Below are 121,896 nucleotides of genomic sequence, written 5' to 3'. Positions count from 1 at the left end.
TAAGGGAGATATACTAAAGAAGGAGAAAGACAAACATATTTCATATTATACTAAGTGCCATGAAGGAAAAGAATAGGCTCTTATGAGAGAGTTACAGGGCAATATAATGGAAATGAAAGGAGATCCAGAAAGGGTAATTGTTTAAAGTGAGATGGAGACAAATATAAAATTCAGATTAAAGCACATTCCTTCAATTTCTTAATTTCTTTTTCACTACCTTCTCTAGCTGATTACGCTGGAACTTCTTGAAAGACTCACCATCTTGCAAGTGAAATTGATAGAGATGTTATCTCAGAGAAGCTGCTTTCTCAAGATTTTTGGACAAGACATGTGCTCATAGACTGATGTTTCCTTGTCTTGCTTGCTCTATTCTCCATTGTTTCTTATCACCTGATTTCCCTTTTTTTCATATATTCCTCTCCCCCTTTCCATCTGCCCCACTGTCTTTTGTCTTCCTCTTTTCAAAATATGAATTACTCCTAAATGCACTTAGTACTATATTCACTCAGAAATTAAGTTAGCATTATACCATGCTTGGAGAAGGAAATGGAAACCCACTCTAGAATTCTTGCCTGGAAAATCCCATGGACAGAGAAGCCTGGTAGGCTACAACCCGTGAGGTTGCAAAGAGATGGACACAACTAAGCACCTACACATACCAGCATACCATATCATGGTGCTGCCAAATATTAAAAACTGAGAACTCTTAAAACCAAGAGCACACATGTGAGCTGTCTTCCAAAGGACCAAAAAACAAACAAACAAACAAACAAACAAAAAACCCCAAAATTATACTAATTGGTTCAGAGGTATGAATGAAGCAGCCTACACCATTGTAACTGACTATGCCAAAGCCTTTGACTGTGTGGATAACAATAAACTGTGGAAAATTCTTTAAGAGATGGAAATACCAGACCACCTGACCTGCCTCTTGAGAAATATGTATGCAGAGGATGAGATAGTTGGATGGCATCACCGGCTCAATAGACATGAGTTTGAGTAAACTCCAGGAGTTGGAGGTGGACAGCGAGTCCTGGTGTGCTGCAGTCCATGGGGTCACAAAAAGTCGGACATGACTGAGTGACTGAATTGAACTGACACCACTGTAAAACTTTGCAACTTCAGCTGTGAGTTATAGACCTGTAGCATTGATATTACCTGGTATCTTGCTAAAAATGCAGAGTCTTAGATCACACAAAACCTGTATATCAACAAGATTCTTGGTTGTTTCATATGTACATTAAAGTTGGGGACTTGCAGATGCAGAGGATCCCAGAACATAGAAGAGAGTTCAGTTCAGTTCAGTCATTCAGACATATCCAACTCTTTGCAACTCCATGAACCACAGCACGCCAGGCCTCCCTGTTCATCACCAACTCCTGGAGTCCACCCAAACCCATGTCCATCGAGTCGGTGATGCCATCCAACCATCTCATCCTCCGTCATCCCCTTCTCCTCCTGCCCTCAATCTTTTCCAGCATCAGGGTTATGAGAATTAACAATCTTACTTCTTAGACACCACTGTATATTTAACCTTCTTGGCATAGCCATTTTTGCTTTTCCAGCACTTTTTCATTTCTTTATATTCTCAAAGTTATCATATGTTGCTCTTCTCCTATCCCATCTGTAGCATACAATATTACAGATCTCTAAGATCTAGAAAATTGTAGCTGGTGAGAGTCATCCACTGCCTTTTCTTTTTTCATTCAAAATATCTTATTATTTAATTTTGAAAAGCTGTATGCATTAAACTTTGTTAGTTTCTAATTCCTTAGAATAAACAGATACGAACACAAATATAAACTGAGACATATTAATTAACCAATGTATATCTTTAATAGGAATCATGTACATCTTACTTTCTTAAAATTTCTATCCAGTTATTTAGATAATTTTGTTATTTGAGGTGCTTACTTTTTTGGATTCTTTTCTCAGAAGTATTTTGCTGTCTGCCTTTTATTTATTTTTTTTTTTGTACAAACATGCCTCAAGTGTTTTAATAGATTTCAGCTTTTCCTTAAACTGTCTTTCCAGTCAAAACAAAACAACAAAAAAAGACCCAATGTTAAAATCACTTAATAAACTTACAAACCTGAAAAATTAGACACTTCAGATAGGCAATAAACTTTATATTATGAAAGCAATATATTCCAAGTTTCAAAGATCTGACAAATCCTGCAGAGCGTCTTTCATCAGTAGATGGAAACTCTCAAACGGCAGCCTTCTGTCAGGTAGGACTGGGTGTCACTCACTGGTCTGAGGTCGAATCCATTTCAAGGCATGTCATGGTGGTACAGTAATGGGGGGATGATAGAACGTGCAGTCAGGCCGTGTACACTGAGTGTTAAATCTACAGTGTTTCGGATGATAGAAGGGACGCTCCATTTTCTTACAAGCTGGGAAGTAGCAGCACAGCTGACTACTGGAAGGCGGTGCTGCTGCTGTGACTGGTTTTGGAGGCAGTCCTGGGGTTCTTCGGCTCATGTGAGTGAAGGGACAGTCTGGTTTAGTACATTTTGCATCATATTTACAATTTGGATGAACAAACAGACACTTCTCAGCAAATTTACAATTGGGAAAGTCTTTGCAAGGCGACACGGGGTGATGGTAAGCGCACTCGTGCCCGTTCTTGCAGGCAGGCCAGTACTTGCAGCTCTCCAGCAGCTTCTCCAGCTTCTGTGCCACGCCCAGCTCGCTCAGCTCAGCGTTTGCAAAGCTACCATCTGGGTCCTCAAGCTGCCTGCTCAGCACGTGCAACCGCTGCGGGTGGAGGAGCCCCGCGAGTCCCCCGTGTGAGGCTGCAGGGTGCTGTGTGGCTCTCATTCCTTCAGAGCACGTCCTCCTCTTGATCTGACATGTATCCTGGGGGACTGGGGACACCGTCCAGCGTCACTATAAACTTGGGACTCGCAGGTTTATCTGGTTGTACAAGATCTCGTGTCTGCACAAGGTGTCCTGAAAGGGCCCAAAGGGCATCTGCCGTCTTCATCCCCGACTCCTGGTTTGCGGCCACTACTAGCTCCTCAGACAGCTTTGGCTTCTTCAGAATAAATGATCTCGTGTCTTGACTGATCTGCAGAGTTTCTGCCATTACGGGATCAATTTGTAATCGAACTGCCTCTGTTGAGTTCCTTGACTTTTGTCTATATTATCTTCTTTTGCTTCCTCTTCTTTAATAGGAGAACTTATCCTGGGGACTCTGCCTTGTCCCTGGACCATTTCTGCTAGCAATTCTTCCTGAGAAGTTCGAGTTCTGGGAGCAACTGGAAGTGTCTGTTTCTGTGAGACTGTAGAATTGTTAGTTGTTTTTGTTACAGATTCTTGAGCTTCAGATATAGCTTTCAAAATTAGATTCTTGTTAGCTTGTTTAGAAGGTGGAAGTGAAGGTCTCCGTTCAGGCTTCGCTGGCACTGACACGCTGCTGGAGATGCTTCCTGTACAGGACCCACAATCGTTGTCTTCCTCCTCCTCTTCTCCGTCGTGACTGAACTTTTTTACTTTAACAACTGAACTTACCACAGGCAACTTTCTCTTCCGAAAGTTTTCTTCCTCAATACTCATCTTTTCTGCGTTGCTTCTGAAGAAGGGACTGTAAGTCTCTTCTAAACTGTTAAGCACTTCTGGCTCACACAAGCATCCTGTTTTATACAACCGGCTGCTCTGAACATCAAGCTGCTTGGCAGCATGAACACTGTTTGGCTGCTGCTGAAACTGCAACCTGTTTAGATGAGCACCACCGTCCGTGTTTCAAGTTGCAGGTGGTCGATAGACTTCAATAGAAGGGCGAGAAGTACCGTAAGTGTCACTGTAGTTTTTTCTGAGATAAGGGATTCTCCTGCACAAAATTGAGGCCTTCATCAATGAGATCATCTGGTTCTGGCTTAATATCAATCACATCTTCAGAGGGTGCTAGCTCCCTCAAAGGTTTCGCTGTGGACATTAGTCGGGTTGCAGCTCCATCATCGTAAGTCTGTCTGACATTAGTGGCTTTCTGCTCCTGTGAACTTGTAGAAACTCTGGACTCTTTTTTTTTCAGGTCTAGTGCTAGAAACTGCAAGAGGTGGCACTGCAACTTCGTGCCTTCTCTCATCTCCTCGACTGAAACTGCTCTTGTTTGAAGGTACGTTACCATCAAAGAGGTTGGTATCAGAAGACTTTAGACTAGAGGGGTCGGCTGTTACAGAACGAAGTTTATCTAATACACCGTGAAGCCATACGGTGAATCGAATTGTGTTGTTCCTTAGAAACAGGGACAGGTCCTGTCATTTGGTCCTGACTTTTCTTGTTGGCCACCATCACCATAATGTAATCAGGAAGTTCTTCATCGACGTACGCTCCTAATTCTTGCAATTTCCCCTTAATGGCACTGGCTGATCTCCGTGCCGATCTCCATGGCTCCGCGGCGGGAAGCGGCAGGCACTGCGCGGCGTCCCGCGGATCAGGGGCCCGGCGCCGGCTTCCTCGCCCGCAACCAGACCGCCACCGCTGCTCCCGGCTGCTGCGCGCCCTGCGTGACCCGCCCCCACAGGCTCGAGTCTCGCCGTGCGCGCCTCTGCCTTTTCTTTAAATAAGAGCCATACCACCTCAGGTAAAATTAACCTTGGCCTGTTAACAGAAATATTAGACAGTGTTTGGTCTTTAGGTGTTTAAATATATTTATATCTGTAACATTCTTGAGAAGGAGGTCACTGTTGTGTGGAATATCAGCTCTGATAATACCCGGCTTGAACCTTGAGCAATCCAACCAACCTTGGATCTTCTTTGGCTCCAGATCATCTATGAATGTTAAGGTTTTTTCCTATGTCAATAAAGAATATATACACACATATATGAGTTTGATTTTGTTTTTAAATTAAATGTTGAGCTAATATAAAATAAGATTTATAAGGTATGTGTAAGGTATAAAGTATCGTAGTACCATGAAATCCATGTAGCCACTGCCCAGTTTAAGTAAAATAACATACCTTTAAAATCCTGCCCCTGCTAGATACCATAATCTTCCCTTCCTGCTCCCTAATCACTCCAGAATTTTATGATCATTTCTGTGCTTTTTTTCAGTTATACCACACTTGTTACTCTAAATACTGTTTATTTTGAACTTTTATATTAATAGAATCATATGGTATATATACCGTGATTGACTTTTTTTTAAACCTGACATTATTTTCCTGGTATTTATCTGCACTATTTTTTGTAGATAAAATTTACTAATTTTCACCACTGTACTGGCAAATAATGTATATACCTTAATTTATCCATCTACTATTAATGGAAAGTTGGATTATTTGCAAGTTTTTGCTATTAAAACTGTACTGAGGGACTTTCCTAGCGGCCCAGTGGTTAAGAATCCGCCTTCCAATGCAGGGAATGTGGGTTGATCCCTGGTCCAGGAACTGGGATCCCATGTGCCATGGGACAAGTAAGCCTGAGTGCCATAACCAGAGAGAAGCCCACTGGCTATAATGAAGATCCTGATGTAACCAAAAATAAAATAAATGTTAAAAAAAAAATGAAGCCACTGTACTGATAGGGTCTTTGTGTTTATATATTAAGGACATGAGTCTCTTTATGGCAGTGATTCTCAGTCCTGAGTACCACTGACTATGTTTTATGGTAAATGACATGTAATAATTCTTATATATTGATTTTATAAGAACTTGCTTTCATACAAATGAAGCACATGATAAATTTAAGAATAATATTACCACATTTCAACTTTTTGGAAAATGTATTTCGGACTGTTACACAGAATCACATGATCCTCAAAATTCAAGTTTACAACTGATCCTCACAAGAGCCTTATCCATATACACATTAGTGATTCAGAAGGAAAAATTCAATACAGTATTTTAGTAGTTACATGATTTGTAACCAATACTGAATTACTGAAAGCTGACGAACTCTCAATGAATTACATATAGGATGACCACTCCCAAATACAAGAAGTGCGACAACAAAGGAAAATTTTCTGTTCAGTCGTAGAAAAATGATAAAGGCATTTATGATGAGATAAATGCTTTAAGTTAGTATACAACCTACTGGGTGAATAAAACTGCCACACAGGTTGGTAGTTTTGCTCTTGAATATACATGGTATGGTATTACCCATTTTGGAGAAGAAAATGGCAACCTACTCCAGTACTCTTGCCTGGAAAATTCCATGAACAGAGGAACCTGGTGGGCTACAGTCCATGGGGTTGCAAAGAGTCAGACACAACTGAGCATGCATGCGTTACCCATTTATTTGACATTAAGTGATACGTAAAACTTCAAGTCTGAGTTCTCAAAATGGTTGCTTGGTATTTCTGAATAGTGTCTGGTGTACTCAGAATGTTTCTTATCGTTTATCTTTTCTTCTTTTTAAGGTTTAGTGGGACTGTGCAATGCTGGAGCAATAGTCCAGAATGTCCTGAATAGTGAATTCCATCGTAACACCAGATCCAGGATAACAGCGAGCTATCAAACCTTCAAAATGCTTGTACTGGCGAATAAATTCATCCTGCATGGAGTGCCACACCACCTATAAAAAATGAAAATGAGTCACTAAATTACAAATGGAAATAACACGTAAACAAGAATGTAGAAATATTGTCAAGACATATTCTAAGCATTTAGGATAGCATAATAGTTAATCACTGTGGATGGTGACTGCAGCCATGAAATTAAAAGATGCTTGCTCCTTGGAAGAAAAGCTATGACAAACCCAGACAGCATATTAAAAAGTAAAAACTTCACTTTGCTGACAAAGGTCTGTAGAGTCAAAACTATGGTTTTTCTGGTAGTCATGTACATATGTGAGACTTGGACCATAAAGAGGTCTGAGTGCCCCAAAATGGATGCTTTCGAACTGTACTGGAGAAGATTCTTGGGTCCCTTGGACTGCAAGGAGATCCAACCAGTCAGTCCTAAAGGAAATTAACCCTGAATATTCATTGGAAGGATTGATACTGAAGCTCCAATATTTTGGCCACCTGATGCGAAGAGCCAACTCACTGGAGAAGACCCTGATGCTGGGAAAGATTAAGGGTGGGAAGAGAAGATGGTTGCAGAAGAAGAGATGGTTAGGTAACATCATCGACTCAAAGGACATGAATTTGAGCAAACTCTGGGCAGTCCAAGGGGTCGCAAAGAGCTGGACACAACTGAGCGACTGAATTGAACTGGGAGAGAATGAAGGACAGGGAAGCTTGGTGTGCTGCAGTCCATAGGGTCACAGAGTCAGGACTGAGCGACTGAACAACAACAGTTAAGAATGTACATTCTGAAGCGAAATTCCTAACTCCTCAAGTGACCTTGAGTATGTTACACCACTCTTCTGTGCCTCAAGCCCCTTATCTATAAACTGGGTGATGATAATAATACCTTCCTCACAGGTTCAAATGAGATTAAATGAGAGAATGTATGCAAAGTGCTCAGGACAGTATTCGACACAGTGATGTTTATTACATTTTAGCTGTTATTATATCTGTTCCAATATCCAACACAGACGTGGCTATGCACAACTATGTATAAAATAAGACTGAGGATTACATGAAATTTCACATCAGATCAAAGTTTAACTTCTTTAACTAAAATTAATGATGCAAAACACTTCTTCATGACATAGAGGACACCAAGACGAGCAATCAAAGGATTCTACAATCTGGAAGTGGAGCAATCAAAGGATTCTATAATCTGGAAGTGGAAACTAAAATGCCAAAACCAACACAACACTGTAAATCAACTATATTTCAGTCAAAAAAAAAAGTAAATGAATGAACATCCCATAAAAAAAAGTTATAAAAAATAACAAAAAATTTAAAAAAAATAATAAAACAAATAAATAAATAAATAAATTTTAGACAACTATCAAGACAGAATTTGACACACACACTGACATATTAGTAATATCAATAGGTTACATTTATTCGACTTATTTCATATCAGCACAGTACAAAGTGCTTTATGTATGTATTATCTATTTAAGTCTCATGACAACCTGGTGGGGGTGGGTACTATGAACGAACACCATTTCTATCTGCCAGTTCAAAGAGTGCCTTCTAGGATTTTTCCTTGTAAATCCTAAATGTCACAAATCTTAAATTCCTAATAGTCAGCGTAAGACTATTTTACTAAACAGCTTTACTTACACTTTTTGCTTCTCTTCTTTTAGCTCACAGTATTTCTTCCACTGGGAATGCCACTTCTACTTTACCTGTTAAGTTAGTATCTGACTTCCAGAGACTAACATAAATGCTTTCCTTCATGAAGCCTTCCATGATGCTAAAATCAGAGTAATTCTTACTCATCTCTACCTGAGGTTTAAATCTGACTCTATCATACATTAAGTATGGGATCATGGTTACATTACTTTACCTCTCTAAGCTCTGATTTTCACATGTATAAAATGGCAATGGCAATAATATTAGTACCCACCTACAGAGTAGATGTATTATTTCTGCTTTTCAAATAAGGAAACTGAGGCTCAGAGAGGTTAACTAACTTGCTCCAAACCAGGTAGCTTTACCTGGAGGCAGATTATGAACCCATATCCAGGCTCCTATGCTCAGAGTCACTCCACTGTACCATACACCATTCCATTCCCTTACTACCCTCCAAACTAAAACAAGACAAAAAGTTAATGAAAAACCCATCCCCAAACAAAAGCAAAACAACTTAATGTCTCAAAATGATACAACAGAAATATAAAATACACAGAGATAGCCATATAAACTTGCATAAATATTCCTTTCTTCCTCACAATTTACTAATCTTGTCTGCATTTTATATGGCACTTTCCTCCTGCACTAAAATTAGAAAATGTATAGCATTTCTAGAGGAATATTTTTGGGGAAATAGATATATATAAGGATGTGCAATCTAGGTAGGTTAAAAGAACTAAAGCATACCTGAAGTAAGTTCTCCTCTTCACATAAATGTTTATCAACCTTCTTGTAGAGGTTATCGAGACCTTTTTTCACTTCTTTTCCAGGATACTCTTTAATAACTTTTCGGAGTTCTTGTTTGTTAAACGCAAGTTGATAGCTCACTTCCTCCTCTCTTATACCCTGTGCTACCCGAGCTTCAACACCTTCAAAGAAATGCTTCAAGGAAATGAAAAGAAACAATGGCTAAGAACGGCTCTCATTACCAATTAAAAAAAAAAATCTGATTATAAAATAGTATATATCCACTGTGTAAAAATCAAAGTGTGAAAGTATAAAGGATAAAATAATAATCAGCTACTATCACACTCCTCAGAGATAAGCACTGTCAAAAGACTAGATTTCCCTCTAGTCTTTTGATGTGTATGAAAATGAGATTATAATTTTGTATGCTATATTTTTCATTTAATATTTTATGTTTTTCCCAAAGTATAAATTTAATGGCTGCATCATGTTCCATCCAATGACTATACTATGTTTATTCATTCCTCCAGTATTAAGTATTTAATATTTTTTACCTTTTTTCTTGAAGTTGACAAAATCTATTCATCAAAAACAAAATCTATTATAAATACAGCTATAAGTAACTTTTATACATAGGTATTTACCCACATTATTGATGACTGTCCAGCATAAATTTCTAGGACTATAATTCCTCAGTTGAGGAGTGTAATTGTTAAGTATTCTGAAGATTCTTCATATACACAAACTGCTTCCCAGAAAAGTTCAATCACTTTATATTTCTCTCATATGAGACTATTTTATCTTATCATATTATCATCAGCTATCATAATTAAAAAAAAAATCTCTGTCATTTTGAAAAATGAAAAAAGGGGGCTTTCCTGGCAGTCCAGTGGTTAAGACTCTGCCCTTCAGATGCAGACGGCATGGGTTGGATCCCCAGTGGAGGGATGGGAAGGGGGAACTAAGATTCCACATGCCAAGTGGTGTAGCCAAAAAAAGTAAGAAAGATTTATTTGTCATTTTATTTCAATATTCTTCAGCTAGAAAGGAAGTTTATCTGCTTTTCATATGCTCAGTAAGTACATTCAGAACCCTTACCCATTTATATATTGGGATCTAGTGCTTTTCTGATTGATTTTAAAAAGATCTTTTATATTAAGTATACTGACTGTTGTGCTGTTATATTCTTCTCAGGTTGCCTTTTAAGTGTAATTGGTTTTTTAACATGCATATTGATTGGCAAGTCTTTACTTGAGCACAACACGATTTGATACTGACAAGTCAAATTCCCTCACTACTATTCTCTAAAATTTTCTTAGCCATTATTTATTTATTCTTCATTAAATTATTATATTTTTAATGATAATTTTTTGGACAAATCTGTTCTGGATATTTAAAATTTTTTTCCAACAGACTTTTATTTTTTATTTATTTTTCTACACAGATTTTTAATTGGTTATTTTAACATATAGGAAACAAATTGTCTTTTGATATATATATATCTTGACTCCATTAAAAAACCTATTTTACTTTACCAGATAAAATAATCTCAACATATTATATACAGGTAATTATAACCCTGAGGGCTTCCCAGGTGGAGCAGTCACAAAGACTCCGCCTGCCGATGCAGGAGGCACAAGAGACACGGATTTGATCCCTGGGTTGGTAAGATTCCCTGGAGGAGGAAATGGCAGTCCACTCCAGTATGATTCTTTTTATGTATCTTTATGTTTCGGTCTTACTGCATTGGCTAGAGCTTCTATGACAATGTGAAAGGATTTATTAATGTTTCTGCTTTAAATTTGATTTCAAAGGAAGTTCCTTTATGTTGCAGTTACGTATCATGCAGGCTTTAGGTCTGAGACAGACCCTTTACCCTAAAGGAATATCTGTCTGTTCTTCAGTTTATAAGACACTGGTTCTGCATTTGAATTGCTGACAACAGATAGACAATTTTTATTTGATTCTAATTTCAAGACATAGAAGATGACTAATCACACTGTGGACATAATTTGTTAGAAGGGTCCATTTAAGCTTCTACTATGTTGCAAAGTTCTCTAAAACTACCATTTCTCATGTTTAAAGATCAGATTTGCTCTGGGGAATGACAAGTCAAGAAAGGAAGGATAAAGAAAAGGCAATGAATAAAACAATTTTTTTCATCTTGACAGTTTTCAAAATCTTCATCTGAGCTAGGGATAAAGGTTAGCCATTTATGAGGAAAGAAATGGAAGACTGGTAATAATGGAAAAGGCTAAATCTATGGTTAATCACCCTGCTTTGCTACCTGTCAATTATTATAACTTTTTATTTACTTTCAGTTTCTTCATTTGTAAAACAGGGATAATGCTATCAGACCTCACATCATGGTTTACAAGAATTAAAAGAAATAATGTATATAAAACATCTAGCAGTGAATACGACTGAAGCGACTTAGCAGCAGCAGCAGCAGTGTCTAAGTAGCTTCAGTATCTCAGTCCATCCTTCCTTATCCTCCTGCACCAATGAATGAGCAAACTTAAAAATAAAATGTCTGTTGTGTTACTCACATGTAAACACAGGTTCAAAACCAGGAAAAATATACTGAATGAAAATATGCTTACATTTAGTTTTTCAAGAGGTTGTCCTAAAGAGTATATGACATAAGACTGAAGGTGATCTGTGTATTTTTGTTTGGCTTCTTTTTTTTCAGCTTCTAGACATGAGATTTTCAAACGAGAAAGTGTTGCAAAAATATGGTGGAAGTTTTCCATCATGACTACATCCCTGGGGGTCTTCTGGCTTTCGTTTGCTACTTTCTCCACTAAACAAAAACGGAAAAAAATAACAATGCCCTGGTATGAATATAATGACATTTAGCTATGGAAAAATTATATGATTTTTTTTCATTTATAAGTTTAAGAAGTAAGCACATTTCTGGACTTAATCAAATAAAACATAATGTATTGAAGGATCTACCCAAACCTAAATGAAAAATCATTCTAAAACAGTCATATATATATATGTATAAATTTGGATTCCTATTTCACATCTTTTAGCCAAACACATTTTAAATTGTTCAAGTGCTTAAAATGTTAAAAGCAAATAAATGAATGCAATCATAAGTACTAAGAAAAATAAACCTAGTTAAAGAAATAATTCTGTGATGGTATGAACTTTCTAAGAATGGCCCCAAACTTAGAAGTCATAAAAAGAAAGATGAATAAACTTGACATATAATTTGGAAGCTCTTACACAGTAAAACATACCATAAGCACAACTGATTATATCCTTCTAGGTTAACAAAGGATAACAAGACTGATAATACTGAGAAATACTGGGTATCGAGGCAGATGTGATAGAAACTTTCACCAGACGCTCAAAGGACTAAACAGGTATAATCTTTCTGTGTGGTTATTTGGCAGAAACTCAACAGACACAAAACTTTTGACTCAGTAATTATTTCGAATAATTGATCCTAGGGAAATTATTAGACAATATACAGAAATATATAGAAAACTGGAAACGAACCAAATGCCTGTTAACAGAAGATCTGCTAAGTAAATAATGATAGATGGAACTCTATGTAATCATTAAAAGTGATTATGGTTATCGAGTTGGTGATGCCATCCAGCCATCTCATCCTCTGCCTCCCCTTCTCCTCCTGCCCTCAATCACTCCCAGCATCAGGGTCTTTTCAAATGAGTCAACTCTTCATATGAGGTGGCCAAAGTACTGGAGTTTCAGCTTTAGCATCAGTCCTTCCAATGAACACCCAGGACTGATCTCCTTGAGAATGGACTGGTGGATCTCCTTGCAGTCCAAGGGACTCTCAAGAGTCTTTTCCAACAACACAGTTCAAAAGCATCAATTCTTTGGCACTCAGCTTTCTTCACAGTCCAACTCTCACATCCATACATGACCATTGGAAAAACCAGGGCCTTGACCAGACAGACCTTTGTTGGCAAAGTTATGTCTCTGCTTTTGAATATGCTATCTAGGTTGGTCATAACTTTCCTTCCAAGGAGTAAGCATCTTTTAATTTCATGGCTGCAATCACCATCTGCAGTGATTTTGGAGCCCCCCAAAATAAAGTCTGCCACTGTTTCCCCATCTATTTGCCATGAAGTGATGGGACCAGATGCCATGATCTTCATTTTCTGAATGTTGAGCTTTAAGCCAACTTTTTCACTCTCCTCTTTCACTTTCATCAAAAGGCTCATTAGTTCTTCTTAACTTTCTGACATAAGGGTGATGTCATCTGCATATCTGAGGTTATTGATATTTCTCCTGGCAATCTTGATTCCAGCTTGTGCTTCTTCCAGCCCAGCATTTCTCATGATGTACTCTGCATATAGGTTAAATAAGCAGGGTGACAATATACAGCCTTGACATGCTCTGTTTCCTATTTGGAACCAGTCTGTTGTTTCATGTCCAGTTCTAACTGTTGCTTCCTGACTTGCATATAGGTTTCTCAAGAGGCAGGTCAGGTGGCCTGGTATTCCCATCTCTTTCAGAATTTTCCACAGTTTATTGTGATCCACACAGTCAAAGGCTTTGGCATAGTCAATAAAGCAGAAAGAGATGTTTTTTTTGGAACTCTCTTGCTTTTCTGATGATCCAGCAGATGTTGGCAATTTGATCTCTGGTTCCTCTGCCTTTTCTAAAACCAGCTTGAACTTCAGGAAGCTCACGGTTCACGTATTGCTGAAGCCTGGCTTGGAGAATTTTGAGCATTACTTTACTAGTATGTGAGATGAGTGAAACTGTGTGGTAGTTTGAGCATTCTTTGGCATTGGAATGAAAACTGACCTTTTCCAGTCCTGTGGCCACTGCTGAGTTTTCCAAATTTGTTGGCATATTGAGTGCAGCACTTTCACAGCATCATCTTTCAGGATATGAAATAGCTCAACTGGAATTCCATAACCCCCACTAGCTTTGTTCGGCTTTCGAAGGCCCACTTGACTTCACATTCCAGGATGTCTGGCTTTAGCTGAATGATCACACCATAGTGATTATCTGGGTTGTGAAGATCTTTTTTGTACAGTTCTTCTGTGTATTCTTGCCACCTCTTCTTAATATCTTCTGCTTCTGTTAGGTCCATACCATTTCTGTCCTTTACTGAGCCCATCTTTGCATGAAATGTTCCCTTGGTATCTCTAATTTTCTTGAGGAGATCTCTAGTCTTTCCCATTCTGTTGTTTTCCTCTATTTCTTTGCATTGATCGCTGAAGAAGGCTTTCTTATCTCTCTTTGTTATTCTTTGGAACTCAGCATTCAGATGGACATGAGTTTGAGTAAACTCCGGGAGTTGGTGATGGACAGGGAGGCCTGGCGTGCTGTGATTGATGGGGTTGTAAAGAGTCGGACACGACTGAACTGAACTGAACTGATATTAGTAGAGAAGGAAAGACACTAGAATCATAGAGTCTAGCAGGTTCCAAAACAGTGTGTAAGGTATGATAAAACATTTTTAAATTAGAGAACACACAATATGTGCTTATATACCAGGGAGAGAGATATATTGAAAAGTTTAGACAGGTAAAAATTAAATGTTACCTTTGTATGATGAGATTACAAATTACTTTCTTCTTGATTTTTAAAGTCAGTTTGCTGATTTTGGGGGGTATGTAATGAGCATATACTACTTTACAATCGGACAAAGCAAAGCTACTTTGAATTTTAAAAGAAATATCAACCATATAAACATTCAATCATATAATTTATCATCTTTCCCCTAAATCTGTTTGCACCAAAAATGTATTATCTGTAATTGTTGAGATAATTCTACTTTTGTCATTTTTTTAGCTTTAAAAATTCCTGAATTGATGCAGCCAGATTGTTTATTTCAAATTAAACACACCCACACTTTTTCTGTAACTTAACTGTGTGATGTGACATAGGAAGATGATGAATTATACTATTTTAGTATTAACTGGGGCTTCCCTGGTAGCTCTGCTGGTAAAGAATCGGCCTGCAATGCAGGAGACCCAGATTCAATTACTGGCTCGGGAAGATCCCCTGAAGAAGAGATAGGCTACCCATTCCAGTATTTTTGAGCTTCCCTGGTGGCTCAGATGGTAAAGAATACAACTACAATATGGGAGACCTGAGTTTGATCCCAGGGTTGGGAAGATCCCCTGGCAGACTGAATGGCAACCCATTCCAGTATTCTTGCCTCGAGAATCCCATGGACAGAGGAGCCTGGTGAGCTACAGTCCATGGTGTTGCATAGAGTCGGACATGATTGAGTGACTAAGCACATACATGTACAGACATCACTGTTGATCATCTCAAGAAGACTCTTGCTAAAATGCAAATGTAATCCACAAGGTCATTTTTGTGTTTAGAAAATGAATTTCAATTTTACATAGTGATAGCCCATATGAACCCTAAAATATAAGTAGTTCCTGGTAAATACAAATGGGTTTTACATACTGTTTGTTTTTCAAATTTAATAAATCTTTACTTTCAGAAAACTTAAAAAAGACTATAGACTATGGAAAATAATGAACAGATCTGTCCCCAACTTCTAACTTAATCAGAAATAATGAAAACCAACCAAAATACCAGAAATAAGGAAAACCACCACCAAAAACTTCTTCATAATGTAACAAAAGCTTACCATTAACAAATACTCCTCTGATAAGTTTAGTATATGCTTTATCTAGATCTCCACGACGCTCAGCATTTTTAAAGATTGATTCTGCGAGTCCAGCAAATTCTTCAAATTCAGCAACAAATGGGAGAATTCCTACTTTACTCTTCTTTGAGATCTTTACTTCTTCCATTTGCCTTATTTGGTTACTCTAAAGTTAGGCAGAAAGCAAGGGAGAAAAATAGCTAAGCAACTTAGAAACAACATACAATTAAAAGCAAATATATATACCACAAAGGCATGATGTAATTTAATACCTAGAACATTTTGGACATTTACTAACCAAAGAGTAATACAATATGGATAACTAAGAAAAACTATTTCTAGAGATTAAAAAGTACATATATAATATTTAAGAAACTAAAATCAAGGAAAAAAATCCAAATTATCCAAAACAAAATGCACTCAAAGCTTGTGAACCTCAGATCTTTGTTTAAAGTAAAAACAACCAATGAATACTTCTATCATTTATAAAAGGTAAGTATATAGTGATTGCCCATTTTAGGGCAGAGCAGATACCAGAGCACACACAGGATCTCTCAAGATTACTCCTGGTTGGTGGCTATATAGTCAAGTTGAGAACCACAATCATTTCCAAATCTCAACAGCCTAAAATTTGTTTGGATAGAGAAGTTCTATATTTTGGGGGTATGAGAACAGAGAAGGAGATCAGGTATTTCTACTGTGGATTTGCATTACATAGTTTTCCATGTATCTATTAGTTGTTTACTCTAAATCTGTATAGTAAAGTACTTGTGTAAGATGGATACAAAGTACAAATAGACATACAGACAGAATATAGACACTTTGGTTCAAAATAATCAATTGTGATTCTGTGTACTTCCAGGGGATCTAGTTCTATTCCCAGTAAGAAGTACATTGCCAAAGTGTTGAATCATTTTCAACTCCTACCTAAAATGTCATTATGCTGAGATTTTGGGGATATAACCTGAAAACCATATGACATGTAGAGATTAGAAAAGTAATTGTTCTTTTGTTCAATATGGTATTGGAAGTTCTAGACATAGCAATCAGACAGGAAAAATAAATAAAAGGAATCCAAATTGGACAAATAATTCTAAAACCTGTATGGAAACACAAAAGATTATAATAACCAAAGTAAGCTCAAGAAAGAAGAACAAAATCAGAGGTATTATGCTCCCTGATTTCAAACTATACTACAAAGTTATAGTCATCAAACAATATGGTACTGGTACAAAAACAGACATGTTGAGATCAATGGAACAGAGTACCCAGAAATAAACCCATCCTTATATGTTTAATTAATCTATGACAAAGAAGGCAAGAATATACAATGAGGAAGAGACACCCAAATCATATCATTTTCAAAGGTTAAAGAGTACACAACCACATCACTATAGTGTGAGGAATTCTGAAACGCAAAGTAAATTCAGGTAAGAAATGTACTGGGAAAAAAAAAAAAATGTACTGGAGTGCAGTGTCCAGCTTGGTAGTACTTGATATGTTTCTAATTTTATCTCTAGTTCTTGGTAGGCTAATCTTTTTAGCCCTGTTCCTTGAAGAACACTTTGGGCTTGGCCACCAGATGAAAGTACTAAACTCAGATGCTATCTATTTCACTTTCTGCAGTCGTCTGACATTCATTCTTTGGCTCAATACACACAGAACCATTCACTACTTTTTCAAGGTATGCCTTATGTCCAGATCTTGTCCCAAGTACCAAAACATGTAACACTTACTGAGCACGCACAACTGACTGGACACTGTGAAAAGACTTGAGTTAAAATAAGAAACGTTGATGACAACCAACAGAAGGAACCATCCTTCTCCCTTTAGTGACAAAAGGTAAAGCTTTTAGAAATACATGCAATTTAGGAAAAAACATGACTTTATACCTTTGTCTAGGTAAATTTTACTAAATTTCTTCACTTCCCAGTTTTGAAAGTAACATGAACATTCTTCAGCAAACTATTATTAATTACTACTGTTATTCCCTGGTGACTCAGATGGTAAAGCATCCGCCTACAATGTGGGAAACCCGGGTTCGATCCCTAGGTCAGGATGATCCTCTGGAGAAGGAAATGGCAACCCACTCCAGTACTCTTGCTTGGAAAATCCCATGGATGGAGGAGCGTGATAGGCTACAGCCCATGGGGTCGCAAAGAGTTGGGCATGACTAAGAGACTTCACTTTCACTTTCATTACTGTCATCATCGTCACCATTACAAGTGATCAGTTACAAGCTCTTGTTCTGTACCAGGCAATGTGCTAAGCACTTCACTTGAACCCATGCCTACATCTACCTGATACTATTACATCTTACACTTTTAATAATTACATTCAACTGGATTGAGAGGTATTATATTAAAGTTTCATATAATAGTTTTATTTTACTGAAGAGCAACAAAATCTTCATATTCTAAAAATGTATAGTGTTCTCATGATTAGTGTTCTAGCTATTCTTATTCTATGTCACATGGGACTCATTATCTTAGACTTTAGTAATTCTTTATTTTCCTTTTGGCTATCAGCTTACAATCAGACCTTACAGGTTTATCATCACTTCTGAAGAAAGCTGGGCAGGGAAGAGGATAAGTGGCCAAATTTCATAATATTTCAAATGCCAGTGCAGTCATTTGGTGGGGAAGGAGGGTTAACAAGTCTGTTGAGGTGACTTTTAAGTTTCTACGGATGGCTTTTAAACTTTCAGAAATCAGTAAATATTTTTAAAAAGTATAAAAGATGATGTGGATTTTAATTACCCTTAATATTTTTATTATTCTCTCATTATTCTATGGGCTTCCCTGGTGGCTCAGCCGGTAAAGAATCTGTCTGCAAAGCGAGAGACCTGGGTTCGATCCCTGGGTTGGGAAGATCCCCTGGAGGGAATGGCTACCCACTCCAGTATTCTTACCTGGATAATTCCATGGACAGAGGAGTCTGGCAAGCTCCTGACCATGGGATCACAAAGACTCAAACATGACTGAGTGACTTTCACTCACTCATTATTCTATGGCTATTCAAGCACTGGATTTAACTTAGAGGTTACATAGTAGAATAATTCAGATGATAAATATCTACTTTTACATATTAATACTAAATACATTAATAAAAACGAAACTCTTTTTAGAACCTGGTCCAATCCTGTTCATATCTATAAGCATACCAAAACCTAACAGAAAAAATAAAGTTAATTATTTTTTTCCTATTAGAAGGAGAAAAATGATAACTACCAAAAGTTCTCATAAGAACAATTTATTCTTAAGGTAATATGATTAAAGCTATTAAACTAAAAAAATACTTTAATCAATTAAAATAATCCAAATATTAATTATCCTATTGTAATATGTTAAAAGAAGAAAAACAATAAATTGAAGTTTCAGTTGTTTCATTAAATCTGTGGTCACTAATCAGTCAACTGGGACTTCAGTTACTTAGAGGATCTCAAGTGTAATAACTGCTGCCTCTATGTCAGCTACTTCCGAACTTGCCATGATTCACTGTAGATGGGACTCTACTTGGCACAGCACCATCCAGCTAACCCTGCTCCTGTATATTGCAGCTAATACCTTGCTTCAAGGCTTGGGGGATATGAATAGTAGATCCCCTGGTGGAAAGCTGGAAATATTTTAAATACACATACACACACACACACACACACACATAGATATCTTGAAATGGTTAAGAGTTCTAAGTTATTGGAAAAAAAAACAAAACCAACTTACAATACATTTGTCAAAGTTCCTTTTGACAGTCACCAAAACATTTCCCAATGTAGTACTCAGAAAAGAAGCAGGGTCCACATTTTGTGCAGTCCACACATGATGACTCATTTTGACTAGCATGTAAAGGGAGTTAAAGCTATCAATTTTGTCTCCTAATGCAATCAAGTTGTTCAGTTCTGGCTCAATGCAGCGAAATATTTTAATCATCATTTGGCGGATCATATCCTTCCTGTTCAGAAATACAAAACAGAAAAGTTATTACAAGCTTCAGGTGTATTCACCTATTTAACTTTAATCCCCTCAGTATACACAAATGACTAAAATTTGATATTTCAACTAACACTGTCCAAATAGTTAATTATTCTAGAATGGTTTCCAATATAAACATATTTTTTGAGGTTGCATTTTATCACTCAAAGTAACATTGTCCTTTGTAGAACTGGGTCCTGAAATGTGCTTTGTGATTTCTGAGAAATACACTACAATTCAAATGCTACTTCCTACCAGCAAACATCAAAATTGACTGCATTTGTGCATTTACAAGAGCAAAGAAAAGCCGAACAGCCATAAACAGCACCAATTTTACTTCACTGAGATGTTCCGTAAGACACTGGACACACAGATAGGTGCTCTGAGTGTTGTCGGTTATGGACAGGAATCTGGACTCCTCACTGGGCAGTATTCCTTTCTGCTCAATTGAAAGTTTATTTTTTTTCACAATAAACAACAGATAGTAACAAACACATACTCAGATGAAACGGGCAGTGGTGTGCCAGCATTATGTTGCCGTGACAAAGTTCCTCCATCTGTGTCCTCTGCTTCCGTCTGCAAAAATTATTCAGGTACTTTACATAATAAAAGACTAACAAATTGACTAGTTTAGTTTATATAGCAATAGCCCGCTCGGTCTTAAAATTCTTAGGAGAGAATATATTATGAGAAATAACGATTTTTAAAGGTAGTATTATCAATGCAATTATATAATTTAATATGTTGTTTCAGAATGTTCACGAAAAGCTTTGTTTTTAGATTTTATCCAAGAATGAGAAGTTGTGTTTGTGTGTGAGGACATTTGGCGGGGTGGGGTGGGAGAGAAAGGTAGAGGAGACTCAGAGGGAGTATAGGAATGAGAGGGCAACTTAATAAAAAGCTGAAAACATCTAGGAACATGTTCAAGGGAGAATTTTGAAAATTAAGATCATTCTAATAAAATTAATCATTCTAATAAAACTCAAGCATAAAAAATGCTGTCAGAAGTTCTTACAGAAATGAACAAATTTATTAGCAATACTATCTACAGGAACAAATCCTCTAACCATTTGAAAGACTTAATTTCTCAGTCATTTGAGGACTGTTTGTATATGTTGGTTCTTCATCCTCAATTTTAAAAAAACCATTCGATTTGCATTGTGCTTTTAAGTTCTTTAAAATACTCTAGCAAATGTCTCATTTTATTTTCTTACATTTATGCCACCAGAGAGTCATGTTCAATAGGCATTATTATACCCATTACACAGATGAGGAAAAATAGGGATTAAATAATTAGTTTAAGGTCTCATAGTAAGGGAGCCATAAGAAAGATTGTGATTTGAGGCCTCACCATTTTTTTCTTTCTTGCTTTCACTTATTTTTTAAGACCACAGGGGCTTTTCTGGTGGCTTAGCAGTAAAGAAATCCTCCTGCCAATGCAGGAGCCACAGGTTCAGTTCCTGGGTTGGGAAGATCCCCTGGTGAAGGAACTGGCAAGCCACTCTAGTATTCTTGCCTGGGAAATCCCATGGATAGAGAAACCTGGTGGGCTATAGTCCACGGGGTCGCAAAGAGTCGGACACGACTTAGCGACTAAATTCTATTTTTCTTGATCACTAAAACAATACATTTGCTTTTTTAAAATATTTTTTGCCAAGTAAACTCAGACATTTCCCCCACTCATCAATTTGGAGAACGTTTAGGCCTAAGATAGTCTAGAATATTAGATGAGATGTCCAAACTCTATCTCTTTTTTTATTTCTTATATGATAAAAATTATTTTAAAAATCCTTACAATGTAAATTCTTTCTGTTCTGATACTGAACATTATGACAACATACTGATTAGGCTAACTATGATATAGATCATAAATATGAGCTAATAAATAAATGTCACCCATACCACAGTTCCAGGCATACTCTGATGTTGCTGTAGTTTGAAAAATTTACTTATGAAGTCTTGTTCTGCCAGACACAGGGGCTCCAGTTCACTCAGTACCTGTTCAAAGATCTGAAGAAAACCAAAATGATCCTACAAAGAACTGAACAAAATGCTTAAAAATAACATTCCACATTTAATCACTTTTTTGCAGCAACCAGGGAAGCTTTATCTATAATCTTAATAGAATCCCCCAAACAAATACTTCCAAGATTGACAGGACAATGCAGTATTAATGAGGCATAACAGGGTCAGAACATACCTAAAACAAAACTGACAACAATTATTCACTTGGAATCTGGAAAAAGGAACATAGCAATAAAACTTTTTATTTAAACAATTTAGCTTCATAAAAGTTGTTTCCTCTTTGTAGTCACTCAAATAACTGGATTGACAATGCAAGCTCTTTATGATTTATAACAAATTTTAATAAAGCTGTTATGTCATTTAATTCATGAATCCCATTTCAGTTGCCATTTGATCGGTATTTTGTTTTTTTAGATTCAGAAACGGAAAGTAAGACATGGTTAATTAAAAGAGTCAATAGAGCCCAAATCTTTGAACACAATGAAAGCAATAACAAACTGGTGCTAGAAAACTGACAGTAATGTTTAAGAAACACGTGTTATTTTATTTTACCTTATCAAATTTGGTTCTGTCCGCGACATCAAGATCAGAGGCCGACATGTTTCCCATATCCAACAAGGAAGATGACTGAGATCTGCGATTCCCTGAACTCTGAACACTGAGTTTATTTAGACTAGAAGTAGATCCAGTTAATTTCCCAGAACTTCCATGAAGACCTAAGAAATGATAAAACTTTAAAAGTTGTGACCTTCATGAATAAAAGATCCATGGCATAAATCAGGGCTCTTTTCTACTGTCCTGGTCTTCTGGGGCTCATATCAGTTAGGGCACAACTCTATCATATGAAAAAGATGTACAGTCTTTCTCTTTCATTAAGATTTGTATTCTACTTCTGAGCATATGTAATGATAGGTGAAACTATACAGAATCACAGAATAAGATTGAAAGGGATCTTCAAGATCACACTGTGCCCTGCCCAGTCTCATCACAGTTGCCTGATGATTTTTCTAAAGTAGATGAAGATTTATTTTCTACTCAGAAGACACGACTATGGATGAAAGTCACTGACCCTCTAGAATACTAGCTAACATGATGATTGTATTTCTAGAAAAAAACTGCCATATTCCAATATTATTTGCCTCTACATTAAATCAACACATTAGGCTGAACCATATGAAACTACCAACACTCAATTATTCTTGCCCTACTAAAAATGTCAATTACATATGACTCAATACATTCTTGAACTCAGACACTCTTGTTTTTTCAGCAAGTAAACTGATTAAAGTTCTTTTAAAAACTAAACAAAATGAAAAGAGAAAAAAAAACCCTGAATATTTGTTGTATTAAAAATACAACTAAAATATAACACATACATTATTAACTATATTAATATGGGACATCTGAGTTTAGGTATAAACACAGGTATCTATCATAGCCATGAGGAAAAATGAGAACAATATGTCTGGACAATATCCTACATACATCAAATAATTAAAGGATTCTATTTTTACAAGAAAATGTGATTTTTTATTCAGAATTAAATTTAAACAGTAAAGCATTTTTATTCTTCTTGACTATTTCTTAGCTAACCTGTATTATTCGCTGATGGTCAGAAGGGACAAATAATAAAATAAGTAATAAAAAATATGATATATAGTTAGCTAGAGACAAACTTTGGTTTCATTATGCAAAATCTGACCACACATACAGGAAATTTTATAGTTTCTAAACACAGCCTGAAAAAAAAGTATAATGGTTAAGACTTTTTATAAATTTCTGACTACCCACCATACATGTTTAACCATATTACATATTTCTTGGATGTAGTCATACCACTTCCCTTCTGTTGGTTTTCTTTCATCAATGCCTGGCAACCCAGAGCAATCAATATTTCTGGTGTAACTTTTTTCAAGATAAATAACTAATTTCTAGACATTAAACAAACATGCATTGAGAATACCTACTAATACACTAGGCATACTCACTCTCTGTTTCCTGTTTGACAGCACTTTCTTTTCGAGGCAGTGTAGCTGTGATGTATTAGGTTGCAAGCATCAAAGACAAAGACAAGTTAATAAACTGCAATTTGCACAAACCATGCACAAGAGGAAGTTAAAGCTCTAGTTTAAAAGACACATGCAAAGAACCATGAGCATCAAGTAACGAGAGATGCAATGTATGTTTAGTTGGTCAGCTACTGCTTGAGAAATTACATGAGAGAAAAGACTTTACTAGTCTTTTAATGTACTATTTTATGCCAATATTCAGGTAAAAATATCTACATTTGTAAACCTCCCCCACACTTTTAAATGATGTTTTAAGTCTCCTAAGCTGATGTACTTAAATTTAAAGACTATATTTGCAAGTTCTGATTTCTGAAGAAAACAGAGTTCAAGTAAATAATTTAATACAGTGAAAATTTAATAGAATGAAGTTGCACATTTAAACATTAAATGCATTAAGAATCCTGTATTCACTGAAAGCTCTTGGAAGGAATCTCCACTGTACTAAATAATTTTATACTCTCTCTGATAAAAAATTATGAGGGGTTTTAAAACCATTTTAGAATAATAAACTAAACTATTTAGTAACTTAACAGGCTCTGTGAATACTGAGAATAAAACATATGTATCAAAATACTAATTATTGGGAGATGGGTAGGTAGAAGGGTAAAGCTGAGGGAAGAGGTCTAATTGGGAACTGGAGCTCTTTCAGGGTCATCTGGTATTTCCTTTATCTAAAACCTCTCTTTAGTATTTGTTAGATCAATTGTAGAGATTGTCTTGTGAAACATTCTCAACCCAAATGAGAAGCTAATTTGACAGGTAAAGAAAGAAATTACAAAATAAAAGAGAAAATTAATGAATATAACTCGAGAAATATTTAAGAAATAGAAAACAAAGTGTCAACTCCTGCCAAACAGGGATAGATAGTGATAGCTGCTATCGCCAGGCAGAAGCTCGAGTATAAACTACTAATTTGCCACAGCAAAAACATGGAAATCTTCCCAGCCTTGTCTGCCTGCAGTTTAAAGGAATACGAAATGCTAAGAGTGGACATTACGGTGCCCAGTAGGGAGGGGTGCGCTGGAGCCACGAGCTGGTCAATCTGAACAGTACCTTCTGGTGGCCTTAAGGTGTCACTCTACCAAGTTCACCAGTTTCAGAGCAAAGCCTAATGCTGCATATATTTTTCTTTAAGTAGTTAATAAATACTACCAGTGCCCTATTTGGGCTCATAAGAAAGTCTGTATTATTTATCAGCAAGAAGTAACAATATTCCGGTAAATTTTAAACATCCTTAAACAATTTCTGCTAGAGTATAAGCATCAAGAGGGTAGGGTCTTTGCTCATTGCTGTATTCTCAGTACTGGGCAGTGCTTATCATATAATAGGTAATTAATAAACATTTACTGAATGAATCTTCCAGTCAGGACTGAATTTAGTCTTGTGTTCAAGACTCCCTTTGGAGTCAACAAGGTTTCTTAATTTGGTGGAGAAACACTGAAAAAAATGTTTTTGGCATATAATTTTTTAAGTTTTGGATTAATAAAGATAAGGAAGTTATTATGTAAATAGGCTCAACTAATACATGTGTGCCTTATCTTAGTAGTAGAAAGAAAAAAATGAGCGATTTAAAAAATTATTACTAAATATCCTTTGCCTGTTTTTTCATTAAGTACACCTGAGGAACACAAAAGAAAAACAAAACAAATAATCTTGGGGGGACAATTCCACACCTCTGAAGATATCAGGGTAAACCTTCTGATCTAAAAAAGGCAAAGACTTTATAAAAACCTTACCACAAAGAAAAAGTAGTTTACTGGCATTTTAACATTATTTTAAATTATCTGAACTAAGTAGATGTTAAAGACTTGAGTAAAGAATGGTTCAAAAAGAGTGAATTCCCCTGAATCTCTACGACTATATTTTGTCTACACAATTTCCTTCTGTAAAATACATTCAATCTGACTTTCTATTCTTATTAGTATCTACAATGCAGCATTTTCAGAGCAAGGAAAAAACAAAACAAATTTAAATTTTATTCATAATTACTTAATTTTGATTCACTGAAAAGTTATCTTCCCCAAATTTTAGGTTTCTCTTTTAATTGTAATTACTATTAAGAACTGATTTAAAAGTAGTTTGAATCCTTGAAAAGGTATCTTTAAAAAGTTTACATTCTACCTATTCAGAACTTCTGAAGTCATTTGTATTTAACTTGAAATTTATTTTTAAAAGTTGACCAACAAGTTACATTTTCAAAGATGAACAAAATAGTTTTTATCCTCTGAATTCTGTTTATTATTTAGTTTTTCTTTTCTTGTAACTGATAACATCAAAGTAATAGAAACTATAATTTTTTGGTTACTCTCCTATTCCTTATTAAGTATAATAGATACATATGAAAGATGTAATTTTAACCCTGTTTTAAAAGTATCTTCTAAACTTGTCTTAGGTTAATTAAAAATTTTTTAACAAGATAATATAAGAACTTCAAGGGATAAGAAAAAAAATCAAGGTTTTAGGTTAATGCAATGATACCATTAAGATACTATTGTACTTGATTTAAATTATATTTCAATTATGTCATTTATCTCAGTGAGAATCTTAGGCTTGATAAATTAATATTATGATAATGGCATTAATAACCTCCCAAGGAGGTAGTTTTAGAAAGATTTCCCTTTTACTGCAGTAACAAGTGATGACAAATATATCAAATGAAAACATTAAACATGTAACTGTATTAATATGTTGTTTACTAAAAAGAAAAATTGATTTAACATATCCATGGTGAAACATTAACAAGGATATAAACACACTGTTTAAGAACAATTAACCTTTAGGATGAGTTAGCATTTCTGTTTCCAAAAGCCTATTGTCCCAATATTTTTATCAGTATCTACCAAAGTGTAATACACAGATTCAAACCATTTAAAAAATCTGAACTAGTATCACCAATATATTAGTGTTGTATTAAAAAAAAAAAAAAAAAAACCACAAACCAGTGAATCACAAAATAATTACCCACTACTAAAGATAGTCTTCTTTGTCCTAAAGAAAAGAATGGAAAGATGAGCTATCAATTTCAATCAGGGCACAGGCTCCTTTCAACAAGTAAATGCTAAACTCATGGTTCTAAAGGGGAACTATGCAGACACAGAGGACACACTGTAGCCGTTTAAGGCCAGGTTTTGACTCCAATAGGCACAGAACTCCATCCAAAAAGAAGTCCAGAGATGGGTACATGCAAGAGCAGAATGTGGCCTCGGCAAATCATTTCCTTGCAACTTGATACTTTCACTGGTTATCCTTTTAAATCAAGTTTTTTGTTTATTTAACATATTTAGAAGCAACAAAAAAGCCTCTTGTTTCAAAAATAACTCTTCAGAAAAATAAAGTATAATTACAGGAGAAATTTTGGTGACATTTTTATAGCCCCTTCACAGGGGAGAAAACACTGAGAAACTTTCTTTTTGATTCAAAATAGCCAGTGAGAAGTAAGAAGCTAGGAATCACTTTTACCTCCCTGTGGAGTGCAATGACTTAAGAGATCACAGACTTGCCTCCAACTGTTATAAAAGGTCTTTTAGGAAATCAGAAACTGAACCTCCAACATGTGTCTCTTAATCTAGCACTTTCTCTACCAATTGCACTTCATTTTCTGGCCAACTGCTTCTTCTATGACTATATACAGTTGTCTCCGGTATCTGTGCAGGGTTGGTTCCAGCACCTGTCGTGGATATCAAAATCCATGGATGCTCAAGTCTCATAGTTGGTCCTCCATATTTATGGGTTCCGCATCTGCGGATATGAGGTGCACTGTACTTTTATTAGACATGACATGTATTTATTGCTGTCAAATTCACATACTGTAGAATTTTAATTAGTAAAAGTAGAGACATGCTTGTTCCATGAAAAACCTATAAATCAAACCAAGGCATTAAATTTATTCTTTTACTAATTCTATTGTATCTCCTTCCACATTGTCTAAAAAGTCTTAAAATTATTTGTCACAAATAAAACAATTTTTAATAGAATAGAAAGAAAATAAGGGGACTGAGGTGCCTAAGCTTACCAAACTTCTTGCTTTCTTTAGTTGTGCCAGTCATCTTGATCTTTGCAACTTCAAAGAAATCTTTAATTTCTCTCTCATAGAGTCGTGATAAATAATCCATGTAATTCTTAAAAGTAAAAACAACACATACTCATTAATAAAACAAATATAACAATTTCCATTTCTCAATCCCCCCATATCCTTTGTGCTTGTTTTGAATTTTGTGGTCTTAAAATATTTGATGCATTTCATAGGACACAAGAAGGCTATTTTCCGTCTTTTAAAAAAACTGAACTGGCATCATAATATTAACAATTTATAAAAAGATGGAGTTGAATAATCACACTCACATTTTCACTTTTATACATTCAATTCAGGTCAATCGCTCAGTCATGTCCGACTCTTTGCAACCCCATGGACTGCAGCACGCCAGGCTTCCCTGTCCATCACCAACTCCCACAGTCTGCTCAAACATGTCCATTGAGTTGGTGACGCCATCCAACCATCTCATCTTCCGTCGTCCCCTTCTCCTCCCGCCTTCAATCTTGCCCAGCATCAGGGTCTTTTCCAATGAGTCACTGATGGTTGCATCAGGTGGCCAAAATATTGGAGTTTCAGTTTTGGCATCAGTCCTTCCAATGAATATTCAGGACTGATTTCATTTAGGATTGACTGGTTGGATCTCCTTGCTGTCCAAGGGACTCTCAAGAGTCTTCTCCAACATCACAGTTCAAAAGCATCAATTCTTTGGTGCTCAGCTTTCTTTATAGTCCAACTCTCACATCCATACATGACTACTGGAAAAACCGTAGCTTTGACTAGATGGACCTTTGTTGGCAAAGTAATGTCTCAGTTTTTTAATATGCTGTCTAGGTTGGTCATAGCTTTTCTCCCAAGGAGCAAATCTCTTTTAATTTCATGGCTGCAGTCACCATCTGCAGTGATTTTGGAGCCTCCCAAAAATAAAGTCTCTCTCTGTTTCTGTTGTCTCCCCATCTATTTGCCATAAAGTAATGGGACTGGATGCCATGATCTTCGTTTTCTGAATGTTGAGTTTTAAGCCAACTTTTTCACTCTCCTCTTTCACTTTCATCAAGAGGCTCTTTAGTTCTTTGCTTTCTGCCATAAGGATGGTGTCATCTGCGTATCTGAGGTTACTGATATTTCTCCCGGCAATCCTGATTCCAGTTTGTGCTTCATCCAGCCCAGCATTTCACATGATGTACTCTGCATATAAGTTAAATAAGCAGGGTGACAATATACAACCTTGACATACTCCTTTCCTGATTTGGAACCAGTCTGTTGTTCCATGTCCAGTTCTAACTGTTGCTTCTTGACCTGCACACAGATTTCTCAGGAGGCAAATAAGGTGGTCTGCTATTCCTATCTCTTGAAGAATTTTCCAGTTTATGGTGATCCACACAGTCAAAGGCTTTGGTGTAGTCAATAAAGCAGCAGTAGATGTTTTTCTGGAACTCTCTTGCTTTTTCAATGATCCAATGGTAATTTACACATTACCTTTCATGTATTTTAAATATAGCTGCATTCACACTATATAGGGTGTTTGGGTCAGCACAATCAGGCTCTTCCAGTGTTATACACTAATGACTGCACAGTATTATGCTCTGTTGATGTTCACAATTTAGTAAACCATCCTCTTAACACAGACTACTTAAGTGGTTTCGATGTTTTGCTGTGATAGACAATGTTACAATAAGCTTTTCATCTCTAATGAACTGCTTCCTTGGAATAATTTCCTAAGGGTAAAATTACAGTGCCAAAGAGTAAGGGAATCTTTTAACTTTTCCTCCATATTGCCATGCTGTTTTAAAAATTATTATACCAATAGACAGTATCAATGACATTGAAGCAGTACACTGAGTTTTACCATACCTTGCCAGCATGGAGCATTAAATTAACCCAAAATAGGTTACTTTCATAAGAATTTAGGGCTTCCCTGGTGGTTCAGAGGTTAAAGCGTCTGCCTGCAATGCGGGACACCCAGGTTCAATCCCTGGGTCAGGAAGATCCCCTGGAGAAGGAAATGGTAACCCACTCCAGTATTCTTGCCTGGAGAATCCCATGGATGGAGAAGCCTGGTAGGCTACAGTCCATAGGATTGCAAAGAGTCGGACACGACTGAGCGACTTCACTTCATAAGAATTTAATTACTACATCTTATAGTTTTCATAATCAAATAATTTATTTTTAAAAAACAAAATTTATTCTAGTTCAAATGAAAACATCTATTATTTAACAGGCAAACTCATTCCCTCATCATATATGCTTACTGTCATACAAAAATATTTTATACCCTTACGAAAGATTCAACAGTGGGAGGCCATGTATTTTTCCAAATCCTATGTTAAATGCCTTATGTAGTTTCACTAAATTTAAATAAATCCACAGTAGAAAAACTCCTATGCCTAGTTATTCTTTTAAATTTATCACGGAATCTACACTTCAATTTCAAACACATCCAGTTTTATAACAGTTTACTTTGCTTTAAACATCAGATGTAACTTTCAAAGGTATATCATTTAAATTATTTGTATACTGACTCATTGTTCATTATTGATTTTTTAAGATATTTTATAAATATATAAAATATATATTAGATATATTTAGATATTTTATAAAGATATGTCTTCATAAAAAATTTTTGGATGAAACATAATATAGAGCCTGCTTATTCCAATTTGTATGCCACATACATTTCCCACAGATTCTCTGTAAGGAAAGTTAAATAGGAAATTTTTTCCTGTGTTCTTTGTGTATAACTTTAAAAGCAAATCTAAAGTTAAACAGACCCTAAAATTATTCCTATTTCATTGAGCTATTTCACTTTTTCAGCATCTCATTCTTTGAATTTTAAATTCTCACAAAAACACTGATGACTGGAAATCAATGTAAATGACTGACCAACTTATAATTCATAAAATCTTCATTATATTTCTACTCAACTCACTCAATATAACAAACTGCATTCCAATACCCAAATTAAGTGCACACTATTACCCAAGCAATTTAAACAGTCTCAAAACAGCTATTTTGCTATTCTGAAAACAGTGATTTGAGCAGACTACCGACAATCACCTTCTTTTTCAATATAATTCAAATGACTGAATACCTTCCCCCAGGTTCTCAACAAACTCAGGGGTGGGAAAGGCCACAGTCAGGTGTGACTCTCAGTTCATTCATTTACTAAATTCAGAAAGATGTTTCTCACAGTACGTATTTTTCTTAGCACCCTGTATACAGCACCTAACTTAAAATCCAACTATCTTGAGTTTAACTACTGTTATCTCAGGCAGTATTTCTAACTTTATTTTGTGCTCACTGTAGAGTTTTACAGATAACACCATGTTTTATTTTCTATATTTACAAATATGGGACTGAGGCTGAGAGACGATGTCTGAGCAGTCTTCAAGACTGTCAGCCTCAGTGGATTATTAGGAGAGAGGAAAGATCGTTCCTACCTAAACATGGATGGACCATCTCCCTGATCAGCCGCTCTACGTGCATAACTCAGAGCCCCAGCTAGGGAGAAGGGATTCTGGGCAGCCGAGCTCATTACATGTCCAACGCACCTCTATTTTCCTTAGGCTCTAATTACATATACCCCAAATCAGGGGTTTGCTTAGATTCAGCCATAAGTAGAGTTGGGGCAGAGCCTAGTTATTCTTATCCCTAAAGAAATGAAGACAAACTTTTCCTGGTCCTGCCAAAGAGTGTGAGCTGGGTACAACTAACCAAGTACAAAAGTGAGTGCAAAGTCACTTCAATTGGGTTCAACTCTCTGCAACCCTATGGACTATATAGCTCACCAGGCTCCTCTGTCCATGGGATTCTCCAGGCAAGAATACTGGAGTGGGTTGCCATTTCCTTCTCCAGGGGACCTTCCTGACCCAGGGACTGAACCTGAATCTCCTATGTCTCCTGCACTGGCAGGTGAGTTCTTTACCACACACTACCTGGGAAGTATGAAGTATAAATAGTATCTGGATTTAATTATTATTTCTTACCAAAGAAACACTGACTTGTCAGGTTCCTTTTTTCATTCCTTTCTTTCCTTTCTTTCTATTTCCTTTCATTCCCTTCTTTGTCATATTAATAAAATTCCTATTTTTGAAAACACTTGAGCAACCAAATTAAGATTATCAGGCATAAAACTGCATGGTCTGTCACAAGTTCAAACACAAGATAAAGTAAGATTCCTTGGAAATAAGATAATTTCATTTAAAAGAGCACATCAATATTGTCAATTGAAAATATACTGTGAGCAGAGAATGATCCCATAATTCAGTGCTAGACTGGCTACTGTCTTGCTTCTTCACTTTAAATTACATTCATGAATGATATATATATATGAAGATAGGGCAATAATACTCACTGAGAACACAATCAGGCAAAAAGCTTATTGATTATTTTACTCATTTGAATATTCACTAGGGGACAAAGCATTTGTTGGCACAAAACTCTGAAGATGTAACAATATTTAATTATTCAAAATACAGTATTAATCCTCTTAAAACTTCAGAAGGCAAAGATTCCAGTCACACAAATATTATTCTGTAAGCTATAGAGTCAGACACGACTGAGCGACTGAACTGAACTGAAGCTATCTCCAAATAAGAATTCTGCTGACTCAAAACAAACCAGAATACAACACAACAATAGAGTACTGAACCCATGGGTTCCTGCTACAATGGTCATTTATTAAATGAGTGAGATCATGTCATTCTGCTACTCAAAGCCCATCAACACCCCTCCCTCATCTCTCTGGAAGCAAAACCCAAATTCTTACCAACGGTGCACAGCCCCTTCCAGGTCTGCCCTGCCCCACCTCACCTCACCTCTCACACCCGCCCTTCTCATCCTGAACCCGGCTCGCTGCGCTCCCACCACAATAGCCTCCTGGCTGCTCCTCCAGTGCTCCGGGTTGCTCTTGCCTTGGGGCACATGTGCTGTGCTGGGAAAGCTTTCCTCGGAAATTCCCACTGCTCACCCCTGCTTACCTTTAAAATCTGTGCTCAAATGTTGCCTTCTCTGACCATCCTTTTTGAAACTTCAGCCTTTCTGATGTCCTAGCATTCGCTGCTTTATTTTCTCTAGAGCTCTCAGCAGTACCTTCCAGCACACTACGAAATTGACTTTTGTGTTGGTCCTTCTCCACTAGAATATGTACTCTGGACAGTCAAGTGTTCGCCTGTTTTCTTCAGTGCTGTTATCTTTAGCGCATACAACAGTGTTAGCACACAACAGATGCTCAATTCATTTGCTCAGTGAATGTATGAATGACTCTTCTCTTGTCCAACTGTGGACATCTGTGTGTATGTGTGTGCTCAGTCACTCAGTCATGTCCAACTCTTTGTGACCCAATGGACTGTGGCCACCAGGCTCCTCTGTCCATGGGATTCTCCAGGCAAGAATACTGGAGTCAGTTACCATTTCCTTCTCCAGGGGATCTTCCCAACCCAGGGATCAAACCTCCATCTCCTACATTGAAAGATGGATTTTTTTTTTTTTTATCACTGTGCCACTTGGGAAGCCCAAGTGGTATTTATCACTGTTCTAAGCTCTATGTCTCACAAGTCTGGCACCATCCTGTCCCTTGTTTTCAGATTCTCTCTTGTGATTTATAATCTCTATTCCTACTATCATCTTCCTCATTCAAAGTTTCATTTCAGTTCATTATTATATTAGGTTCTTAATTAGTTTCTCCTATCAAGTCTTTTCCTATGTGTGAAGAATGCTGTTAGGACTCACAGCTCAGATTTTTTAACCTAACTTCTCACTCTTCTAGAATATGGAATTTCAGCTTCAGTCAGCCTGGCCTTCTTAAAGTCCCGGGAAAAGGGTCAAATCCAATGTTTTCTATGAAGTTTTCTCCTGTGGCTTCAGGTCATGAATTTCCTTTCTCTAACCTGCTTTACATTTAAACTCATTTCCAGTTTAGCACTTAACTATGGCCGGCTGTTTTAAGTATAATTGCTCTTCCCCAGCAGACCTGATGCTCTCTGGAAGTAGGAGCGTATATGGGAGCCACTTCTTATTCTTACATATGGATTACAGTGAGTACAAAAGAGGCGCACAGTGAAAATCTGGTGACTGACAAAGAGATATACCATAATATGATAATCCAATTTTTCCAGCTAGTGTGTTCCACAATCAGGAACAGAAATATCTATGTTTCTATGTGTCTGGAACAGTGGAATGTTTGTTTAATAAAGAGGCATACTGCATGTGCTTAAAAGAGCAGATTATAGATTCTTAGCAAATGCTTCACTGAAAATATCTTCATACTCTCTAGTTTTTATATTGCACATAAAGAAACTCAGGAAATAATTATTTAACTAAACTGAATGATGCTTCAAGCTGCAGTACAGCCTAATACTATATTGAAGTTCAAAATATAGCTATGCTCCATCCAAGTAAATAAAATAAATGTTCTCCCTAGCTAATGAGCACTCAGAAATTCAACTACTTGCTGCTTTTCTAAGAACATACAACAGTGTTTCAAATGTCACTTGTGGAACTGAACACATGACCTCTCGATTCTAAAAGATAATGCTCTTTACTCAGTGAGCAAATGACGTCAAATCCATACCTTTGTTAGTCCCTCATATTTTCGATAATCAGTACTCTTTAGCCACTCCATCAGCTTGGCATATCGGAGTAAGTCTCTATGAAATGGATGATGATTAGGTAAAGTCAGTTCAACAGAGTGCTGAGCAAGAGTTGAACTCTGATCATGACCCTAGAGTGAATAAATAAGTACATAAATATCACTGACAGTATAAAGAAACATTGTTGTAACTAAATATCCTTAATAATGATCAAGCATGGCCAAGCAAAAACAACAGACCATAGAAATGTAAGAACTGAGTACTTACTTGTCTTTATCATGCGTGTATACAAACTGAACACCACCACCATAAAATAGTCATAAACACACAAGAATGACTCTCTGATAAATCGACTCATTTTATCTTTTAAAGTAGCTGAGAATGAATGTTTTAATCAAGTTTACCTCTCCCCTATCATTTTACAATTTACTAAGCAAATAAATATCATGATATAAACTGTTACTAAGAAAGACACACCAAACAGGGGAAGTCATTCAAAACAAATTATTTACATCTATGATATTTACATTAGAGTCTACAATATTTAAAACAGCAGATGAAAATACACAGGATACAGAATTTCAGAACTAGGAAGGACTACAGATGACTATTTCCTGGGCTTTCCAGGATAGCGCTTGGTGCTCAGTTGCTGGGTAATGTCCTGTTCTTTGCGAACCCTATAGACTGTAAGCCTGCCAGGCTCCTCTGTCCATGGGATTTCCCAGCAAGAATACTGGTGTAGGATGCCATTTCCTCCTCCAGGGGATCTTCCCCACCCAGGGACTGAACCTATGTCTTCTGCACTGCAGGTGGATTCTTTACCACTGAGCCACCGGGGAAGCCCTAATAATCCCTAATAATAATGTAATTTTAATTTTTCCATTAATTTGCTAAACAAGCAACTATATAATTTTGTTTTTAATCCTTGACATGACTTATATAAATTAGTAAGTTTTCAAACAGCCTGAGACAGATGATGCATCCTGACTTTGTTTTAGAGTATATGGATCCAGTAGATCAGTTGATCCAGTAGAACAAACTGAAATTCAAAGGGTTAAGTGATCTACACAGGTCACACAGGAGGAAGGCTAGAATCTGAACCTTAGTCACGTGAGTCTCACTTCTGTTTTCTTTTAAAAACATGCCAAACAAAATCATTTTAACCAGACTCAAAAATTGCTGAAGGTCAATACAAACATTACATTTCAGAAATGTTTGCCACATCAGGATGACTGAGACTCCACTGAATCACAGATATCAGATACGATACACAGATAGAGATTAGTTTTAAGTCTGCTAATGTCTCCAAATTATGTCTTAACTAAGTTACACTGACTAAAAGGAAGGAGTATTTGACAAACTTATTATTGCTGATAAATGTTTTTCAAATATTCTGCCCTTATTAATAATAATATTAGATATATTTCCAAATTAATTTTTTCAATGATTCAAGACTCAAAATCATGGTTTATGTTCTTCAATAGCTGTTTACTCAGGTCACTGCATGTTAAGTTATATTATTTAATTTAATGTCAGGAAAGCTCTTCAATTAAAAACCTTCATCTCTTCTGCAAAATGGAAGAATCAACATTTATAGAGAATTTTACAGTTTACAAAGCTCTTTTACATATATTATTCTTCAAAGCTTTCTACTGCAAGTAGCAGTTTCAGATTACCATCATCTGAAAATTCACTGATACAAAGAACATCATTACCTTCAGACTATTAAGATATATTAAATATTGTTAGTGTTAACAGAAAGATTTTAGAGAAACTGGTTCCAAAATATATATAGGAAGGAGGAAAATCAAATACTTAAATTGCTTAATTCAATCAATAATATAGATAACCATCATATCTAGAACTCAATTGTGCTAAGAATTTGACTCTTTATATACTTTAAAAATTAAGACATTGTTTAAAGTTTCTTATTATAGATAAATAAATTAGTAACGATAACTGAAAACCTTTTGAAAAGGACTGGCCATTCTAGATGCCATTAAGAACACTGTGATTCATGAGAAGCGGTCAAAATATCAACATTAACAGGAGTTTTGGAAGAAGCTGATTCCAACCCTCATTAGCGACTTTGAGGGGTTTAAGACTTCAGTACAGGAAGTAACTATAGATGTGGTAGAAAGCAGGAGAACCAGAATTAGAAGTGGAGTCTAAAGATGTGACTGAATTGTTATAATCTCATTTAACAGATTTTTTAATGGATGAGAAGTTGTTTCTTATGGATGAACAAAGAAACTGGTCTCTTGAAATAGAATCTACTCCTGGTGAAGATGCTGTGAAGGATTTAGACTATAATTAATATATAAACTTAGTTGATAAACCAAGTGGCAGGATTTGAGAAAACTGACTCCAATTCTGAAAGTTCTACTGTGGGTAAAATGCTATCAAACAGCACGGCATGCTACAGAGAAATTGTCTGAGAAAGGAAAAGTTGATCATTGCAGCAAACTTCACTGTTGTCTTATTTTAAAAAACTGCCATAGCCATCCCAATCTTCAGTAATCACTGCCTTGGTCTCCCAGCACCATCAACATTGAGGAAAGACCCTCCACTAGCAAAAAGATTGTGACTCAGATGGTAGGCTCAGATGGTGGTTAGCAATTTTTAGTAATAAAGTATTTTTTAAGTAACTGTGTACATTCTTTTGTTAGACATAATGATATTGCACACAATAGGCTACAATACTGTGTAAACATAACTCTTCTATGCATTGGGAAACCAAAAAATTTGTGACTTGCTTTACTGACACATTCAGTTTATTGTGGTGTCTCCAAGGTATCCCGTAGACACTGCTGCAGAGTTTTAAGTACATTACTTTTAACACATCCTCACAAGCATCTTGAGGGTAGGAGCCATATCTTATTCTTACATATGGAGGACAGTGAATACTGTCACACAATGTGACACACAAGTCAGACGCACAATCAAAATTTGATGACAAAGACATGTAACACAATGCGGTAATCAGATCTTCCCAGACAGTGTGTCCCACAACCAGGAATAGAAACACCCTTGTTTCCCAACTCTTTGCTAGGTGACACAAAGCATTAAATTTAACACAAAGAAAATCTCTTTTCTGTACTTGGGACATCATCTTTCGTCTTCTTCAGCACATTCCAGGTTGTTGCAACATTCTGGTTTTTAACATGCATTACTCACATGTTAGACTTTCAGAACTGGGAAGCATTCATTTTAAACAAAGCCATTAGTTTATAAGGCAAGGAAGCAAAATCACAAATAATAGCATGTTATAACAAACAATTACGGGTGGAGAAAGGATTATCAGTTACTGATTGGTATTTTCAGTACCATCTACAAATGTGGACTACACCCCTGCCAACAGGATTATTTTAAAAAACTAGGAAATTGTGTAGAAATGGATATTATTGAAATAATAGTGTAAGAAAAATGTGCATTAGTATTTCCTATGTGATTCCTAGGTTTACTTTTTTCTGATGTTTTTTAAATCAAGTGGAATGTTAAGAGAGGCTTCCCTGTCTCCCCCTTGCATGCTTAGTTAGCTGATCTTCCTTTATGCTCCCATGGTACCACCATAACATATACCCTCCCTCAGTCTGTTTGTGTCCCTTCTCTAGACTGTGAGCAACTAGAGGAAAGAATCAGCCTCTCATCTGTTCCAATGAAATGTCTGGAATGCATCTTTAATCACTTGGCAAATGACTTCTAAATAAAGGAATGAGTGAGTGAATGAAAGAATGACAGAAAGAAAGGCAAGCAGAATGAAATTAAATGCCTTTTGGATCTAAATACATTTTCTGTTATGGGACATTAAAAAAACTGTTACAAATATGGTTAACAGGTAGCTTAAATCAGTAAATTATAACTATAAAGATTCTGCTGCTATTAAGCTTAGTAAACTTTACAGGAAAAAAAAAGAATCAGAGAAGCTGGAGCCAAAGTTGATGTACTCACAGGCACCGAAAGAAAGTAGGACCTGTTATAGAGTTGAAGGAGGGCCTGAGTAAACTAATCAGAAATAAAATAGAGTAAACACAATTGTTTCAGAATACTACAAAGTGAAAACAAAATAAGAACCTAGAATTTCAGACAGAATTTCTTGATGAACAAAATTTCACTCAACTTTTTTTTTGGCCCCAAATCCCTATTAAAGAGATGATAAATACACAAAATCTAATTTATTACACCTAATTTATTTGATAAATATTAAGTCTAATTTATTATTTATTAAATAAAACACCTTCTATTCAAATCCCTCTAAGGTATACTTAATAGTAACATTTATATCATTGCCACAACCTTAATTATAATACCCTTTCCACATAAAAATAGAGACAAAGTTTTTATATAAGATTAAATCAACTAGAATTTACACTTGAGCTAGCCATTTTTCTCATACTTATAAGTACATGGGGCGAATGAAACACTTAAAACATGGAATCAAGTCCTAGTTCTCACTTGAAAATACTGAAAAATAAAACAGGCCAAACATTAAACACATAACAAGTTTGGACTTATTTTTATAAACAAGATTGTCTAAATGGGGTATATGTAATATGAAGCATAATTATTTAAAACTTAGGGAATTTTAGCTAAAAGGAACTGTCTTCACAGAAGACCACTGAGGCTCCAAATACATCTATGAGCAAATACACACATATCTAAAAATATTAAAATCAAATAAATATATAAAGGAACATACTGTGCTCCCAATTAAATACATCAAAATTTTTTCTGTGACAATTTCATTTCAAGCTACAGGAACAGGACAGTATTATAATAAAATAAAATTACCTGTTGAACAAAAACATTGTTGAGGTGACTAGCCAGTCTCCGGGCAAAATTCTCTCGCAAATCACTGAAACGCTGCTGCTGCTGTTCAACTGCCAGAAGCATGTCATGGCCTGAAATTGTAACAACTTATTTAATGGGTTAAAGAGCTCCTGGATGTCTAATGAGTACATTTATAACAGAAGCCGTATTTCAGTTTTGAAGAACTCAAAGTTTTACTGGTTTATTCGTGTGTTTATAAAAGAAAGGTAAGGGGAAAAAAACAGTATGACTCAGCGATCCTCACACTGCGGTCTTGCCTCAGCATCACCTGGGAACAGTCAGAGACATAGATTCTAAGGCCTCAGGCCAGACCTACTGACTCTGTGGTGGCACCTGGCAATCTGTGTTTTAAAAAGCCCTCTAGGTGATCCTGATGCAAGCTCAAGTTTTAGAACCTGGTCTAGCAAAGCGATATGGCATCTACTTTGTGCTAGGTCCTGTGAACAGCACTGAAGAAAAATCCTGGTGTTAAGAGTCACTGACAGTCAATCAGAAGGTACTGAAATGAAAAAGTTCTTCGTGCCGATATAAATGTTTGATAGTAAGTGAAAATTGTTTCAATAGCTAATAATCTAACCCTAAACCACTTGCCTTGTGGACTTTTTGTCAAAAACTTTACACTAAGTCAGAAGCTTAGTCCCAGGTTCTTGGGCAGATTTTACGGTCATACCTGGTCGAAGAGCCACATTCATGCACTGGAGCAGGGCATCTGCGGCGTTGGTGCAGGCCTCAATGCCCCTGGAAGAGGAAAGATCTCCTTCCTGAAGTGCCTTTATATGACCTTTGGCCAGGTCCATGTGGTTCTGGAATGTAAATAAACACACCATTTGTCTTAGGAAGTTTACAGGTAAGATGCTACTCAATCCTATTACTGGGTCTTTGAAACTTCAGTATTTTTAAATCTTGCTCTCCTAAGGAAATTAGAAAATATTTACAAATGGGCTTTAGAGATCATTAGATTTTTTTTTTTAATTGTTGTTAATAGTTTATAATCATGCTTACCACAAGGAACTCTATCTCAGATAGGAGTTTTACATTATTAGTGTTACTAAGATGAATTAGGTGGTTGCTTTCAGAGATCTGATCCATTTGTTCTTTTACACTTTGGAGCATTTCCTCATAACTGCTCAGTTTCAATTCAATCTGATCCACCTCCTTGAGAGCCTCATCCAGTAACTTCATTAAGATGTTGACTTGTTTTTCGGAGGCCATGATTGACTGGATGTTGGCCTACAAAGTTAAAAAGAGAAGTAATACTTCATATGCTTTAAATGAAATATCCATAAATCTCTTTCACAGCAGAGTGACTTAGCAGCAGCAGCAACAAAGGCTGACATACACATCTATTTTAATTTGCTACTTTGTGTTTACATTCCACTTTTTTACATAGTATTTCAGGGAAGCACACTTTCCCTTATATGGAGGTTAGGGACCAGACCTCAACACTGCATATTTAGGGTATGCCCCATGACGTATCATCAGTAATGGTGTACTCTCATTCCTGTAAACTAACTGGTGTTAGGTTATATCATCTCTGACACTTCTTTCAGCTCTATCAACTATAAACATTTTCTATAATCTGCAATATTTACATAAAACCCTAAACAAAAGCATAATCATCATCTATGTTAATACCTTAGTTAAGAGGGTAGCAGTAGCATGCCAGTCTTTAACGGATACATAGAACTAATTTATAACTGTAGCATGATTTGTACGAATAGGATGTGGAAGACCCTATTGCCATAAGATAGCACCTTCTACAGTATTCTTTCTTTTCTCTTTGATTTGCAACTACTTTTTTTCCCCAAAGTAGCAACAAACCACCAACCCCTTATTAATATTTCCTAAAGATTCTGACTATTGATTCTGAATTCCCTGAAATATGGAAACTTTCAAATCCAAAATTAAATTGCAAAGTAATATGATGACTTAGAACATAGATGCAACATTAACTAGAAAACACAAACCACAAAGCGACATTAAGAAGGCAGATAACATGATATGAGGAAACAATTTGGATAAAGAATTAAAATAATATTATTGCATGAGTGATGCTAAAATTTCACATGTTATTTTATATACTATTCATAATAACTCACTTGTAAGTGCAGCCCAACTGTAAAGGCAGCAGAGCTCAGACCTGCTGACATCTTAAGCAGCAGAGCTGGGACTTGAACTGATTCAGGACAATTTTCACTTCAACATCTTGAAGTCTCTTCTAGGCTTTACTTCCAGAGAGTTTTACAAATTTGTAAGCTTGGACTATTGGTGTAATCTCTGAACCTCAGTTCAACCTTACAACTTCTGTACCTTTCATGTATAAAATGCCAACACTGTTTTAAGTCTTTAAAACATTCCTTATTCTCTGAGTTTTTCTTAAATGCATACTTTGCCTAACAAAACACCACCCCACTCCCTACCAAAACATTCTCGTTTTAGATTTTTCTCACAAGAGAGGTGCTACTTGTAGCTTTTTACTTCCTAAAGATGTACATTTAGATACAAGTTCAGATATGTGCATACAAATGAACAGGATCTATTCCAAAGCAGTTCAGTTCAGTTCAGTCGCTCAGCCGTGTCCGACTCTTTGCAACCCCATGAATCGCAGCACGCCAGGCCTCCCTGTCCATCACCAACTCCCGGAGTTCACTCAGACTCATGTCCATCGAGTCGGTGATGCCATCCAGCCATCTCATCCTCTGTCGTCCCCTTCTCCTCCTGCCCCCAATCCCCCCCAGCATCAGTCTTTTCCAATGACTCAACTCTTCGCATGAGGTGGGCAAAGTACTGGAGTTTCAGCTTTAGCATCATTCCTTCCAAAGAACACCCAGGGCCGATCTCCTTTAGAATGGACTGGTTGGATCTCCTTGCAGTCCAAGGGACTCTCAAGAGTCTTCTCCAACACCACAGTTCAGAGGAGGAGTCCAACATCCTCTTGCCCTGGTTCTCCTGTTTTCACTACACTATTTTGCTCTCTTTGGGTAAAGGATTCACTTCTTTCAGCTTACTCTCTCTCTTTCTAACTTGTACCTATTTTTTCCCCCAAACCACAAAAACATTATTCTCTTGCCCTGAACTATTCTGAAGTGTTTCAGAGGCTGGGAGAATCAACCCCCAGCGTGGTTTCAGGTTGGCTACTTTCTACTTCCATCACTTCATATCAAGAACCTCCCCAAATCCAGAACCTCAGCCAACTGCCTTCACTGGCCTAATAGGAATGATTCTGTCTTTGGAACAAGAACAATGAAAGATGGAGGGACGGCAGCTGGTAATCCACTTTTAGGGAAATACAGCAATAATCACACTACCCAGGCTTAAGTGCAGAGGCCGTAGAATATGAACATCACGAGTCTCCTCAGTTTATCACACATCACTAGTCACATGTTACAAGAAAGGCTTACCCCATCTAGCACCTGCAGCTCTCTGGACAACCTTTCTGCAAAGGCCTCGGCATTGGAAATTGCATATTCACAGCCTTCCATCATTATCTCAATATCCTGCTCTTCTCTTGCATTTAGCTCTTGGTATTCATCCACTGCCTCTTCGTCACCTCCTGTCACACTCTGATTTTCTCCACTTGGAACAGATTCTTAAAAGAGGGTAAAAATTAAAAATAAAGTAGTAAAAAACTAGGAAGGATAACAGCACTGTACTTATAGGTAAGGTCAATTATAAGCACAGGTCACATTTAGTGGCTGAAAAATAGGAAAAAAATGATTCAAAATATGTGAAAAAAAGCCTTATTTTTATGAAGAACCGCTTATGTTAACATAATGTCTATTATAACAAAAGCATGCAGTCTAGTTTATTGACTTGTGTTAAAACAGGCCTTAGTCACACTTTTCCAAAACATAATTAAACTATAAAACAAATATAAAACCGGAAATAAAACACATGCACAAGCCTAGCCTTTTTTTTTCTACCTGAGGTAACTGTTGCTCTAATACAATAATGCTTATGAATTCAGGACACATGAGAAACAATTTGCTTTCCTTTTTTTCCCAAGTAACATCTTCTGTTATTTTTGTTCTTTTTGTCTTTGTTATGTTTTGTGTTTTCCTCCAAATAACTTTCAATTGAAATTTTAAAAGTGCATCTACAATTCATAATTTATTTTGGGCAACGAAAATATCAACTGAACTTTCCATTTCTTTCTTTAAAAAATTTTCACATGCGTTCATAAAATTTCTAAGGATCAGTTAACAGAAACTTTCTCAATATCTGTATAGTAAGAACAACAACATGGCTGTGTAAAACTACAAAAATTTCAACTGTCTTCCTGCTTCAAAACAAAAGACCATGAGGTCAGAACTGAGATGCTTTCTAGATAAATGCCTCAGTTCACTTTCTGGAAAGAATACACTCAGCATATGGGATTTTATATAGATCTTGACGTTAAGAGAGATAAAATGAAAAAAATAATTTTACCCTTAAATAAACCTCGAAATAAAGTTACTGATTTTCAATAATTCATGGGACACGATTTAAAACACAAATTCCAAGTGTTTCAAATATTCATTATTTTGTATGAAAATGAGAATCTACATTCAGCATGACTTGATATATGTTAACTTGTCCTTGAACAAAACACACTTAATTCAAAGTAACAAATGATTTACTCTTAAGAATGTTAATTAGGCACGTTTAGATAACGTACCAGAAAAAAAGGGAGGGGCTAAAACTTTTGGTCAGGCAATTACAGACTGCAGTATACAAATATAAGTTCCTTAGAGTAGCAGCACCAAGCTCCTAGTCCTCTGAAGCAGTCCCTCTGGAAATGTTAACATGTCATGTGTGCAGCTGTTTAGCCACTAGGGGGCAGGGAATGCCCAAATCATTCTGCATACTCCTTACACAAGTAAATATTTAAAATAAACAAATATTTTAAGTGATCATAATTATTTCAGAAGTATTTTCTCTTCCATAAAACAGTTCTTTGGAAGTCAATAATGAATACTATCATTAATTTTTATTACCATATTGATTTTGTTGTAATACATTTTTCCCTGCACACAATTTCATAAAATATGCAACCGATAGTAAAGAACAATGGCAAGTAATAAAAATATATGGAATAGAATAAGAAGAAAAGGTGTTACGCACCTTCTGTAACTTTAGGCAGTTCTGGAGAATAAAAAGGTATGAAAAAAGCAGAGGAAAGTAAGCAAAGAATATTAGCTGGGTAGAAATGTACACAGGTTTAAATATTAAAAATACTACCCACATCTCATTTGAACTTCATGCTAAATTAAAGCTTAAAAGACAATGTCAAATACAACTACCAACTGGAAGTATTCATAAGAAGCTAAATTTCCAGAGTTCATTTTTCTTATTCATTTTCTGACAGTGACTAAAATACATTTATCTATTTTCTCTTAGTAACATACAGTACTGCCGAGACCTTGGAGGAGAAAGCTGGAAAACAGATTACTTCCTGGGGATTATTTTTAGGTCAGTTGTGACTCATGCATTTAGTCTAGTTATTTTCACTCAAGACCCAAAACCTTTACCCAGATACTCCCTCACAATGGATTAGTCATAAAACATTGTTAGAAAGGACAAGATGGAAGCAATTTAAAAAATACACAAGATATCAGTTCAAGGTGGCTTTTAAGAATTCAAGTCAAAGATTAAAAAAAAAAAAAAATCAAGCTGTAAGAATGAAAAAGAAAAGGGCAAACAAAATTTTCCAACTTAACCTGTTAACAAAGCCCTGTTTTAAAAATATTATTCTACCAAGAAGCCCCAGTTACTAGCATGAACATTCAGTTGTCACCAGCGAAAACTACTAAAGCTGTTACTGCAATGAACAGTCTTACTTGAATGATTATTTAGCTCTTAAAAGGAAATGGTGATCATTTCTCATTTGTTTTCTAACATAACCCAAAGCTTAGAGACTTAAAAAAAAATTAGTGGCCATGATTTTAAAGTCCAGTAAGACATTAAACTAGTTTATAGTCATTAATAAAGCTACTATATAAACTCCATTAAATCAAAGCAATGTTTATTAATTTATAGAAAGTGATTTTCAAAATGAGATCCTTAAGGATCTTAGTATTCTTAAAATTGATCTCAATTAGGTTAATGTTTATAAAAATGTCTACATCTTTGCTTAAGGCTCTGAAAAATTAAATGTCTTTTCTTTCTTTAAAGCTAGTCACCTTATTCTCAAAAAACAGCAATACTCTTCTTATTGATTTTGGTGCTATTCCTCAATGAGATAAATACAGGTAGGGTATGTATTTTCCCATATTGTTGACTGAACAAAATATATTGATTTAAAATACATTTTAGGCAATAAGTAACTTCTTGAAATATATAATATTTGAAAATGGAACAGATAGCTTATGAATCACTCACTGACCAGAATGTTCAATCCTGAAATGTTGGAAAAAAAAAAAAGTTAAATAGCTCAGCTGGTAAAGAATCTGCCTGCAATGCCAGAGACTCCGGTTTGATTCCTGGGTCAGCAAGATCCGCTGGAGAAGGGACAGGCTACCCACTTCTGTATTCTTGGGTTTCCTTGGTGGTTCAGTTAGTAAAGAATCTGCCTGCAATGTGGGAGACCTGGGTTCGATCCCTGAGTTGGGAAGATCCCCTGGAGAAGGGAACGGCTAACCACTCCAGTATTCTGGCCTGGAGAATTCCATGGACTGTATAGTCCATGGGGTTGCAAAGAGTTGGACACAACTAAATGACTTTCACTTTCACTCAGAGCACATTAAGCTATTATTCAAGGCACAGAAAATCACCATAAATTTCTTAAAGGTCATCAGAGGCTAATGTTGGCGAGATGGCAGCCCTGAGGCCTCGGACACAAGGCCAGCCCCACTGTAGGGAGGAGCACAGGGCCTGAGAGATGCCCCTGCTAGTTCCAAGCATCAAGCCTGAAACCAGTAACGAGCTCACTAATTAATAAGTGATGGACAAGAATATTACATTTAAGGAGAGAAAGACAGGTGACCGAACCGCAAAGGAATTAAGTAAAACTAAATGGAGAAAGGACAGAGGCCAGTAGCGAAGCCAAAGACAGTCTGAAGCACCTGAAGTTGACATTTTTATAAGTCAGAACGGTTGAATATTGGCAATTTCAGATATTTCAACTTGACAGAACAGAAGCTTCTATTTTTAAATACTAATATACAACTTAGGACAAATCTACTTATTTTTTTCCCCTTAGTAAAGAGGGGCTACAACTCTGTCCACCTGCTGCTACTTCAATTACTTTCTTTGAGATGAGGAATACAACAAATTGTATCTGCAAGACACACAGAAGCATCTTCTCACAACACGTGTGCCCTTATGAAAGAAATTTTAAAATTAAAAAAGAAACTCATTGCACATTTTTAATAACAGTAGATTTTTTGTTTTATAACACAAAATAATCCCTAGTAATATTCCTGAAGATGTATGATCTAAAATACCTTAATTTACTTCATGTCTAAGGACTTTACCCTGGATAAAAGAATAATAATCGCTAATATACAACTGAATACTTACTACAGCTTTGGCATTGTTCTCATCATGTTCATATATTAAGTAATTTAATCCTTATAATAATCTTATGGAGTTGATACTATTATCTCTGTTTCTGAGATAAGAGAAATTGAAACAAAGAGTAAACCAAGGTCACAAAACTATAGTAAGGGACAAAAGCAAGATCTGAATCCAGGCAGTCTGACTCCAGACTTGTATTCTTAAATACTACACTGATACGTTACACAAAAATACAGCTATAAAGATATTCATCTCAGAGTTGTTTAAAAAAAGCAAAGATTGGAAAACTTTTAAAAAGTGACTAGTTAAAAAATATCCAATACAATGGAATTTTATGGTGCCATTAAAAATACTGTTGAGTAAATGTTTAATAAGGAAAATGTTCATGATACATTATATGAAAAAGAACGGGAGGTAACAACATAAACTTATTTAAAAACAGGTATTTAAATATGCATAGAAAAAAAGGCCAGAAGAACATCTAACAAAATGTTAACAGTAGTTATATTTCAGGATTAAGTTTATTAAGTGTCTGAATCAATTTTCTATAGCAAATAAGCATCACTTCTGCAATAAGGAAAATTATTTTTTAAAAAAGATCTTTCAGAGTTTTAATTACTTTGAAGAATGCCAAATTTTATATACACTTACAGATATATTTTATTTTACATATACATTTTTATTTAACTTTACCTTCCAAAAGCTGTGAGCTGACATTGACAAAATCAATTTTCTTCCGAAGATATCGCTGATTCAATTTCCAAATGCATGAAATAAATGCATTCTTTTCAGCAGTGCTGCTGGCAACCCATTTATATATTTTTTCAAAATGTAAATCAAATTCAGGATTTTCCTGCAATAAAAATACATAATAGATATCTATATTTCAATAAAACAGAAAGCTAAAATCATCATTAAAAATCAACTAAGTGACTTGTAGAAAATGGTTCAGAAAATTCAATTTATAGCAAAAATGTATTTGCCCCCCAAAAGAAGCTGGATTAAAAACAACATAGTTGGCAATTTCCCTTCTATATCCGTTAGGTCTATATGTGAAAGTACAGGATGTCTACTTAACAGCATGTGTCTCAGCTTCCTAATTTATAAGATGGCAATGGCCTTGAGTTTTGATTTTTCTTTTTAAATTGCCTTTGGGGGTTTCAGAGTTACACTTTTTCTTTAATAATGTGCTATTATTCATAACTGTGATTTGATACTAATTCCTTACAACATATGAGAAAAAATACAATCTATACCCAAGTGTGGTTTCCAAGAACACATGAGGTGGAAAGCAGGGACTGCTCCTGTTTTCAATTCTGAAAACACAGAATAATTAAGAGTGTTTCAAAAGTAAAAAATACTGGTGGCCTTATTTTAATGAAAAAAAATTCAGCTGATGTGAGAGAACTGCAGTATGCTCTCTACATGTCTTTTAAGTCAAATTACAGACATAATTTCATGCCTTGATATTCTCCCTTGAATGCAGAACTACTTGATTACTATATAAAAAATGAAAACATATAGATGTATACTTTTCTTTACATCTATGGAATTAAAAAACAGTCTCAAATGTTTTTAATGTTCTATAGAAGGCTAATCATACATTCAATTAGTTTAAAGTGTTTAGGGAGATAAAATGTAAATAAAGACCACAAACATGGAAGAAAAGTGATACCAGATGTTTATTATGAAGATCTGAGATAATTTAAGGATTAAGACTTGACATATTATAGTAGGATAGCTGTATTAATTAATTTATAGCTCAATAAGCAGAACTAAAATGACAAGAGATTAAAAACTTTCATTTACAATGAAAGAGTAATTGTATTAAATTGCTGCAGTCACTATGAAAAACAGTATGGAGTCTCCTCAAAAGACTAAAAACAGAGTTGCCATAAGATCTAGCAATCCATTCCTGGGGATGTGTTGGACAAAACTATAATCTGAAAAGATACATGCACCCCAATGTCTACTGCAGCACTATTTACAATAGTCAAGATATAGAAACAACCAGATGTCCACCAACAAATGAATGGATAAAGATGATATGGTACATATATATATTGAAATACTACTCAGCCATAAAAAAGAACGAAATAATGCCATTTACAACAAATGGATGCAACTAGAGATTATCATACTAAGTGAAGAAAGTCAGAGAAGGACAAATACCATATATCACTTATATATGGAATATAAAACATGACACAAATGAACTTATCTGCAAAAGAGAAACAGACTCACAGACACAGAGAACAAACTTGGGGTTGCCAAGGGGGAGGAAAGGTTGGGGAGGGATATGTTGGTAATCTGGGATTAGCAGATGCAAACTATATATATAGAGAGAAAGAGAATGAATAAACAAGGTCCAACTGTATAGCATAGGGCACTATATTCAATATCCTGTGATAAACTATAATGGAAAAAATATGAAAAAGAATGTATGTATATGTCTAACTGAATCCCTTTGCTGTACAGCAGAAATTAACACAACATTGTAAATCAACTGTACTTCAGTAAAATACACTTTCAAAAAAAGGTAATTGCATTAGTATCTATAAAGAAATATAATAGTCTTGGCAACCAACATGAAACTTGATGGGAAATGATCTCTTTCCTGGGAATATTTCCCATAATGCCATAAAAGAAGCTGAGTGCTCCAGCAGCAACACTCACACAAATCAATGTGTGATGCTAAATGGCTGTTAGGCTATGTATAAAAATTTTATGTTTTATATCCATATATAGCATACATACACCAAGGTGCTTGCATAAAATGAAAAAAAAATCCATTAAGCAAGTCAGCAATGAGGTGTCAGCTGAGGATCGCATTCAAATAAGCATTTAGCAATGTTAGTGAATTATACAAGTCAATGGGCTTATGAAATGTAAAACTACTGAAGAGAAGAAAGCTTTTTAATAAAGGTGAGTTTCTAAAAAGCCCTTAAAGTATTTTGTCTTAAACAGAAAATCCTTCCTCTTGATCCTCCCCATAATAACAGAAATTATTATATAATGCAAGGTGTTTTTTAAAATCTCATTTTCGTGTTCTTTTCAAATATATACACATGCACCCACACTCAAAGCACCTGTCAGACCCCGTTTTCTACATTCCACATTTTTCTAAAAATTGGGTGCTTTGAAGGAATCAACAAAAGCCCAGTTTTCCCTAAAATACTTAAAAAGGCATTCTCTCCACTTTGAAAGAAATCACAACTCTACAGATATGCAGGACTCTCCTAGACTTGTTTTTGTTTCTTTAAAAAATTTCTGTTTGCACCTGACTCAACTGCTTGTCATTCTGTCCAGCTTTTAGATTTTCAGAGGTCTGAATCAGGGTGAGCCTAAAACCAGACTTTTATTTTATCAGACTGCTCTACAAAGGTAGTTTTCACTTCTCTGTGCCTTTTGAACCAATGTCAAGACTTGAAGAACTCACTCACTGAAAGGGCACCTACAGTTGCAATACTATAAGCCTTGCTTACAGCCCCATCCACAGTACAGAGGACATGCTGCAAAGCACCCCTGAGAGCTCTGGAAGGGCCCCTGGGCTGTGGAGGAAGATGAGGGCAGGGTTAGAGAGGCTGAGGAGGACGAAGCACATGCTTTAACCTGAAGAGCTCTACTTGATTTCTTTTAATTTAAGGGGTACTGCTGTGAAAAGCCTTGAACTGTCAGGAATAAAGGTGCTCCTTTATCATGATTATCATACTATTCAACCTTCTTGGAATTTGAGAGTGATTTAAGTGAAAGGTGTGATATCTTATTCTTTAATATATTTTATTCTTTCTGGAGTAGGAAATGGCAGCCCACTTCAGTATTGTTGCCTGGAAAATCCCACGGATAGAGGAGCCTGGTGGGCTACAGTCCGTGGGGTTGCAGAAGAGATGGGCATGACTTAGTGACTTAACAACAATCGTATCCTTTAAAGTCCTTAGAATAAGGGGTGTAACTCAGTGCCATCACTTGAGCCACAATATTCAAATCATGGCTTCACAGGGCCAGCTCAGCTGCCTCAGCTGATGATTCTGCATTAATTTGTGAGGGCTACCTGAGGAAGATTCACTTTGATTATATTTTATGTGATTTTGAAAGAGGTTTTACCAAAACAATGATTTTTTAAAAAAAATTCACACTACAAACCACCTTAAAATTCATACTAATTCATGGATTCTATACTAAGTATACCTAATTTAAACAAAGAAACATACAGTCAAGGTTCAGTTCAGTTCAGTTGCTCAGCTGTGTCCGACTCTTTGCGACCTCATGAATTGCAGCATGCCAGGCCTCCTTGTCCATCACCAACTCCCGGAGTTCACTCAAACTCACGTCCATTGAGTCGGTGATGCCATCCAGCCATCTCATCCTCTGTCGTCCCCTTCTCCTCCTGCCCCTAATCCCTCCCAGCATCAGAGTCTTTTCCAATGAGTCAACTCTTCACATGAGGTGGCCAAAGTACTGGAGTTTCAGCTTTAGCATCATTTCTTCCAAAGAACACCCAGGGCTGATCTCCTTTAGAATGGACTGGTTGGATCTCCTTGCAGTCCAACAGTCAAGGTTGCTCTAATGATGTAGCTTGTGAACAAACATAATTGCAGCTCAAAAAAACCCACCGACAATGAAACAAGCTTACATATTTACTTATTTTTAGTAGCCTGAGACTGAGAAGTGGGAGAATGGAAGGCTGGACAATACACTGTAGACTAATTCAAGGTTAGGTGGTGAACCACTGGGTCACAAAATAAGTTTAGATCATCTTAGAAGTCAACATACTATGTTATAAGATGAAAGACACGTCAAATAAAAAAAGAAAAACATACTTTAATAGCATCCTTGGCATCTACCACAGCCAGGTCTCGAAGGGCCCAAGCAATCTGTCTTTTGTAGAAATCTCCTTTATCAGATTTCTTGACTTTCACCACCTTCACCTGTACAGGGCGTTCAGTTGTCACTGTTGAATAAAACATACACTTTCAATAGAGACATTATTCATTTCCTCATTCTTCATTCATTGCAAACAGCTGTCAGATGCCTATTGTTGTTTAGTTGCTAAGCGGTCTCTGACCCTTTTAGTGGTTTCTGACTCTCATGAACTGTAGCCTGCCAGGCTCCTCTGTCCATGGGATGTCCTGGGCAAGAATACTTGAGTGGGTTGCCACTTCCTTCTCCAGGGGACCTTCCTGATGCAGGATTGAATCCGTGTCTCCTGCATTGGCAGGCAGATTCTTTACTGCCACCACACGATACTAAAGCAGGAACAGTATTTCATAACAAATGCTAGGACTGAGGAATACACAGATTACTAAAAGAAGAATCTAAATCAGACTAGAGGGTCAGAGGCAGACTCCTTAATAAGTGAAACTCTTAAAACTCAACAATAAGGTAAAATATTTTGATTAAAAAATGGGCCAAAGACCTTGACAGACATCCAACCAAAGAAAATATACAGATGGTACATAAACATATGAAAAGGTGCTCCACATCATTTCTTGTGGGGAAAATGCAAATTAAAACAATAGTGAGATACCACTACACACCTACTGTTGCTTAGTCACTAAGTTGTGTCTGACTCTTTTGTGACCCCACAGCCTGTAGCCCGCCAGGCTCCTCTGTCCATGGGATTTCCCAGGCAAGAATACTGGAGTGGGTGGTCATTTCCTTCTTAGAATGGCCAAAATCCAGAGCACTGACAATACCAAACACTTGTGAGGATGTACAGCAACATGTACTGTCATTCACTGATGGTGGGAACTAAAAATGGTATAGTCACTTTGGAAGACAGTTTGGCAATTTCCTAACAAAACTAAATATACTCATACCATACAGTCTAGCAATCATGTTCCATAGTATTTACTAAAAGAATCTGAAAATATGCCCACACAAAAACCTGCACACAGATGTTTATAGCTGCTTTATTCAAAACTGACAACTTGGAAGCAACCAAGATGTCCTTCGGTAGGTGAATGGATAAATAAACTGTGGTGGTATATCCGGACAATGGAATGTTATGTAGTGCTAAAAACAAGTAAGCTGTAAGCCATGAAAACCAGTGGAGGTAACTTAAATGCATATTACTAAATGAAAGAAACCAATCTGAGAAGGCTACATACTATTTGATTCCAATTACTATTTGGTCTTCTGGAAAAGGCAAAACTATGGGGACAGTAAAAAGATAGGTGGTCACCAGGAACTGGGGAAGAGATGAACATGCAGAGCAGATAATTTTTAGGGCAGTGACAATACTGTATGACATTCTAATGACAGATATACGTCATTATACATTTGTCCAAACCAACACCAAGACTGAACCCTAAGGTAAACTATGGACTTCAGGTGATTATAATTTATTAATGTAGGTTTATTCTTGGTAACAAATGTACCATTGTGGTGAGTGGTAGAGAAAGGCTATGCATGTAAGGGTAAAGGTGTATATGGGAATTCTCTGTACTTTCCTCTCAATATTCTTGTAAACCTAAAACTGCTGTAAAAAAATAATAAAGTCTTAAAATGTATTAATGCTAATAAGAATGATCATTTATGGTGGTATAAAAAATCTAGGAATAAATAAATGCCTAGGAGTAAATACAACACATGTGCAAAAGCCTTTACGGAAAGTCTTTAAAACTATAAACCTGTTGAAAGGCATTAAAGAAGACCAAGAGAACCACATCATATGCATGAACAAGATTTTATATAAAAATGCACATTCTCTCTAAAGTGAACTATAGATTCAAAACAATTCCAATAAAAATCCTAACAAAATTTGGAACATGACAGGTTGATTATAAAATTTAGATAAAACAACAAAATACCCACAAGACAACATAAAAACCAGATATAAGAAAGTGCCCAGAAAAAAACAAACACTCATCACTACAAATGTGGACATAGGTAAATCAAAGACTGAAATATGAAAGGTAAAATTATAAAACTTGTAGATGGTAATACAGAATACTTTTAAGGGCTTCCCTGGTGGCTTAGATGGTAAAGAATCCGCCTGCAATGCAGGTGACCTGGGTTTCATCCCTCGGTAGGGAAAGTCCACTGGAGAAGGGAATGGCAACCCACTCCAGTATTCTGGAGAATTCCTTGGACAGAGGAGCCTAGAGAGCTACAATGCATGGGGTCAAAAAGAGTGAGACACGACTGAGCAACTCACACACGACATGACACATGAGAGGGTAGGGAAGGACATCTTAAACAAGAGACAAAAAGCCCATAAATGGTCACATAAATGATCAGATTGATTAATCTGATTTCATTAAAATTATAAATGTCATCAAAAGGCATCGTAAAAAGTGAAACCACAAGCCACAAACCAGGATGCATATAACCAACAAATTAGCACCCACATTATATAAAGACCTCAAAGAATCAACCAACCAAAAAGGACAAACAACACAGTAGAAAAAAGAACAGAAGGCTTAAACAGGCAAATTTAGGCAATAAATGGCTAATAAATTCATGAACAGAGACTTAATTTCATTTTTATTTAGGGAAATACAGTTTAAAACCACAATGAGATTCTGTTTTACACTCGCCAGATTGGAAACAATTGATAGTCTGTCAAAACCCAGTGTCAAAACCAAGTTTAGACTAACATGTAGAGAGGGGAGTGCAATCAGTACAACTACTTTTGAAAATAATTTGTGATTATATTGTTGAACATTCACATGCCTGTGACCCAGCAATCTCTAGATACTTAGCTATCTTCCCCAGAAAATTCTTGCCTACACACTGGCAGACAAGGACAACCATGTTTTGTTGCCTAAATAGCAAAACCTGGAGACAAATCTCCTGGTCATCACTAATAGGATGGGTAAGTAAATAGTTGTACTCTCAGAATAGAACGCTTCATAGCAGTGGAAATAAAAGACTTAGCAGCCATGGGAGAAAAACAGGTAACACTCACTAACATGAACCTACTGATGAGTGGAAGTCACACATGTGTTAAAATGCAATTTATGCTCAGTTTAAAGCAAATCTAACAATATATTATTTGAGATTACAAACATATATGGCAAAATGATATAGAAAAGCAAGGAAATAGTAAATCAAAACTCAGGATACTCGTCAGCTCTTAATGAGGGAGGGAAGGGAATGGGAGCAGGGCAGGGCACACAAGAGACTTCAAAGGCAACGGTAATATTCCTTTTATTCTGGGTGGTGGCTACACAAGTGTTCATACCTTTATATGTTATGGAAGTGCTTTTGTATCTTTTTAAGATTTAATTAAAGACAACTGAAAAAAATGAGTTTGCTGGCCCAACAGTTTTTCCAATCACAGAGACAATGAGAATATTTTATAAACAACCAGGAAATGTCTCCAAGGAATAAAAGAAATCCTTCCTTATCAAACACTCACCTGTGGCACACAAAAAACAGTTCTTTTTCTTTTTTCCTGCCTTGCAGACATTGACAATACTCAGCAGGCGTTCGTCATTTGGAGTAAAAATGTCCCTTTGTAATGCATGCTTGATTGCTGTCATCTTTACTCAGCTGAAAAATTCAGAGTATAGATATTACATTTGTCAAAGTCATTCTTCTTATATTGTTCCATTTAGGATTAGGAAAAGACCTTATTTATGGTTAATAAGCATGGGGAAATAATTTCATACATTTGTATACCTACATCATAAAGATAAAAAGCTGTGTGTTTGGAAAAGAAATTAGAGAACCAGTATTATCAAACTCTAAGATCTTTTGAAGTGCTCACCAAATACTAAATATTTTTTTAAAAGATTTAAGAAAAATTAAAAGGCCCATTCCCAATATTTAAATATAAATTTCCTATATAAATAACTTTTACAACTCAACAACAAAAAAACAAATAACCCAATTAAAAATTGAGCAAAGGGTTTGGGAGACATCTCTCCAAGGAAGACATAAGAATGGCTAAAAGTGACATGGAAAGATGCTCAACATCATTAGCCATTAGGGAATCATAAATTAAAATAGTGAGATACCTACCGCTTTACACCTGCGAGGATGGCTAAAATTAGAAAGACAAGTGTTGGTAAGGGAACTCTCATATACTCCTGATGATTGTAAAATACTGCAGCTGCTCTGGAAAATAATGTGGTGGCTCCTCAAATAGTTAAGTGGGAATTTACCACATGACCCAGCAATTCCACTCCTAGGTATATACTTCAGAGAACTGAAAATGTATGTCCACACAAAAACGTGCCCATAAATGTCCACTGCAGCATTATTCACAATAGCCCAAAGTGGAAACACCTCAAATGTCCTGGGGAACAACAAAATGAAACATATCCATACAGTGGCATATTATTTGGCCATGAAAAGGAGCAAAGTACTGATACATACTACTGACACACAGATGAATCTTAAAGCCATTATGTTAAGTGACAGAAGTCAGTTGCAAAGGGCCACATATTTCATGATTCCACTTATATGAAATGCCCAGAGTAGACATATCCACACAGACAAACTGATTTCTGGTTGCCAGGGGTAGGGGGCAAGCAGGCATGACTGCTAATGTGTATGGGGCTTCTTTTGGGGGTGATGAATATGTCCTTCAATTAGACAGTATTGATGGGTGTATAACCCTGTGAATATACTGAAAACCACTGAATTATATACTCGAAAAGGGTGAATTTTATGGTATATTAATTATATCTCAAAAAAGCTGTTGTTAGAGAATAGTTTTCTACTCATCTTCCTTTTCTCATCTAATTCAACGTCCTTTTTTCAAATTATCAACTTAAATATTTTTAAAACATGTCTTTTCAATTTTATTTGTTAAATATACTGAATACATATTTGTGTGTGTGTGTGTGTATGTGTATGTATTACTATTTTCAATGCAGGTGTATAGTATTTAATACATGTGAGCTGGCTTACAAAATTAACTTCTACTCCTAACACTGTTTCTATGGGAAAATGAAGAAATTATGAGTTTTAAATAAATGACTTTGAATGTATTTTTATAATACAATGACTCTTTTGAAAACTCCTCTATTTTACTCAATTTGTAACATTTCTATCTCTGCTCCAACTAAAAAAACTTGCTTTTCTCAGAAAAACCACATCTTCCCACTTCCATCCCTATTCCCCCTCATCTCAGCCTCCAGTCTTCTGATCTCCCCTTCCATCCTGTTCTCTTAGAACATCTGGCCTCTCCAAGCTTAATTTCTTTCCCAGTGTAGCCTGGAGGCAGTGTTTATTTCCATACACCCACACCATTCCTTTCAGTGATCTTGCTCCATTTGTAGACCAGTTCACCCTGCTTATCAATCTCCATAAACTGTCTTTTTTTCTCTCCTTCTCCTGGGCTACCATATGGCACTAAAGAAGGTCTCATATCCCTGTCCACTGTACTCATTACAACTTTTTAAATCCAATCAATGCTAAACTTTCAATGTTGCTCAGCAATTCCTTAACACTTCCTTTGATGATCCCTCTTCCTACTCCATCGGTGTTGCAAATCCTTATTTCTCTCCTTCAACTCCTAATTCTGTCAGTCTACTCCTTCTCTGCAAATGACTTCACCATCTACCCTTCATCATCTATTTAACACCACAGCATGTGGTTACCTCTTTGCAAGCTTCCATAACCCCAAAACTCTCAACAAATAATATTAAAACATATCTTTCATCATAACATGCCCTTGTTCAACACTTTTCTTCATCTTTCTACATTCCATTTTAACCTCCATTCCACCCATTATAAACTGTCTATGTTACTATCTCTTCATATGTTCTAGACCCTACAAATATGCTAAAAGCTCAACTCTATCCTTTGCTGAAGCCACCCTGGATACTGGCCAGTTTGCTTTTCTAACTCCAGGCTCTTGTTCATGCAATTTCTTTTTTCTCAAATTCTTTTCTCCCTGGAAAATTCCAATTCATCCTGCTAAAATAAGACCTCTTTTGTGAAATAGTCACACACGAAAAAAAAAAAAATTCCTTTCCTACTTCTCTAACATTTCCCCTCTACTCTGCTAACACAGCACTTACAAATCATATTGTCCAGCTAGTTGTATTCTTTTCCCCATTAAGAGTATTTCCTAGCAGCCAAGGCCTGTGTCTTATTCATCCTTATATTCCCAGAACTTGGCAAAGACATAGCAGACAGTAAATAAATTAACCAAAATGAAGGTACCAAATAACCTGACAGCTAAAGCATTTTCCTAATTTTCCTTCATCTACACAGAATTTATCCTTTCTGGTCCTACTGCCAAAGTACAATCCAGGTTCACACCAACTACATCTATTTAACACCATAGCATCTGGTTACCTCTTTGCAAGCTTCCATAACCCCAAAACTCTCAACAAATAATATTAAAACATACCTTTCATCATAATATGCCCTTGCGCAACACTTTTCTAATGCTCCCAAAGACAAACCTTTCACTCCAAGCCCTCTGATCATTCTAGCCTTTAAATCTTTGCTTAGGATATTTTCCACGCAGAGGGTATCATCTACCCAAATCCTAACGACATTCCATAATTTACATGAACTTGATTCAACACAGTCAATCCTAAAGGAAATCAGTCCTGAATGTTCAGTGAAAGGGCTGATGCTGAAGCTGAAACTCCAATACTTTGGCCATCTGATGCAACAAACTGACTCCTTGAAAAAGACCCTGATGGGAAAGGTTGAAGGGAGAAGCAGGTGACAGAGGATGAGATGGTTGGATGGCATCACTGACTTGATGGAGATAAGTTTGAGCAAGCTCTGGGAGTTGGTGATGGACATGGAATCCTGGCATGCTGCAGTCCATGGGGGTCACGGAGTCGGACATGACTGAGCAAATAAACTGAACTGATTCAATACAGACCTTAATCCAAATTGATCTCTCCTCTCAACTGCTATACCACTTACTGCATTTGTTAAACATACAGCACTTGCTGTCCAACTGGTTCATAAAGTCACAAGTTCCTGGATCTCAAGAACTCTCTTCCAGGGATGGGGGGATGGCTGGGGGAGGAGGTGTTTTAGCAGTTTCATGTTCTTTGTAAGTGCTAAACAAATACCTCTTGAGGAAATCTAAGCTGAATTATAAAAACTGGTTAAATGAATGAATGACTATTAGTGGTCAGCATCTATCACCCAATCCCTCTTTGGTCAAAAGCAAGGACTGACAATATGGTTAAGTGGTAAAAACAAGAGAGGAACTCGGCACAGTTGATAAAGGAGTTAGGCAGAATGAAAAGAACTACACATTCAGCAAACACTGATGCCTACTAAGTGCGAGGCAAAATTCTAGGTACCATGGTGAATACGACAGACATATCCACGAAGACTTCCCTGGTGGCTCAGATGGTAGAGCGTCTGTCTACAATGCGGGAGACCCGGGTAAGATCCCCTGGAGAAGGAAATGGCAATCCACTCCAGTACTATTGCCTGGAAAATCCCATGGACAGAGGAGCCTGGTAGGCTACAGTCCATGGGGTCACAAAGAGTCGGACACGACTGAGCGACTTCACTTCACTTCTTCATCCACAAAGACAGGAAGATTCTTGCCTCCAACGGCATCTACTTTATAAAGATGGCGTGACTAACTCTCCAGTGTTTATAGTACTTTTTTGGTAAGTCAGTGAATAAATCATTAGAGGTTCTTTAAAACTATTTTCCAGGTATAAGAACCCATGTCTGACCACGTTCCAGAGACAGTCAGAGCACAATACTCTACGTCGGTCCTTGTTTCCTTAAATCCAACTGGATCACTACAGGATGTGACAGATAACTTGTAAGCAGTAATGTCATGAGAGTGAGTGCGTGTGGGTAAGTACCCTGTCTGCTATCCAGACACCTTAGTACATGGAGCACTGAAGATAACACGCCACAGCATGGCAACAGGGAAACGCACTTAGGAGATTTAGAAGAAAATCAAAGAAAGAAAGAAAGTGAAGTCGCTCAGTCGTGTCCGACTCTTTGCGACCCCATGGACTGTAGCCTATCAGGTTCCTCCATCCATGGGATTTTCCAGGCAAGAATACTGGAGTGAGTTGCCATTTCCTTCTCCAGAAGATCTTCCCGACGCAGGGATTGAACCCGGGATCTTCCCGACCCAGGGATTGAACCCGGGTCTCCCGTATTGTAGGCACACACTTTACCATCTGAGCTACCAGGGAAGAAGAAAATGAGGATTTGGACAAGGAAAGGGAAGGTACTGCCACGCCCTCCCCTCCTGGTCCAAGCCAAAGAACAAACTGTTCAAGACCGTTTTTTACGATGAAATCTGATTTTCATGGGCGGAACCGGAAAAGGATGTCTGGGCTGCCCTCCCAGCCCCCCAGGATAACAAGGGGGTAACGGGATCCTCCCACCGGCCTCTCCGCCTTACCCAGAAAGGCTGGGAAAGAGAAGGGGGCTTTGACGGCGGAGGGAGCAGTACCCAGCCCCCGGCGCTAGACCAGCTCCGGGACTGAGGAGCCGCCTCAGACCTTGGCGTCCACCCCTCCGTTCATTTGTCCGCCGCCGCCAGGACCGCCCGGCAGCCGCGGCCGAAGGCTTACCGCAAGGCCGGACCGAGCCCGGCTGTGCCGAGGCGGGTCCTCCAAGACGGAGACCGGACAGGACTGGGGCGGCCACCGTTACTAGGATAAACCCCTCAATTAAGCAGTGAACTGGAAGCAGCCGTCCGGCCACCACTTCCTATATCCGGGCACGTGACACACCTCCCTGCCGGAAGTCGGTTGGGTTGAGAAGGAAGCAGTCGCGGCTTTGGCCTTGGTAAGGGGGTGGGGTCAGGTCTCTCCGGAGGGGCGTGTCTAGGACAGCCAGGAGCGGGCCTTGTCGCTGGAGACTGACTCCGGACCTGGGGGATTTGGTGTGCGTATTCCTTTCTCTAGAAGACTTATTTATTCAGCTGTTTTCAACAGTTCACTTAAGAAGAGATCTAATCAAATGTTTTCTTTTTTGCACGCCTAAAGTTCAGTTAAATCTAGATCAGACCAGTTCAGTTCAGTTCAGTCGCTCAGTCGTGTCCCTATGGACTTTGAGACCCCATGCATGGACTGCAGCTTGCCAGGCTTCCCTGTCCATCACCAACTCCCATGAGCTTGCTCAAACGCATGTCCTTCGAGTTGGTGATGCCATCCAACCATCTCATCCTCTCTCATCCCCATCTCCTCCTGCCTTCAATCTTTCCCAGCCTCAGGGTCTTTTCCAGTGAGTCAGTTCTTCATATCAGGTGCCAAAGTATTGGAGTTTCAGCTTCAACATCAGTCTTTCCACTGAACATTCAGCACTGATTTCCTTTAGGATTGACTGGTGCGATCTCCTTGCAGTCCAAGGGACTCTCAGGAGTCTTCTCCAACACCACAGTTCAAAAGCATCAATTCTTGGGCGCTCAGTTTTATTTATAGCCCAACTCTCACATCCATACATGACCACTGGAAAAACCATAGCATTGACTAGACAGACCTTTGTTGTTAAAGTTATGTCTCTGCTTTTAAATATGCTGTCTAGGTTGGTCATAACTTTTCTTCCAAGGAGTAAGCATCTTTTAATTTCATGGCTGCAGTCACCATCTGCAGTGATTTTGGAGCCCCCCAAAATAAAGTCAGCCACTGTTTCCACTGTCTCCCTATCTATTTGCCATGAAATGATGGGACCGAATGCCATGATCTTCGTTTTCTGAATGTTGAGCTTTAAGCCAACTTTTTCACTCTCCTCTTTCACTTTCATCAAGAGGCTGTTTAGTTCCTCTTTGCTTTCTGCCATAAGGGTGGTGTCATCTGCATATCTGAAGTTATTGATATTTCTCCTAGCACTCTTGATTCCAGCTTGTGCTTCATCCAGCCTGTCATTTCACATGATATACTCTGCATATAAGTTAAATAAGCTGGGTGACAAGATACAGCCTTGACATACTCCTTTCCCAATTTGGAATCAGTCTGTTGTTCTGTGTCCAGTTCTAACTGTTGCTTCTTGACCTGTATACAGATTTCTCAGGTGTCAGGTAACATGGTGTGGTATTCCCATCTCTCGAAGAATTTTCCATAGTTTTTTGTGATCCACACAGTCAAAGGCTTTGGTGTAGTCAATAAAGCAGAAGTAGATGTTTTTCTCAAACTCTCTTGCTTTAAATCTAAATCTAGATACTTGCATGTTATAGCATGGAGAGTTTAAATGAGTTAAATCAGAATGGGGGAGGGGGCAGGAGGTATCTTGCTGGGGCCAAGATAACAGCACTTTTTTCTTCTTCTTTCTTTCTTAATTTTTTTAGGCCCCACAGTATGCAGGATCTTCCTTCTCCAATCAGGGAAGGAACCTGTACCCCCAGGACTGGAAGCATGGATTCTTAACCACTGGACCACCAGGGAGGTCCCCACCAGCACATTTAATATCTTCCATGAAGAGTCTCATATGCTGTAGAGGTCCACTGATGTAGTGACATTGACATTTAAGAATTGTTCTGTAGAGCAGCTTCCTAAGGATCATCTGAAAGTTCTTTAGAAAATGCAGCTCTCAGGCTTACTTCAGATCGACTGAATGGTAATCTGTGTCTTAACAGGATGACACCTATGCAGGTGTAAGTTTAGGAAGCATAGATAATGGCAATGTTGTTGGTTGCAAGGCAAGTGATTTATTTAGTCCATATTCCTAGCACCTATTTTATGCCAGATACTTTGATGGAGGTGTGGAGGTGATTTGATATGACTCTTACCCTGAAGAAGTTCATAGTATGGTAGGGCCAAATAAGATATACATATAAATACATATAAAATAAGACAAAATAAATGACCAAAAAGAGTTACAGGCCAGATAAATGTGTTTACTTCAGCTCAATACCATCCTTTGCAAGGGTTCTGCAGGAGCCCTTTGGTGCAAGCATTTGTTTATTTGAGAAACAGAGCCACCTAAGTGCCAGGGACTTGAGATACAAAGACAGGGATCCCACTGAGAAGGGGGTCTGTCTCTCCCACTGTCATTGGAGAGACAGAATTAAATAGATGGATAAATTACAGTCTAGTGTGGTGAACCAAACAATAAAAGTAGAAAAAAAGACATGAAACACCATGGTAATGCAAAAGAGTGTGTAACTCACTCTTTCAAGGTGGGTTCACTGCGAAAGGGACAAAATGAGATAGGCAAAGTATCTTTCAGTGTGTATCTGAAGATATAATTTGGTAGAAAAATCTGCAGAAATAGTAGGGACCTGTTTGCTACTGAGATCAATATACTCTGGTCAATACTACTTGAAATGCTTTTCAGTTTCATTGAATGACTTCCCTTTTAAGAGCAGGATCTGATCTGATCTTTAAAAAGGCCTCTTGGGTCCTTCCTGTTCAGTCCCAGAACATTTACTGTAGTCACTCTTTATATGACAATTGCACATGCTATTTTGTCATATTATTATTATTATTTTAACTTGTATGTTTACAGCCCTCTTCAGAGTTGAGAAGTGAATTGCCGTTTCTCACTTCCTCTCCTGGATTCCTTTCAAAGTGGAGGCACAGTATTATATCTGGGGTTTTGATCCCAGGCAGCAAGAGTGAGAGATGAGGGAGGGGAAGTAAAAGAAGGAAGAGAGAGAGGCAGTATAAGGATGTGTTGTTCGGTTGGTTGCCACCATGTCTGTTTTCTTGATCCCTTAGTACCTTCTGGAAGTCATGAGGTGAGTCTCAAAACTGTCCACTGAAACCAAGAGTGGGAGAAGCATTTATCTGTCAGCTCCAGTCTACCTTTGATCAAACGTTAAGGCCTCGAGCCATTAACTACTCCACACTTCCCAAATGCACAGTCGTGAATGCCAAGCTGACTCCCACGTCAGAGAGGTCCTGAGGCAGGAAGGAAGAGGAAAGGCACTGCCATATTGTACCTGCTCACAGTTCATCGGACTCTTTAGAACAGGTTGCTGCAGCAGTGGTTGCAATAAGAGGCTGAAGGGTTTGAAATGGTGACAGAAGATACACAGATGGTGTCCATCAGTCCAGTCTTTGTACCACTCATATCTGCCTGGCCATTTAAGTCTAGTCCTTTACAGTCCCCTTCAAGGTGATGAACATCTGCAATCTCTGTAAAGACTTAATAGAAGAGAGTTGATGCAATAACTCAAGGACTGGACAGCTTCAGTCCTTGCTGCTACACTGATGCCAAGACTGTGCTTGTTCTCATGAGCTCCCCGCTCTACTCCCCACCCTTACCTCCCTTCACCCTTGGCCAGCACATCACCTGATCTAGGTTGTTGGCTCAGTGAGACAACTGGAACCTTCAGCTTTTGTTTCCCTCCCTCTCGTTGGGCCATGATTGTGTGATTGCCTGTTCAACTTATCCCAAGATAAGCCTCTGTTGAATTCTTTGGATTCTAGCTTTACCCCCCCTATTGCTATTGTATAGCAACAATCCCAGATCCTTTGCTAATCATCCTTTGCTAATGGCCTGCCTTTTGAGAAATTTGTATGCAGGTCAGGAAGCAACAGTTAGAACTGGACATGGAACAATAGACTGGTTCTAAATAGGAAAAGGGTTAGTACGTCAAGGCTGTATGTTGTCACCCTGCTTATTTAACTTCTATGCAGAGTACATCATGAGAAACGCTGGGCTGGAAGAAACACAAGTTGGAATCAAGATTGCTGGGAGAAATATCAATAACCTCAGATAGGCAGATAATACCACCCGTCTGGCAGAAAGTGAAGAGGAACTAAAAAGCCTCTTGATGAAAGTGAAAGAGGAGAGTGAAAAAGTTGGCTTAAAGCTCAATATTCAGAAAATGAAGATCATGGCATCTGGTCCCATCACTTCATGGGCAATAGATGGGGAAACAGTGGAAACAGTGTCAGACTTTATTTTGGGGGCTCCAAAATCACTGCAGATGGTGACTGCAGCCATGAAATTAAAAGACGCGTACTCCTTGGAAGAAAAGTTATGACCAACCTGGATAGCATATTGAAAAGCAGAGACATTACTTTGCCAATAAGGTCTGTCTAGTCAAGGTTATGGTTTTTCCAGTGGTCATGTATGGATGTGAGAGTTGGACTGTGAAGAAAGCTGAGCGCCGAAGAATTGATGCTTTTGAACTGTGGTGTTGGAGAAGACTCTTGAGAGTCCCTTGGACTGCAAGGAAATCTAACCAGTCCATTCTGAAGGAGATCAGCCCTGGGATTTCTTTGGAAGGAATGATGCCAAAGCTGAAACTCCAGTACTTTGGCCACCTCATGCGAAGAGTTGACTCATTGGAAAAGACTCTGATGGTGGGAGGGATTGGGGGCAGGAGGAGAAGGGGACGACAGAGGATGAGATGGCTGGATGGCATCACTGACTGGATGGACGTGAGTCTGAGTGAACTCCAGGAGTTGGTGATGGACAGGGAGGCCTGGCGTGCTGCGATTCATGGGGTTGCAAAGAGTCGGACACGACTGAGTGACTGACTGAATTGAACTTGCTAATCACAGTTGATTACTCCCACCAGTGCAGTCACTCCTCCCTTTGCTGGCTGGACTACTATCATGAGAAACTCAAAGCAACCAAATGATAGGGAGTTTCAAGTTCAGTGAAGCCTCCTCCACCCAACCCCTCGTGCTTATGTTGGTGTTCAATTGCTAAGTCGTGTGCAACTGTTTTGAGACTCTTTTGCAAACTGTAGCCCACCAGGCTCCTCTGTTCATGGGATTTCCGTGGCAAGGATACTAGAACGAGTTGCCATTTCCTTCTCCAGGGTATCTTACCGACCCAGGGATCAAACCCACGTCTCCTGCATTGGCAGGAGAATTCTTTACCATTGAGCCACCAGGGAAGCCCCCACCTAACCCCTGGAGAGCTAATTATTATAATCCAGCAATGCCTGGACTTGAGAGGCAGGAAACACAAATTCTGTGAGTCACTGGGAGTGATGATAAAATGGGCCAATCCTGCTCCCATTCGGGGCTTTCCAGAGCTATGTCTTTAGCTGTGTCTTTATTGGTTGATTGGAAGCACGTACCACATCAGAAGCTGGCTGCTTCTGAGTGATGGGGGTACGACCATATCCGTGGAGTCTACGATTATGTGTGTATTGTCATGTTTTGTTTCGGCTGTAAAATATATTCCTCGGTCAGGGTAACAAGCAGGAATGCTATAATTCTGGTGATGTTGGCAGAGTCACCTCAGGCAAGAAAGACAAACCTAGGAGTCTCTGGATGTTTGTACATTAGGCCACTTCTCTCTAAAAACATGCGATGAAGAATACTGCCCCAAGCTCTGCCAACTGGAAAGATGTCCCTTCACCTTTGTTCTTTAAAGCCATCCCTGAGTGGGGCTTTGCACAGCCACCGTTCAGTTTTTCCTACACACCAACACATCTGTGAACCATACTTAAGCTTTTTATTCTGAGATGGGTAGTTGTAGGGAGCCCCAGGAGGGCAAAGGAGTGAGTTGAGGAAGAGGTGCCAGTGCTATGGAAGTTCCACAGAAGTCTGAGTCACCCTTTCATGTAATTTACTTACGTCTTCTGGACCTGTTCAGGCTCAGCCCTATACTGTTTATATTCTTCAACCGATTGCTGCTGTACTCATGCACTTATGACTTAGTGGATCCGATAACATCCAGCTCGTGATAGATAGCTCTAGTGTTCCCAGTGGAGAATAGTTTTCTGGCTCAGGCATGGCCTTGCAGAATACTTAGGATCTGTGCTGCAACTCTCTTACTGGGAGCTTTCCAGAAATTTCACACAGGGCTCTTATCCATCACAGATCCCTCAAGTACCATTAGATCTGCAGGAACAAATAGTCTGAACATTAGGCAACGTGCATCATGGCCCTTCAGGGCAACATAGCCAGCTGATAGGTACTTTAGTTTTACAATAAGTTTGTTTCAACATCCTTACTTCTGGGAAACATATTCTGGTGGTTCTTTTGTCTCACATAATAAATTCATTCTACACTCCTGATCCCCTGAGTCTTCTGATTCCTTTCTCAATACTCGTTTAGAGTTGTTCTAACATCTCATTTAGCACAGGCCATCAGCATAGTCAAGCTTTAAGGAGGCATGAAGGGTTTGTATTAGGACTGACTCCAGGTATCCTTGTCAAACTTTAAATCCAGAATCACAAGTAAATGGCCCCATGTCATAAATTCTTTCCTACCTAGCCTTACAACTTCATTCCTGTGTTTTAACACTCTAAATGTTTACTCATGCATATAATCCCCTGGTTTCTATTGGTTATGTTAGACAGTTTTGCAGTTCTTTATCTATAGGTCAGTTATTCTCAATGGGTGATTTTGATGCCCAAGAGACATTTGGTACTGTCTAGAAACATTTTTGATTGTCATTACTGAGAGAGTTCTACTAACGTCTAATGATTAGAGGCCAGGGATGCTGCTAAACACCTACAATACACAGGACAGCCTCTGCAACAAAGAATTCAGTTCAGTTCAGTTCAGTCGCTCAGTTGTGTCCGACTCTTTGCGACCCCATAAATCACAGCACGCCAGGCCTCCCTGTCCATCACCAACTCCTGGAGTTCACTCAGACTCATGTCCATTGAGTCATTGATGCCATCCAGTCATCTCATCCTCTGTTGTCCCCTTCTCCTCCTGCCCCCAATCCCTCCCACCATCAGAGTCTTTTCCAATGAGTCAACTCTTCGCATGAGGTGGCCAAAGTACTGGAGTTTCAGCTTTAGCATCATTCCTTCCAAAGAACACCCAGGGCTGATCTCCTTTAGGATGGACCGGTTAGATCTCCTTGCAGTCCAAGGGACTCTCGAGAGTCTTCTCCAACACCACAGTTCAAAAGCATCAATTCTTCAGTGCTCAGCTTTCTTCACAGTCCAACTCTCACATCCATACATGACCACTGGAAAAACCACAGCCTTGACTAGACAGACCTTTGTTGGCAAAGTAATGTGTCTGCTTTTCAATATGTTATCTAGGTTGGTCATAACTTTTCTTCCCACCCCCAGATGTCACTAGTACTGAGACTGAATAATTCTGGTCTGATTCTCCCTGGAGCAGGGATTGCAGTCCCCATGTAGATTGGGCTGAGATCTGACGCTGGTTACAGGCTTGAAGCAGTAGCAGTTGGGAGGATATTGGGGAAAATAAGGTCATAAATAAGGCACTTGCCTCAGATATACTCTTTGCAGTATTTCCTGACAAGGAGAGGCTGCTTTCCTTTATCAAAAGAAATACTGTTGACAGAGAGGATGACAAAAAAATCTGAGCATTTAAGATTATAAGACATGGGCACACAAATATCCCCATTCTAGATCTCCAGACTTCATTGTTTTCCTACTTAAGGCTGTAGTTTTGACGAGGGTGATATTTCAAGGCTGTGCATTTAGACTGCTTTGCAGCCCTGCCACCCTTATGATTGTATACTGAAGCTGATTTTTAGCATAGTCTGCTCGGTGGTTACTGTGCCCTAGAGGCTTCTGGCTTTCACAATGGGCCATGATTTGATTATTATTAGCAGACACGACCGAAGCGATTTAGCAGCAGTAGCAGCAGCAGCCCTATCATTGTTAGCCCACAGTATCATTGCTATCACAATGCTCAAGTACCATAACCACCATGTAATTCAATGCTTCATTTTCTGTCTGCTCTTCATTCTAGTCTACTAAAGTCTTGATAATTAGCTTTGCTACTACTGTATGCAGGAGTTGTCACCACTTGCAATTTATCAACAACGACTTAACCACCAGCAGGGGTCCTTATTGTCTTGTAATCAGTGTTGTAAGAACTGCCTCCAAAATCTCATACTGAGGCTTTGCTTTTTGGAGTCACTTTTGATGCCCAGAGTTCCCCTGAAAGTGAAAGTGAAAGTCTCTCAGTCGTGTCTGACTCTTTGCAACCCCATGGACTATACAATCCATAGAATTCTCCAGGCCAGAATACTGGAGTGGGTACCCTTTCCCTTCTCCAGGGGATCTTCCCAATCCAGGGATCAAATCCAGGTGTCCCGCATTGCAGGTGGATTCTTGACCAGCTGAGCCACAAGAGAAGCCCTCCCTTGAAAGCAGAGCCGCAAACAAAGGCTTATGTGCTGGTGGTTGGTTTGAGAATATGAGTTCAGGGAATAGAATAAGGGGCTCAGGGGAAACAAAATAACGAAGTTACAAAAGCCAATACAAGGATGCATTATTGAGTTAACAAATGCCGTGTGTTGATTGATACTGTGGAACTTTCTGAGAATCCTTATGAGATGTGTCTTATAGTCTCTACTAAAGTGAAGAAGAACAAAGAGGAAGCATTTATCCATTGGCTCCTGTCTGCCATTGGTCAGAACCACCACATGCTTCTAACTGCACATGTGTATGGACGGCTAGTTTCTGCAGTATCCCACGTTAGAGGCAGGAAGGGAGAGAGGGAAGATGCTGGATGGAATATTGTTCTTGAGAGATGATCTTCAGATTGATGCTTGCACAAAATTGATCACTGCAGCGATACCTGGACGATGGTGAGGCTGAAAGGATTTAAAATGATATGCAGAAGATTTCTAAACACGGTTTCTCCCTGAGTTTTCTCCTTTTGAGTTAATGTTATCTCTGTCATCTCAGCTGCTCAGGCCAGTCCTTGACTCCTGTCTTCCACTCACATTCTACATCTGATCGCTCAAGAAATCTCTGGGGTTCTACATTTAGAGTATTTTCAGAATCTGACCACTGCTTACCATCTCCATTGCTACTCTTTCCTTGATTATTGCCAAGATCTTGTCTCTCCTGAATTACTGCTGCTCTCTCTACCATGGATTCCTAACACAGCTGCCAGAGGGATCCTTTTAAAAACATGAGCCATGTAATGTTACCCCTTGCTCAGAACCCTTAAATTTCTTACAATGACCTATGAAATCCTGCACAATCTCCCCCTTTCCCCACTCACCAGGACTTCATCTTCTACCACTCTCCTTGGTCACTCCACTCTAGTTCCTTAGACCTCCTTGTTGTTCCTTGAAAAGTCCAGGCAATGGGAGGGGAGTTTGTATATGTATGGCTGAATCCATTTGCTGTTCACCTGAAACTATCAAAACATTGTTATTCAGCAATACCCCAATACAAAATAAAAATTTTTAAGAATAAATAAAATAAAAAGTTAAAAAAAGTTTCAGGCAAACTGACCCTTTGTTCTTGCTTTTCCCTTGCTTGGAAATTTTACCAATAAATATATGCACGGCTCACTACTGTATCCATTTCATGTCGCTACTTAAGGTTACCTCAACGAAACCTTCCATGAAGGCCCTATTTAAAAGAGTACCCCAATCTAGCATTCTTTATCTCCCATTTTTCCTTTGTATTTCTTCGTGGTTATTACATCCTGAAATACTACAGCATTACACCAGGTATATGCATCTATTTCTGCTTTATTGACTATGCCAAAGCCTCTGACTATGTGGATCACAATATCAGTGGAAAATTCTGAAAGAGATGGGAATACCAGACCACCTGACCTGCCTTTTGAGAAATCTGTATGCAGGTCAGGAAGCAACAGTTAGAAATGGACATGGAACAACAGACTGGTTCCAAATAGGAAAAGGAGTACATCAAGGCTGTATATTGTCACCCTGCTTATTTAACTTCTATGCAGAGTACATCATGGGAAACGCTGGGCTGGAGGAAGCACAAGCTGGAATCAAGATTGCCGGGAGAAATATCAATAACCTCAGATATGCAGATGACACCACCCTTATGGCAGAGAGTGAAGAAGAACTAAAGACACTCTTGATGAAAGTGAAAGAGGACAGTTGGCTTAAAGTTGGCTTAAAGCTCAACATTCAGAAAACTAAGATCATGGCATCTGGTCCCATCACTTCATGGCAGATAGATGGGGAAACAGTGGAAACAATGGCTGACTTTATTTTTCTGGGCTCCAAAATCACTGCAGATGGTGATTGCAGCAATGAAATTAAAAGACGCTTACTCCTTGGAAGGAAAGTTATGACCAGCCTAGACAGCGTATTAAAAAGCAGAGACATTACATGCCAACAAAGGTCCATCTAGTCAAGGCTATGGTTTTTCCAGTGGTCATGTATGGATGTGAGAGTTGGATTAAAAAGAAAGCTGAGTGCCAAAGAATTAATGCTTTTGAACTGTGGTGTTGGAGAAGACTTCTTGAGAGTCCCTTGGCCTGCAAGGAAATCCAACCAGTCCATCCTAAAGGAGATCAGTCCTGGGTGTTCATTGGAAGGACTGATGTTGAGGCTGAAACTCCAATACTTGGCCACCTGGTGTGAAGAGCTGACTCATTGGAAAAGACCCTGAGGCTAGGAAAGATTGAGAGCAGGAGGAGAAGGGGACAACAGAAGATGAGATGGTTGGATGGCATCATCAACTTGATGGACATGAGTTTGGGTGGACTCTGGGAGTTGGTGATGGACAGGGAGGCCTGGTGTGCTGCAGTCCATGGGGTCGCAAAGAGTTGGACACGACTGAGCAACTGAACTGAACTGAATTGATATACACGTTATTTGCTAATTTGTCTACTTTTTCTTTCCCTTTCTCCAGAATGAAATTTTATGAAGACGAGGACTTATGTCTCATTTGCTGATATATTTCCAGTTCCTAGTACTCATATCAACTCACTTATTATGTTCTATGTAGTATTATATGTACTTTACATGTTAAATTCGGTTCAGTTCACTCACTCAGTCGTGTCATACTCTTTGTGATTCCATAGACTGCAGCACACCAGGCTTCCTTCTCCATCACAAACTCCCGGAGTTTATTAAACTCATGTCCATTTAGTCAGTGATGCCATCCAACCATCTCATTCGCTGTCATCCTCTTCTCCTCCTGCTTTCAATCTTTCCCCAGATCAGGGTCTTTTCAAATGAGTCAACTCTTCACATCAGTTGGCCAAAGTACTGGAGTTTCAGCTTCAGCATCAGTCCTTCCAATGAACCCCCAGGACTGATCTCCTTTAGGATGGACTGGTTGGATCTCCTTGCAGTCCAAGGGACTCTCAAGAGTCTTCTCCAACACCAGAGTTCAAAAGCATCATTTCTTCGGTGCTTAGCTTTCTTTATTGTTCAACTCTCACATCCATACATGACCACTGGAAAAACCATAGCCTTGACTAGATGGACCTTTGTTGGTAAAGTAATGTCTCTGCTTTTTAATATACTGTCTAGGTTGGTCATAAGTTTCCTTCCAAGGAGTAAGCGTCTTTTAATTTCATGGCTGCAGTTACCATCTGCAGTGATTTTGGAGCCCCCCAATAAAGTCAGCCACTGTTTCCACTGTATTGCCTTCTATCTGCCATGAACTGATGGGACCGGGTGCCATGATCTTCGTTTTCTGAATGTTGAGCTTTAAGCCACCTTTTGCACTCTCCTTTTTCACTTTCATCAAGAGGCCCTTTAGTTCTTCTTCACTTTCTGCCATAAGGGTGGTGTCATCTGCATATCTGAGGCTATTGATATTTCTCCTGGCAATCTTGATTCCAGCTTGTGCTACCTCCAGCCCAGTGTTTTTCATGATGTACTCTGCATATAAATTAAATAAGCAGGGTGACGATATACAGCCTTGATGTACTCCTTTTCCTATTTGGAACCAGTCTGTTGTTCCATGTCCAGTTCTAACTGTTGCTTCCTGACCTGCATATGGATTTCTCAAAAGGCAGGTCAGTTGTCTGGTATTCCCAGCTCTCAAAGAATTTTCCACAGTTTATTGTGATCTACACAGTCAGAGGCTTTGGCATAGTCAATAAAGCAAAAATAGATGTTTTTTTTGGAATTCTCTTGCTTTTTCGACGATTCAGCAGATGTTGGCAATTTGATCTCTGGTTCCTCCTCCTTTACTAAAACCAGCTTGAACATCTGGAAGTTCACGGTTCACATATTGCTGAAGCCTGGCTTGGAGAATTTTGAGCATTGCTTTACTAGCATGTGAGGTAAGTGCAAGAGAACTCACTGGTCATAACAAACACCCTCTTCCGAAAACACAAGAGAATACTCTATACCTGGACATCACCAGATGGCCAACACTGAAATCAGACTGATTAAATTCTTTGCAGCCAAAAATGGAGAAGCTCTATACAGTCAGCAAAAAACAAGTCTGGGAGCTGACTGTGGCTCAGATCAGAAACTCCTTATTGCCAAATTCAGACTTAAATTGAAGAAAGCAGGGAAAACCACTCGTCCATTCAAGTATTACCTAAATCAAATCCCTTATGATTATACAGTAGAAGTTAGAAATAGATTTAAGGAACTAGATCTGATAGAGTGCTTGATGAACTATGGGCAGAGGTTTGTGACATTGTACAGGAGACAGGGATCAAGACCATCCCCAAGAAAAAGAAATGCAAAAAAGCAAAATGGCTGTCTGAGGAGGCCTTACAAATAGCTGTGAAAGAGGAGAAGTGAAAAACAAAGGAGGAAAGGAAAGATATACCCATTTGAATGCAGAGTTGCAAAGAATAGCAAGGAGAGATAAGAAAGCCTTCTTCAGTGATCAGTGCAAAGAAATAGAGGAAAACAATAGAATGGGAAAGACTAGAGATCCCTTCAAGAAAATTAGAGATACCAAGGGAACATTTCATGCAAAGATGGGCTCAATAAAGGACAGAAATGGTATGGACCTAACTGAAGCAGAAGATATTAAGAGGAGGTGGCAAGAATACACAAAAGAACTATACAAAAAAGATCTTCATGACCCAGAAAATCACAATGGTGTGATCACTCACCTAGAGCCCAACATCTTTGAATGTGAAGTCAAGTGGTCCTTAGGAAGCTTCACTACGAAGAAAGCTAGTGGAGGTGATGGGATTCCAGTTGAGCTATTTCAAATCCTAAAAGATGATGCTGTGAACGTGCTGCACTCAATATGCCAGCAAATTTGGAAAACTTAGCAGTGGCCACAGGACTGGAAAAGGTCAGTTTTCATTCCAATCCCAAAGAGAGGCAATGCCAAAGAATGCTCAAACTACTGCACAATTGCACTCATCTCCCTTTACATATAATAACGGCTAATAACTAATGAGGTATGAATCTTTATTATCCTTATTTTAAAGATTAGAAAATGAATACAAAGATTAATTATTTAGTCCAAGGACACATAGCAATATTTCAGTGAATGTCTCTTTGTATTACTATAGTCCTCTGCATAAAGTAGACTTGGGAAGCAGCATAAGATAGTGGAAAGTACATGGTCGCAGGGGTCATGCAGACCTGGGTTCCAGTCGGTCTTTATTAGCTCAATGACAACAGGCAAATAACTCTTCTGAGCTTTAGTTTACTATCTGTAAGTTTAAGATAATAATCACCATCTTTTGGGATTGTCCTACAATTTGCTGAGATATATCTCATGTAAAGCTCTTGCACTTTACTCAGCACATAATAAATGGCAGCTATTATTTACATACAGGTGGTTCAGAAAATTAAATTGGGTGGATTTATGTTCTCAAAAGATGAAAAATAGTCCCTCAGGCTCTGAGGTCCTGCTTCCCTTTCATAGGTTGAAGGCCATATATATGAACATGTTCATGTAGGATGCAATCTTGTATTTGCGTAGCATGAAATAAACTTTTCATTGTTAACGAGTTCCAAGGAAAAAGTTTGTTATAAATGACCAAGAGTAGCAAATATTTTTTTACAAGTTCATTTTCTGTTTTTAAAAAGTAGTTATTTATTTGGCGGCACCTGGTCTTAGTTATAGCATGCAGAAACTTCGATCTCTGTTGTAACATCCAGGTTCTAGTTCCCTGACCAGGGATGGAACGTGGGCCCCCTCCATTAGGAGCACAGAGTCTTGGCTACTGCACTACCAGGAAAGTATCTGAGAAAAGTGAATATTGATATTTGAACAAAATAGGCAAAATTACCTAATAATATTGGCAGAAACTTAGTTGTTTCCTCAGAGGAATCACTCTCAATATCTGCACCAATAAAGCAGAGGTATGAAGCTTGTGGAGACTTGATTTCAGAGCCCTCAGAGTAACCTGTACTCGTTTCACCCATTTTGGTGGGAGAGAGGGAGTCCCTTTTTCTCAGGTTGAAAGCCCTGAGGAAGAAGGAAAGACATGTCCTGCTAAACCCAGGACTCTGCCTGGTGAAGTACAAATGGGTGGGCTTTGTGGCCTTTGGTGGAAAACTCCATAGATCTCACAGAAACAGATTGAGGGATAATACACTTTTGCAGTCCTAACTGACACTTAATTTGAGTTATTGACTTTGGGTATTAGGTCAAGGAGTCTTTATACATTTGAAGAAATCATATGGGTTTATGTAGTCTCATTTTTTTTTCTTATTCCTAATTTTGGGGACTTTTTATTATGTCACTTACTTTGATATTTCTCTTTTCTATTTCTTAGCTTTGTTTTCTTATAGCTCCTTATGCACATATCTGTCTAATGAAGGAAGAACAATTTTTCAGAGATGTCAGACCATTGGTATTAACACAAAGAACACCAAGAAAATTATTTTGGGGCAATGAGGATTATAGTGCTCCACTTTCCAGATTCTTTCTTTATAAATGGCCTCAACAGTGACAGCATGAGAGAAGAGCTTCTGCTGTAATACACAAGAAGCAGTCAGTGCTTGTTTTGTTTTTTTTTATTAGAAACAGATGTAAATATCCCCCACAGGATACTTTCCATTTCTTTACAGCCTTGTAGAAGGAAGTCAGGTAGACACTAAAGGAGGATGGTAAGTATCTGTATTGCTATTCATTAAATAAATACTAAAAATAGGTATTAACCAGATATAGATGCAAATTTGAACAAGATAGAAAAATAATAAAAAGACATACAAATACCAGAAGGAAGGCAGAAGTTGGCTTGCAGAATCAATTGTATCCTCAAGCTTTTTTTATGCAGTTGCCTTATTCAATGTATGTATTATAGGGTGATATTATAATATAAGACAGGGCTAAGCTCCCTATTTACATTCTCAGAGATTCTCTCAGAAGTGCAGAGATATCTCTCACTTAATTTGGAATGTCTTCTGGGAATTGACCACTTTTATTGCAGCCATGAAATTAAAAGACGCTTACTCCTTGGAAGAAAAGTTATGACCAACCTAGATAGCATATTGAAAAGCAGAGATATTACTTTGCCAACTAAGGTCCGTCTAGTCAAGGCTATGGTTTTTCCAGTAGTCATGTATGGATGTGAGAGTTGGACTGTGAAGAAGGCTGAGCACCGAAGAATTGATGCTTTTGAACTGTGGTGTTGGATAAGACTCTTGAGAGTCCCTTGGACTGCAAGGAGATCCAACCAGTCCTTTCCGAAGGAGATCAGCCCTGGGATTTCTTTGGAAGGAATGATGCTGAAGCTGAAACTCCAGTACTTTGGCCACCTCATGCAAAGAGTTGACTCATTGGAAAAGACTCTGATGGTGGGAGGGATTGGGGGCAGGAGGAGAAGGGGACGACAGAGGATGAGGTGGCTGGATGGCATCAGTGACTTGATGGACGTGAGTCTGAGTGAACTCCGGGAGTTGGTGATGGACAGGGAGGCCTGGCGTGCTGCGATTCATGGGGTCGCAAAGAGTCGGACACAACTGAGCGACTGAACTGACTAACTGACTGACTGATGGACAAAAATACACATGTTTTGGCTTGAAATAAAGGTTAATGGTTCTCAGGGTGACTTCGTTAATACACTCAGGTCAGGTCCTGGACCCAATATTTTTCTCCTCTTTTCACTTGAGGATTTAGGAGCAATGCTGTTGGCAAGCCTAGACATGCACCCTACAAGTGTAAGCAAATCAAGATAAATACTAAATAGCTTGACTGTGTTTGTTTTTATGGAAAATCAATGTTTAAACACCAGTCAGTAAGTAACTTTCTGATAAGTGGCATTTAGACTGTACAAAGATAAGGTTTTGTTGGTGTTATTACTTAGTGACAAGCAGTATAAATAAGTAACTTGTACCACTGATGAAGGCCCTTGAGGGTCAAGGGCTTTCTAGGAGAGTCCCCAAGACTGTTTTTCCCCCTATAATTGTGCATTAACTCTGGTACTTCTGCAATAGGCCTGTTACCTGTTTTTCCCTAGAATCTTCAGGCAAAATATTAAAACTTGCAAAACTGAAACTTGTTCAACAATAAATCCTCATTTCCCCTCTCCCAGTCTCTGACAATCACCACACTACTCACAGTGAAGTTTTCTTTAAATAGGATTTTAGGGGTAGAGAATGAGATGATTAAAAGATATTACATAAGATTTTTTTTTTAATTGTTTTTAAGCATCCCTATAGTATCTGGGAAATAATGAATTCATAATTTCTTGGCTCAAATTTCCCCAAGAAGGGACAAATGGTTGCTCTTGGCTCATGAATAAGCTTTTCTCTGAGGTTGTGGAAAAATAGTAGTCTGTGTTCCATCAGTTCTCCTTTGTCAATACTGGGCTCTGCTTATCCCCAGGTTGAAAGCTTGCAAGTTTCTCCCACAACCAGACTTCATGGTCAACGAGTCAGTGGGCTTATGGGTCATAGACACATTTGCTACTTGCTTAAAAGTTCTCTTTGTTACCAAAAAAAATCTGGTTTACTAAACATCTCATTTTTATATTTATAAGACATCTATTAGGGCAGGTACTATACTATGTGCTACAAGGAACTGAAAGATGAAAAATTTTTTTCATATATGTGTGTGTGTGTGTGTGTATCTCTTTAGATTATTTCCCATTGTAGTTTATTACAAGATTTTGAGTATAGTCCCCTGTGCTATACAGTAAATCCTTGTTGCTAATCTATTTTAGGTATAGTAGTTTGTTTCTGTTAATCCCATACTTCTGATTTATTCCTCTCCTTCTCCTTTTTCCCTTTGGTAACCATAAATTTTTTCTATGTCTGAGTTTGTTTCTGTTTTATACATAGATTCATTTGTATTATTTTTTTAGATTCCACATACAAGTGATATAGTATTTGTCCTTCTTTTTCTAATTTATTTAGTATAGTCTTCTCTAGGTCCATCAATGTTGCTGCAAATGGCAATATTTCATTCTCTTTTATGGTGGTTGACTAATAAATATACAATTGAGGACATTGGAATGAAAGCTGGTGACTGTGGACATATCCCCTCTGGGGGGCTGTCAATTCCTTGCTTATGCAATACCTTGGTATGAATTTTAAAAGAGCATGCTTTTTTTAAAGTTAAAAAAATGTTGGTAGTATGTTATTACACAATCTGAATAACTCCCCCTAAGGGAGATTTCCAGAGCCCAGGCAGACAGCCAAACTCCCAGCTCCATCTAGGTGAGGAGACAAAGTCAGAGGGCTCAGACTTCTGAGAGTGGCAGGGGAGCAAGAAAAGCAACATGAGGAGCTGCTGTTAACAGACTGAGTTGTTGGTCTCTATCATTGCCTTGTGTTCCTATTACACATTCACTTCCTTGATAAGACCTCATGGTTCATGGGATCTACTTCCCTGTACTTTGCCTTTGGACTTGACGTAGTGACTTACTTTGACCAGTGGGTTGTTAGTGAACATGATGTGGGCAGATGTTTGAAATATGCTTGCATGGTTGGATTTGCCCTTTGTGTTCCTGTATTTGACCATAAGAATGATGAATTTGAGTAGTAACTGGTTAAAGGTGGAAGAAAGATGTGGAGCAAACCTGAATTCAACCTGAAGCTTGGAGCCTAGCCTAGCACAGTCCAGCCCAGGTCAGCTCAGCCTAGATCAACCATATTCCAGAAAACCTAAAGATGCATGCTGCTGTTGCTGCTGCTGCTAAGTCACTTCAGTTGTGTCCGACTCCTAGCGACCCCATGGACTGCAGCCTACCAGGCTCCTCCGTCCCTGGGATTTGCCAGGCAAGGGTACTGGAGTCGGTTGCCATTGCCTTCTCCAAAGATGCATGAGCAAGAGCTAAAAGCTTGTTGTTTATAAGCTACTCAGAGTTGTTTGTTACATGTCATTTTGTGAAAATAGGCAGCTGATACAAAGAAATGCTCAGACTGTAGTCAAGTGAGAGTGTGGACAATTGTTAGAGTGTATGCTAGTTCACTGGTACTCTCCATGAGTGCAGACAGGAGTTCATGGAGGAGGGAGCTCTCCCCAGTCATTCCATAACTGAATGGCCTCAGATTATGGATTTCACCTGTAAATTTCATCTCAATTAAGTCTTTCAAGGTTTATCTTTTAGATATGATCCTTTTGTGTGGTATACAACCTGAATGCCTGGATGCATGATTCTGCTAGTATTGGCAACTAGGTGCTAGGAATGTCAAACTGCAGTAGCTTAGGTAAAAGAGGAATAAAGAAAAAATACAAGACAGAGTCTAGAGAATTAAAGACATTTTGGCTTGAAGATGAATTAAACTTTAAAAGAATAGGCGAAAAGAAGAGAAGGCAAAGGCAGAGAGAGAAGAAACATAACATAATGGTAATGTGATCCAGTTTTCATTAAGTACCTAAAAAGGCCGCTGCATGGCACTGGAGTGGCGAGCAGCCCAGAGGAGATACCCTATATCCAAGGTCAGTAGCAGCAGCCTTGAGACAATGCCTCATGTCCAAGGTAAGGGGCAGCGGCTGCACTTTGCTAGAGCAGCTATGAAGAGACACTCCATGTCCAAGGTGAGAGAAACCCCAGTAAGATGGTAGGCACTGAGAGAGGGCATCAGAGGGCAGACAGACTGAAACCACAGTCATAGAAAACTAACCAATCTAATCACATGGACCACACCCTTCTCTAACTCAGTGAAACTAAGCCATGCTGTGCAGGGCCACGCAAGAGAGATGGGTCTTGGTGGAGAGTTCTGGCAAAATGTGGTCCACTGGAAAAGGGAATGGCAAACCACTTCAGTATTCTTGCCTTGAGAACCCCATGAACAGTATGAAAAGGTAAAAAGATAGGACACTGAAAGATGAACTCCCCAGGTGGAGAAATAACTCCAGAGAAAATGAAGAGATGGAGCCAAAGCAAAAACAGTACCCAGTTGTGAATGTGACTGATGATAGAAGCAAGGTCTGAATCTGTAAAGAGCAATATTGCATAGGAACCTGGAATGTTAGGTCCATGAATCAAGGCAAATTGGAAGTGGTCAAACAGGAGATGGCAAGAGTGAACATTGACATTTTAGGAATCAGTGAACTAAAATGGACTGGAATGGGTGAATTTAACTCAGATGATCATTATATCTACTACTGTGGGCAAGAATCCCTTAGAAGAAATGGAGTAGCCATCATAGTCAACAAGAGTCCAAAATGCAGTACTTGGATGCAGTCTCTAAATCGACAGAATGATCTCTGTTCGTTTCCAAGGCAAACCACTCAATATCACAGTAATCCAAGTCTATGCCCCAACCAGTAATGCTAAAGAAGCTGAAATTGAATGGTTCTATGAAGACCTACAAGAACTTTGAGAACTAACACCCAAAAAAGATGTCCTTTTCATTATAGGGGACTGGAATGCAAAAGTAGGAAGTCAAGAAACACCTGGAGTAACAGGCAAATTTGGCCTTGGAGTATGGAATGAAGCAGGGCAAAGGCTAACAGAGTTTTACCAAGAAAATGCACTGGTCATAGCAAACACCCTCTTTGAACAACACAAGAGAAGACTCTACACATGGACATCACCAGATGGCCAACACAGAAATCAGAGAGATTATATTCTTTGCAGCCAAAGATGGAGAAGCTCTATACAGTCATAAGACTGGGAGCTGACTGTGGCTCAGATCATGAACTCCTTACTGCCAAATTCAGACTTAAAGTGAAGAAAGCAGGGAAAACCACTAGTCCATTCAGGTATGACCTAAATCAAACCCCTTATGATTATACAGTGGAAGTGAGAAATAGGTTTAAGGGACTAGATCTGATAGACAGAGTGCCTGATGAACTATGGGCAGAGGTTTGGGACATTGTACAGGAGACAGAGATCAGCAAAATGGCTGTCTGAGGAGGCCTTACAAATAGCTGTGAAAGAAGAGAAGCGAAAAGCAAAGGAAAAAAAGAAAGATATTCTGATTTGAATGCAGAGTTCCAAAGAACAGCAAGGAGAGATAAGAAAGCCTTCCTCAGTGATCAGTGCAAAGAAATAGAGGAAAACAATAGAATGGGAAAGACTAGAGATCTCAAGAAAATTAGAGATACCAAAGGAACGTTCATGAAAAGATGGGCTCAAGAAAGGACAGAAATGGTATGGACCTAACCGAAGCAGAAGATATTAAGAAGAGGTGGCAAGAATACACAGAAGAACTGTACAAAAAGGTCTTCGTAATCCAGTTAATCACGATGGTGTGATCACCCACCTAGAGCCCAACATCCTGGAATGTGAAGTCAAGTGGGCCTTAGGAAGCATCACTATGAACAAAGCTAGTGGAGATGATGGAATTCCAGTTGAGCTATTTCACATCCTAAAAGATGATGCTGTGAACGTGCTGCACTCAGTATGCCAGCAAATTTGGAAAACTCAGCAGTGGCCACAGGACTGGAAAAGGTCAGTTTTCGTTCCAATCCCAAAGAAAGGCAATGCCAAAGAATGCTCAAACTACTGCACAATTGCACTCATCTCACACGCTAGTAAAGTAATGCTCAAAATTCTCCAAGCCAGGCTTCAGCAATACGTGAACCGTGAACTTCCAGATGTTCAAGCTGGTTTTAGAAAAGGCAGAGGAACCAGAGATCAAATTGCCAACATTCACTGGATCATCAAAGAAGCAAGAAAGTTCCAGAAAAACATCTATTTCTGCTTTATTGACTATGTCAAAGCCTTTGACTGTGTGGATCACAATAAACTGTGGAAAATTCTGAAAGAGATGGGAATACCAGACCACCTGACCTGCCTCTTGAGAAACCTGTATGCAGGTCAGGAAGCAACAGTTAGAACTGGACATGGAACAACAGACTGGTTCCAAATAGGAAAAGGAGTACATCAAGGCTGTATATTGTCACCCTGCTTATTTAACTTCTATGCAGAGTACATCATGAGAAATGCTGAACTGGATGAAGCACAAGCTGGAATCTAGATTGCCAGGAGAAATATCAATAACTTCAGACATGCAGATGACACTACCCTTATGGCAGAAAGTGAAGAAGAACTAAAGAGACTCTTGATGAAAATGAAAGAGGAGAGGGAAAAAGGTGGCTTAAAGCTCAACATTCAGAAAATGAAGATCATGGCATCTGGTCCCATCACTTCATGGGAAATAGATGGGGAAACAGTGGAAACAGTGTCGGACTTTAATTTTGGGGGCTCCAAATTCACTGTAGATGGTGATTGCAGCAATGAAATTAAAAGACGCTTACTCCTTGGAAGAAAAGTTATGACCAACCTAGACAGCATATTAAAAAGCAGGGACATTACTTTGTCAGCAAAGATCCATCTCATCAAGGCTATGGTTTTTCCAGTGGTCATGTATGGATGTGAGAGTTGGACTGTGAAGAAGGCTGAGTGCCGAAGAATTGATGCTTTTGAACTCTGGTGTTGGAGAAGACTCTTGAGAGTCCCTTGGACTGCAAGGAGATCCAAGCAGTCCATCCTAAAGGAGATCAGTCCTGAGTGTTCATTGGAAGGACTGATGCTGAAGCTGAAACTCCAATACTTTGGCCACCTGATGTGAAGAGCTGACTCATTTGAAAAGATCCTGTTGCTGGGAAAGATTGAGGGCAGGAGGAGAAGGGGATGACAGAGGATGAGATGGTTGGATGTCATCATCAACTCAATGGAGATGAGTTTGAGCAGGCTTCAGGAGTTGGTGATGGACAAGAGGACCTGGTGTGGTGTGGTCCATGGAGTCACGAAGAGTTGGATACAACTGAGCAACTGAACTGAAACTGAACTTAACTGAACCTAAAAAGTGTGATTTCTTTAGTAAGAATAACATGTCAAGAAAATAAACACACAAATCTTGAGTGCTTCCAGTGTATAATCCAAACATAAGACCAATTTTAGTCTCTCTTTAAAGAGATCACTCCAATATGGGAAGTGGTCACTTTTGTTGACTACATTCTGAACTTTTTACCTGAGAAGCATACACATGAGCTACATGGATAGTTTTTTGTTAGTTGGAGAGGGCAAAGCAAGACTTGGTGTAGGATGGAGATTTTTCAAGCATATTATCATTTGAACTGCCTACTTTGATAAAAGGCGTTTTTACCTGTTGTCCTAACTATTGGTCATTTCCCATTTTAAACACAACTAAACACGTGAGTTGGTTTCAGGGAGTGAGATGCAGCTAACTCATTTTTCCCCCAGTTTGGTACTATCTCTGTATGATGACTTTCTTTATCTTTTAGTTATTTCACAGAAAGCAACTCAAATACGTCCTGATTTTTTTTTAAAAATTTAATCTAAAAAAAAAAAAAATTTAATCTTACAGAGCAATTGCAAAGATAGTAGACAGAACTCCCATACACTCATTTCCCATTTTTTCCCCAAAGGTAACATCTTGCATAACCATGGCCAATTATCAGAACTAAGACATATACTTTAGTATAATATCACTAACTAAATTACAGATCTGATTTAGATTTCTTCCATTTTCCCACCAATACCCTCGTTCTGTTGTCGTTTCCAATCCAGGGCCCCACACTGCATTTAGCTGTCTTGTCCCCTAGGTGTATTCCAGTCATCTCCTCAGTGTTACGGGTTGAATTGGGACCCAGGCTACCCCCACCTTCTCCAATTCATGTGTTAAAGTTCTAACCCCCAGTATCTCAGAAAGTGACTTACTTGGAGATAAACTCCTCATAAGCTAAGTCGCTCAGTCGTGTCCGACTCTTTGCGACCCCACGGACTGTAGCCTACCAGGGTCCTCTGTCCATGGGATTTCCCAGGCAAGAATACTGGAGTGGATTGCCATTCTCTTCTCCAGAGGATCTTCCAACCCAGGGATCGAACCCAGGTTTCTCGCATTGTGGGCAGACCCTTTACCATCTGAGCCACCAGGGAAGCCCAAACTCTTCATAGAGGTAATCAATGTGGGCTCTAACCCAATATGACTGTTATTTTCATAAAAAGAGGAAATTTGGATGGAGTTACTTGCAAAGAGGGACAATCATGTGAAGACACCAGGAAAAGACAGCTATCTACAAGCCAAAGAGAGGTGCCTGGGATAGATCCTTTCCTCACAGCTCTCCAGATAATTAAAAAGTCAATTAAGGCAAGAAATTGTACAAAACGGAGTCTCAAAAGAGTCGGACACAAATGAGCAGCAACTAACACTTTCACTTTCATACATATCTTAAATTTTTTCCTTTGTTTTCCTTCCCTTTACCTGATCTTATTTTATAAACTTTTGATTTTTATTTGCTTTATTGTAATTATTTTTTCTTTTTACCTTTGACCCCCTTCACCTATTTCTCCCACTACCAGCCACTCTACACCATTGGCAACCATCAGTCTGTTATCTGTTCTTCTTTCTTCCTTTTTTAAGATTCTGCATATAAGAGAGATCATCTGGTATCTGTCTTTCTGTGTCTGATTTATTTCAGTTAGAATAATGCCCTTGAGAACCATCCATGTTGTAGCAAATGGGAAGATTTCATCTCTTTTTTTACGTGAATAATATTCCATTTGTGTGTGTGTGTGTGCATGTATGTCACATTTTCTTTATCCATTCATTTATTGATAGTTGTTTTCATATCTTGACTTTTGTAAATAGTGCTGCAGTGAATATGGGGGTATATATATATTTTTGTGATCATGTTTTCATTTTCTGGGTATTTAAATGTCCAGAAGTGGAATTGCTGGGTCATATGTTGGTTATATTTTTAGCTTTTTGAGAAACTCCCATAATGTTTGCACCAATTTACATTCCCACCAACAGTGCATGAGGGTTACCTTTTCTCCTCCTCAACACTTGCTATTTCTTGTCTTTTTGGTAGTCATCCTAACTGGTGGGAAGTGACATCTCATTGTGGTTGATTTATGTGGTTAACAATTTTTTTTCTTTTTTTTCCCCTGAATTTAGCTGATAGCTAGGAGTTTTCCCCATTGTTAGTTTATAAAAAAATTCACTCATGTTTTCTTCTAGTAGACTTAAAGTAGCTCTTTTTTTCTAACAGTTTTATTGATGTGTAATTCACACACCATACAACCCACCTATTTAAAGTATATAACTGGATTATTTTTAGCATATTACATTGTTATTTTTAAAAACTAAAGTATATTTATAACACTAAATTAGCCATTTTAACCATTTATAATTCAGCAACATTAACTACATTTACAATGTTGCATAATCATTACCACCATCTATCTCCAAAACTTTTTCATCATCACAAAAAGAAACACTATAACTATTCAGCAGTAACATCCCATTCCTCCTTCTCCCAGCCCCTGGCAATCTCTAATCTGATTTCTGTCTCTAATTTTGCCTATTCTAGGTATTTCATATAAGTGGAATCATGTAATATATGTCATTTTGTGACTGGCTTATTTCACTTCATATATTTTCAGTATTCATCCATGTTGTATGGAAAAATAATATTCCACTGTATGAATATACCAAATTTTGTTTATCCATTCATTTGTTGATAGACACCTGGGTTGTTTTCATCTTTTGGCTACCGTGAATAATGCTGCAATGAACATTGGTGTAGAGACAGCTATTCAAATCCCTGCTTTCAATTCCCTGGGTATATACCTAGGAGGAACATTGCTGGGTTGTTTAGTAATTTTTTGTTTTGCTTTTTGGGGAATAGGTAAATTGTTTTCCACCATGGCTATAGCATTTTACATTCCCACAAGCAATATAAGAGAATTTCAATTTCTCCACACCTTTCCCAACACTTCTTGTTTTCTGTATTTTTCTTAAATATCCATTCTAGTAGTGGTGAAGTGGTATCTCACTTTGGTTTTTATTTACATTTCTCTAATGAATAATAATGCTGAGTTTTTTTTCTTGTGCTTATTGTACAACCTCTTTGCAGAAATATCTATTCGAGTTTCCTGTCTATTTTTAAATTGGGTTATTTGTCTTTTTGTTACTGAGTTGTAGGAGTTCTTTGTATTAGATCCTTATCAGATATATAACTTGTAAATATTTTCTTTCATTCTGTAGGTTTGTTTTTCACTTTCAAATAATGTTCTTTAATGCAGAAGGAACTCTGTTGAAGTCCAGTTTATCTGTTTTCTTTTGTTGTTCATTTTGATGTCATAAAATCCATTGCCAAATCCAAGGTTCTAAAGTTTTACTCCTATGTTTTCTTCTAGAAGTTTTATGCCCTCATGTTTTACAGTCAAATCTTTAATCCATTTTAGGGATGTTTAAAGTATAAAATAAGGAGTTTAGTTTCTTTCTTTTGCATATAGATATCCACTTTTGCCCCAGCACCATTTGTTGAAGAGATTTGTTTTTTTCTCCTTTGAATGAACTTGATACCCTAGTCAAAATTCAGTTGACCATGGATGTAAGAGTTTTTCTGAACTCTCAATTCTATTCCATTGATCTATATATCTGTCCTTATGCCAGTAAGGAGATTGCTTTGATCACTGTACCTTTGTAGCAAGTTTTGAAACTGAGAGAGGTAAGTCCTCTAACTTTGTACTTCTTTTTCAAGATTGTTTGGATATGTTGGGCCCCTTGTAACTCCATATGAATTTGAGGATTGACTTTTCCATTTCTGGAAAAAAAAATCATTGGAATTTTGATAGGGATTATACTGATCTGCAGGTTGCTTTGGGTAGTATTGACATCTTGAAGGTGTTAAATCTTCTTATCCATGAACATGGAATGCATTTCTACTTATTTTGGCCTTTCAAGATACATCCTGATACCCCGTCGTAGAACACTAATTTAGGCAAAACCATCTAACTCCTTCCAAAGTTACCAAAGAACACATAGGCAAGAGTCCCAAATATTGAATGATTGCATTAAAGCACATTTCATGGCAATTCACAAAGCATCACTTTATTTTCATATAAATAATAGTCACCGATAAAGGGAAGAAACAAAATCATGACTATCAATATTTACTTAGGGAACCATTTTCATAGAACACTGATGAAGGAACATAGTATATGTATTCAGAGTGGCAAAGGACACAGGGACAAGCACACTAAATTGAAGGCATAAAAGCATATTCTCATAAGGACCAAGCAATCCTTGTTGTTGGAGGACCAAATGGAATCATCATTAATGTAAGTAGAGTCAAAGTTCACGATTTGTAAGTCCTTCTTGAGGTATGCATGATTCAGCTTGTTTACAGTCCGAGCAAAGGCATATTTCGAAGCACAACTATATGCTTCCAAACTGTACACTTTCTTGAAGTGCAGATCAAAGAATGGATTGTCCTAGAAGAAAAAGAGAGCCAAGATTTTGTTTGTAGCTAAGAAAGTAGCTAGATTTCCTGGATTCTCTCATATTCTTTTGTATGCTTATTGATTGTAAGATATCAAACATATTTCAAAGACTCTAGAAATGAGCTTTCCAAAGCTACCTGGTTCAAACATATTGCTTCTGAAAAGAATGACAATAAGAAAGATCATTTTGAAGCATCTTTGATTTTTCAATATGCAAATAAAACATATGTTAGAATGTGTAGTTATCAAGTCTTTCTAGGGTAGTGAATTGGAGAGGATGGAGGGGATGGAGAATAAACCCACTTAGCAGACTTCCACAGGAGAGAAAAGGAGAAACATTTTCTCAACTAGCAAGTTGGTCCTTTTTGCTATTTCAGTGGTAGAAGGGGGAAATACAGAATCAGCATTTGGCATACATGCATGCTTATTTGCTAAGTCTCTAACTTTCCAGGTGGTGCTAGTGGTAAAGAGCCCGCCTGTGAATGCAGGAGATGCAAGAGAGGCCATTCGATCCCTGGGTCAGAAAGATTCTCTGGAGCAGGAAATGGCAACCCATTCACTCCAGTATTCTTGCCTGGAGAATCCCATGGACAGAGGAACCTAGCAGGCTACAGTCCATAGGGTTGCACAGAGTCGGAAACAACTGGAGTGACTTAGCAGGAAGGCAGCAGGTAGGCAGGTCACCAACTTGCTGGCTTTGAAATTAATAGCAAGGAATTACTTTTAAAGTTAACGACAAGGATCATTAAATCATTTGACTGAAACTGACAATTTGCCACTGACGCATTGGATTGAGTTAGGCTCTGTACTTCTAGTGGAGATGTTTTGGGAAAAAGTAGGCATCAAATCTGATCTAGGTCTACATGGTAAAATAATAATAACTGCTACTGTTACTAATAGTAGTAACAACAATGCCTTGCATTTATGAAGTGCTTTTTCAATTTACAAAATGCTTTCAAATTTGTTATCTGCCTAACTTCTAACTCTCCTTGAGGGCAGAGTTTTTGAATCATTTATCTTTTGTGTTCCTGGTGCTTATCCATGGCAACAATGAAATTCTCAACAAACACGTGTTGAACTGAGCTGAAAGGGAAGTGAAAGTGAAATTCTCTCAGTCATGTCCGACTCTTTGGGACCCCTTGGACTATACATTTCATGGAATTCTCCAGGCCAGAACACTGGATTGGGTAGCCGTTCCCTTCTCCAGGGTATCTTCCCAACCTGGGGACTGAACCCAGGTCTTGTGCATTGCAGGCGTATTCTTTACTAATTGAGCCACAAGGGAAAGAGAAGTGGTGGTAAACATTGTCCTAAATGATAAGGACATTGTTATTGTATAGTGTGTAAAGTTTATAGACAACTTATATATTGCAATTTTTTAAAAAAATAGAAAATTTTTGCAGCAGGCAGGAAAAAGAACAAGGGTTTTGAAGTTAGACCACTGTTTTGACACTGATATAACCATGGGCAAGATCCTTATCAGATTTGGCCTTCACTTTTAGATAGGGTTGCTATGAAGTTTATATGAGGTTAATCACATAAACTGTGACACTACATGGAGCTTAATGAGCTTAATGAATGGTAGTTCCATTTCCCAGATCTGCTGCCAGAGATTATGATACTGGTGGTAATACCACCTTGCTTTGCACTATTACAATTTTTTAAAAACAAAGCAATATTTTTAAAATGTACAAGAGTGATATGATTTTAAGTGCATTTCCCCAACTCACACCATGCAAAATGTTTCCTGTCATAATTGCCAGTTGAAAGATACTTGTGTAGAGAATCTCAATGAAAGGAAATCACACCCATTCCATCACCAGATACTAATCACACTTATGTAGTTTTCTCACAGAACTATTTGCTCCTTGTCATGTAGAAAATATGCTTTATGTTTTTGAAATACTTGGAGAGGATTAAGTTTTTCCATTAGCCTAATAATTGAAGCCTACGCAGGCATGAACATAGAATACACATCTGTCCATCCCTCCCTCTCCTTCCCTGCTTGCTTCCTGCCTTCCTTCTCTCCCTCTTCCCCTTTCTCTCTTTCTTTCTTTTGATAGAGCTAAAAGGGAATCTAATTGTTCATTCTGTAATCTCTTGTTTATAATAGATTATAATATAATGTACTGTAATTGTGAATGATAGTTTCCAGAGGGTTAAAGCCCAGGTCACACATGTAGTTACTGGCAGAGCCAAGATGAGAACCAAGCTCTCAATCAGCCCAGCCCCATTTCTTGCTACATCATCCTCTCTCCTGTTGCACCACAACAGTCTCCAAGTCCTCCATCATTTTGATTTCTGCAATATAAATTGGCTTCAGTTTCAACTCCATTCCATATTAAAGTTGACAACTTTCTGGCTTGAAATAGCTCTCTTTAAAACTGTATCATTGCTATTGAGAAAAATATAATAAATGCTGACTCCTGAGGATTCAATTACAAGAGGGAAGAGAAGTGGAAATTCCCAGAACAATTGAAATATTTTTACTTCATCCACAGGAAAGAAATATTTAAAAGAACTACACTTTTGGATATTACAGATTTTCTTCTGACAGTTTAATATTTTAGGTCCTGAAGAGATGAGAAAATTAGAAATACTCAACTTCTCTTTTGTATCTATCTAGTTCACTATGAAAGGTAATGATTTTCAAATGTGAAAGGGAAGAATCAACAACATAGAGATGAAATTAAATGCCAGAAAGGTGAGGATAAAATAGAGCAGAGTTGGCTGCTTCCAGTGTATCTGAGTTGACAGGCTTGATTAATACATTCCTGGGAATTGACCAATCTTGTAGAAAATAATTGTGACATCAGTAAATATTTGAGAACTAATGCTCAAAATTCTCCAAGCCAGGCTTCAGCAATACGTGAATCGTGAACTCCCTGATGTTCAAGCTGGTTTTAGAAAAGGCAGAGGAACCAGAGATCAAATTGCCAACATCCACTGGATCATGGGAAAAGCAAGAGAGTTCCAGAAAAACATCTATTTCTGCTTTCTTGACTATGCCAAAGCCTTTGACTGTGTGGATCACTATAAACTGTGGAAAATTCTCCAAGAGATGGGAATACCAGACCACCTGACCTGCTTCTTGAGAAACCTGTATGCAGATCAGGAAGCAACAGTTAGAACTGGACATGGAACATCAGACTGGTTCCAAATAGGAAAAGGAGTACATCAAGGCTGTATATTGTCACCCTGCTTATTTAACTTCTATGCAGAGTACATCATGAGAAATGCTGGACTGGAAGAAACACAAGCTGGAATCAAGATTGCCGGGAGAAATATCAATAACCTCAGATAGGCAGATGACACCACCCTTATGGCAGAAAGTGAAGAGGAGCTGAAAAGCCTCTTGATGAAAGTGAAAGAGGAGAGTGAAAGAGTTGGCTTAAAGTTCAACATTCAGAAAACGAAGATCATGGCATCTGGGCCCATCACTTCATGGCAAATAGATGGGGAAACAGTGTCAGACTTTATTTTTGGGGGCTCCAAAATCACTGCAGATGGTGACTGCAGCCATGAAATTAACAGACGCTTACTCCTTGGAAGAACAGTTATGACCAACCTAGATAGTATATTCAAAAGCAGAGATATTACTTTGCCAACTAAGGTCCGTCTAGTCAAGGCTATGGTTTTTCCTGTGGTCATGTATGGATGTGAGAGTTGGACTGTGAAGAAGGCTGAGCGCCAAAGAATTGATGCTTTTGAACTGTGGTGTTGGAGAAGACTCTTGAGAGTCCCTTGGACTGCAAGGAAATCCAATCAGTCCATTCTGAAGGAGATCAACCCTGGGATCTCTTTGGAAGGAATGATGCTAAAGCTGAAACTCCAGTACTTTGGCCACTTCATGCGAAGAGTTGAGTCATTGGAAAAGACTCTGATGCTGGGAGGGATTGGGGGCATGAAGAGAAGGGGACGACAGAGGATGAGATGGCTGGATGGCATCACTGACTGGATGGACGTGAGTCTGAGTGAACTCTGGGAGGTGGTGAGGGACAGGGAGGCCTGGCGTGCTGCGATTCATGGGATCGCAAAGAATCAGACACGACTGAGCGACTGAACTGAACTGAACTGAACTGAACAACAAAGGAAGAAAATGGTCAAAAAAAAAAAAAAGAGAAATGGGAATGGTTAATTCCTAAAACTACATATTAATGAAGTTGACATTGATTTCTGATAAAATTCAATGCAACATAGAACTTTTGGCACATATATAAAAGTAGAAAGAAGATAATAATTTAAAAATTATAATAATCTTATCACACAGAGATAGTTATTGCTAAAGTACTGGTTAGCTTCATATATGCATATATACGCATCTATATATTTTAGTGTTAAAATTTGAGGTTCAGCTTTCAAGTGTTTGATACTATGATAGATTAAATATGTGAAATAAGACAATACTATAGAAAAATTTTGTATCAGATGACTTTTACAAAACGTATTAAATGATGAACAATTGTGTTCTGAGGTATTCTTTTGGAAACATGATTTTTAATGGCCATGTAATGTTCCAGCATGTTGACATGCCAAAAATATTTCCTAAAGTGTTGAATATTTAGGTAGAATGTCTTGCCAGAAAAAAACGCTATGTGATTACTTAGGAAAGAAAGTAATGAAATCCAGCATACTTTCACCAAGAAGTCCTGTCAAATATACCAAATTTTAAAAACAGGATTCCTGGAAGATAACAGCAGATAACATATTGATTTCAGTAAAGATCTTAAGGGTAAAATTTAGATATTCAGACTAGATAAGTGAGGCAGAATTAAGTGCTTATGTCCATCTAACTTACCACTTATCATCAGAGCCTGGCAAGACCTAATATACCATAAATTCTCAGTGAATGAACAAATATAAAAATTCATATAAATGGTAAACAAGTCAAAGAAGATGAATTAATAGATTTGGAGGTAAAATCTACCTCCATCACTAAAGTATTTGACCTTGGGCAAGTCAGTCAATCTCTTTATGTCTCATGTTCCTCATCTGTAAATCAGGAGTAATGCTAGAATCTAATTCATGGGTTGTGACAATGGTCCTTGTCATCTGATAACTATTTACTAAGTGTGAGACGGTAGCATGTAGCAGTACTAGTAGTAATGGTAATAGTAGTAGTCATGATAACCTATCAGTTACCCAAAGGTATACTTAGGTCTGCCTGCTTCACCATTTTTATTATTGACTTGAATGAAGTGCTAAATGCTGTTCAAACTAAATCTGCACCATACTACTGTGAATGTTAACGAATCAAAATATTAGGAGATTTGATAGGTGGGAACAATAGACCAAACTAAGAGTATGGCATTGAATAGGATGAAGAATCAGTGAGCTTAAGTTCTAATTCATCCAACGATAACAGAAGCATTTGAGTCCCTAATATGTGTTAGGCAGGAGGCTATAATAAAAGATGAAAAGTAAGGGTTGCGGTTTTTTATTCGGAGGAGAGACAGAGTAAGCCAACAACTGCAGTTTGTTGGATTATTTACATCCATAATGCAATGGGGTTGTAGGGCTGGGGGACATGAGTAGGACTTTACTTCAAGGAGAATCTAAGAATGGGGTGAGGGATGGAGGTGACTGGCATTCTAAGCCCCGAGAGTTAGTAGTTAAGAACTTTCACTGTATAAAGTTTTAGGGAGAATAACCAGAGATAAAGGAGCCAGATGATCAAGGGCCTTTATTTACATTTTATCCTAGGTACATAGAGGGTATGGCTGCTGCTGCTGCTGCTAAGTCGCTTCAGTCGTGTCTGACTCTGTGCGACCCCATAGACGGCAGCCCACCAGGCTCCCCTGTCCCTGGGATTCTCCAGGCGAGAACACTGGAGTGGGTTGCCATTGCCTTCTCCAGTGCATGAAAGTGAAACGTGAAAGTGAAAAGTGAAAGTGAAGTCGTTCAGTTGTGTCTGACTCTTAGTGACCCCATGGACAGATCAGGTTAAAAGGCAATTCATGCCCAAAAGATCTGAGGGCTCAGTTGAGTGTTTAATAGAAATAAGAATTCAGATCAAAGGAATTATAAACAGGTCACACTAACTCCAAAGTATTGTATTTAATTCTGGAGAAACAAGCATTTCAGAGGAGAGAAAACAGCATAGTGGAAGGTGTAGCAATGTCACTGCATAAAATAACAACAGTGCTATTCCCTCTTAGTGTTTGTATGGTCCTGTCATATTATCTTATTTAATTTTCATATGAACATCATTTAAAGAATGGATGGTTACATTTAACCCATAAAAGAGAAAACTTGAGGGAACCTTATAGTTGTCTTCAAATATTGGAAAGGCTGCTATGTGAAAGCAGGGTTTGGTTTGTTCTGGTTGTACCAAATGGAAAAACTAGAACTGATGGGTAGATGTCATAGTGAAGCAGATTTGGGTTAGATGTAAGTAGGAGGGGCTTCTTCCCTGGTGGTTCAGTGGCTGAGACTCTATGCTCTCAACACAGGGGCCCGGGTTCCATCCTTGGTTAGGGAGCAAGATCCCACATGCTGCAACTAAGACCTGGCACAGCCACATAAATATAAACAAATAATAAAACATAAGTAGGACATGTAAAGATAAAGGATGGCAATTCAGAAATAGAATGGACTTCTTCATGTGGTAATGAGTTTTCCATCAGTAGAATTTAAGGAGAGACTGGGAGAACCACTTTCAAGTGGTCACACGAGAGATTACACACTCTTTCTCTACTTTCAACACTGAGGCTGTAGGATTTCCTAGAGTTATCAGTCCTTCTGGAGGATCAAGTGGCTAACCGGCAGTAAAATCTGAAGAAGGTGAGGAAAGGAGTTCCCACAACTTGTGGAGGAAGTTGGGATGGGGAGAGAGTGGTGTGAAAGTGTCAGATCCTTAAAGTTTCAAAACAGACAGAAGATTTTGTTTTACCTGTTAGGAAGCACTTGGGAAAGACGCTTTTAAATCTAATAGACAAAATGCAAATTTAAACTCATAGAAACAGAAAAAACAAACCAGTAGATCATCCCAGTAGATTAAACCATATTACTTAAGAACAATGTGTCATCTTAACACTCAGTATATGTCAAAAATTATGAAGTAGGATATTGACCATTAAGATCTCCAGCATACTGATTCCATAGCTCCCTTACAAAACATAACACTTACTGTATCTGCTTCTTTTCCATCGATCATCTGCAGATCATTCAAAGACCACTTTTTGGTTACTTCATATTTTTCATCTAAACCTATTCTGTAGTGTTTCACCATAATTATTTTTACTTCTTCATTTTTGGTCACTGTAGGACAGAAAAAGACTTCATTTACATACTCTTGCAAGATAATAAATTATTTACCAAGTCATAGTTTTCTGTATTTATGTATCTCCTTTTCATATAATGAACCTGAACATACATTATATCTGCACCCTAATTGTAAATGCTGAGGTATCTGAAGCTTCATGAATGTTCCCTCAAATTTGCTCACTGTTCTTCTATCAGTGTGTTAACTTTATTTTTGCTATAGTTGTGGTCACATACAGCTGCGGTAATGTCTGCCAGATAGAACACCGAGCTCTATGCTTTCAGCTCTGAGCTTTGTGGTGGAGGATGGAGTTCAACTCAGGGCAAGAAATAAGAGACTTAGCGTGAGCATACAGTCAGTGCCAAAGTGTTTACCAGAACAAGTTGAAATTTTAATTTATGACAATATAAGAAAATGAGGTCAGGAAAGTAAATCATTTTGCTCACCCAGCAACCAACTGTAGAAGTGAGAGCATGCAAATAATATCATGCACGCTTTCTTTTAAAGTTGCTCTGAGATTTTGGATGTAGGACTGCTTGCAACACAGCTTTTACTAACCTATTTGGTATTGTTTGAGGTTTTTAATCTTCTCCAGAGTGTATCTAAACTTCTAGTGTTTGAAATGCGCCACTGAGACCAAAACTTTACTACTATACTTTGAAGGGTGTGGGGAAAAGCATTGCTTATTTTATGTGAACGACAGAAGGGAAATAATTTTCTGGCCTTAAAATCATTGAGTTTGGTCTCATATGAACACACCAGAAGAATCAGCACTTGATGTTAGGACTCTTGAATTGCAAGTTCTCAATGAGTTATCAAGGGAGTATTTCCTAGATATCCACAATTTGCTGGATAGAACTGTTACGATTGCCAGTGGGGGTAAGTGATTGCCTGCCCTCTGGTAACTTATGGTTTTGTTGAAGAGAAAAGACTAACAGACATGTCATGTAAAATATGTATTATGAAGGTACACAGTTATATCACAGAGGAGTGGCAGTGGGAATTGAATATCTTAAGCTTTCAAGATGGTTGATGTCACTTTGAGTGCTACAGGCTGGTTCTGTCTCCTCAGAGTGAGACTGGAATTTGTCTTTGAGGAAGACTGTCTTTTGGTTCTAGAAAGTATCACTTTGGCATGGGTTTCCTAGTTAAGATGAAAACAATATATTACAATATAGTCACAGTAATAGATCAGCAATTTGGAACAGACTATACGCTCAACAGAAGTTCTTAGAAGAAAGAGGATTAGAAAAGTTAAGGAAAGAATTATGGAAGAAATAGAGTTGGAGATAGAGCTTTTAAATTAGTCCAGTTTCAGAAAGGCAGGGATGATACTGAAGGCATTTCTAGGTGAAGGACAAACTGAGAGGACAATTGACCCTGAACTTCACCATGTAGGATTAGAGACAGTGGATTGTATAGATTGATTGGTGTTAGGACATGATGAAGGATAAGGTTAACCAGGTTGTGAAAAAGTTTTGAAAAGTGACAGAAACAATTGTGGACTTGTGGTGTTGAGTCCTCCCTCTGGTGGGAAGGATGGGAGTCCGGCCTGGACACTGGGGGCTCTAGAGTTGGGGCTGGTGATGAGATTAGTTATCACTTCTTACACTGTGGTCTGAGCATATTACTTAATCATAGAGAGATTAAACCTCAGCTGTCTTATGTTGTAAAGTGGACATCAGAGTGATACAAACTCACAGGGTGTAAAGATTAAAGTATGTAAATGATGTGGGATAGTGCCTAGTTTATAGTAATTGTTTTTGTCTTTGTTTTGTTTTATGAGGTTGTTGGAATCTAGGCATAAGACGTGAGCAGTAAAAATAGAAGTAGCAAATCTAAATAAGATTTTAAATGAGGCACTGACAACACTTGATGGAAATAACACTGGATGGAAACCAAAACACAAAAGTATGGAGGGTGGACTGGTTGGGCAGAATAGTGAGTTTAGTTTTTGACATACAGGTGAGATCCATAAAGTGTCTGGAAGGAGAAGGAGACGGAGATACGGAGATGGAGATAGTTAGGAATGGAGATACGGACTTAGGACTTTTCTGTGTAGACAGTTTTCCAAGACTAGATTTATAGGGAAAAAAGCAGAGGAAAAAGGTGAGATGAAGTAGAGAGAAAAAAACAAACAAACGGTGCCAGCAGAGAGGTCTAAGAAGGAGCCATCCATCATAAAAGAGACAAGCCCAACAGTGTGATGCTACAGAAATGAAAAGGACAGAGAATTTCAAAGATTTGGAGACAATCCCGTGAAGTCACTTTGTTGGGTAAAAAGCAGAGTTCAGTCCTGCCACTCAGTCTGACTTGGGGAAGATCATTGATTTCCTCCCTGAGGGCAATTCCTCTATAACAGAGAGTGTAGAAGACAGCTTGCAGAAGCCTCCTTCATGCACTGGCTAACACTGAATGCCTACTGTGTACCAGTTTCTATGTTATGTAGGGTTTAGAACAAGAAATAGGAAGAGAATAAAGACTATGATTTAGAGAACGTATTCCAAGAGTTTGGAAGAGGAGGGACTGCATATTTTGAGGACAAAGGAATGATTGAGGGGCATGTCCTGAGGGGACCTAGAGTGGAAGGTTTTAAGTGAAAGATTTTAATCCTGGGTAAGAGAAGCAATGGCACCCCACTCCAGTACTCTTGCCTGGAAAATCCCATCGATGGAGGAGCCTGGAAGGCTTCAGTCCATGGGGTCGCTGAGAGTCGGACACGACTGAGCGACTTCACTTTCACTTTTCACTTTCATGCATTGGAGAAGGCAATGGCAACCCACTCCAGTGTTCCTGCCTGGAGAATCCCAGGGATGGGGGAGCCTGGTGGGCTGCCGTCTATGGGGTCGCACAGAGTCGGACACGACTGAAGTGACTTAGCAGCAGCAGCAGCAAGAAAACGGACTCAGAGTCTGTGAGTCTCCTGAAACTGTATGCAAAACTTGGTGGATTTCTGCTCGTGTATACTTTTCCAGCCCTAAAAAGATCTACTTCCACCAGTCTAGATGTTTGCTTTGGGAAGAGGAAAGGAAGAGAGAAGAAAAGCAGCCATTTGGTTGGTAAGTTGACATGAAAGCACGGTAGCCTCTGTCATACTTGTTAAGGACAAGCTTTCAGAGGCGGTTGCTTCCACTAGAAGGCAGTTGTCTGTCCAGAAAAAGGCTCTACCTCAGAATCAAATGATGACACTCTTGTTCTGACTAGCTGTCTCACTGGCCACTTAGGAAGTGGGAGAGGTTGGGGATGAGGAGAAATAACTGGATACTGTATAAAAATGTCATCTGAAGCAAATTCATGGTCTCATTGACCTGTTAGGATAACCAGCTCATTAAGTGCAGACCCACTGATTTTTTTTCATTAATTTGATATCTGAGTTCCCCTTTTGTACAAAGTCCTGGGCTAGGCATTGAAAAGATGTATTCCTCTGCAGCACCATTCATGTTCCCACTGAGATTACAGAGTGTGGGGCTTTAGAAAGAAAACATATGACTACAGTCCTGGGAACGAGGCAAGAACAAGTCTTATAGGACCATAGGGAAGGGATCTCTGCACCCCACTGGAGGTCTGAGAGAGCTTCTTGACAGGTTTTCTGAGTTGTAAAGGGCCGTGGGAGTCAGCAGACTGAATAAAGGGGTACAGAGAGTGCTGAAACAGCATGTGCACAAAAGCATAAGATCCTTGAATCTTCTAGTCCTCACAGGCATTTACCAATGTTGGCATGACATGTAGGGGGACTAGGTGATGGGAAACGGGGCAGGCAGGACCTGGTTCCTGAATGGTCTAGAATGCTAGGCTAAGGAGTTCAAATATCATCCTGAAAGTTATATATGTCGGGAGATTTACAGAGGGTTGTGTTGTCACTGAAGGACTTTAAGTACACAGTCAAGCTGAACTTTATATTTTAGAAAGTTTTCTTCAGCAATTCTATAAAGCAGGGGTCCCCAACCCCAGGGATCTAATGCCTGATGATGTGAGGTTGGATCTGATGTCATAATAAGAAATAACATGCACAATAAATATAATGTGCTTGAATCATCCCTAAACCATCCCTCTTTTGCTCTGGCCCATGGAAAAATTGTCTTCCACAAAATGATCCCTGGTGGCAAAAAGGTTGGGGACCGCTGCAAAGATGGGTCTAAGGAAGGGAGTGAAGAAAGAGATAAGCAGGTAGGATCTACTAGTTATCAAGTTTTCTTACATTAGTGATCACTATCCCACTAACTACAAACTAAGAAAACAGCAATCATGCTTTAAAATTTAACTTTTTGATACAATGATGCAGCACAGAGACTGTATATCCTCCTTGATTTGGCAAAACAATCTCCTCTGTAGTCAAGGAGGTTCCAAGAATTGTCTTTAGCCAAGAGTTGAAGAAGTCTGCTCAGGCTGGAGTGGACCCAGCCCCTCATCTCCATGCTTGAGCTCTGCTGCCAGCTAAAATTAAGTGGCCATATCCATATTAATGCAGTGGCAAAGTGGCAACTTATCACATGGTCTTAAAACAGAAATGTGTTTGTGTAGTTAGAATGTTGCACAGTTGGTTTTAGTGACATCAGATATATTACTGCCCAATTATGATTTGGTGATATCTATAGACCCAGGTAATTTCAGAATGAACCTACTCCAATATCATTATTTTAGTTAGCATTTTCAGAATAACCATCTTAACTTCATGCCAACCATTGATTTTCACTTTTAATTTTGTAATAAACATTGTTGTTAATAATTGCCTTATTATCATAGTAAAATAGTCACTCATGGTAAAAGTGTCATTCAGGAGGCTAAGTGGAAAGAAATTGGCCAATGATCCAATATAATTTGGCAGATAAGAGGGAAAAAAAGCAGCTTGTAAGTAAGCTGCACAGAAATATTTTAAACACATAAACTACCATCATTTCATAATCCTAGAGTTATATGACTGCTTTCATCACTGAAATTAAGTAATAGGGGGAAATTACCGTGAGATATTAAAGACAAGAAGCCTCACTGAAAATGTTTTAATGTATTAATTATGTCTTGGGATTGTTGAGAATGTTATTATTGATTTAATCAAAAGGTAGCTTTCAAATAAATTATCTAGAAATATTTTAATCAGATTGATTTGGGGGCAATAACTGGGTACTACAGATTTAATGTTTGTTCCCTCTAATTCCTATGTTGAAATCTAACCCTCAAGTCAAGTCTATGGTATTAGGAGGTGGGGTCTTTGGAAGGTATTATTGGGATTAATACCCTTATAAAAAGACCCCAGAGAGCTCTCTTGCCCTTCCTACCCTACAAGGTCACAGGGAGAAAACAGTGGTCTATGAGGACAAAGGTCCTCACCAGACACTGAATCTGCAAGCACCATGTTCTTGGATTTCCCAGCCTCCAGGAATAGAAGAAATTAATGTTTGTGCTTCATAAAACACCTAGTCTCTAGTATTTTGTTTATTTTTCCTGTTAACATTCTTATTTGACACTCTTATTGTTAATATTATAAATGAGATTTGCCAAAATTATTAAATTCTCTGATGCACAGAGAAGTTCTTTTTCGGCATCAAAATGTAATATGTATGGAGAATTTATGCATACTATTTTCATAATTCTAACAAATACTGTTTATTTTCAAATTAATTATCTATGGAGAATATTTTTCAAAATATATGTGAATACTTAAAAAATAATCGGTATTGCAATATGTATATAATTTATTTATAAACTATATAACAAATACACATCTATGCATTTACTGTATATTTTATTTTTATTGTAAATATTTACAGTATATACTATATTTCTACATCTCAGCATATGTTTTCACAATACATTTTTTAAAATATATTTTAACAATATTTATTTATTTGGAATATAATTTTATTTATTATTATTTATTTATTTGGAATATAATTTATCAAGTTTGCTTTTTTCCTAGTTAGGATTTAAGAAGAGAACATCAGATCTGTGCTCTGTGAGGACCTAGGGGGTGGAATAGGGGGGTGGGAGGGAGGTTCACCAGGGAGGGGATACATGTATACTTATGGCTGATTCACATTGTTGTACAGCAGAAACCAACACAACATTGTAAAGTAATTACCTTCTAATTAAAAATAAATTTTTTAAAAAGAGAGAACACTATGTGCAAATGTTGTGGTTTAATTGTTAAGTTGTGTCCAATTCTTTTGCAACCTGGTGAAATGCAGCCTGCCAATCTTGTCTGTCCATGGATTTTCCCAGGAATACTAGAGTGAGTTGCCATTTCCTCCTTCAAGGGATCTTCCCAACCCAGGGATCGAACCCGTCTTCTACACTGGCAGGTGGGTTCTATACCACTGAGCCACCAGGAAAGTCCATGTGCAAATGTAGGTGTTACTGAATATTAACTGAATATTAAATTGAATAAGTAATAGTGTTGCCCCCTATTTCATAGCTGGCAGGTGGGCAAAGTTCAGTCATGTCCCTCCAGCTCTGTCTGACTCCTAGCATTCCAATGTCTATCCCTCCATGCAATGCTACTTCCCATCCAATTATGGCTAATGCTTTCTATGCAATTTCAAGTCTTTCGGAATTTCCTTAACTCATTTGCATTCTCATCATTGCACAAGTAACCTGTCTCTTTTTGTTCCCGCACATGATAGAGCCCCTCCCTCCTTCATAAGAAAATGCTGCTTTTAACTCCAAGGATAATGACATTCTGGGCTAGGTGAAGCCAGTTCCAAGGGAAAATGACCGTGTAAACCCTGAGATGCCATGAAATTCCCAAGGTGAGTACTAGCAAACTACAGAGAGGGAGAGGAATTTGTAATGTTTGTCTTTTGACCTTGATGAAGTAAAGTATCCAGGTAACAGTAAATTGCAATCACCTGGTTGGGAGACCCCTGCAAAAGACAGACTCAGATCAGATAAACAGAAAGTGTAACTTATTGAAATATACCTTCTTTAATCTGAGAAATGTATAATGGGATTTAACTACCCTAACTCTTGGCTCTCACAAGTTTAGAACTGCTGAAGCTATAAAGGGGAAATCATAACTATGTGTCTCTCTACTCCCAGAAGGTGGCCAACTTTCAAAATCTGGAGTTATCTGCCTCCACAATTGAGATATGGCCTGTCTGATTCCTCTCAATGGAGTTATTTTCTGAGTAAAGCACAGCCAACGGTTTAGAACTAGCAAGCATCGCTCTGACTTTATTTTAAATTACTGTTCTGTCTAAATGCATTTGAGATGGTCGTAAAGAGATGCTACATTTGGAAAAGTGCTCTCAAATTGATGGACGTGATACAGAGGAGAGTCATGAAACTGGTAAATGAAAATTAATTTTAATGTTAATGTTTACCAGGAATATCACAATACCATCTCCTCTTCACCTCTGAAACAATCTTGTTTTTCCCTTACTTCTTACATAAGAGAGTCATTGATTTTACTTATGAAAGTGATCACTTACTTTATTTGATCATTTTTCAGGTGAAAACTTTGACCCCTAAAGAGGTTTCCTTCACACATGTTAACAATGCCAACACCTTTTAATCAATCTTAATTAAAAGGATTCATGTTATTTATGAAAAAAGACAGCAGGTGACCCCAGCCGACAGTGTCTCTCAGAACTTGAGAATATTGAGGAGAAAAATTACATCCATTTCCAAAAATTTAATTCTAGGAGTGTTTTTTCCCTCATGCCAGATAGAACAAGTTTAGTTAATTATATTGTTGGAGGGAGCATTAAGATACATCTAGTAAATTAGATTTGTATCATTTCTGGTAAATACATAAACATTATTATGATTGGTTTATTTTCATAGGATTTAAAACAATGTGTATATACTATAATGTTACATGATGAGTAATTAGCTTTATAAAGAATTTCAATAGGAATAAAATTATTAAATTTTAATGTTGGAATAAGCATTTTCTCTAATACATTAAGTCAAAATATTTTAAGATAGAGTGATCTGATGGTTTGAATATAATGCAGTTTCTAAAATTTTTTCATTTGATCTTTTTCCATAATTTGACTTTTTCCTGGACTGAGGAAGTTTTGTACCTAGCTGATATGCCAAGCCTCACACTTTTTATTTGGCAAAATATACTAGGTAAAGTATAAGATAAATCTTATTATTCTTATTATTAAGTAAACATTAGTATACCTGTTAGAAATGATAGGATTTTAAAGCGTTCTTAGCACTTTCTTTAAAGATGTTCTACTTCTCTTACAGTACTCTCTCTTGACAACTTTTGCAAGTTCTTTTAAGCAAAGTATCAGGAAGGGAAGTATAATAGACTTTCTGAAAATGTTGAACAGTGTGCCTTAAAAAACAAAGTGTACAATGAAAGTTAGATTTTCTAACCTGTTTCCTTAGGCCCCTGAAAACTATTAAAAATCATGGATTAGAAAAAGAAAATGCTGTATATTAAATTCAATAGTGGCACAAACATTTTTGTCTAAGTTCAGCACAATAATTGCAGGTTAGGTAAATCATATATAAGTGAAAAAGCTTATACCTACCTTTGAACAATTTTCATGAATGTTTAAAACATGAGGGAAAATATTTTACTTGAATAGTTTAGAGAATATTTCCTTAAAGTTCCATCTTCATGAACTAATTTCTACCATTAAAATACTGTTTCTGTGAGCATACTGTGAGAAAGAATTTTTAAAAGATCATTTCTCTTTTCAAAATAAGCCACCAGGAAGTCTAAATAAATCTCAGAAGAAAATCTTAGGTCTTTTTTTTTTCTGTCCCAGCATGAAAAGAGAGAACGCTAGTTTCCAGACTGGTTGGAAATAGAGCCGTATAACTCAGTTATCCAATATGTTTAAAAATATACAGAGAGCTTTCTGTTGAATTTTTTAAAATGAGCTCGTACACAAATAAAACTGTTTGCCATGCAAGTGAATTGAATAAAAGATTGGAGACTAATCAGATCAGAAAAAGCACATATCCAGTTTCATTTCTGAACAATTAACCAAAATACTAATACAATACATTTTGCTTTCCATTTTAGCACTTACAAAAATGCTGTAAAATCCAAATTCTTTATCTTGGCATAGTTAAATTCTATCACAAGAAGATACATGTGCTGTTACTGTGTAGAAAAGTAAACACCCTCAAATTCCCCTCTATCACCTAAGCCTCTCAGGGTTATTTACATTTTGAAATGATAACAGAAAGAACAGATTACCTGACACACAGAGGTAATACCTGTCCTGGACCGAGAACTCTATTTCAATAAACTCGTACAGATTCTGTGAGAGTGGCTTAAACAGTTTCTTCTCCAAGTCCTCCTTTACCAATGATGACATTTCCTCCAGTTCCACTTGGCCTGAGGTCTTGGCTCCAGCTCACTCTCTTTTCTCCTTCTGCTCCCTAGATTTCTTATTTTGGTTTGCAGCTCCTCGGTGAGTCCTGCCCACCTCCCAACCCTCACTCTCAACTTCTCGCTCCTGGCCAGACCCAGGCTCTTGAGAGCACTCAGCGCGGTCAGACCCCTCACTGCGGTATCTGCCCAGTGGCAGCAGCGGCAGCAGCAGCCAAAATACAGCAGCCGCACCAGCCCCACCGTCACTCTCCAGCATCCAGGCTCAAGGAGGCTGCTCTCTGGAGCTCTCCTGTGGTTTGTTGATGGGGAACATATTTATGAACACCAGCAGATACACTTGTGGAGTACCCTGGTCTCCCTAGCCTAGTAACCCTTTTCCCTTTTCAGATGGCTCTGCAGGGGAAGACCACTCCTTCAGCGTGATTCCATTATATAAATCAGCTGTCTGGCTCTATTGATTGGGATCATCTTCCATTAAGAAATTTGCTATCATTCGTGAGAGAAAAAGCCTCTGTGCTTGCTCCTGACACTTCCAACAAGTCTTTTTTCCTCCTCTCTTCCCCCTTTTGCAATTCTTCTAGACCTTTGTTTCAGGAGAGTCACCATCAATTCCTGGGTCCAGATTATTTTTAAAATGGGCTCCCTGTGATGTTATTCATTTCATTACTCCCAAAGAATTCCCTAGGTGCCTACTGGGGCAAAACATGGTATCTGTTTCTTGGGAGGCTGAATTTCCTATCCTTGAGAAGCTTGTAATTTAATAAGAGACAAGCACACCAAATAATTGTAAATATGTAAAAGTGATAAATGGCACAAGAGGAAAAGGAATATAGAGAAGATATTTGTACCTGGAGAATATCAGAGAGTGCTGTGGGTAGAAGATCTGGAGAGGGAAGTATTTAAATGGAGGAACATATTCTGTGGAAAGAATGTTGTGAAGCTGTGTCCATGTAGATATAACCCAGCGGGTACACAGGGAGACGAATTACTCAGAAGAAAAGACTTCCTTGCCTATAAGACTCATAATGAACTTTTGTGTTAACTGAGGAACTGTAGCTTGGATTCTAAAAGACCCACAAGAGTGGGCTCTGATTTCTAAGTCTATGAACTGTCCAGATCTATTTTATTCTTATGATTCTTTTTCATAGATGAAAGAAGTCTTTTCCTTTTAATTTTCAATTTTGGAATCTTGCTTCAATCACTTCCCAACACAGTCATTAAAATTTTTACATTCTCTTGCAACCGCAGAATTATTTATCTTCTGAAGAAATCAGGGAGTGAGTGCCTATCTGTCCATAAGCAGCAGGATCACAGTGTTCAAATGCTATCAGAACTTTTCCCTTTGGCACGTTATAGGAGGGTAGGTCTCCACAGAGCTCAGGGTTGAGGTAACTCATTGGTTTCTGGAATTACAGGCCTGAACTAGTTGGCAGAATACTGACAAAAGTTCTGCTCTTCTCAGGGCTGCTCTGTGGGTGCCAGAGGAGGTAGTGGTAAACATTGTGAATACAGGCGGGGCCCTAACTCTGTGTCTTCATCAGATTCACGTCCCAAAGCCCTTTTGCTTCAGCAAAATGTGGTGGTTTTGTCCATCCTCATACAAGTAGGTCTTGGAGTAGCCTTCAGGAGAGGAGACAAGATACTGTTAATTGGCAGGAATAAATGCCAGACTCTGTGTGTTGGCTTTTGCAATGTATGTCATCTAACCTTTCAAGAAAGCTAAGAGAGAGGTGTGATTGTCCCCATGTTTTTTTCCTCTTTGGAAGCAGAGTACTCTGTGGAAGCATGGTAGCCCTCCTCAAAGCTTGATGAGGAAGATGATGCATCTCTGTCTCATATTTATTGCTTCTATCTTTGGTAAGAATATCTTTGGTAGTAAAATGTTATTGCAACTAAATATCCATTCATAGACCCTGAACTTAATACCTTCCTGTGTGTGATTATATATCAGATTGGAAAATGCCAATCTTTTATATTTCTTAAACTTTTATTTGAAGGAATGAGGACCATGTTGGTACTAAAATATTTAACCTTTTTATACACAAAAACTCTATTACTATACCATATCATATTTTATTTAATCCAGCAAATATTTGCTCTTTAATCAAGGTATTGCTTGGTAATTCTAGTTTAGGAATATTGTATGCATGTGTGCATGTGTGTGTACATGAGTTTGTACAATGGACTGAATGTTTATTATGTCCCCAGATTCATATGTTGAAACTCTAACCCTCCGTGTGATGGTACTAGGAGGTACTAGGAATTAGGAAGTGAGGTCTTCGGGAGGTGATTCAGTCATGAGAGTGGAGCTCTCATGAATGTGATTAGTGTCCTTAAAAAAGAGACCTCAGAGGGCTCCCTTGCCCTTTCTGTGAGGAAGATGAAGGAAAAGAACCAGGAAGCAATTTCTCACCAGAAACTGAATCTGTTGGCTTGAACTTAAACTTCCCAGCCTCCAGAACTATGAGAAATAAATTTCTGTTGTTTAAGCCATTCAGTCTGTGGTATTGTTATGGCAGCTTGCACAGGCTAAGTGAGTGAGTGTGTGTGTGTGTCTGTGTATGTGTGTGTGTGTATGTGTACATTCTTTGATGACTTAGGATAGATTCTAAATGGATGTGCTTTGTAAGATATTTTCTTTTGTTTCTATTTGCTTTTTTCTGGTTATAGATACTCCATATAGTCCCCTAACTCTGACTATTGTAAGAGTTACTAGAGAGCATAGCCCTGTCCCTGAGAGGAAAAGAAATGTAGTTCCTTCTTTTCATGCCCGCTCTTCCCTGACTGCTTAACATTCTGCGATGAGGACTCTCTGAGGGTCTCAGTACCTTGGACTTTGGTTTATCACTAATATTGCAGAATGTGTTAGAATAGGAAGGCTTCGGCAGTTCACAATCAGTGCCAGAGTACTCATTAGGAAAGGGCTTCTCTGACTCAGCCAGAGAGGGAGTACATTTCTTGCTCAGAATACTCTAGTGTCATTTTATAAAGCATTGGATTTACAGAGGCAGTTTGCTTTTAGAAGTGAAAAAGAAATTCTAAAAGTACTCTGTGAAAAGATTTTCTTTTGACAAGATATACCTACAGTTCCATTTTCAGGAAAGAGTTTGTATTTTCATATAATTTCACAAATATTTAAAGAAAGAAGAAAAAGGGAAGGTTTGTATTTTCTTCCATAGGCTATAGAATAACATGAGGAACCAGTTTTTGTTTTGTTTAAGTTTGGTTCCATGGAATACATGATTTATGTTCATAAAAAGACTATTTTAATGTCAGAGGTAATGAATATAATAAACTTATTTTTTATAGAATGGCCTCTTTTGTGAGTGCTAAAATAAATATAGCAGTTAGATGCTTCCAAGATTTTTTTTTTTTTAAATTTTGGAGATAAAGGAATTTCAAATTAGTTAACAGAGAGAAAGTCGCATTTACTTGATATCCAACTAGTAATAGCAACTTCATAGTAAGAACTAACATATAGGGATTACTAGGGCTTCCCAGGTGGGGCTAGTGGTAAGGAACCTGCCTGCCAGTGCAGGAGACAAAAGAGACGCAGTTTTGATCCCTGGGTTGGGAAGATCCCCTGAAGGAGGCCATACCAACTCACTCCAGTATTCTTGGCTGGAGAATTCCAGGGACAGAGAAGCCTGGTGGGCTACGGTCCATAGGGTCCCAAAGAGTTGGACACGACTGAAGCGACTTACCATATTGATTATTTATTCAGTGTCAGGATCTATTCTAAGAGCTTTACAGGTGTTAGTTTATGTAATCTTCCCACCAGTCCTACGAGGTAGGTATTATTGTTATTCAAATTTTACATTTAAGAAAGCTTTCATACAAGTAACTGCTTATCTGCCTCATGTCACATTTTAATGAGACTAGATTTGAATGGCCACAATTGTGCTCAAGATTCATCCTCTGAACCATAGGGTCATGCTGCCTTGTTCTGATTTGACCATGAGTAGTATTTTAAAACTTCGCTACAAAGATGTAGATCTATCTTTTAGGACATTTAATCTATAAATAAGGTATCATTTTCTTGTCTCAGCCTTTTTTCCAGCTGCCTTTTCATTTTTAGACCTTTTAATTTAGGCTGTGTCCACAAAGATGTTAGGACTAGTAAGGATGAGCTCCTCTCATAGAAGATGCTTAATAAATGTCTCTTAAATGAATTAGAATGCAGGATCTCTGGTGGCTCAGTGGCAAAGAACCTGCCTGCAATGCAGGAGCCGCGGAGACTTGGGTTCGATCCCTGGGTCAGGAAGATACTCTGGAGGAGGGCATGGCAATCCAGGCCAGTGTTCTTGCCTGGAGAATCCCATGGACAGTGGAGCCTAGTAGACTTTTGGGATCTTAGTTCCCTGATCAGGGATTGAACTGCACCCCTGACAATGAAAGCGTCAGTCCTAACCACTGGCTGTTGCTGCTGCTGCTAAGTCACTTCAGTCGTGTCCGAATCTGTGTGACTCTAGAGACGTCAACCCACCAGGCTCCTCTATTCCTGGGATTCTCCAGGCAAGAACACTGGAGTGGGTTGCCATTTCCTTCTCCAGTGCATGAAAGTGAAAAGTGAAAGTGAAGTCGCTCAGCCGGGTCCAATTCTTCGAGACCCCCATGGACTGTAGCCTACCAGGCTTCTCTGTCCATGGGATTTTCCAGGCAAGAACACTGGAGTAGGGTGCCATTGCCTTCTCCCCCTAACCACTGGACTGCCAGGGAATTCCCATAATCCTTAGTCTTTTATTGTTCAGCCATCCTTAATCAAAAGTTAATAACTGCTGTTTTGTAACTGTTCTCTGTTCAAATAGCCAGTGTGGTTTCTGTCTCCAGACTGGATACTGACTGATGAAAAGGTCCATCAGTTTCCTCTCTGAAATTTTACATAGGGATTCTAGGGAAAAAAGGTCGTTCTCTCCTTACAGAATTGAGAGCTGTAAGCATAAAGTAAGCTTGAGGCCATGGTTCCCAAACGTAGAGAAGCTATTTTGAGTTAAGAAAAAAACACACACACAAACACGAAGATGAGGTCATGCATAGAGATAAATAGGAGGGACAAGCAAAGATGGAGAGAATTCTGATGAAGTCATTTGATTCCTTAGAACCAGCCTTGCCTGAAGACAGTTTTCCAGTCATATTATCAGTAAATTCCCTTTATTTTTCTTAAGCAAGTTTGAGTTAGATTTATGTCTCTTGAAACTGAAAGAACACTAATTATGTTAGAAAGTAGTTTTACCACTTAAGAAGCACTCATTCATTCATTTTTTGGTTTTAACAGTGTCTTTAATTTTTAAAAGGATCACTCATTTAACTCTTGTTCACAGTCTTGCAAAGGCAGACTCAGAAGGTGTCTGCTGTGAGCCCTTCTTCACTGAAGACTGGGGGACTGGGGTGTGCATTGCAGTGTCCATCTCAGGGAACCTACCTTAGTCTGAGAACCTTCCGTAGTGACCACCACAAATGACACACAATCATATGTTGGAGTTGTCCAGCTCCAACAATTTAAGAGTCAAAAGAGGGATATTAACAAACCTTTACGGTATCTCTCCATATTATGTAGGAAGGATCATGGTGGATGTTAGGGACATAAAACTAAATAAACTCCCACATTTTAAAGGAGACGGTATTAATGGTGTGCTTTATTTTCTGTATTCTTTTGGTTTGACATCTGGGACCTTGCTGACCCTAGAAGGGTCACACCCCCATCACATTCCTTATCAGGTTCTCATACTCTGGGCCACCTGGCATAATCGTTTGAGGCCATGTACCAGACATCCAGGGATAGCTGTCAGTGTTAGTCACTCAGTCATGTCCAACTGTGACCCCATGGACTAGCCCGCCAGGCTCCTCTGTCCATGGAATTCTTTAGGTGAGAATACTGGGATGGGTTGCCATTTCCTTCTTCAGGGGATCTTCTCCACCCAGGGATCAAACCCAGGTCTTCTGCACTGCAGGCAGATTCTTTACCATCTGATCCACCAGGAATAGCTGCTAGTCCCAAAGCCTGCTGTAAGTAATCAAGCCAGCCAATCTTAAGCCCGCTTACCCTATTTTGTTCCTTCCTTTGAAAACTACAATAAACATCCTAGCTCATGGTTTTTCCCTCCCCTGCTGCCTCCTGACAGAGCTCGGTGCTTCTCTGAATGGCCCCCTGTGGTGTGGCATGGCATGACCCCTCCTCTTGGGATCTGTGAATATTACAAACCGTGTCTCTTTGGTGGCAATTATCTCCTGACCTACTGATCTTACTGAACCTTCCATGTCCTATTTCTATATTATATTTAAAAACAGACACCATATTCAGTTCAGTTCAGTTGCTCAGTCGTGTCCGACTCCTTGCGACCCCATGAATCATAGCACACCAGGCCTCCCTGTCCATCACCAACTCCCAGAGTTCACTCAGACTCACGTCCATCAAGTCAGTGATGCCATCCAGCCATCTCATCCTCTGTCGTCCCCTTCTCCTCCTGCCCCCAATCCCTCCCAGCGTCAGAGTCTTTTCCAATGAGTCAACTCTTCACATGAGGTGGCCAAAGTACTGGAATTTCAGCTTTAGCATCATTCCTTCCAAAGAAATCCCAGGGCTGATCTCCTTCAGAATGGACTGGTTGGATCTCCTTGCAGTCCAAGGGACTCTCAAGAGTCTTCTCCAACACCATACTAGGGCAATTTTAAAAAATGTTTCCAGTCTTAACTAATCATTGGAAAAGAGGCCATGCCCACCTACTCACCTCTGTATCCTTATCAGTAACTCAGTTACTGTTAGATATTTATCCCCCTGGATTTCCAAGCAGTGTTCATCTCCTATCGCTTATATTAATTGCTTCTATCTGAGTTCTACCAACTCCACCCTACTTCAGGCTCTTCCTGACTTCACCTAGGCTCACTTTTCTGATCACCCACTACATCTTTCCTTCTTTCAGGTTTTTGTTCATGGTCAGTTCAAATGGCACCAGATCCACAAAGCCTCCCTTGACCCTCTCAACTAGGTGTAGGCCTTCCCTTTTATGAACTGCCACACTGACTTTTTTCAAATTTAATCACATACTTAACCTCTTGTTCTAGTTGTCTGTGTCCTTGTTTTAGCTCTCTATCAGACTGTGAGCCCCCTGAAGGAGAGAGCCATAATCACCTCTGTATTCTTAGCTCCTGGGCTTCCTCAGCGGCTCAGTGGTAAAGAATCCACCTGTAATGTAGGAGCCGCAAGAAAAGTGAGTTCTACGCCTGGATCTGAAGATCCCCTGCAGGAGGAAAGGGCAAACCACTCCAGCATTCTTGCCTGAAAAACCCCGTGGACTGCAGTATAGAAAAATACTGGACTATAAATTCCTTGAAGTCAGGGACCATGTTTTAGCTCTCTTTGTTTATCTTGGAATACCTGCCACAAGATCTTGCCTATAGGAGATGTATAAATAGTTAGTGAGTTGAGTAAGCAGGTAAGGGATGTGGAATAGATTGTATTAATAATCCCATTTGAAGGATAACAAAACTGAGACTTAGGGAAGTTAATGCTCTTTCCAAGGTCACCAAGTTAGTGTGAAGTAGTGTAGCTGGATTAGAAGCAGGCATTTTGCCACCTACTCCACCAGAACTTCTCACTACCTACCATCACAGTAATAGCTGGCACTCTGAGTCATTCTTACATCCTAGGAGTTAAGGATGTCCTTTCCTGGGGCAAGATCTCATTCTCTATTATATACGTTTTTGTGGATTGAATGTTTATGTCGCCCCAAAATTCTTACGTTAAATCCTATTAGGAGGTAGGGCCTTTGGGAGGTGATTGGGTCATGAGAGAAGAGCCCTCATGATGGGATTAGTGACTTTATAAAAAGAGGCTACAGGGAAGCCTGCTGTGCTGCAGTCCATGAGGTTGCAGAGAGTCGGACATGACTGAGAAACTGAGCTGAACTGAACAGCTAGCTTACTCTCTTTCCATCATTTGAGGACGCAAGGAGAAGTCACTTGTCTCTAACCCAGATAAGGGCTCTCACTAGAAATGGCCATGCTGACACCTTGATCTCAGACTTCCAGCCTCCAGAATGATGAGAGTTAAATGCTTGTAGATAAGCCATCTAATTTATGGCATTTTGTTATAATGGCAACAATTGACAATGACATGAGTTTTTGAAACCCTCTCGATTTTCATAAGATTAGAAGTGTATCATGACCTTTATTGACAACAGATACTTTGATATGTCTCCATTATCGATCTAGTAAAAAGTGAAGATTTAGAATAGCATTTCTGCATAAGATGAGGAATTGGCAGTTATGAAGAATTTAGCATTATTTTCTTGAGAATAACATATTGTAAGTTGATCTGAATCATTTTGATTTCCCAGAATTTTGACTGGCTGGGTTTATTCCATACCCCAGCCCCCACCCCCACCCAACCTTGGCAATATCTCATGAGCTTTTGATAAATTATTAAGCTCTGAAGCAAACTGAAGTGCCAGGATTAACCATAAAGCTGTGTATTCATCAGGGTCTAGTCAAGAGGCAGAAAACACAATGGGTTATTCTGATGGCAAAAAATGTAATATGAAAAACTGTTGACTAGATATAAAGAATCTTTACCTGAAAAGATAAAAGAAGCACTCAGCATCGTGGATGCACCAGGAAAGCAATGGCTGCCCTAGGACTAGGGGAACGAAATAAAGAATTTGAAATTATTAAAAACCTAGAAACTTAGAGGAGAAGCCCCTGGAGCTGAAAGTCAGGTCCCTGAGGAGGGGTGCTGTTAGACTTGTGTGTTGAAAAGTGTACCTGGCGTTGTTTTTAATCGGATATGGTAAGACATGCAAACAGAAATGATTTTCATGCAGGAGGAAGTTTATACTTATAGATGTCTGGGAACAGACAGCACACCATTCTATGCAGGGCCACGCAGGGAAGCACCAGGGTGGGTCAGGGACCAGAGGAAGAGGAGAAAGCATGGGCACAAGCTTTTATTGTGATCTCTTCAGGAAAGGCAAGGCAGGACACCTAAAAGAGTTTAGGATTGAGTAGTTTGAATAATTTATTCAGGCCCTGGGCTATAAGAGTGGTTCCTAGCTTCGAGTACTGGCTCTGGAGTGATTTGGGGCAGGGCGCATATTGGCTGGGGTGTGAGAGGTTGATAAAGGAGGTTGTTGGGGTATGGACTCTGGATTGGTTGCTTTGTATATAAAGGTATGTTCACGGCAAGTTGTTTGCCATCTCTAGAAATTAGCTAACCCTGGGAAGAGCTGTCCTCTGGGGTCTGCAAGCCCTTCACTCCAGTGTCAAAGCATCATAAAATATAAAAAATAAAAATAATGATTAATACAACTGGGCTGACTATGGAAAATAATATGGAGGTTCCTTAAAAAAAACTAAAAATAGAGTTGTTACATGATTCTGTGATCCCACTCTTGGACATATGTCCAGAGAAAACTTTAATTCAAAAAGATATATGTACCCCAATAGCAGCACTATTACAATTGCCAAGACATAGAAACAACCTAAATGTCCTTGAATGGACAAAGAAGACGTGGTGTACATCTCAGAATACAGCACAATACTACTCAGCCATAAAAAGAATAAATGATGCCATTCACAGCAACATGGGTGAGCCTGGAGATAATCATATTGAGTGAAGGAAGTCAGACAACATCTATCATATCATATCACTTATATGTGGAATCTAAAATATGACAGAAATGAACTTATTTATGAAGCAGAAACAATCTCACAGATACACAAAGCAAACCTATGGTAACCTAAGGGGAAGGGGGGAGATGGATAAATTAGGAGTTAGGGATTAGCACATACAAGCTACCATATATAAAAAGATAACAAAGTCCTACTGTATAGCACAGCGAATTATACTCAATATCCTATGATAAACCATAATGGAAAAGAATATGAATGAGAATATACATAACTGAATCATTTTGCTGTACACCAGAAACAAGCACAATACTGTAAATCAACTGTACTTCCAAAACATACACATCTTCATCAAAAAAATGATAAAGTGTATAATTTAATGGTAAAAAATATAGCTGGGCTGGTATTTCTGAGTTCCAAGGACCTCAAGCTGCTTTTCTGAGCTATAAATAAACCTCCTCCCTCCTTTGGGGTCAGAGAGGGTAGCTAACATATACATTTCAAAGAGGAGAGAGTTTCTGCCCTATTTACTGAACTTAATCACAATTCAAAGACTCTATAATAGAAGTGATTGCTTACGGATTCTAGATATCCTAAAAGAATATACACACCCAGCTCCTTATCTCACTTGAAGACTTTCTTTTCTAGATTTTAGGTTCATTATTAAATATCATATATCTGTGGATAGCAAAGATATGAAACTACTTTTTAAACTGGAGACAAAAGTGGGGGCCTGTGATGAGCATTATAGTTACTTTCTATCTCTTCTCTGCTTCCTCTGTCCCCCCGCACCATTGCCTCTCCACCAGGAGATCTCAGGAAAAAAAAAAAAAAAAGCAAAAGCAAAAAATATTTACCCCCAATACTTGCCAGCTGACATTGTGAAAGGATATTTTTAATTTCTAGAATTTTGCTTCTCCAGAATTTGAACTCTTATGATGTGCATTGGCTGAAAAGCAGAGCCCAAGACATTCATGGGAATGTTTTATTGTGGGGCGGGGTTGGGGGAGGCTGCAGCAATGCCTGGACAACAAGAGTGAGGGCAAAGGGTGTGTGAGGCAGAGAGGGAGGGTGGGCCATTACTGCCCGGGCCACAGGCTTCAGAAGAACACAGCTGGCACTGTGGTCCCATTAGCTGTCTCCAGGTGGGCCATTTGGAGCCCTGCATGTTGAAGCAGTTCTTTGTGAGAATGAAGTGAATTTATCTGTTGGTTTCCTCCTTATGACTCTCATCGGTCAAAATTTTCCCCATTTTTGTTGTGTTACTTGACCCCATTGGACATTCAATGGGAAATTTGTATCCGATGCTTTGCAGCCCAGAGCTGCCATGGCTCTGCTATGAGGGAAGCCTAGCCTCCAGTCTTCCACTTGGAAGGACGTGACTTCAGCAGTGCTTGGAGGACAGGCAATGGCGGCAGGGGCCAGATCTTTCAAGTGACAAGTGGCAAAGAGACCATGTGAGGATGCACATAAATTGCATCTGATGTAGGAAGTAATGTGGTTGTTCAGTCACTAAGCTGTATCTGACTCCTTGTGACCCATGGACTGCAGCACGCCAGGCTTCCCTGTCCTTCACTATCTCCTGGAATTTGCTCAAATTAATGTGCTATTAATGAGTCAGAAATGCTATCTAACTATCTTATCTTCTGCCACCTTCTTCTCCTTTTGCCTTCAATCTTTCCCAGCATCAGGGTCTTTTCCGATGAGTCAGTTCTTCCCATGAGATGGCCAAACTATTGGAGCTTCAGCTTCAGCATCAGCCCTTCCAATGAATATTCAGGGTTGATTTCCTTTAGGGTTGACTGGTTTGGTCTCCTTGTTCTCCAAGGAACTCTCAAGAATCTTCTCCAGCATCACAATTTGAAAGAATCAATTTTTTGGCACTCAGCCTTCTTTATGGTCCAACTCTCACATCTTTACATGACTGCTGGAAAAATCATCGCTTTGACTGTACTAACCTTTGTCGGCAAAGTGATGTCTCTGCTTTATGCTGTCTAGGTTTGTCATAGCTTTTCTTCCAAGGAGCAAACATCTTTTAATTTCATGGCTGCAGTCACTGTCTGTTCTGATTTTGGAGCCCAAGAAAATAAAATCTGTCACTGTTTCCACTTTCCCATCTATTAATGGTAAAGAGTAAATCAGAGGTTGGAAATATTTGTAAATACAAATGAAAGTAATTGGAGAGATGAAAAGTTCCAGGACCATATCTGGAACATGGATTTATAGAGCATGTGAGACAGAGGTCTCTATTAACACATGGAACAAGAGTGTGTTGTGCTAGGGAAAGGGACATGGAGGGGCAGGGCAGCCCTGCCTCAGGAGACAGGAGACCCAGTCGCAGTGCCCCATCTTCCCTTAGCTGTGGTATGATCTTGAATTTGTTTCTTCCCTCTGAGCCTCTGTTGCCTTATTTAAGAAATGAAAGAGAATCAAAGCTGACACTTTTCAGTTCCAAGATATGTGTCTCAGAGAAATCATTTTGCAGGAGTAATTTACACATACAGTCTTCTCAGATTTTACTGTATAAAAAGGAATTATAGTCAAGAGCATCACCAGACAGAAACTCATTTTTAACTTAATACATATACTAATGGATCTGACAATGAGCTATTGCCCTGGGCAGTCAGCCAATCTGACTCTCTGTCTGACTCTGTCAGCAGAAAGCTATCAGTTCAGTTCACTTCAGTCACTCAGTTGTGTCCGACTCTTTGCAACCCCATGAACCATAGCACACCAGGCCTCCCTGTCCATCACCAACTCCCGTAGTTCACCCAAACTCATGTCCATTGAGTCAGTGATGCCATCCAACCATCTCATCCTCTGTCCTCCCCTTCTCCTCCTGCCTTCAATCTTTCCCAACATCAGGGTCTTTTCAAATGAGTCAGCTCTTCGCATCAGGTGGCCAAAATAGTGGAGTTTCAGCTTTAACATCAGTCCTTCCAATGAACATCCAGGATCAATTTCCCTTAGGATGGACTGGTTGGATCTCCTTGCAGTCCAAGGTACTCTCATGTTCAAAAGCATCAATTCTGTGCTCAGCCCTCTAGTCCAACTCTCACATCCATACATGACCACTGGAAAAATCATAGCCTTGGCTAGATGGACCTTTGTTGACAAAGTGATGTCTCTGTTTTTTAATATGCTGTCTAGGTTGGTCATAACTTTCCTTCCAAGGAGTAAGCGTCTTTTAATTTCATGGCTGTAGTCACCATCTGCAGTGGTTTTGGAGCCCAGAAAAAAAAAGTCAGCCACTGTTTCCATTGTTTCTCCATCTATCTGCCATGAAGTAATGAGACTGGATGTCATGATCTTAGTTTTCTGAACGTTGATGAGATGGCTGGATGGCATCACGGACTCGATGGATGTGGGTCTGGGTGAACTCCGGGAGATGGTGATGGACAGGGAGGCCTGGCGTGCTGCGATTCGTGGGGTCGCAAAGAGTCGGACACGACTGAGCGACTGAACTGAACTGAGCTTTAAGCCAGCTTTTTCACTCTCCTCTTTCACTTTCATCAAGAGGCTCTTTATTCTTCCTCACTTTCTGTCATAAGGGTGGTGTCATCTGCATATCTGAGGTTATTGATATTTCTCCTGGCAGTCTGGATTCCAGCTTGTGCTTCATCCAGTCCAGCGTTTCTCATGATGTACTCTGCATATAGGTTAAATAAGCAGGGTGACAATATACAGCCTTGACGTACTCATTTTCCTATTTGGAACCAGTCTGTTGTTCCATGTCCAGTTCTAACTATTGCTTCCTGACCTGCATACAGGCTTCTCAAGAGGCAGGTCAGGTGGTCTGGTATTCCCATCTCTTTCAGAATTTTCCATAGTTTATTGTGATCCACACAGTCAAAGGCTTTGGCATAGTCAATAAAACAGAAATAGATGTTTTTCTGGAACTTTCTTGCTTCTTTGATGATCCAGTGAATGTTGGCAATTTGATCTCTGGTTCCTCTGCCTTTTCTAAAACCAGCTTGAATACCTAGAAGTTCACAGTTCACGTATTGCTGAAGCCTGACTTGGACAATTTTGAGCATTACTTTACTAGCATGTGAGATGAATAATTGTGCGGTAGTTTGAACATTCTTTGGCATTGCCTTTCTTTGGGATTGGAATGAAAACTGACCTTTTCCAGCCCTGTGGCTACTGCTGAGTTTTCCAAATTTGTTGACAAAGCTATAAGATCACCATAAATCAGTAGACATTTGTCTGTGGGCTTCATCAAAGCACATGCTCTGGTCTCCTATCACCTTGGTTAGAGTCCCAGTGTCAGCACTGACTACCTGTGTGACCTCAGCATGTTACTGAACTTCTCTGACTCTTTTTCCTTCTCTGACTAGTAGGGCTGCCATGAGCAAATGCACATGAAATATATGACATAAGTGTACACACTCAAGTGTTTCTTTAGTATTTCCTTAATTGTAAAAAGAGGAAGTTAGATCTGTAGATCCCTGGGACACATTCCACTTTAACATTCCAGGATTCCATACTCTGATTCATTATTTAGCCACTCCAAATGCTTAATGAGCATTTATTACATACGCAGTTTGGGCCACCTTGCCTTCAGGCCCATCCAACCTGGTTGAGGCAGTCACATAAGATTAGAAACCACACACAATAATTTACACTACTGTAACAAGGAGTGATACCTTAAAATCATAATACATTTTATTTACAGAGTTCTAAGACTGATGATCTATCAAATACATTATTCTGGGAAAAGACACTTTTGTCAGTGTTGGAGGACATGCCTACGACAGATCTTTACAGTTCTTTAAAAAATTATTTTAAACATACTCATTAGTATGTGTTCAACTTATAACTGATGGATTATTGTGGAAGAAGTGTCCACATGGAGTTTTATTCTAAAGTGTGAATGAAGCCTGGTAAATTATATATCATTGCTTAGTGTAGCTACTCTTTTTAATTATATCATTTTTCTAATGAGAAAAAATTAACATTAAACAGGTGATTTGAGTTTAATTGAAGTGGAAATGTTTTCTGTTTCCATAAAGGTCACCATTGGTTAGGTTTTAGATTCAGTACCAAAAAAGGATGGTATTTTTTTAATCAATAGCAAAGCCTTTCTGGCTATTCAGAACAACATTGAATGCAGGATTCAAAAAATCCTATTCAGTTTGAATTATGATAGAGGAGCAGATTTGGAAATGTATTTTATTTCAAATGTGTGTTTGGATTAGAAAAAAATTGACTTTTAACAAATAATGCTAGGAAAAACAGGAAAATCTGTAGTATTACTGTACATTCAATAAAACATGCAGAAAAATAATTTAGGAAGGCTTAAGTCAAGAATCCCAGAAGTTTAAGATATTCAGGGAGATGCTATCATAAGGTACCATGTGTTGTGATGGGCTTCCCGATAGCACAGCAGATAAAGAATCTGCCTGTAAGGCAGGAAATGCAAGAGACCCAGTTTTGATCCCTGGGCCAGGAAGATCCCCTGGAGGAGGTAATGGCAATCCACTTCAGTATTCTTGCCTGAAAAATCCCATGGACAGAGGAGCCTAGTGGGCTATAGTCCAAAGGGTCTCATAGAGTCAGACATGACTGAATACTGAGCACTGTGCTGTGACGATGAGACGCTGAACTTTGATTTAGAACATGTTGGTTCAACTCTTTAATGTGCTTCTCACTGTTTTAGATCACCTTGGCTAAGGACTCTACTCTGTCTATGATTTGGTTGTCTGTAAAATTGAAGGATTAAATTTTTTTTTTTCAAATTAGGGTTGTTGTTTAAAGTATTATCAAAAATTTACATGCACATAGTTTAAAGATAAATAGTTTTACAAAGCTTGTTTGAAAACAGCATCCCTTCCCCCACCACTTTCCATCTTCAAAGGAAAACACTTCCAACTTCTATTTCTTTTAATATTTGCCCCTGTGTCTCTATGTTATATGCTTAAATTTCTCATTTTTAAAATTGTGGTAAAATATACCTGAGATTTTAACCATTTTAAACATACAGTTAAATGGAATTAAGTATATTCACATTGTTGTGCAATCATTATCAGTACCCGTCTCCAGAATTTTTTTCATCATCCCAAAATGAAACTCTGTACCCATTAAAGTGTAAGCTTCCTTGACCCCCAGTCCTTAGTAAAATCTCCATTCTGCTTGCTATCTCTACATGTTTGATTATTCTGGGAACTTCATGTAAGTGGAACCATACAATATTTGTCCTTTAGTGCTCGGCTTCTTTCACTTGATATCATGTCCTCAAGGTTTATCCCTGCTCTAGTATGTGTCAGAATTTTCTTCCTTTTTAGGGTTGAATAATATTTCATTGTTTGTATATACAATGTTTTGTTTGCCCATTCATCTGTCAGTGTACATTTGGGTTGCTTCCACCTTTTCGTTATTGTGAATAACATTGCTATGAAAATGAGTATACAAATATCTGGTTTAGGTCTTGTTCTCAATTCTTTTGAGTGTAAATGTGAAAGTAGAATTGCTGGATCATATGTGTTAAGTAGTAACACTTAAATTTAATTTTTTTGAGGACCTAACAGCCTGTTTTCCACAGTGGCTAGACCATTTTACATTGCTACCAGCAATGCACAAGAATTCCAATTTCTCCACATCCTTACTTGTTCTTCCTTTCTTTTTAAAAAAAAATATTAGAAGTGTCACCAATTTGTGAGTTGTCCTTGTGTGGGACTATACTGATCTCTATATCATTCCAGTTTAATAAATGTGCTGCTGACATGAGCACTTTGTATGTTTTTGCTTTCTACTTTCTGGAAGAGTTCCTTAATTTTATCTTCTAGCCCTTCTACTGAGCTTTCATTTCTGCTACTATACATGTAATTTCCAAGAAATTTTGGACGATGGCATCAAACATTCATGTTTGTTTTTCAAAAGAACTTCTTATTTTTTTTTAACATTGTCTTTTTTAGAAGACTTTATTTTTTAGAGCAGATTTAAGTTTACAAAAAAACTGAGAGGGAAGTACTGAGATTTTCCATATACTCCCTGCCCTCACACATCAACTTTACCAGAGTGGTACTTTGTGTTACCAAGGATAATCCCCCAACATCAACATTACTAGAGTGGTACTTGGCGTAACCAAGGATAATCCTACGTTGACATCATAATCACCCAAAGTCCATAACTTAGGTTATGGTTCACTCTTGGTGTTGTACAGCCTATGTTTGGACTAATGCTTAATGACAAATCCCATCACTGTAATATTGTCCAGACTATTTCCACAGCCCTAAAAATCCTTTGTGTTCCGCTTATTCATTTCCCCTCCCACTCACCATTAGCCCTGGAAGCCACTGATCAATTACCTTCATAGTTTCATCTTTTTTAAAATGTTATATATTAACAGCTGGAATCATAGAGCCTTTTCAGACTGGCTTCTTTCACTTAGTATTATGCATTTTTTGATTACTCTGTGTCTCTATGTCTTTCCATGGCTTGATAGCTCACTTCTTTTTTGGCACTGAAAAATATTCAATTGTCTGGATGCACTACAGTTTATCTATTCACCTACTGAGGGACATCACAGTTGATTTCAAATTTTGACCATTATCAGCAAAGCTGCTATAAACACCTTATGCAGGTTATTGTGTGGGTATAAGTTTTCAACTACTTTGGGTAAATACTAAGTAGCATTGTTGTTGGATTGTATAGTAAGAATATGTTTAATCTTGTAAGAAAAAACTGTCTTCAAAAGTGGTTGTGCCACTTTTGCATTCCCACTAGCTGTATATGAGAGCTCCTGTTGCTCCACATTCTTGTTCGCATTGCAAGTTCTCATTCAGTGCTGTGGATTTCGGCAACACTAATAAGTGTGTAGTAGTAGCTCATTGTTTATTTGCACTTCCCTGGTGACATATGATGTGGAGTATCTTTTCATATACTTATGAGTCGGTTGTATATCTTCTTTGATAAGTTGTCTGTTAAGGTCTTTTGTCCATTTTTAAATTGAGTTGGTCTTTTTCTTATTGTTGATCTTTAAGAGTTTTCATATATTTTGCATTACAGTCCTTTATCAGATGTGTCTTTTGCAAGTATTTTCTTGCAGTTTGTGGCTTGTCTTCTCATTCTCTAGGTATTGTCTTTCACAGAGCAGAAGTTTTTAATCTTATTGAAGTCCAGATGATCAATTCTTTCTTTCATGGATTTTGTCTTTGATGTTGTATCTAAAGAGACATCACTGTATCCAAGGTCACTTAGGTTTTCTCCTGTGTTATCTTCCAAGAGTTTTATGGTTTAGTGTTTTACATTTAGGTTATGATCCATTTTGAGTTAGTTTTTGTGAAAGGTGTAAGGTCTGTGTCTATACGCCTTTTTTTGCATGTGGATGTGTAACTGTGCCAGCACCGTCTGTTGAGGTGACTATCTCTGCTCCATTAGACTATCTTTACTCCTTTCTCAGAGATCAGTTGACTGTATTTATAGGGGTCTATTTCTAGGCTCTTGCTTCTGATCCGTTGGTCTTTTTGCTCATTCTTTCACCAATACCTTACTGTCTTGATTACTAAGTAAATTTATCGTAAGTCTTGAAGTTGGATAGTGCCTTGTTCTTTTTCTTGGGTGAAATAAATTTTCCCCTCTGTCTGGGCACTTTAACTACATCTATTTAAGGCATTATTTTGCCTCCATGGTCTCTTTTTTTCCCAAGCTGGTTCCCCCCAACCACTTCCTTTGTTCTAGTTTCTGTCTTTTGTGCCACAGACTTTCCTTTGGCGATCTGGTGATCCTTGGTTGTCTGCTCATATTTAATGGCTCTGAGCAGATTGGAAGCTCTGGGTTTGTTGACTATGAGATTCACTGAAGGATGACCTGGCCAGAAAAATTTGTTGAATCTATAGATATTATTTTGGACTACCCAGGTTCTCTGCTGCTGCTAAGTCACTTCAGTAGTGTCGGACTCTGTGTGACCCCATAGACGGCAGCCCACAAGGCTCCCCCATCCCTGGGATTCTCCAGGCAAGAACACTGGGTTCTCTAGAGAAATATTTTCCAATTTCTTGCTTCAAATATATAGCCCTGATTCCCTTCAACTGGAGCTCATTCAGAAAAAAACATTGGGGAGGGCTGTGTGTAGGATCTTGTCAACATTCATTATACATTCTGTTAGCGCT

The 121,896-nt window shown here is 38.3% G+C and overlaps 2 protein-coding genes, 1 non-coding gene and 1 pseudogene across 10 annotated transcripts; all 4 read right to left on the bottom strand.

Annotated features, from left to right (window-relative positions):
- Nucleotides 1-1,975: 1,975 nt before the first annotated feature.
- On the bottom strand, nt 1,976-4,393 carry LOC120862142 (annotated as a pseudogene).
- On the bottom strand, nt 2,130-60,172 carry EXOC1 (exocyst complex component 1). 8 transcript variants are annotated; one of them, XM_040238242.1, is made up of 21 exons: nt 60,006-60,172; nt 54,887-55,020; nt 51,342-51,472; nt 47,215-47,374; nt 44,128-44,148; nt 42,426-42,613; nt 40,027-40,254; nt 39,695-39,827; nt 38,986-39,095; nt 38,146-38,199; nt 34,176-34,325; nt 27,587-27,692; nt 23,494-23,538; nt 22,058-22,221; nt 21,383-21,490; nt 19,980-20,056; nt 19,232-19,460; nt 15,492-15,675; nt 11,491-11,690; nt 8,888-9,082; nt 2,130-6,519 (listed from the first exon to the last, which is right to left on the bottom strand). In XM_040238242.1, exons 2-21 carry the CDS (start codon nt 55,008-55,010, stop codon nt 6,367-6,369), a joined length of 2,760 nt encoding a protein of 919 aa, XP_040094176.1. In that variant the 5' UTR covers nt 55,011-55,020; nt 60,006-60,172; the 3' UTR covers nt 2,130-6,366. The 8 variants fall into 8 exon arrangements, with proteins under 8 accessions (XP_040094176.1, XP_040094177.1, XP_040094179.1 ...); XM_040238243.1 differs by lacking the exon at nt 23,494-23,538 and adding an exon at nt 26,536-26,562 and having other exon boundaries at nt 6,218-6,519; XM_040238245.1 differs by lacking the exon at nt 23,494-23,538 and having other exon boundaries at nt 6,218-6,519.
- Nucleotides 60,173-86,204: 26,032 nt separating this feature from the next.
- EXOC1L (exocyst complex component 1 like) lies at nt 86,205-103,198 on the bottom strand. The gene is made up of 3 exons (XM_040238241.1): nt 103,022-103,198; nt 93,727-93,857; nt 86,205-86,588 (listed from the first exon to the last, which is right to left on the bottom strand). Exons 1-3 carry the CDS (start codon nt 103,140-103,142, stop codon nt 86,322-86,324), a joined length of 519 nt encoding a protein of 172 aa, XP_040094175.1. The 5' UTR covers nt 103,143-103,198; the 3' UTR covers nt 86,205-86,321.
- A 16,216-nt stretch (nt 103,199-119,414) lies between these two features.
- On the bottom strand, nt 119,415-119,516 carry LOC120862339. Its single transcript, XR_005720762.1, has one exon. It is a non-coding gene; the product is annotated as a U6 spliceosomal RNA (small nuclear RNA).
- Nucleotides 119,517-121,896: the final 2,380 nt, after the last annotated feature.

The sequence above is a fragment of the Oryx dammah genome, unplaced genomic scaffold (assembly GCF_014754425.2).
Source record: "Oryx dammah isolate SB20612 unplaced genomic scaffold, SCBI_Odam_1.1 HiC_scaffold_3, whole genome shotgun sequence".
Classification (NCBI taxonomy): Eukaryota; Metazoa; Chordata; class Mammalia; order Artiodactyla; family Bovidae; genus Oryx; species Oryx dammah.
The sequence above is the reverse complement of the archived record's forward strand: the minus strand, read 5'-3'. Positions and strand labels throughout refer to the sequence as shown.

Bases quoted from the DNA above. Each gene is read 5' to 3' on its own strand.
- EXOC1L (XM_040238241.1), bottom strand. From the start codon at position 103,142: ATGTCATCATTGGTAAAGGAGGACTTGGAGAAGAAACTGTTTAAGCCA. The intron at 93,858-103,021 runs GTAATCTGTTCT...TCTGTCCTACAG, and splicing joins GTATTACCTCTGTGTGTCAG to TGACCAAAAATGAAGAAGTA. The intron at 86,589-93,726 runs GTAAGTGTTATG...TTTTTCTTCTAG, and splicing joins ATGGAAAAGAAGCAGATACA to GACAATCCATTCTTTGATCT.
- EXOC1 (XM_040238242.1), bottom strand. From the start codon at position 55,010: ATGACAGCAATCAAGCATGCATTACAAAGGGACATTTTTACTCCAAAT. The intron at 20,057-21,382 runs GTATGGGTGACA...TAATTTTTGCAG, and splicing joins AGAGTATGCCTGGAACTGTG to ACGGAAGCAGAGGACACAGA. The intron at 19,461-19,979 runs GTATGTGTTTGT...ATTTCTGAACAG, and splicing joins CCACTGCCCGTTTCATCTGA to GAAGGATATGATCCGCCAAA.